This window comes from Equus asinus, chromosome 6 (assembly GCF_041296235.1).
Source record: "Equus asinus isolate D_3611 breed Donkey chromosome 6, EquAss-T2T_v2, whole genome shotgun sequence".
NCBI classification, from domain to species: Eukaryota; Metazoa; Chordata; class Mammalia; order Perissodactyla; family Equidae; genus Equus; species Equus asinus.
The window spans coordinates 43,583,291-43,715,767 of NC_091795.1; the positions used below are offsets into that span (position 1 = coordinate 43,583,291).

The 132,477-nt window shown below is 46.8% G+C and overlaps 2 protein-coding genes and 2 long non-coding RNA genes across 20 annotated transcripts; 3 read left to right on the plus strand and 1 right to left on the minus strand.

Moving 5' to 3' along the window:
• Window positions 1–11,340: 11,340 nt before the first annotated feature.
• PCBP1 (poly(rC) binding protein 1) lies at window positions 11,341–13,072 on the minus strand. The gene has a single exon (XM_014836701.3). It carries the CDS (start codon window positions 12,760–12,762, stop codon window positions 11,692–11,694), a length of 1,071 nt encoding a protein of 356 aa, XP_014692187.1. The 5' UTR covers window positions 12,763–13,072; the 3' UTR covers window positions 11,341–11,691.
• A 436-nt stretch (window positions 13,073–13,508) lies between these two features.
• Window positions 13,509–103,966, plus strand: LOC106828319 (uncharacterized). 17 transcript variants are annotated; one of them, XR_011503953.1, is made up of 7 exons: window positions 13,982–14,421; window positions 14,923–15,013; window positions 17,221–17,422; window positions 39,308–39,416; window positions 64,405–64,557; window positions 99,954–100,284; window positions 101,367–101,819. It is a non-coding gene; the product is annotated as an uncharacterized lncRNA (long non-coding RNA). The 17 variants fall into 17 exon arrangements; XR_006529299.2 differs by lacking the exons at window positions 99,954–100,284; window positions 101,367–101,819 and adding exons at window positions 61,578–61,700; window positions 99,097–99,418; XR_011503949.1 differs by lacking the exons at window positions 99,954–100,284; window positions 101,367–101,819 and adding exons at window positions 61,578–61,700; window positions 78,569–79,219.
• A 5,127-nt stretch (window positions 103,967–109,093) lies between these two features.
• LOC139045508 (uncharacterized) lies at window positions 109,094–111,391 on the plus strand. The gene is made up of 3 exons (XR_011503964.1): window positions 109,094–109,392; window positions 109,491–109,650; window positions 110,858–111,391. It is a non-coding gene; the product is annotated as an uncharacterized lncRNA (long non-coding RNA).
• Window positions 111,392–115,914: 4,523 nt separating this feature from the next.
• On the plus strand, window positions 115,915–117,579 carry ASPRV1 (aspartic peptidase retroviral like 1). The gene has a single exon (XM_014836703.3). It carries the CDS (start codon window positions 115,947–115,949, stop codon window positions 116,976–116,978), a length of 1,032 nt encoding a protein of 343 aa, XP_014692189.3. The 5' UTR covers window positions 115,915–115,946; the 3' UTR covers window positions 116,979–117,579.
• The last annotated feature ends 14,898 nt before the right edge of the window (window positions 117,580–132,477 follow it).

Consider the following 132,477-nt stretch of genomic DNA (forward strand, 5'->3'; position numbering starts at 1 on the left):
TTTACTCATCAGTAATCTAAGGAATGAAAATTAACACAATGCCGTACTATTCTTTTCACTTGCCAGACTGGCAAAGAAAAGTCTCTAGTGTGGTGAAGAATGTGGGAGGCAATATTGAGAAAATCCCAGCTAATGGCGCCTAGTTACCTTGGACACAGAATCCACTTTGTAAGGGTTTCTGATTACCTTTTGCAGAGAGCAGTCATGCTATAGAAGGTAGCATTTACTGGAGAGATCTGCAAAAAGTTGCGAAAGGAGAAGACCTCTGTAGCTAAGCTATAATTCTGTAAATTTGTGGTTAGCTAGAATATCCTGTCAGACTGTTAAGTTCTAGTTTCTTTTTCTTATTTTAAAACGTCTCTTCCTAAGAAATGGGTCATGAGTGCTGGCTATTGTCCCCTAATAAAGCTTTAACTTCTTGGATACCCAAATCCCTTGCTAAAATTTTCAATATAAACTGGCCCCACCTCAGGGTTCAAGGAGACAGCCCCCTGCTGGGCACCACAGTGTTGGCCTGAGGCCAGGAGGCCCACCCGGATGGATCATCTCCTCCCCTGTGAGGAAGAGGAGACCCACAAGTCTCCAGCCTCCTGAGCAGGTGAGACCCACCTCATCCAACACACAAACAATAAAGCCCACCTTCGTCACTTAGTTCTGGGAGAGCAGGAGTCTTCTCCCCAAGGACATTTGTTTGGGAAGTGTCCTGGAGGATGACATCAAAGGTCATCTCTGCTCTGGCTCAAATGTGATTTCATTTTCATTGTGTAATACTCAAATGATCAATAGAATAAAAATGGGAAGATTTTATTAATACTATAAAAGCAGTAATCAGGTACCTCCTGATGCCATCCTAGGCCCAACAGCCACATTCACACACTGCCAGTGGGAAATTACATTAGAGGACAATTTATTTGACTTCAGGTAGGGCAAGAAGAAAGGATGAAACCATTAAAAATACTGATAGGTTTGCCTATATAAAAATATATAAAAATAATAATAATAAAAAGAAAACTCTTGCACAAGAAAAATATTTTCAACTCTATAAGGCAAAGGGCTAATATCCTGAATATGAAGAGTGCTCTTACAATCATTAAGATAAATGATGCCCATCCCAGGAAGAAAATATGCAAAAGATATGTAGAGGAGGCAATTTATAAAAGGAAAATTTAAATTACAAAAATTCATGGAAAAAGTTTCGACATTATTAGAAATGACAGGATGCAAATGAAAATCACAAAGAGAGCATACTTTTTGCTTAACAAATTAGCAAATGCTAAAAAAAAAAAATGATGGAGGTGCAGGGCAAAGGGCACGGTGGTAAGACTATACTTGGGTAAAAATTTTTTCTATAGAGCAGCATTTCTCAAAGAGTGGTCAGGGACCCCTAGGGCTCCTTGAGACCCTTTCAGGGGTCTGAGAGATCAAACTATTTTCATGATAGTTTTAAGATGTTATTTGCCCTTTTTATTCTCATTCTCTCATGAGTGTAGAGTATGGTTTTTTGGATGCTAGATGATGTGTGATATCACAGCAGATTGATACAGAAATAGATATAAGACTCCAGCATATTCTATTAAGTCAGACATTAAAGAGATTTGCAAAAATGTAAAACTGCTACTTTTCTCACTAAGTATTTTTGTTTCGGAAAATAGTTATTTTTAATAAAAAATATGTCACATGTTAACATTTAAAGAGTTCTTTATAGTCATTTTAAAGTGAATTAATATATAAATGTTTAAAATTTTTCTGTCTTTAATTTCTAAGACAGTTAATACAGATAGGAATAACCCACACCAACAAAAGCCCTTTAGGAACTTCAATAATTTTTATCAGTGGAAAGGGGTCCCAAGACCACAAACTTTGAGAACTGCTACTCTAGAGCAAAGTGATCATATGCATGTAAAGCCTTGAAAATAGAGCGACCCTTTAAACCAGGTTTTCCTCTGAATAATTTGTCCTAAGAAAATAATCAGAGCTGTATCTCAAGACATTATTATTATTATTTTTTTAAAGATTTTATTTTTTCCTTTTTCTCCCCAAAGCCCCCCGGGACATAGTTGTGTATTCTTCGTTGTGGGTTCTTCTAGTTGTGGCATGTGGGACGCTGCCTCAGCGTGGTCTGATGAGCAGTGCCATGTCCGCGCCCAGGACTTGAACCAACGAAACACTGGGCCGCCTGCAGCGGAGCATGCGAACTTAACCACTCGGCCACGGGGCCAGCCCCTCAAGATATTTTTATAAGTATATTTACTACTGTATTAGTTAAGAGAGCAAAATGTAAAAACAACTTAAATGTCTGTAAATAGGAGATTGGTTAAATAAATTACATCAATGTAATATAGTACATATAGCTAATAAAAAATACTGCCACAGGGGCCAGCCCGGTGGTGCAGCAGTTAAGTGCTCACGTCCGCTTCGGCGGCCTGGGGTTTGCCGGTTCGGATCTCAGGTGTGGACATGGTACCGCTTGGCACGCCATGCTGTGGTAGGCATCCCACATATAAAGTAGAGGAAGATGAGCAGCGATGTTAGCTCAGGGCCAGTCTTCCTCAGCAAAAAGAGGAGGACTGGCAGCAGATGTTAGCTCAGGGCTAATCTTCCTCAAAAAAAAAAAAAATACTGTTACAAAATAGCATTTATTGTAGTGAAAATGTTTACAATTTATTAAGTTAAAAAATAGGATATAATGAAAGAATAGTTTTTTCAACAAATGGTGCTGGATCAAATCAATATCCATATGCAAAAGAATGAATTTGGACCCCTACTCGGACCATGTAGAAAAATTAAATCAAAATGGATCAAAGACCTAAATCCAAATCATGAAGATTTATACTTTTTTTTTTAAGAGTTTTATAATGTAAGAGGTAGAACTATAAAACGCTTAGGAGAAAACATAAGTATAAATCTTGATGACCTTGGATTAAGCAATGGTTTCTTAGATATGACACTAAAAGCACAACAATCAAAGAAAAACAAAGATAAACTGGACTTCATCAAAATTAAAAACTTTTGTCCTTCAAAGGATACTATCAAGAAAGTCAGAGAAAACTCACAGAACGGGAGAAAATATTTGCAGTCATCTATCAGACAGGATTCTAGTATACAGAATATATAAAGAACACTTACAACTCAAAAATAAAAAGACAAATAAGCCAATTTTTAAAATGGGCAAAGTATTTGAATAGACATTTCTCCAAGAAGACATTCAAATGACTGATAAGCACAAGAAAAGATACTCAATGAAGGAAATGCAAATCATTAGCGAAATGCAAATCAAAAGCATAATGAAGTACACCTTATGCCCGCTAGGATGACTACCAAAAAAAAAAAAAACAAGGAAACTAACAAGCATTAACAAGAAGGTAGAAAAATTGAAACTCTCATATACTGCTGGTGGGAATGTAAAATGGTGCAGCCACTGTGGGAAACAATTTGGCAGTTCCTCAAGAAGTTAAACATAGAGTTACCATATGACCCAGCAATTTCACTCCTAGGTGTATACCCAAGAGAAATGAAAACATATGTCCACACAAAACTTGTACAGAAATGTTCACAACAGCATTACTCATAATAGCCAAAAAGTGGAAACAACCCAAATGTCTGTCAACTGATGAATGGATGAACAAAATGTGGTATAGTCATACAATGGAACCTATTCAGCCATAAAAAGGAATGAAGTTCTGTTACATGCTACAACATGGATGGACCTTGAAAACGTTATGCTACGTGAAAGAAGCCAGTCACAAAAGGTCATAGATTGTATAATTCTACTTACATGAAATGTCCAGAACAAGCAAATCCATTCAGTCAGAAAGTAGATTACTGGTTGCCCGGGCCCGAGGTAGACAGAGCAGGTGAGGAACGGGGGTGACTGGTAACGGGTGTGGGTTTCTTTTTGAGGTGATGAAAACATCTGGCATAAGATAGTGGCGATGATCACAACATTGTGAATATGCTAAAAACCACTAAACTGTACACTTTAAAATGGTGAATTTTATGGTTATGAATGATATCTCAGTTTAATAAAAAGAAAAATAGCATACAAATGTGGAGGGTATGGTCCCATTTTAAAAATAGTGTAAAAGGATATACTACTTTACTAGTAGAAATAATAGTAAATAGTAATAATAGTAAAATAGTATACTACTTTAAAAGAGCAGTATATAGGGGCCGGCCCAGTGGCACAGTGGTTAAGTGTGCACGTTTCGCTTCAGCAGCCCGGGGTTCGCCAATTTGGATCCCGGGTGTGGACATGGCACCAATGGGCAAGCCATACTGTGGTAGCCGTCCCACATATAAAGTAGAGGAAGGTGGGCACGGATGTTAGCTCAGGGCCAGTCTTCCTCAGCAAAAAGAGGAGGATTGGCAGCAGTTAGCTCGGCTAATCTTCCTAAAAAAAAATTTAAAAGAAAAGAGAGAGTAGTATATAAAACAAGGAGTAGAAGATACTAGTAGCAATATGCATTTTCATACATATTACATACTAATATATGTTCTATAAAAATATGTATCACTGTCGTAATTGAAACATTGGGCAATAAAAGTTATTAAAGACAGGGGTTGGCCCCGTGGCCGAGGGGTTAAGTTCGCACGCTCCGCTGCAGGCGGGCCAGTGTTTTGTTGGTTCGAATCCATGGCACTGCTCATCAAACCAGCTGAGGCAGCGTCCCACATGCCACAACTAGAAGGACCCACAACGAAGAATATACAACTATGTACTGGGGGGCTTTGGGGAGAAAAAAGGAAAAAATAAAATCTAAAAAAAAAAGTTATTAAAGACAAAATAAAGCAATGTGCATACTATCCGTTCATTTAGACTCTCCCAGGGGCAGTTTTTCTGGCCTTGTGAGACAATGCAGAATAGTGGTTACAAAGCAGCTTGGGAGCCACGTCACTTGTGTTCAAATACTGGCTCTGCCACTGGCTAGCTCTGTAACCTTGGACAAGTGACCTCACTGCTTTGTGCCTCAGTTTTCTCACCTGTAAAATGACATCAAAATAATATCTACCTCATAGGGCCCAGTGGAGTCAATGAGTTAATTCACTTAAAGTGCTTGGAACAGTGCTTTGCACATGGTAAGCATTTGACAAACATTAGCCCATCCTGGAGATGTTGCTTGCAGCGGCTCAGGTTCCAGACTGCGAAATGACCACATCTGACCTCAGGAAGGTCCTGTCAGGAGCCGGTGGGGGAGGGTTCTCTTAAGGGCCCTCTGAGCAAGCCCAGAAAATGCTTTTTGAAGTTGGTAAACTAACAGATGGAGGCACAGGTTTTAATCCACATGGAGGCAGGTTTAAGAAAGTGCGTCTGTCTTCTCAGTGTGGTTGAACTGCTCAGGGAATAACTGATCTGGTGCCTTCCACCCCGCGAGTGACTAACTGGGTGATGTGTTTGCTGTCACTGAAGTACAGCTGCCTCAGCTCCTTACCAAGGTGCACTCAGCCTGGTGGCAAACGCCTGGAGTCCTCATCCACCACTGGGAGCAGAGGGAGGCAAGCCCTCTCCCTACTTGAGTGGACTCGGGTCCAGGGGGCACTCAGGGGAGCCAGCGCCCTCTCACAGAGCCCTTGCTGCTAGGGCATGAGAGCAGGAGAAGGAGGGGAAGGGGGCTTGGGTCCTCTTAGGGACTAACTCCGCCTCTGTGTCGCCTTCTCTGGCATGCCGCTCTTTGCCTTCCCCTGTACTGTCCTCTCTTCCTCCCCACGAAGTCTGAAGGTGACAGCACCTTCAGGGATGTTCAGAGCAAATCTCTCACGTGGTTCCTTCCTTTCTGCTTCCTCCTCCATCAAGCCCTCATGAATACTTACCCCAAATGCCAAGCTGGGGCTTGGTGCTGCCAGTTTTTTGTTAACTTCCGTTTTTCTCTCTTAGAGTATTTACGGAAGTCCTGTGTGTCAGAATTCAGCCCTGTGGCAGAAGGCAGAAGCAGGGATGGGTGCCCACAAAGGCAGCATTAATTCCCAAGGCAGCCCGAGAATTGTGGATATTATCTTGTCCAGTCTTCTCAGATGGAGGACTAAGACAAAAGGGGGAGGAACTTGTCCAAGAGCACCCAGGGAGTTGATGCCAGAGCCAGGACTCGAACTCAGGTCTCCTGATCCTCAGCAGGTTGTAATGCTCCTTGCAGAATGTTGATGCTCATGAGCAGGAGCCCCAGTTAGGAGCTTCAGAACCCCATGCAGGTAACGAGGAAGAAAGCCAGGGTCAGAATTAGGAGGAAATAATTTTTTCCCAAAGGCAAGGATGCCCAAATGGAATGACTCTGGGGAACTGCAAGTCATTCTACGTGGGAGGCTGAAGGCAGAGACAAGAGACTGGCAGGCCTTGCACTGGTGAGGCTGGTGGGAACAGATCCTTAAGGGTCTACAAGCTATGCTGAGAAGTTTGGATTTTCTTTTGTAGACCATGGGTGGAGGTGGGACTTGATGGCCTTTAAGCAAGGGAATGATATGGTCAGATTGGAATTTTAGGAAGGCCCCTCAGGTGGCCAGGCCAGGCAAGGTAGCCAGAGAACTTGGCAGTGGAAGGCTTCTCCGGTGGTGATGGCCTATTTATATGTCTGGCTGGGTGCTGGTCCCATTGGCAGGAGGTGACAGGCCCAGCAATGCTGGACGGTATGTGGTTCACTACTTGGGATAGCCAAGAGTAGCAGGGGTTGAGGTGGGTTCAACTCATAAACCTCAAGCTCTTGGCAAACACTGCTTCCTTTCCAGGTGACAGAGGGTAAGTAGTGGCTCCAGGGGTGACCCAAGAGTGGTGATTCATTGCCCAAACTGCTGGCTGGGGTGGGGCACGTGGTAGTGGTGTACGTGTGTGCATGTTGAGTGCAGCAAGGGAGGGGACTGCGGACTTAGGGGAGACCAGCCTTCTAAACATGTGGGACAACTCCTGCGGCTATGACACAACAGGTGCTTGTCAACCTGTTCAGTCTCCTCCCAACTGTGGCACTGGCTGTGGCCTAACAGCTGGTGGTAGGAATGGGGCTGTGACAAGAAACACAGCAACTGCAGAGGGGGCTCATCGATTTCCAGTCCTCAATTCAGAAGAGGACAGGACATACTCAAGCTGCCCCCAAGAGAAAGAGGAGGAGTCCAGAAATGCAAGTCCCCATAGGAAAGGGAACAAAGTGAATTAAATTCTAATAGTCAAACCGGCTTTGGGGCTGGCCTGGTGGTGCAGTGGTTAAGTTTGCACATTCTGCTTTGGAGGCCCGGGATTTGCTGGTTCGGATCCTGGGTGCGGACCTACACACTAATTATCAAGTCATGCTGTGACAGGCGTCCCACATGTAAAATAGAGGAAGATGGGCACGGATGTTAGCTCTGGGCCAACCTTCCTCAGCAAAAAACAGAAGAGGATTGGCAGCAGATGTTAGCTCAGGGCTAATCTTCCTCAAGAAAAAAAACCACAACAACGGGCTTTGCACTTGATATTCACTGTTCCAGGACCCCCTTCTATCCACAGTGCTTTCTTACCTGTAGCTTTTATTTTCAGCTTTCTATCGGCTCCTTATTATCTGCCTTTAGTGAAGTTCCTTTCAAAAACAAAAAACCAAAAAAACCTTTGCCCCAATTCTCCCCCTTCAAATTATTGTTCCATTTCTTTCCCACTTTGCACTACCAAGCATTTGAGCAATCTACACTCCTGTCTCCCCTTTCACCTCCCAGTCCTTCCTCTCCTGCCGTCACCTGGCTTCCCCCCATCACTCCCCTGAAACCCTGCTCCCCAAGGATACCCATGACGCTGAAATTGTCTTCCCCAGTATCCCCTTGAAGTGGTCTCTAAAATGACTGGGGGTGGGGGGTGGTATGTGGCCCGTGGCCAAGTGGTTAAGTTCGAGCCCTCTGCTTTGGTGGCCCAGGGTTTTGCTGGTTCGCATCCTGGGCATGGACCTAGCACTGCTCATCAAGCCATGCTGAGGCGGCGTCCCACATGCCACAACTAGAAGGACCCACAGCTAAAATATACAGCTATGTACCGGGGGGCCTTGGGGAGAAGGCTCCCTGGTACATAGCTGTATATATTTTTTCAGTTGTGGATCCTTCCAGTTGATGAGCAGTGCCACGTCGGCATCCAGGATCCTAACCAACAAAACCCCGGGCTGCCGAAGCAGAGCTTGAGAACTCCACCACTCGGCCACGGGGCCGGCCCCAAAATAAAATCTTTAAAAAAAAAGAAAAAAAAAGAAAATGATGGGGGGAAGGGGTAAAAAAAAAACTATTAGAAATTAAATTTCAGTTTTTTTAATCTAATTGTTAACATTTAAGGTTTTTTGTTTACAAATATATATATTTAGAATTATGCTTATATATAGTTTATAAATAAGCATGACTAGTATACATATATGCAATTTATAAATAAATAAATATATAATAAGAGTATATGCCAAAGACTTTTTACTTTGAGAAAATGCTTGGAGGCCACTGGTTTTCAGGATGAAGCTCGAACCCTTCATTACGGCATTCAAGGCTGTTTATAATTTAGCCTCAAATGATTCTGTGGTTTCCTCCACCTCCCCCTCCCTCCCTTTACCATGCACAGGCTCTAAGTACAATGAGCGACTACACCTCTTTCAGTCGTACCAAAACATCGTTTTAGTTCAAACTGTTTTGCGCATAGTAGGTCTTCAGCCAAATCTGTTAAACCTCTCTGTAGCATTATTGTCACTCCATCAGCCTTGAAACTTTCCTCTTCGATTCTTCTCTAAGGCACTATCCCCGGTTTTTCTCCTGCTGCTTGGCCTATACCTTCTTCATTGGCTGCTTCTTCCATATTCACTCTACAAATACTTTACTGAGCCCCTGCTGTACGTCAGGTATGGTGACAGGCACTGGAGTTACAGTGGTGAACAGTTAGACTAGCTCCCTTACCAAAGCTCAGTCTCTAGCCCTTTCCTCCTGTTCACCTGTCTCCCTGTTGCTCAGACTTCCTTGAGAGTTTGTCTCCTGCTTCTAGCTACTGGCTGTATATTTCTACCTGCACAAACTCCCATCACCATGTCTGAATTCATTGCTCCACGTCCTTATGTCTCTCTCTCTGGTCTCCACACCCGGTTTCAATCTCTCTTGCATTGGTCCCTTTCTATATGGATTCCTATTGATACCATTTCCCAACCTATATTAGAATCTGCTTCTTACTTGAGGTCTTTTTTTTTTTTTGGTGAGGAAGATGGTTGCTGAGCTATCTGTGTCAACCTTCCTCTGTTTTGTAAATGGGATGCCACCACAGCATGGCTTAATGAGCAGCGTGTAGGTCTGTGCCTGGGATCCGAACCAGTGAACCCTGGGTCACGTGAACCACTACGCTACTGGGCTGGTTCCTTTGAGGTAGTTTTCTAATTGCTGTTCCTGCCTTTAGTCTCTCCAAGTTGCCATTTATCCTGTGCCTTGCTGCCTAAATCATTATTTTACAAATAATTGCCAACTTTGCCTTTTAAGGGGAGGGGAGGGGAAGAGGAGGGGGTTGAGAAAAATTGGAGGCCTACTTTTCATAGGGCATGGGAACAACCTCGCCCAGCGAGTTTCAGGGACTCCTCACAAACCATGTGGATTGGTATTTGAGGGTCCAACCTAATTATCCACTCTTGCCCTACTCTGCCAGCCTGACTTGTGCTCATTTCCAAAAGACAGTGAACCCATTTCTGGGTCTTCACTAGGGCCTCCTGTATCTGTCCCGGCGCCAGTCCAACTGTCTTCTCTCAGCTTATCATTTAATACACATTGCTTTGTTCCCTACCTTTCAATGTCTGTCTTCTCTGCCCGAAGATATTGTGGGCAGAAACGGGCCTTTGGCTGTTTGCAATCTAAAGTATACTGAAGCGTACTGCGTTGTAAGCACTTGTTCTGCTTTACATGTATGCTTTCATTTGTCTTCAAGCCCAGGAGACATGCACTTTTAACACCTCCATTTTCACAGAGTTTAAATAATTTGCCCAAGCCCAGAAGTGGTAGAATTCAAATTTGAACTCAGGTTTAATTCCAGAATTTGGGCTTGTTTCAGTGACTGCCTGCCTGATCCCACAGTGGGTGTAAAGCGCATGGTAGACCCCAATCTTACCTCCAGGGACGCTGGGAACCAGGTCTGTACCTCAGAAAAAAGCAGATGCCCTGTAGAGAGGAAGCCTCAACACGTAATCGATCACGGAGAATATTCTCCTACAGAAATTTCTCTGCTCTTAGTGATCTCCTACAGTACCTGGGGTTTGAACTACACACTTCAGCACCCAATCATCTATTGTCTTGTTTTTTCTAGTGTGTCTGCCTAAATGCAGAGAATTTCCCTCCTCTCATCAAGTCCAGCCTAGCCTCACTAGCTGATGTGGACAAGAGACTGTTAGGCCTTCACAGCAGGATCTTCCTAATCCACTGGTGAAGACAATCAGTGGCACTCAAATCTAAGAACTTTTTGGAGTGTTTAACAATGCAGTCTTCCGATTATATTCGGGGCGGGACGCAGGAATTTGTATTTTTAACACCGAGGTCATTGCTAAGCCATAGTCAATAGATCAGTCTACATTCCTGCCTGTGAGGACCGCCCCATATAGGCAGGATTATTTCCTGGTATAATGATTTCTCTAAACATTGCACACAGCTGAAGAATTAGAAGCTGGGCCTCCTTTGTTTCTGGATACACCACTTGGCAGGTGTAATAACATCCTCTGACAGGCTGCTTGCCACAGGTGCATGCTTGACACGTGCACCCCGCTGGTACCATCCCCCACCCGGTCCTGCTGCCCAACCAAAGACCCCCCCATCCCTACCACCACCCTGCAGCAGTTGCCCTCTTCCAAGCCCTCAAACCCACCCTTACCCCTTTCCCTTCCCCCACCATCAGCCCCTCCCTTCACCCCCAGCCCAGCCCTTTCCTCCCCCCTTGTCTCTGGGTCCCCCCAGGCTCCTCCCACCTCAGAACAATTTTTTTGTTCCTGGCTAAGAGTTTCCCATGTGAGATTGGGGGTTGGGGGGATAGTCAGACGGGAGGACACATGGCCATTCCTCAGAGCTCCCACTGAATGGGCATACTTCTTCCACCCGAGAAAACCCTTATGTTTTCCACCAGAGAAACGGGCAGAGGCCTCTCTCTGGAACTTGGCTGGAGGGATGTCACCTCTCTGGGAGAGGCCCCGTCTGCAAGCAACCCAGAGCAGGCCCAGCCTACCGGGTTCCTTTGTTGGGACAGAGGGAATGGAATCTCACCAGTAAGGTGAAAAGGGCTGGAGAGAATACCAAGGACGCACCCACCCTTCTCCGTACGGATGCCTAACACTAAAAGGGGAAGGAAAAAAAAGCACCAACAAAGAGTTTAAGATAGTAGTTCCCAGCTTTTTCAAATATGAAGCATTGTTTAACCAATCCATTTTTTAATTTTTTAAATTCCTGACATTACAGAACTAAACTGAAATTTATTAACATTCCACTCTTACATTTCTTATCGACAAACAGAAATAAAATTCATGAGCCAAAAAACCCAAAACAAAACTAAAAACAGGGAAAAGCTTATAAAACTAAATATGGATCCCAGCATTAACAGCTGAACAGAGAATGTGATTTTTTAAATTCTTAGCGGATGATAAAGTTGTGTAGAAACTGAACACTTACAAATTATTTAAAACCTGGAATCACTGACCAGAAATTACACAGTTGGATCATGGGAAAACAGCAGAAAGGCGTTATGAGTGAACCTACACTGTTCTAGCTGCACCCCATGCCCTTCTCAGAAGAAAGCCTGGCATTGATTAGATATTGGGCCAGACTAATACTGGCAGCAGAGCCAGTGATAGTAACCTGCCTACCAGAAGAGCCTTCCACTGGATTGGCAATTTTGATCTGGGCCCCGGACATCTGGCGGATCTCATTAATGTTGGCGCCTTGGCGCCCGATTATGCAGCCAATTAAGTTATTTGGAATGGTGAGTTCATGGGTGGTTTGAGTAGATGCATCCAAACTTGCCCAATAGCCTTTCACCTCTGGAGAGCTGGAGTCAATTCCGGCGAATCCGGTCCCGCCGTGCATCATGGCAAAGTGAGACTGTTGTCTTGCCACCTGGTTCAGCTTGGCCAGATCGAGCGGAGAAATGGTGTGTTGTCCTTGAATCGAGTAGGCATCTAGAGGTGGTCCCTCCAGGTCATGGGTGGCGTGGGGGTAGCCCGCAGCGTCGCTGCACCGATCTTGGCCGCCCGCGCAGATGACTGGAGAGCTGGCCGGCATGGGCTGGTACGGAATGGTCATGACTCTCCCTTGCGGAGACTGGGAGAGCGTCTCCAGCATGACCAGGCAGATCTGCTTGACACACTCGGTGACAGACTGCGGCACGCCAGCAATGGTGATGGCCCGCTCGGTGGAGTTGGGCAGCATATCCCCCGCCACCTGGACCTGGGCCCCCGTACTCTCGCGGATCTCTTTGATCTTACACCCGCCTTTCCCAATCAGGGAGCCGCACTGGGTGGCCGGCACCACGAGCCTCAGGGTGACCGGGGGCCTGCTGGCCGCCGTGCTGTTGGTCATGGAGCTGTTGATATCTTCTTCCAGCTTGTCGATGATCATAGCGAAGGCCTTAAAGATGGCATTGGTGGGGCCGGTCAGAGTGATGATTCTCTCCGGGCAATTCCCCTCCGAGATGTTGATCCGCGCGCCACTCTCCTCGCGGATCCTCTTAACCGACTCCCCTTTCTTCCCAATGATGCTTCCTACTTCCTTTCCGTGCATAAGCAGCCGAATGGTGAGAGTCACATTTAGTCCACTTTCAGTCACACCGGCATCCATGGCGAGCGGCGGGCGGCGTTCGGGGGAGTTGGGCTCGTTACGTGGTCAAGTCTTTGGTGGCTGGCGGGGGGGGAGGGGAGATGTAGGCCCAAAACTGCCGGCGCGAGGCGAGCGAGGGCCGCGGGAGCGAGCGGGCGCGGGCGGGAGGCCGCGGCGTCGTCGCAGGGGCGGGCGGCGGCGGCGGAGGGGGCGAGCGGGGCCGGGAGCGGCGGGCGGGCGGGTGGGCGAGGGCGCGGCGGTGGCGACTCCGGCGGCAGCCTCGGCGGTCTGGGCGGGGCGGGAAGCCCGCTTTCAACCCCGCGTACCCTCTGACCCCGGAAGTGCTTGCTGCGCAGGACCCCTTGAAAAAAAATGAGGACCCGTCTTTTTTAGGTCACAAGATTGCGCCAACTCCCACACGGTAGTTTTTAAAAAACCCTTTTAACAGCCTAGAGTTGAAAATAAAGCCCCGATGGACAAAAGCTGTGAGCCCGGCAACGTTTTAAAAGGAACCTGTATTTTATTAACCCTAGCGACCCCGGCAAGTGTTTGGAAACGTTAGTGTTCTGAATTGCGGCGACACATTACTCTCCATCTCTATAGAAGGTATTTCGACAGGGAGCGACGCGGGCAGCCCCGGCGGTAACTGCAGGCGGCAGCTGGGACGCCGCGGTTTTAAAACGTGCGCGTGAGGCGGCCAGAGCGCAGGCGCGAGGGTGTGGGGAGGCGGGCGGGGCAGCCGCGGACTTCCGGGGGGGAAGGGCGGCGAGGCGAGGCCTGCGGGGCGGGCGCGCGCGCTGACGGGCACGTGGGGCCCTTTCGTCCCCGGCGTCCGGGCGCCCCGCACCAACCCCCACCCCTGCCCAGACCCCGGGGTGGCGTCCGGTGAAGAGAAAGACCGAAACCCAGCCCCCCGCCGGGGCCCGAGTCGGGGCTCTGTTCATGGTTTCTGGGAAGTGCTAGAAACACGGCCCTAAAAAGAATGGCGTCCATTTACATAATGCTTTGTTTGCATTTTGCAAGTTTCTTTCGCTTAAACCCGCAGAAACCCCACCTCCTGCCCTAGTGTCGTTTTAGTCCTGGCAGCCGCGTCAGACATTTAAGACAATGGTGTGCTTCTTGGGGCCGCATTTATTCAGGGGGTGCCGACCCGTGCGTTGGGGCGTCCCTGCAGTCCAGGCCCCGCTGCCGCCTTTCGGCCCTTGCCCCTCGGTGCAGCCGCCGCGCCCTGCGCGCTCCGGGGGCGGCCCCCGCGGGCCGCCCCCGCGGGCCGCCATCTTGGAAGGCCTTTCCTGCGGGTGTCGCTGCCTCACGTTCCTCTCGTCAAAGAAAGGGCGCTCTGGACGCTGCCGTACCCGTTCCTTTCTGCCCCTTCCCCTCTCCTCCACCTAAGCCAGGCAGAAAAGGCCGTGTGCGCCCCGTACTGCAGGGTCCCGCAGGGATAGCGGCTAACGTGGCGGACCCTCCGCCCCCCTCCCTTCCCCACGGCGGTGGCCGCCATGTTTCCTGAACACAAAATGGCGACACGTGGCCTGGATTCGTCGCCAACGAGAAATTGGGGTCGGCCCGAAAGCTCTAGAAGGCGACCCCCACCCCGTGCCCGTGGGCCGGGGCCTTTCCGTGCGCGGCGAGTGCGCCGACCGCTCTGGGATAAAGCCCCTCAGGCTGGTCCAGACCTCGGTGGGCGAATTTTAATGCATTTCCTCCATTAATTGAAACGGGAATGCGGATAACCGTAAAGTGTAGGAAGAATACTGAGTCTCGCGCGTTTTAAATTTAATGATGGATAATAGGGGGCAGTAGCAGTGGGTGATTTGGGCCCCCAGTACTGAAGCACTTCGGAATCACTGCTTTAAGGAATGAGATGGCAAATTCCTGCTTTCCTAGACTTCTGGCATAGGCTGTTGTGCTGGAGAGACCAAGAAATTGTCTTATAAAATTTATTTAAAAAAAACAATTCCCATGAAGCGACGTAAGATACCTATGACTTTTTTCACGGACCAGCTGGTCGGTGAACTTAAGTTTATCACAATTGGTGATCACTTGGTCTAGAAGGAATATCTCTTGTGTATTTACCAGCGTCAGATCCTGTGCTAGCCATTTTGCCGAATACTATTTAAATTTTACAGTGATGCTCTGAGGTAGGTGTCGTTATCTCTCTCTCTCTTCTTTTTTTAACAGACGAATTCACTTAGGCCCAGAGAGATGAAGTGACTAATTCAAGGTCACACAGTGTCCAGGATGGAATCCAGACCTTCCGATATCCTTATTGGTGAGCGCGTTTCCAAATTTTTCTGTAAGTCAGGGTTTTAGAATTTAAATGCTATTTGGAAGTTTTGGCGAGCTTGTCATTTAAAGTGGATTACCCCGGTAATCTTTTGGTGCTCAGTCACCCCGTTTTTGTCCGTATCTGTTTGGGGATTCCCAGTTTTCCCTGGTGTGAGCTATACCTGTAAGGGGCTCCAATGCTATTTTTTATGAGGTGTCTGGGTGAGGACAGGGAGAGGGAAGTGACTCATCGCTGCCCAAAGGCTGGAGTATCTGTCAGTCCCGCCTTGTCTGTGGCGCGGTGGAGTCCACCTGGCTCTGCGGAAGCGAACAGTAGCCCTGTGTGACTCACTCGCTTCCTTCAGGGACCTATCCGCATGGCTTCCGCCTTCCCCACCCCAAAGCCCCGACCAGGTAACAATAAATAATTTTACTCTGGCGCCAAGCCTCATTTCTCTGCAAACATTGACAGAGCATGACAGAGTGTTAGATAAATCGTAGTCTGTGGACTCTTCAGTTCAAGGTAACAACTTGTGGGCCAAGCAACAGATAGGAACCTAAACAGCGCTCGACTTGTGTCGGGGTTAGAGATGGAGGGAAGGGCTTTTTGCTTCCTTTAACTGACATTAATATGGTATATCACACTTTCCAGAGTGCTTTCACGTTACCTTGTATAATCCTACAAACGATTTCAGTAGGTAGGTCCATAACAGCAGCAATGACAGTAATAGCACTAAGTGCTTACTATATGCCAGGCACTGTTTGAAGCTTTATTCTATGCATTAATTCAGTGCCTCTCAGGTTTTGAAAAGCAAGCCATCATAAGAGATCAATTTTAAATAATAGCTGAGACATACATACACACACGTTTATAACAGAAATGAGAGTTTTGCAAAACATTTCTTATCCTTACTACATGCAATGTATTCTGGTAATTTCAGTTCTCTCCTTCACATAAAAAAGGTCATATCAAAGCTAAAGTGATGAAAAACTCGTTAGGTTGTGACCAACATGATTAACGTACGCATTTAATCCTCATAAAATCTTCTGAGATGGGGTGATGTTATTTCCATTTTATAGAGGTACAGAGAGGTAAAGGACTTTGTGCAAGATCACACAGCTGTTGAGTGGTAGAGCGAGGATTTGAATCTAGGCAGTCTGAGTCCAGAGCCTGTATACCTAACCACTAAGCTACACGTGATCTCTTTAGAGGACTTTGTCTTGTAGGGTGACAGCGTTGATTAGGGAATGAAAAATAGTCAAAAACTCAGGACACAGCAAAAGGACTAAATTACATATAATCAAGAATTATCCTGGGCCGGCCCCATGGCCGAGTGGTTAAGTTCCTGCACTCCATTTTGGTGGCCCAGGGTTTCGCCCGTTTGGATCCTGGGTGCTGGGTGTGGACATGGCACCGCTCATCAGGCCATGCTGAGGCAGTGTCCCACATGCCACAACTAGAGGGACCCACAACTAAAAATATACAACTACGTACTGGGGGGATTTGGGGAGAAAGAGCTGGGGGGAAAAAAAGATTGGCAACAGTTATTAGTTCAGGTGTCAATCTTTACCAAAAAAATAAAAAAGGAAAAAAGAAAAGAATTATCCTGATTCCAAGCATTGTGGTCCTCTAGTTCTGCCACCTATTTATTTTCCCTAAAGAAAGACTTATCTATTGGGTCTTTCTTCCTAACACTGCCTATTTTAAGCCTTTTCTGCCTGAAACATTGCCATCATTTTTCCTTATCTGAGTACTTCCAGGGCTCTGCTCGTCTCAGTGAAGCCTTCCCAGTCCCGTTGCTCAGCCTCCTCCCTTCCCTCAGAGTCCTGCAGCCCCTCCCTTAGGTAGCTCACATTTAGCTGTTGATTAAATTGTAATGTGTCTTGGTGTTGATTATGTATTGTACAGGCCACAGGTGCCCTGACTGACCCTGAGATCTGGCAGAGAGGGTGCTCGACTTGGGCGTCTGTGACTCTGGCCCCTAGTTCCATCTCTGCCACTGACTAGCTTTGAGACTTCTACAACCCACTTCATTTATGTGGGCCTCAGTTTTCCTGTCTGTAAACCTAGAGATTAAATGATCTCTAAGGCCGCTTCTAATTCTGTCCAGGGAGTAATGAAACTTGGTGATCTTGGCTATTTATCCCTGAGGGGGAGGGTTATATAAATATTTTACTCACTTATAGTAAGCTTTCCACTCCCTTCCTCAGGCCTGCACTATCTTCTGGATACCGAGTGAATGCCACACCGCCCGTGAGTGAATGCCACACCGCCCGTTTTACAGATGAAGCCACTGAGATATGGAGCAACTTACCAAATAGTCTCCGCCCTCCCCCTGGAGCCCCACGCATGACTCTTCTCCTCCCACTCAGTGACTGCAAGTTGGCAAAAGGGGTAAATGAGGCTGGGAAGGTGAGTCAGGCTTAGACTTTGGAAACTGAACCACAGGACTTAACTCCATTCAGAGGAAGGGTTTTCGCTCCTCTTACCTCACATTGGCATATTATAGAAAACTTTTCAAAGTGATTTCACATTATTTATTTAAGCATCACAGACAAGTTTACCAAAAGGTATTATTATGCCCATTTTATGGAAGAGTCCTCTTTAGATCACAGTAGTGAAGTGACTTGCCCAAGGTTACACAGCTCATTGGGACCTGAGCTGGGCCTCTTGATTCCCAGTTGTGGATTGTTCCTTTCCTTGGCTTCTGATGCTTGTGACACTGACTGACACATGGAATAACTTTATCTTAAACTCACAAAGCTTCCATCCAGTTTGTATTTTTCTGTCCCAGAACTTCTGTTCCACTTATGTTAGGTTCCTGACTCCCTTGGTTTAAGAGAATCTCTTCCCTCTTGTTCTCTAATGTTAACGTTTATGGGTTTGAGAAGTAGTGGGAAGGATTCCTCAATGAGATTCTAACTTCCCTGGGGGCAAGGACCACATTCTTTTGCTAACCTACCTGGCCCAGCCAGCATATTCCAGCTTTTTAAATTTGCCTTATCAATGTGGCAGCAATTTTTCCAAAACATGTGGTTTCCTTTTCTCTTCTGCCCTTCAGATAGAGCTTCCATTTCTCTTTTTATTTAAAATTATAGTAGGGGTTGGCCCAGTGGTACAGCGGTTAAGTGCACACATTCTGCTTCAGCTGTCCAGGGTTTGCCAGTTCGGATCCTGGGTGTGGACCTACACACTGCTTGTCAAGCTATGCTGTGGCAGGCATCCCACATATAAAGTAGAGGAAGATGGGCACAGATGTTAGCTCAGGGCCAGTCTTCCTCAGTGAAAAGAGGAAGATTGGCAGCAGATGTTAGCTCAGGGCTGATCTTCCTCAAAAAAGGAGAAAGATTTTAGTAAATTGAGAGGGCCTTTTTCGTGTTGCTTTGCAGGATACTACAGAGTGCAGCCTAGAAGCGTGGCTTACCCACTTTGTGTGGAGTACATTTGACCTCTTGTGCTTGTGACCCTATACTGCTGTTATGGGGTCACTGCTTGGTTTCCTTAGAAACTTAAGAAATATGTTGCTGTGCCTTTCAGAAGTGACTGGCAGATACAGCAACATCCTTGGCCTGAATTCTCCCAGTTGGGCAAAGTGATTCCCCTGGATTCCCCAGGGTCACTCTGACTGAAATGAGGCATGGAGAAGGGAGTGCAGAGAAAAGTTAAAGGGAAAATGAGAACAGTATGCAGATGCAAAGTACAGAAAACTGAGGAAGCAAGAAACGGTAAGAAAAGGAAAGAGAGAAAAGCATAGTGGGGTGAGAAGAGGAGAATACAGGATCAGTGGAAGGAAGGTGAAGGGACTAGTCCAGAGGTCCGTTGGCCCTTTCTGTGGTGTCAGAAGCATAGGCTGCTGTCTTGCGCCGAGGATGAGCAGCTGATAGGATAACTTCTCCTGAGCTGGTCTTGAGCAGCACATCTGTCTTTTTGTCCCCTATTTCCAATATCAGGTAGGAGAAATTTCTTTGTTTCTACAATCAGCTGGGGATGTGATTAGATGCCAATAATTTTAATATTAGCCTCAGTTCAACTGGTTTATCAAGGAAAATGTGCTACAAAAATTACATAAGGAATACTAGGTCAAAAGTCATCTTATTCATTTACTCAGCAAATATTTTTTGTTTGCTTGATATGTCCCAGACACTAAGGATAGAAAAATGAATGAGATCCTGTCCTTGCCCTCAAGATGTTTATGATCTCGAAACGGAGACAGACGAGTAAACAGATTCACAGTGCAGTGTGTTAAAGTGTAAGGATATGAGTAAGCAGAGGGTGCTGTGAGCTCAGAGGAGGGCCCTTGGTTCAGTCATGGAGAGAATTCGGGAAGGCTGCCTAGAGACGCTGACATTCAGGCTGAGTCCCAAGTCAGCAAATTGCAAAGTGGAGGGCAGGGAATGGTATTCCAGGCAGAAGGAGCAAAGGCCCAAAGGCAGAGAGCACAGTCCATTCAAAAGTTGTAGCCGTTTCAGGAAGGTGTGAAGGATGTTGGCATGATACAGTTTTTGGTGATTATTCTTCTACTGCTTCAGAAGTGTAGATCATTGAGACTGGACTGTGCTTGCTAGAGCACAGAAAGTTAAAATCCTTATTTTGTAGCAGAATTCTCTTTTAAGATGAAGATACCAGAAATTTCACTTCCTGTCTAGAGATTCTAAGGACAAAATGTAAAGAAAGCACAACCTTTGAATTAGCAAATAATTGTTAACCCTCTCTGTAGTAAAAGAAAGAAGGTGTAATGCACAGAAATCCCTTTCTCATCCAACTTTTGGATTTGATTGTGTCCTGCTTTGTTTTTCAAGGGGTGTGTGTGGAAATTAGTCTTTGTTTAGCTGGTTAGGATGTTTGAGTTAGGGAGGAGGGAAAGGAGTTCAAGAATAATTGCTGCTTTATGGCAGAACAAAAGAAATATATTTAAATAGCTCATTTCTCTGATTCTACCTACTGAGCACAAGCAAGACTTAGGGACTTTGTTTCAGAGAGACAGTTATTTCAAACAGACAAAGCATCTGTTCAGTGTTATTCACCCTGTAAAATCTGGTGTGTCCGCATTAAAAGCATTGATTTTTGTTTTTTGAGACACAGATATAGTTACATTAAACAGAAACCATATGTGTATTCATTGGACAATACTGGGATTTTATCTGGATTAAAGGAAAAGAAATGATGTGTGTGGAGTAGGGAAGAACATGCTTAGAAAAGAGCACATAGATTCAGTGGTCATTTCTCAGTCGTCTTTGTGACCTCTCAGCATTTGACTCTCCCTCCTTGCATGCTAGTTTCACTTGGCTCCCAGGATGTCGCTCCCTTGGTTCTCCTCCCACCTCAATGGCCCCTTCTTCTCAAACCCTCCCCGCTTTTTTTTTTGGCTAATTTCTCGGTATCTCCTCTGCCTCCAAGATGAAGTACTCAGATCACTCCTTGGATCCCTTCTTTATCTACACTCAATTCCTAGGTGCTCTCTCTCAAGACTTTAAACACCATTTATACCCTCACAGTTCTCAAGTGTGAATTACTAGCTTGAGTGTCTTCCCCTGAACTCAAGACTTTTATGTCCAAATTCCTCTGGATACCTCTACTTGGGTATCTCATGGCTTCTTGAACTTAACGTATTAAAAAAATCAGCTGTGGAACTTTTCTTCTCAAATCTGCGTCTCCAGCAATTCCTCCTCATCTCAGTTTCAGTTGTATTGAATGTATGGAGGACTCTCCCTTCACTCTGTTCTGTTTGTTTGTTTTTCGTTGTCTTTTTTTTTTTTTGAGGAAGTTTAGCCCTGAGCTAACATTTGCTGCCAATCCTCCTCTTTTTGCTGAGGAAGACTGGCTCTGAGCTAACATCTGCGCCCATCTTCCTCTACTTTTGTTTATATGTGGGACACTTGCCGCAGCATGGCTTGACAAGCGGTGCATAGGTCCACACCCGGAATCCACACTGGCGAACACCAGGCCTCTGAGGCGGAATGTGCAAACTTAACCACTGTGCCACCAGGCCCTGACTCTGTTCTTTTTCTTACTCCACCAGCAGGTCCTGTGAGCTCTACCTTAAAATATATTCAGGATTTGAACTCTTCTCACCACCTCCCCTGCTACTATTGTAGTAGCCTAAATGGTCTTTCTTCTTTTGCTCTTGGTCCCCTGAGTCTAATCTTAACAGTGACCAGAGTAATCCTGTTAAGCGTATTTCAAAGCATGCCACACCTTTGCTGAAAACTGTCCACTGGGTCCCACCCAGATTGAAAACCTAGTCCTTACAGTGGTCTACAGGGCCGCATAGGATCTTCTGCACCACCTTCTCTCAGCTACTCTGACCTCATCTTCTACCACTTTCCCTTTGTACTCTAGCCACACTGGTCTCCTTGCAGTTGCTGCAACATGCCAAGCCTTGGGATATTTGTAGTTGTTTTTCTCTGCCTGGAACACTTCTTCCAGATATCAGTATGGCCTCCTCCCTTACCTCCTTCAGGTTTCTGCTCAGCTGTCACCTAATCTGTGAAGCATTCCTTGACCTTCCTATGGAAAGTAAAAGCCGTCTCCTGCCCTCGGTATTCCCTGTTCCCCTTCCCTGTCTTATTTTTCTCCACAGAACTTAGCACTGTTTGAAATACTACTTATTCATTCATTCATTATTCAGGTATTTATCGAGTGCTGCCTACTACAGGTCAGCACTGTTCTAGGGACTCTCTCTGCTATAGTTTGTTTATTATTTGTCACCCGCCACTAGAATGTAAATTTCATGATGGCTAGGACTCTGTTGTGCTCATTGCTATGTCCTCACCTCCTAGAACAGTGACTAGCACATGGGAATTGAATGAATAAGTTCACTTGATTTTTAAACAAAAATATATTGAATATATAGAGGGTTGTTTACCTGATAATAAAGGAAAGATCTGTATGAATAAGACGTTGTTTCTACCCTCAGATTGCTCAGTCTAAAAAATGTTTATTTTGACCTAGACCGTGCTGTGCTCTCTAGCAGAGTGATACATAGTTTTTGGAATTGAGGAGGTAAGGACTGGTGTGCAAAGGATGGATATCTTCAGAGACGAAGTCTTGCTTTGTCGGGCTTATCAATAATTTGTACTGTCTCTGGGAGGGAAGGATTGATGAAAGCTCACTGCATTACTGACTTTTTGGGTTACAGTTTCTGTTTGGTCTTGCCTCATTTAGAGCAAGAGTTTCTTAAAAATGCCATTGTCAGTCTTGGTTCTTCTTAGGTACCTTCTAGGAACCTTCTATCATAGCCACTTCCTTTCAGGGTAAGTTAAAGGAGTTAACTATCTTTACCTTCTTCCTTATATGAAAGTTCTTTTCCAGAAACCCTGACCTCCACTTACTAGCTGTTTGATCTTGAACCTCTCTGAACCTCAGTTTCAGTACCTGCCAAATGGAGATAAAGATAAATGACAGCAATCTGACTTCTTGTGAGGACTAAATGACTAAATAATATACTGGTTTTAAGAACAGGAGAGTGGAAGTGGGAACGAGGTAGAGGACAGATAATTCTGTTTTTAGTAAATACTTTATATCTCTGCTTTATTTTGAAAAAATTTTTTTAATAAACATGTTTCTTTTCTGATGAGAGTAATGAAGATTTTATGTTTAAAAGCAAAGATTTTAATATATTGTTTTTATAGACTAGCAGGTTTATAGAAAATATTTCCTTGTCTCTCCACCCAGATACTTAACCCTGTATTACATGAGGGAAGTGAAATAATAGAACCCCACCCCCGCTGCCCAGTGAGCTGGTGTGTAGGTAGGAAAACAGCCATCCTCCAGGCCATACTGGAACTCAGGAGGTGGTAGTATTTGAGAGAAACTCAAAGGGATCAATGATGGTGATAACAACAACAGCAATAATAGTAATGGCTAACCTTGATGAATGAGGGACTGTGGTAAGCACTTTATGTGGATTGTCTTATTTTAACAACATAACAGCCATATAAGCCTGGTGTTGTGAGAAGTAGAGCAGTGTAGGAGTAAGGAGCATAGACTCTGGGGTCGAATCTCCTGCACTGACATCTCAGCTTTGCCATAGCTAGCCATGTGGCCTTGAATAAGAAAACTGTACCTCATTTTCCTCATCTGTAAAATGAGGGTAGTAATAGTACCTGCCTCATAAGGTTGTTGTGATAATTAAATGATATAAACTGTGTAAAGTGCTTAGCATAGTGCTTGGCACATAGAACGTACTCACCAAATGTCAGCTGTTATCATAATTAAAATAGTTTTTATCCTCATTCAACAGATGGGGAAACAAAGGCGTAGAGAGAGGTCAGGTAATTTGCCAAAGTGACACAGCAAATAAATGATGGAACAGGAGCTTGCACCCAGGCAGGCACACTCCAGAGCTCTTTTTCTTAACCATTACACTATACCACTTTCATGGCTTGAGGGGAAGAGACTGGACAAGAACTGCATTTTGTCAAAACTGAGATGAGCATAGATGTAAAGATCATGCTTGTGTTCAGACTTACCTGACCTTTATCTGTGACCTTTTTTTGGTGAGGAAGATTGGCCCTGAGCTAACATCTGTTGCCAATCTTCCTCTTTTTGCTTGAGGAATATTGTCCCTGAGCTAACATCTATGCCAGTAGCCCTCTATTTTGTATGTGAGATGGTGCCACAGCATGGCTTGGTGAGTGGTGTGTAGGTCTGTGCCTAGGATCTGAACTCCTGAACCCTAGGCCACCGAGGTGGAGTGTACAAACTTAATCACTACACCACTGGGCTGATCCCTTTATCTATGATCTTAAGCATCTTATCACCATAGCATATACTTGGTTATTCCCTGAGTTGTTTCTTCCCTAGATCCAAAGAAATAAATGAGTGATGGGTTAATTATGGTCTTCTCCTGCTGATTGATTGGATGTTCCCTGGCCAGGGCCAGAAAATGGAGCTAAATAAACACCTATGTCCTTCCCAGTGCTCTTTGGACCAGAAGTAGGAGCTTGTCTGGTCTCTCTTGTTATTATGATTGTCTCTCTGCTTAATACAACTGGTAATGATGAGCAGCAGAGCAGTGTACATGCAAGCACTTTCTATGTGCCATGGATTTTACATGGATTATCTCATCTAATCCTTAAAATAACCCTATAAGGTAGTTGCTCTTATCCCTGTTTTATAGAAACAAAGAGAGGTTAGGAAACTTGCTTAAAGTCGCACAGTAAGTGGTAGAACTGGGATTTGAATAAGCAGTCTGGCTCCAGAGTCTATGCTCTTAACCTCTACACTCTACTGCTTCTATTCCTCTCTTACCTGTCTGTGAAGACAGTATGGGCAGGTGGCTTAGTAGGGCCAGTCCTATTTTTCCCATCGGAAAAATGGGAAGATTTTGACTATTGGGCTAGGAATAAGGAGGCCTGTGATCTTGTCTTGACCCCGTCACCAATTTGCTGCATCCAGGACTTCACTTTTCTCAGCTTTATTGTCCTCATTCATTAAACAAAGGGGTCGCTCTAAATGGTCCCTTCTAACTCTCATGTTCTATGATTGATGATATGAAGTGAGGAGAGTAGCACCTGCTCATGTCCTTGATTTTGGAGCAGTGGTATTTGTGAGGTTTTAGGGAGCCTGCTTTGTGCAAGGGAAGATGCTAGATTTCAGGGCAGAGAAGCAGCCTCCTTCCTGAAGAAGGTAGATCTGGATTCTTTTTTGAGGTTGGTTGCCAAGGGAACCTCGCATTTGGCCAGCAATGACCAGGAATGCTTTGGTTGAGGGTTGGGTAGAGATAACTGAAACAAGCAGCACATTTCAGGTTTCACTGTCCCCCCCCCGCACCCCGACCACCTAGCTACCTTTCCTTTCCAAGATGCTAGTTTTATGTACTATGTTAGGCACTGTTTTAAGTACTTTACAAGGTATGGTATTTAATCTTCCTAGTAATCTTATGAGATAGGTACTATTATTGTTCTAAATTTACAGATAATGAAAATGAGGCAAATAGTGTTAAATAATTTGTCCACATTTACTCAAGTGGAAAGTGGTATCAAACTCACTAAGTTGTACTGCCTGCTTGGAGCTTAAAAATAAGAAGCAGGGAGAGGACTCTTTAGTTATCTGTTAGTGGCTTTTGTTTGTTTCTTTGCTTGTTTTGTTTAGAATGATAGACTCTTGGAAAGGGCCTTTGAGGTAATACAATCAATCTCCTTGTCTCTAGTCTGCCATCCGGTTACAGGAATGCTTTCTGTCATCTGCCTGACAGATGATCGTCCAAGTTCGTTTTGAATACTTCCATTGCTGGGGAGCTCATCTCTTCTCCAGGAATCTCATTATGTTGTTGAATAGCTCTCATTGGTAGAAAATTATTTCTTGTTTTGAATTACAATCTGATTGAGGTGACTTCTCATCAGTTTTAGGCCTATCTCCTGGAACCATACAGGATAAATATAATCCATCTTCCACATTCCAATCTTGTGAGCATTTGAAGACACTCTTCCTGTTTATAAGGCACATTTACAGTTTTCTCTTAGCATATAAGCTTGTTTTCAATTCAGGTTAGTCTGGCCAAATGCAGTCTCTATTTCTCACTACTTTGCAAGTGTAGCCTTGTAACAAATCTATGCTTCTCTTGTGATTAGTTAGGTACAAAGTATGGGATCTTCCCACATCCTTGGAGAATGAATGGATAGTGAGCTGAGTCTATAAAGTTGTATATGAGTCTGGAAGGTTTGCAGTGTCCTACTCTTATAATATCAAGGATGTCAGGCTGCTGCCCTGTACACGCTGTCAGAGCTCACAAAATGGCTGGAAGTTTATCCGGGTACTTGATGAAATTGTATTTACTTCATCAGGCCACTAGGTGCTGAACAACTTGCAAACCCAGACTGCCAGGGACGGTTGTGTTCAGGACAGTTTCTGTTTGTACCCGGAAAGGCGATATCTGGTACCACCTTGTTAAAAGGTTTCTTCATAGAGAAGGAAAACGTGTCTTGTGTACATTTTGTGTTTCCAAGCTTTGTTCCAATTTTAAATATTAAGTTGACTAGGATACTTGAGTGATTTTCTTAGAAAAAGGGCATAGATGGTACTTTCAAGGTCCTTATATGTCCAAATATACATACTTTTTTTGCTTTCATTTATGAATGATGTCTTGGCTGCGTGTAAGATTCCTAAATAGTAGTCCTAGTCTCTACAGAGTCTGTGACAGCTTTCTACTGTCTTTAGTTTTTAGTGATAGCGATGAGAAGTCCAATGCCAATAGGATTCTTTTTTCTTTGTAAGTGATGACCTATTCTCTCTTTCTGGAAGTTTGTAAATTTTTTCTTCATTCTTAGCATTTCATAAGGATATGCTTAGCTCTGTGTCTTTTTAAAATATCTCTTCTTGCCACTTGATGAGCCTTTTAGACTTAAAAGCTTACATCTTTCTTTCCTTCAGGGAAGTTTTTTTTTTTTTTGAGGAAGATTAGCTCTGAGCTAATATCTGCTGCCACTCCTCCTCTTTTTCCTGAGGAAGACTGGCCCTGAGCTAACATCCGTGCCCATCTTCCTCTACTTTATATGTGGGACGCCTGCCCCAGCGTGGCTTGCCAAGTGGTGCCATGTCCGCATCCAGGATCTGAACCAGCAAACCCTAGGCTGCCAAAGCGCAATGTGTGCACTTAACTAATGCACCACTGGGCCGGCCCCAGGGAAGTTTTATTGCTTTCCTTCTATATGTTTCTAACCTCTTTACAGATGAGGAAACTGAGCCCAGAAAGGTTGTGACTTTCCCAGGGTCACTCAGCTGGTTAAAAATGAACCTCAAGGGGCCAGCCCTGTGGCCGAGTGGTTAAGTTCGTGCGCTCTGCTGCAGGCAGCCCAGTGTTTCGTCAGTTCGAATCCTGGGCGCAGACATGGCACTGCTCATCAAGCCACGCTGAGGCGGCGTCCCACATGCCACAACTAGAAGGACCCACAACGAAGAATATACAACTATGTACCAGGGGGCTTTGGGGAGAAAAAGGAAAAAAAAAAATCTTAAAAAAAAAAAAAAATGAACCTCAAGCAAATAACCTCACTCCTTTGATGAGCTCGACTTTCACTGTATGGAATATTGTTCTAGAAAGAGGGCCGTCATGAACAACTTGGAAATTTTTTTAGTGAGACAGTAATTTTGCCAAGGGTTTGTAGGGAGATGAAGAAGGAAGAAGAGGTGATAAAATTCATTACAATTAAAAGCTGGCCCATTTGAAGGGCTGCAAAATTCACAAGTCCCTTGTTATCCCAGTTATTGGAGCTACCCCAAAGCTCTAAAATTTCATAGAGCTAGGAAGTTGATTGAACATTTGAAGAATTAGGTATTTAGGTATCAGGAGTTAGGTAAGCATGGTCATGCCCTGTTGTAAATATTGGACAACGTGTAAATGATATCTGAAGGCTTGGTGACAGACATCATAAACTCTGTCTTATCAGTGGTCTGGTTTCTTTTTTGAGCTCCAGCCTGGGACCCTTTTCTGCTGGGAACCACTTATTCCTGGCTCTGCTGATCTTTGGATTTCCCCAGCCCTTCAGTCTCTTTCAGTTTTGAAATGAAACCTACCCCAGAGGGCGAGGTCAGGTACTGAGAGGACTTTGACAGCTCACACCAGCTTGTTTTCTTTCCGGAGCCGTCTGGTATGTGACCGAGTGAGGCGTGAGGCTCAGCACGTTGTGATGTAGACTAATTGATGGTGAATCAGCTGTTGGGTAAGGCCTAGGCAGTGTCACTGCTTTGGGTAACCAGGAAAACATGTGGAACAAATATGTTGTCTTTCATCCTCAGAAAGTTGAAAGTTAAGAGCACGGTCACCAGAGGCCTGCCCTGATCTCTCTGCCTTTGATTTACTGAGGAAGGAAAGGCTTTATTTCAGGCTCTTTTCTCCTCATTTGAGGAACCTCCCTTCTTTTCAGGAAGAAGCCAAGTCCCTTGTCTCTTTCTGCTGCTCCAAACTCTAAACTTTTTACTGTGCCTCCAGGAATTGCTGCTTTGATGTGAAGTGACTCATCTAGGTATCCGTAGATACCACCCCCCCCCCCCGCCCTGCCCCCAACCCCATCACAGAATGCAGCTTCCTCTCTTCCCTTTGCTGTAAACCTGGTTTCCTCCATATTACAGCACTTCACTTGGAATCTTTATTAGTGGAACTGCCTCTTTCTTCAACTCACCCCATACTACTTCCCCCTGATTTTGCCCGACTGTCTCTCCGCCCCATCCCCCCACACTGCAGAGCTGCTTCCAGACCTTCAGCTACCTTTCTGCCTTTGAGACTTCTGATGGCCAGCAAGGTCACCTGATCCCTGTCCTTGAAACTGGCATCGATACTCCTTCTTCCACGTTTGTTTAGGACTTTGGTGTGTCTCCCTTCCCCTCCTGGGGCTCTGGTCCAGGCTAGGGAATTGGTGGCCAGGCTTGGCCTGGGGCCAAGGATTCAGGCTGGAGCATGGAATTAGGGGGCTTGGTGTTAACATCCCAGATGTGGGTGGATGGGAAGCTGAAAGATCTGAATATCAAGGCCACTGAGGGGCGGAAGGGACAGAGAAAATTTAGTCTTTGCGGTAAAGGGTGTCCTTTGTATTAAGCTGCTTCTGCCCGTTTTTTTCCTTAAATGAAGAATTACTTTTTTAGAACCGTTTTAGGTTCACAGCAAAATTGAGGAGAGATTTCCATTATTTTTTGGAAAATTGGTCTTTAATTTACAGAGAAAATAGTAATATAACCAAAAAATGAGAACATTGTGGATAATGTTTTGACTACTTCTGCTCCCCCTCTCCCATTTTAATTATTTCTGTGTTCCCCAGGGGTAACCTGTTAGTGGTTTGGAATGTACCTTCCAGAATTTTTTCTGTATGTTTGCATACGTATGTGTGAACCTAGAAAAAATTTAAAGTGTTATTTTTGTGTTTTATTTATTTATTTACACGAAGAGGGGGTGTCACATTTTATATATCATTCTGATATTTTTTTCTTTGAGTCAGTAATATGCCTTGACAATATGCCATGTTGGTACATAAAGGTACTTCTCCTTCTTTTTGGTTACTGTATAATATTTTGTAGCATAGACATACTGTATTTTATTTACCTCTTTTCCTGTTGAGGGACATTAGGGTATTTCCAGTTTTTTGTTGTTATAAGTGATTCTTATTGTGTTTTAAATGTCAGCATTCTGTTCCTAGGCCTCTTTTTATTTTCCTCATACTATCCCTAGGTGATCTCAACCTCTCTGACAGCTTCAGTCACCATCTACACCTGGATGATGCCCAAATCTCTCTCCAGACCAGAATATCCAATACTCACGTGGACAACTCCACTGGGATGTTTTGCAGACTTGGCAAAATGCAGCCTCCTGGGCTTCCTCACTGTTCCTCATCCATGTCCTGTCATGTGGTAAACAGCACCGCCACCCATGAAGTTGCTAGACCCAAAGCCTAGTCGTCGTAATCCTCCCTTCTCTCCCACAGCCCACACCAGCCAGTTGCCAGGACTGTCCTCCCCAGTGCTTCTTGAATCCAGTCGCTTTCTTTCCTCCTTCATTGCTACTGCTCTGTACCTTAGTTTCCTAATTTATAAAATATTTGTGAGAATTAAATGTTAATATATGTAAAATGCTTAGAACCATGGATCCGTACCTAGTAAGTGCTATGTGAGTGTTAGCTCTTGTTGTCATCTTCTTCATCTTAGTCTACATAATCTGCTCTCATGTCTGCTTCCAGTCTTGATTTCATCCTCCTGCACCTCCATTCCATTCTCCACACTGAAGCTAGAGTGATGTTTATAAAATGTAACAATGATCGTGATCTAACTCCGCTGCTTAAAAAATCTTTAGTGATCTTTCTGTTGGGCTTTTGCGCATAGTGTTACCCCCACCTAAGATGCTTTTTTCCTTGATCTTTGGCTGGTTCCTTTTTATTGAGATACCTGCTTTTATGTCATCCCTTCCCCTGACCACCTAATGAGTCTAAAGTAGCCACCCATGTACTTTCTGTCACATGACCTAATTTAATTGTTTGCATAGCACTTATCAATATGTGATATTTTTCTGGTTTATTCACATATTTGTTTATAGCCTCCTCCAATTAGAATTAAATTCTCTGAGAACAGGGAAATTGCACATTTTATTCGCTTTTTCATAGTGAATAGGACAATGCCTGGCACATTGTAGGCACTCAATGAATACTTGTTAAGTGAATGATAGAACAGCTTCATATGTCGTATGAGGCCCTTTTTGATCTCTCCAGCATCATCTACCTCAGTACTCTCTCTCTTGGCCTCCCTACCCCCCATCTCATCCTGTCTCTTCAGATGTGCTTTCTTGCTGCGGGACCTTTGTGTATACTATTCCTTCTGCCTAGAACACTCTTCCTCAAATGCCTTGTCATTGCCTGGCTATCTCCTATTCATCCTTCAAGTTTCAGTTTAAGGGTAACTTCACCTGACTAGCTTTCTTAATCTTACAGCTCTGCATGCGTTGCCTTTAATTATCATGCATATTGTAATTATTTGTCTGTCTCCTTCACTAGACTATAAATTCTGTCAAGCGAAGGCCTGTGTCTTGTTCACCATGTATTCTTAATCCTAGCTGCTGTGGGCTGGAAGGATCCCTTGACATGGAGTGGTGATAGGAGGAATGGAGTATCAGGGTTATCACCTCAAGGCCAGGAAGATGTGCTTTAGGATGTCGGGGTGAGGTCTAGACATTTGGGCCTGGCTCATTGTCATTCTCCTTATTCCATCATCTTTGGTGATTCCACTGTTTGCCTAGATGAACCATCTAATATGTCTGTCTCTCTCCAAGACATATTCGTAAAATCAGGGTAAGCCTTGCAGGAGACTTGCCCTTGAAGGGGGCATGAGTGCTGAGGATAAAAGTTGAGGATCTGAGTAGGCAGATTATTTACTCTGAGTTGCTCTTGGCAGAATAACTGAGAGTGGAGTGGAATCCTAAGCAAGGAAGGAAGCAAAAGGCCTTAGGGATAAGGTGAGGCAAAGATGAAACAGGAAGCTGAATCATTAGCTCAGAAACCTAGAGAATCAGGATAGTGGGTGGAGTGTAAGAAGGAACAGGGTAAGCAGTTCAGGATTAGGGCCGTAAATAATCTTGGGGATTACTTAAATCATGTTTTACCATTCTTACCTCTTTAGTATTGAACCAGCTTTTGGATTATAAGAAGGATCAAGTAGTTGACATGCAAAGGTTTGAGCTAGATTGCATATTACTTTGTTTGTATTTTGTGTGCTATTTACTTAAGTCAAATCTCCAGAAAATCCTACCTTACCTTTTTCCTCCACATCAGTTTCTGCTCTCAAGAGCCCACCTTTCTTCCTTTTAAATATTCTAGGTTCACCTAGCTCATCTTTTTTTTTTTTCAGGAAGATTAGCCCTGAGCTGACATCTGCTGCCAACCCTCCTCTTTTTGCTGAGGAAGACTGGCCCTGAGCTAACATCCGTGCTCATCTTCCTCTACTTTGTATGTGGGACGCCTGCCACAGCATGGCTTGCCAAGCGGTACCATGTCTGCACTGGGGATCCAAACCAGTGAACCCCGGGCCGCCAAAGTGGAACGTGCACACTTAACCACTGCGCCACCAGGCCGGCCCCCAACTAGCTCATCTTTGAAAAAAGTTTCGTATACAGAGGCCTGCAGCAGTGTTGGTGCTCCCTTCAGGTAGGCTGAGGATACTCCCTTCATGTAGGTGAGCCCTCCTTCTGGCTACCTCCTCCCACCAAACCAGGTATAGGAGCTGGCCTCAGCAGCCTTAGGAGTTCAGGACTCTCTGCCCAACCTGAATCTGTGGAATTTCTCTCTGAATTTTGGGGAGGGACATGGGAGTGTAGAATATCTGTTGAGACTCTATTGATGAGGCATAGTAAGGAGTAGTGGACGACTGACTGGGCGTGCATGGATGGTGGTATCTGAAGATGTGTAGGCAGTGGGTTTCAGAATTTCTAACCTGGGGACCAGCCCCATGGCTGAGCGGTTCAGTTTGCACACTCTGCTTTGGCAGCCCATGGTTTCACTGGTTTGGATCCTGGGCGTGGACATGGCACCACTCATCAGGCCATGCTGAGGTGGTGTCCTACATAGCACAACTAGAAGTACTCACAACTAGAGTATACAACTATATACTGGGGGGCTTTGGAGAGAAGGAAAAAAAAAAGATTGGCAACAGTTGTTAGCTCAGGTGTCAGTCTTTGAAAAAAAAAAATTTCTAACCTGGAATGGTCTTTGAATTTATGGCAGCATTAGGGGACTGGGATGTGCCAAGTAGAGAATCTTGGTGAGTAGTGATGATCACTAGCCCTTGGAGGTGTTCTATATGTTTTCTACGTAACCTGGAGCTCTTCTGCAGACTTCCTGGTTGCTGGCATCATAGTGGTGGCTGAAGGGGAATCACGGGGATAGAAACAGTTCTTATTGAGGAGGAGTGTGTTCTCTTTTGAAGGTTGGACGGAGTGATTGTGTGCATGTACTGGGCGGTCTGAGGCTGGGTCACCTGGTCTGTATGAGGTGAGGCATCTGCACTCCCCTCCTAGCGCTCCTCTGGGAAAACCAACCTGAGAGAGCTGGAGATCATGGCCATTGTTAGTGATTTCCCCAAGGGTGCTCCCTGTCTTTGACTCCTCTGCTTTCTAAGCCTCCTGCTCTAATGTCCTGCCTTCTGTTTTCTGCTTTGGGGCCTTCAAATTTCATAATCTGTTTTCACTCCTCTTTCTTTCCCAGGAAAGATTCATCCTGAACTAACATCTGTTGCCAATCTTCCTCTTTTTTTTTTTTTCCCCAAACCCCCAGTGCATGGTTGTATATCCTAGTTGTAAGTCCTTCTAGTTCTATGTGAGCCACCACCACAGCATGGCTACTGACAGATGAGTTGTGTTCACTCATCACAGATGAGTGGTTCAGGGAACCGAACCTAGAGCACACCAAACTTTAACCACTAGGCCATCAGGGATGGCCTCATTACTCCTCTTTCTTAATGACTCCTTCATGACAGGTCACTACCATTGGGATTTATAGGGAGCATTGACTTTGGACTTAGAAAATAGGCTAGAACAGAGACCTTGAAGGCTGCCAGTTGCACTTCAGATTTGTCTCTGGGGTGCCTCTCTTTCCTGTGTACATTCACCCTGTCCTAGTGTGGGCTGTCTTCATTTGGTCTCCAAGCTGTCCTCACTCCTGCTTGCGGCCATCCTCTACACAGTTTCCACTATCTTCTGTAAAATAACCCAACCTCGTCTCTCCTTTTCAAATCCTCAGTTGTATTCATGTTACCTGTACAATGAAGTCCAAATGTCTCAGGTTGGAATAAACAGTCTTGCACAATTTGGCCCAAATTGTGGCCCACAAAGCCCAGCAACATCCGGTCCCGGCCTGTTTCTCAAGACTCATCCCAAACCCCTCTCCTCCTTGTCTCTGCAAGCACCCTCACCTGCTCACAGTTCCATGACCTCTTCTTGGGCTCCCTGGCTTCAGGGCCTTTGCAGTGCTATACTCTCTGCTTAGAACACTCTTTACCTGCTTTTCACCACATTAACTGTCCTTTGCCTTTAAGTGTCAGTTAAGCATTCTCTCCTCTTAGAGGTCTTTTATGGCCACTCTATACAAAGCAACTCCATGTTACTCTCTATCTTAGCACCCCATTTGCTTCCATTAGACCACCTATCACTGTTTATTGGTTTGACCACTTATTGCTGTTTACTGGTTAGCCTTTCTCTCCCTAGATTTTATTTTTATTTTTTTAGTTAAAGATTGCCCCTGAGCTAACATTTGTTGCCAATATTTTTCTGTTCTTCTTCTCCCCAAAGCCCCCCAGTACATAATTGTATATTCTGTTTGTAGATCCTTCTAGTTCTGCTATGTGGGATGCTGCCTCAGCATGGCTTGATCAGCGGTGCTAAGTCCGTGCCCTGGGTCTGAACCGGCGAAACCCTGGGCCACTGAAGTGGGGCGTGCGAATGTAATGATTTGGCCATGGGGCTGGCCCCTCTCCCTAGATTTTAAGCTCCTTGAGGGCAGGGACCTTCTTGCTCATGGTTGTATCTTCATTGCCTAGTGCATAGAGGCACTCAATAAGTACTTGTTAACTAAAATTGCCTTTCACCTTTTTGTTGCTATCTGTGTTGGTGCTTTGTGGCTCTGCACATCTCTTACCCTTTGCATGTGTGTTGCCTCTGCCAGAACACCCTTTCAACTGGTCAAGATTCCTTCTTGTCCTTTATCACTTCTCTAAGCAATTCTTTGACTTCCCCAGGCAGTGCTAGTTCAACAGAGACAGCACTTTGGTCCTCTTAAATGGACTTTTCACCTTGTGTGGTGATTTCACCTGTGTAAGAGATGGTATTGCCCTTGGTTTACAGATGACAAGCCAGAGGCTCTGAGAGATGGATTAACTTAGAAATGGCAGAACTGATATTAGAATCCCGCTGTGTCTGTAGAACCCTCACTCATTTAACTTCACTGAGCTCTCTCTCAAAGAATCCAAATAGCAGACCCAGAGACACTGAAGTGAAAGAGGTGCTCTTTTTAAAAAATTACTTAGGTAATAAAAGTAAGTGTGTGTATGTGTGTGTGTGTGTATGAGTGTATATATATATATGAATTTCCTCAGAGTTAAACATGGTAAAAGGTATACTATGGACCAGCCATTTATAAGGATGAGGGAGTAAAGGGTGACCGTAATGTTCAGAGAATGCTGTGTATTTCATGTGTTTCCTTGATCATCTCTTTGGTGACTCCTTGTGATGACGACAAAGTCAACATGCAACCTAGTAGAAATGAGCTGAGGGGAAACACTATAAAATTCAAACCAAAGCAGATGTCAGTCATTTGTAGTTGCTTGAAGGATATGTAAAGAGTGAAATCCGAACATTCTTGTTGAGGGAAAAAATAGACAAAATTGCTGTGAAAAGTCTTTAATACATTTTGCTTAAAAAATATGTCTTATTATATATTGACAAGGGACTAGTTGAGTAAATTATGGTGGATATTAGCACGTTATGTAGCTATTAAAAAGAATAAGATGGGTAGACACACACACACTCTTACACAGTCATATGGAACAATCTCCAAGATGTATCATTAAGAGAAAACTAAAGCAAGGTGCAGAATGGTGTTTGTGGCATGCTAGTATCAATATTTGTGTGAAAAAAGGGGAGGACTTTATATGCTTGTTATACTCAGACTACTTCTGGAAGTTTTTATATTTTTAAATATCTTCTGGTATTGCTGAAATTTTTTTTCAGGCCATGTGTACATTGCCTTTTAAAAAAAATTGTGGTAGCAAACATAAAATTTACCATCTTAACCATTTTTGTGTGTATAGTTCAGTAGTGTTAAGTATATTCACACTGTTGTGCAACAAATCACCAGAACTTTTTCATCTTGCAAAACTGAAACTCTTATACCTATTAAACAGCAACTCCTCAGTTTCCTCTCCTCCTAGCCCCTGGTAAGCCACCCTTCTGCTTTCTGTTTCTGTGAATTTGACTACTTTAAATACCTCGTATAAGTGGAATCATGCAGTATTTATCTTCTTGTGACTAGCTTATTTCTCTTTGCCAAATGTCTTTGAGGTTCATCTATGTGGTATCATGTGGCAGGATTTCCTTCCTTTTTAAGGCTGGATAATATTCCATTTTATGTATATACCACATTTTGTTTATCCTTCTGTCAATGCGTTGGCTTTTATACATTTTTTTTTGAGTACTTTGCTTCACCCTGTAAGTGTGATCCTGAAAAGTTGAATGTAAACATTGTGTGTGTGGCAGCAGGGTTGGGGGTTGTGGGTTCAATTTTATCTCCCTAAACTTTACAGCTAAGAGGAAGAGACTTTTTGTCTAATGAATGATCCCCAACTTTATGTCTTGGATTTTTGTATTTGAGATTTTTCTTGAAGTGAAACATGTCTCTACTAAGAATGGAACAAAAAAAGAAGAGATTGTGTTTGAAATTGAAGATGCCTGTGTTCATCAGGATACCCCACCATTTGTCTTATTTCACCCACCCTCTGTTTGTCTTACTAACATCTTTGTTCTTCCTGTTCCATGCACTAGAAATCTTAGAGCATCCCCTCCCCCTTTTTTTGAGGAAGATTAGTCCTGAGCTAACATCTGCTGTTGGTCCTCCTCTTTTTGCTGAGGAAGACTGGCCCTGAGGTAATGTCTGTGCCCATCTTCCTCTATTTTAAATGGGGATGCCTGCCACATCATGGCTGGACAAGCAGTGTGTAGGTCTGCACCCGGGATCCGAGCCAGTGAACCTGGGGCTGCCAAAGCGAAACGTGTGAACTTAACCACTGGGCCACTGGGCCAGCCCCTAGAGCCCCCTTTTTTATAACATGTTTCTTGTGTGCTCATTTTGTCTTGCTAAATGGAGTAAATTCTTGAAGGCAGGAAACATGTCTTATGATTACATCCTATAGTGATAAGCATAATAGAAGTTGCTTGGTAACTACATATTCAAGGAAGACAAGAGAGAGGCAGAGAGAGAGAAAGAGGCTCCTCTCCCGAAGAGATGATTGCTTTTGGGTTTTCTCTGACTCATCTTGTACTCTTCCCTAGTGAAGAATTTCTTCTACTTGCAGACTAAGTGTATTGGAGGATTTGTGTGTGTGTGTGTGTGTGTGTGTGTGTGTGTGTATGTGTGTGTGAGGGATGTTCCCTTCTGAAAGCCAAGGAAAGATATCAGAAGCTGGATTGGGGCCTGATAGTGGATAGTGAGACTTCTATGTTGCAGCCCTGAGTAGAATCTCAGATTTCTCCCCTCTTCCTAATTTTAAGCCTGGGTATTCAGCTGTCAGCAGGGCAGCTAGACCTATATGTGCCTTAGGCGGCTTCTTTTTTTTTTTTTAAACACCTTTTATTTTATTTTTATTTTTTGAGGAAGATGAGCCCAGAGCTAACATCTGCCACCAGTCCTCCTCTGTTTGCTGAGGAAGACTGGCCCTGAGCTAACATCCATGCCCATCTTCTTCTACTTTATATGTGGGACGCCAGCCACAGTATGGTTTGACAAGCAGTGTGTAGGTCTGCACCCTGGATCCGAACCAGCAAGCCCCAGGCTGTTGAAGCAGAACATGCGAACTTAACCACTGTGCCGGCCCCAATGCTTCTTAACTTAGTAGCACTTGGTAGGAATGTTTGATAAAAATAATTTGTCATTTTTGGTGCTATTATATGAAAGCACTTAATAGAGGGCCTGGCATACAGTAGGTGTCCAAGAGGTGACAGAGAGTACGTGAGAAATATTTTGAAACAGGTCTTTCCCTAGGTCCCCTACCTCTAGTCATGCGCTTCTGCTCCTACCCTCAGGCTAAAGAAGTAGGGACTAGCAACATAGATTCCACCTTTGGGTTGCCAATTCCTTGTTTGTGGCTTTATGCTCAGGCAAGAAATGTAATCTGCTCCCACATATCTGAGAGCAGGTATATCTGGACCCTGTCCACCAGGTTACTCAAAACCTCAGCCCAGACTGAAAATGTTCCAATCAAACTAACGTGTCAGATCACCTTGGGCAGCTTTCTTGGTAGGGACCTAGTCTTGAGAATCTTAGTGGGAAAGTCTCTGACTCTGTAGGGTAGTTGTGGCAAGGTGGTGGGTGCAGGGTTGGGCGTGAGTAACTTAGCCAGAATAGGTTGTTGGGTCCAGCTGTGGAGGAGGGGATAACATAGGGGGAAAAAGGGCTCAGCTCTGTGTCATTTTTTCTTATAGGAAGATGGAGGCCCCTGTGTACCGGGGCAGAGCTCTGGTCTCCTGTGGCTTGTGACCTCCCGGTGAATGAGTTTCTTGCTCCTGGCTGCCCTGCAAGGCATTGGGGTTTAGTAGGAGATGAAATAGGGGATCTGAATCAGATACCTTGCTTCAAGTCTTACAGATCTGCAGGGAAGAAGTGTGCCTCTCAGGATCTGTTCCCCATGTGCTGAAATAAGAGGAATCCCATCCAGATCCCTGGGGGTTTCCCTCCATCCTTCTGTGCCCCCTCAGCTTACCTCCATCGTAAGCTTTTATCCCTTTCACCCTGTCACTGTCCTGGCTTCTGGGAAGAGGCGGGAGAAAGGTGAGGGAGGATGAGGAGAGTTAAAGAACTTGTGGGGCTATGTGGATTTGCTGTCCTTAAATCCTTTCTGGAACAAAGTGTAGGTGTGGGGAGGAGGATAAGTGAGTGGGTGGGAGAACAAACAAAAGCCGCCTGTGCTGCTTCTCTGGCACTCAGCCCGGACCCTGGCTTGGCATTATCAATCTCTTTCTGTGTTGTTCTCTGTCCCATTTAAAGAATAAACATGGTGTACAACATGATTTAATATATGTATATATCGTTAAATGATTACCACAATACAGGTAACACATCCATCACCTCACATAGTTACTATTGTTTTTGTGTGTGGTAAGAATTTTTTTTCATTTGATTGTGTGTGATAGATATCTTTTCATGTCAATAAATGCGGAATAAATGGACAAATTATATTTAAATGTATGGATATACTATAATGCATTTTATTCTCTAATATTTATTGTTTATTTCATCTCTTATTAGTGGGGCCTTCCCTGACCCCCTTACTCAAAATTGTAACAAACCCCCTTCCTTTCCTATCTACTTTCTCTCATTTTTCTCTGTAGCATTTAGCACCACTTGATATACTACATATTTTTCTTATTTGTTTATTGCTGAACAATTTGTTTATTGCTCCATTAGAATGTAAGCTCCATGGGGACAGGGATTTTTTTTTCTTTTTTATCCAGTGCTATACCTGGTGCTTAGAGCAGTTCCTTGTACACAGTTGGTGCTCAACAAATATTTGTTGAATGAATGAATTTGTTGGACTTTTCGTGTCTCTATTGCATATTTTATTTGCAATATTTTATTTTTTAAGATTTTATTTTTCCTTCTTCTCCCCGAAGTCCCCCAGTACATAGTTGTATATTTTAGTTGTTGGTCCTTCCAGTTGTGGCATGTGGGATGCCACTTCAGCATGGCCTGATGAGCGATGCCATGTCCGTGTCCGGGAGCTGAACTGGTGAAAGCCTGGACCACTGAAGCAGAGCACACGAACTTAACCACTCAGCCACGGGGCTGGCCCCTATTTGCAATATTTTTGATATTATGTACATTCTGTAATAAATAACCCTGGTATATACATCTTTGCACACTTGTCTACTTATCTCCTTAGGATAAATACCTAGAAATGAAATGGCTGAGTTAAAGGATATGCACATTTTTAAAATGTTAATTCATGGAACTAGATTACCCTTAAGAATGTTAACTTCTACCAACAGCATGTGAGATTGCCTATTGTTCCACACTGTCAGTAACACTGGGTTGTGTGCTTTTCATCTTCCCCATCTGACAGGTGAAACATGATCTTGTCACTGTAATGTGGTAATTGATAATGTGATTCTGGAGCCAGCCTGCTGGGGCCTGAATTCTGATTTAGCCACTTACTAACTGTGTGGCCTTGGGTAAGTCGTTTAACTTCTGTGTCCCTCAGTTCCATCCTTGGTAAAGTAGGGATAATGGTTGCACCTATTTCATGAGGAATAAATTATAGTCATGTGCCACGTAATGATGTTTTGGTCAATGACAGACCATGTATATAACAGTGGTCCCATAAGATTATTACCATATAGCTTAGGTGTTAGTAGCCTATATCATCTAGGGTTGTCTAAGTGTACTCTATGATGTTCACACAACAATGAAATCGCCTAGCTTTGCATTTCTCAGAATATATCCCCGTCATTAAGTGATGCATGATTGTAGTTAATCCATGTAAATGCTTCGAATAGTAACTGAGACACGGTGCACCATAAGTATGATTTAATTTACATTTCTTTGGATATTTTCGTTCTTTTTTTTTTTTTGAGGAAGATTAGCCCTGAGCTAACTGCTGCCAATCCTCCTCTTTTTGCTGAGGAAGGCTGGCCCTGAGCTAACATCCATGCCCATCTTCCTCTGCTTTATATGTGGGACACCTACCACAGCATGGCGTACCAAGAGGTGCCATGTCTGCACCTGGGATCCGAACTGGCAAGCCCTGGGCTGCCGAAGTAGAACGTGCGCACTTAACTGCTGCGCCACCCGGCCAGCCTCTCTTTGGGTATTTTGAAATGTATTTTGCATATTTATTTTATTATTACTATTTTTTTGGTGAGGAAGATTGTCCCTGAGCTAACATCTGTTGACTGTCTTCCTCTTTTTTTGCTTGAGAAAGATTGTCGGATGCCACACAGCATGGCTTGATGAGTGCTGTGCAGGTCTGTGCCCGGGATCCGAACTGGCCAACCCCAGGCCACCCAAGTGGAGTGTGTGAACTTAACTGCTGTGCCACTGAGCTGGCCCCTGGACATTTATATTTTTTCTTTGAATCACTTATTCATATCCTATGCACATTTTCCCAGTAATATTTTCTTAATGATTTATGAGAGCTAAAGTGTTGACTATTATATATGGTTTAGAATTGTTCCCAGTTTGTTGTCTTTCAACTTTGTTTATGCAATTTCTTTCCTCTCTGAAAGCTTTACATTTTTAGGTAGTCAAAATAATCTTTTCCCTTATAGTTTTTTCTGCTACTAGGCCAATGTTTAGAAAAGGCATGCTTTCTTACCTCAAAATTATAAAAATAGGGGCTAGCCCTGTGGCTGAGTGGTTAAGTTCGCTCGTTCCGCTTCAGCGGCCCAGGGTTTTGTCGGTTTGGATCCTGGGCGTGGACATGGCACCGCCCATCAAGCCATGCTGAGGTGGCGTCCCACATAGCACAACTAGAAGGACCTACAACTAAAAATATACAACTATGTACCGGGGGGCTTTGGGGAGAAAAAGTAAAAGTAAAAAAATCTTCAAAAAAAATTAGAAAAATAATTCTCTTTGAGTACTTTGTGTTTGTGTGTGTTTTTAAATCTTTAAATTTAAGTCTTGAATCCATCTGGAATTTATTTGGATATGAAGACAGCAGTTGAGATCTGGCTCTATTTCTTTTCTGTTGGAAAGTTTCCTGAACCCATTTATTGAAGAAGCAGCAGCAAGAGCCTTTAATCTGTTCTCCCCTTCCCTAATTTGAAAGTAGATTGTCCTAGAGATGGTACATCTCCACTTCAGAGAATGGAGTTGATGTTTGGACTCAGTCAGTAGTTGTTCAGTTGCTAAGCTGTGGGATGCATGTGCTGTGTAAAGCAGTGCGGGATCAGAACTCCCAGCTTGACTCTGAGTGACAAGACAGACTCCTGTGCTCACTGGTGCAGCTTCTCTGCTGGCTGTGGAGGCTTCTCTTAAGTGGATCCTAATTTGGGGACTGCTTTGAACGGGCCATTGTTAGTTTGGGATAAGTTCTGTGTTCTTGAAAAACCAAATGAAGTGGCTGTAGCAGGTATTTCCTCACTCCAGCCTGGGAGTTTGATAGAGAGTATTGAATGGTAATAAACCCATTGTGTCCTAGCTCTGCCCTCATCAGCTCTTTTTGGAACTCTAGTGCCATCCAGTTTCTTATCTCTGAGTCATGATGGAGGGAGGATCATTCTTGTTTAGTGATGAAGGGTAGCCAGCTTTTACATGATGTCTGTTATGTGTCAGGAACTGCTCTCAGCACCTTACATATCTGATCTTTATGAGGTCGGTGCTCTGTACTGGGTTGAATAGTGTCCCGGCAAAAATTCGTGTCTACCCAGAAGCTATGAGTGTGATCTTGTTTGGAAATAGGGTCTTTGTAGATGTAATCAAGTTAAGATGAAGTGGTACTGGATTAGGTGGTGAGCCTACGCATGGATTGGAGTTATGCTGCCACAAAGCAAGGAATGGCAGGGATTCCTGGCAATCGCTAGAAGCTGGAAAAAGAAAGGAAGAATTCTTCCCTAGAGCCTTCAGAGGGAGCCTGGCTCTGCTGAGACCTAGATTTTGTAGTTCTATCCCCCAGAACTGTGAGAGAATAAATTTCTGTTGTTTAAAGCCACTTAGTTTGTAGTATTTGTTACGGCAGCCCTAGGAAACCAATACATGCTTTTATCATCATCTCCATTTTCAGGTAAGGAAACTGAGGCCCAGAGTGGTCAGATACTTGGCGATCTCTCCAGGCCACTGCTCTGCTGGCTGGACACTTACTCTGAAGCTCCTACTGTTGCTTTTATCAGCTCCACCTCCACTGTGGCCGTCAGCTTCTGGTAATGCTGGGACTGAGCTGCTGGAACGGCTCCTCTCTCTGGCACAGCAGGCCATAGCCTTTCCTTGTCCTTGCCCCTTCACACCCTAAAGCAAAAACTCCTCAGAAGGCGTGCACTATAGCTTGATCATTTCAGCAGCTCTCTTCCCAGCCTCACCCCTCTAGGTGAGATCAGGCTTTTATTTTTCATTTCTGTGCAATGTTAGAGAAGTGTGGGTGACAATTAGGGGGAGGGTCACCCAGCTGCTTCTGGCCGTTGTTTTTATGCTTCCCATTTCTGGCCTGCTATCCTCCCTAGAATTCCTGTCAGTAGACAACTCAAGTTGTGTTTTTCTTTGGAGCTTTCAGGATCTGACAGCTCAAAGGGCACGTATCACAGTCCATGGCTGTGAACAGAAAAGGGACAGCTTCATGGCAGCACTGGTTGTGAGGGCCCTGGTCACCTGTTCTTGATAAGTCAGCTCACCACAGTGGTACGCTTTCCTGCTGAAGGGAGTAGGGGCATAAGGACGTTGTCTGACTCAGCTCATCTCCGTGAACAGCTCCTTGTCTGCCCAGGGTCTCTTCTGGCATCCCTCTGCATCCCGTTACTGGCTGTGGAATCTTGCCTCTTTCCCAATAGAGACCTTTTGCTTTGGGTCCTGGTCTTATTCTTACCTTCTCTCTCTAGGCTGTGAACTCCAGGAACTCAGGAACCATATCTGTTTTGTTTGCTCCTGAATCCCAGGACTCAGCAAAGATCTGACACTTGACTAGCCCCTCAAGAAATGTTTATTGAATGAAGAAATGAATACTGACCTTGAAGCTTTGGAATCCTGGTTTTCCTTGCTTCTTGCTGAAGCCAAGGACCAGATTAAGAACTTTAGAGGCCTAAGCAATAGAAAGATTATGATGTCTCTCATACTTTCAGCCCTCAGTGTATATTTCAAAAACAATATTAAACACAAAATAAGTGTAGGGAAATTTAGCAAAGTATAAGAAAAATCCAGCAAAATTCTGATTTTTACCATGGTGACTACTTGGATAAATATAAAATAATTTAAAACATTTGTTATTGTTGTCTCTGCTTTGCCAGTTCTCTAAGTACGTGCTGTTGGATAATCCTGCCTGGACCAGCCCCTCACCTCACCTCTACTCCATCTGCTGAAGCTGCCAGCCAGGCCCCTTCACACCCTAGGGGTGTCTGGGTCCTGAGATTCCAACCTTGGCTAGTACCCTGGGCTCTGAGGGGTGCTGCCAGGAAGTCAAATAGAACATGTACACTGCTGAAGAGTACCTCCATATGAGAATTCCCATGTGGAATTAGGATTTATAGTCAGCATAGCACGTTGTGGCAAGTGATTACGCTTAGGCTGTTTTTAGTCATAATAATCTACTTCCATGATCCTGTATGTGGAAGGCCCAGAAATTTCCCTGTGGTCTTCCTTCCTGTATCACTGAGAGAGAAGTCAAGACACAGGCCTACTCTGCCTCCTGTGTTAATCTGGGCCTTGTTGAGACCATTCAGAGAAGTAAGGTGTGATTCTGGAAGTGGAGCCCAGGCCTTCTATAGGCTGTTTCAACACTATGACCATAATCAAATCCTGTTGCTGCTTAATTCCAAAGAGTTTAAAATAGTGTTGGAAACCTCCTAGGGGAAAAAAGTGCCACCGTAATTTCTTGGCTAAGGAAGTAGTGTGTGCTGGCCAGAGCAGAAGGGGTAGCCAAGGCTCCTAAGTTCTATTCTGGACCTGTTGATTTGAGGTGTGACATGCAGCAATCTGAGATGATGTCCTGTAGCTCTGGTGGTTTCTGATGGTCTCTTCAGCACAGAGAGTGATATGGGCTGTGCTGCAGGGAAAGAGACTGACACACTGGCCCCTTGTCCTCTAGGAGAACCTTCCTCTCATTTGAATTTCCAGGCTCCTCTTTTAAATGCAGAAACACCCCCCACAGAGTTAATACGGGCACCCAGCAATATCATCCACATTTTACTTGAATTAATTGCAAATTGATTTCTTTTTAGCAGTGTGATTAGATCGTTCTTCTAAGGGATGGGGACTTTGATAGAATTCAGGAAAGGAAGGGATCGTTTGTTTGGGAGTACACACTTTGGCTTTGGACAGCCAGAAAGTAACATGAGGACACCAGGTGTGCAGTAAGCTAGATAGAGAAGAACAAACTCACATTCTTGGAGAGCGAGGCATGTATTAGATGCTTTTCTCATATTTTCTTATTTAATTATCATAATGCAAACCAAAAAAATAGCATCTTTGTTTTTGCACATTGGCAAGCTGAAAGTTGAAGAAATTATGTAACTTGCCTAAGGTCAGACAGCTAATAGTAAAGGCTGAGCCAGGACTTATTTCTCCTCAGGTCTGTCCAGTTCCATGCTGTTTTCACAGAGCTCTTCTGTCTCTGATGAGATTTAGGAAAAGAGGATGGGGAAAGAACAGATGAGGAGATGCCATCTTCTCTACCTCACAGTTTTGCTTGTTGAGTTGCGTTTAGTCAGAGCATCCTGTTTATAGAATGCTAGGTTCTATATATAGAGATGCTGCAGCAGCACATGTGGGAAAGATACCAATTGGCTGTCGGGGAAGGTTAAAAAAAGGCTTTGTTCTTTGCCTCTAGGTCTTCATAGCAATGTAACCCACAAGTGTCAGAACACCACTGGTGACTCTGGAGTACTGCTTAAGAGACCCTGCCCTACCATCCAATTAAAATCTGTTGATGTGTCCCAAGGAGTAAGCTGTGGTGGGGGCGGAGGTGAGGGTGTGGTGTGCCGTGCCCTTACTGTATGTACTGGAGGTGGTGGCCCCTGTTATGTGACTCTTACAGTGAATATTACTGAATAAAGAGGAGGTGTCTCTCTCTTGCCTTTCCAAGGGAGACCAGATGGCAGTGGGTGCTGGCCGAGATTCAGGGGAGCCTGGTGTATGGGTTGGCAGGGGAGACAGCTTGAGGATGTCAGATGATGGAGTAAGAAGAGACTGGACGGTCTGTCAAGTGGTGTAATTTCCCAAGAATGTGTCCTGCCCCTCAAAGACTTCCCTTAGCTGTTTTCTATTGCTTGGTATTCTACAAGTGAAATTTCTTTCCCTTGATTTAAGTCTTTGGTACCCTATTAAAAATGAAGAGACTCCAGGAAGGAGTTTAATTGTGAAGAGTCTTGGTCATGTATGTGGAAGTGTGAATGAGTTTATGAGACTGATTTCTGAGAACTAGAGTAAAGCAGGGGCAGAGAGGAGAGGGCACTGTGCTCCCAGGTTGGAGGGACAGGAAGGAGGCACCACTGATTTTGAGATAAAGGCCCTGAAAAGAGAAGTTAGGTCCCTAAATAAATGCTTTGTTTCCTTCACAGTTTTGTCTGAGTAAACACAAGCAGCTGAGGGTGGTGGGGATGGAGGCTCTTGACCCCAAGAGGGGGTGCTGTAAAAAGATTTCCCACCAGCATGCTGGGTATACAGGCACAGCGTTGTCTGGAGAGCAGCTGACAGGCATAATGTAACAAGGAGTATAGGATCTTTGGGTTTGTGGTTTGCTGTGATGTCCTCAGACAAGACTGTCACAGATGTTAGGAAGTGGAAGGCAGCTTCCCAGAAATGATGTAGAATGGTGGTGCAAAAGAGGCCTCCAGTGACAACATGGGCAGGGCACTTCCTCCGTGGCCACTGGTCACTGACACCTTCTGGTCTTGATTTCCCAATGAGCTGTGCTGAGATTGGGCTTTAGCGGAAAGCAAAGTAAGCCATGTCAAAAGCAATGACAAAGCACTTGGGGTGTCCATACAAAGGTGCAGTTCCTCCTTGTCCACCAACTTTGTAGAGCCAAAATAGCTAATCCAGAGGCTGCCAGCGTAGTGCCTGTGATGCAGATCTACAACTTTTTTGGCCTGAATTTTTCCAGAGAGAGAGAGCCTTCCTAGTTGACTCTTCATCATCTTTCGTTTGCCAGTGCTGTCACACTGCCTTTGTGATCTGAATTCTCACATCTTTTTCTCCCCCAAGGAGTCTTTGACAGAGGCAACTCAAATCTCAGTGCCTTTCCCAGCTCCTCACAGTTGGGTTCCTGAATGCCCTTCACCCTCAGGCTTCAACTTACACTCTGTTCATTTTCCTACCCTAAATCCAGAGCATTTTCTTTGGGATCAGACTTTTGGCTTCTTTCAGGACTCTGGGCTTCTTATTCATTTCTTCTGGCACATTCCCTTAGTGGGCTATCCTAAGAATGGTCTCTACCCCTCACTTCTTAGAGTTTGACAGGGTCTGGACCTCTTTCCCTGCTGGAATCAGCATGATTCTGTGGAGGTTTCTGGATGTACCACGTCCCTTCGTCTCTCCCCAACCACCATTTCCCCATACACAAAATGTAGTGATGTAGCTGGATCTGCTGATCATCAGGATTTTGGAGCCAGGGGCCCCAGCAGGGAAGGGCTCTTGGGCATGCGTACTGTGCCCTGAGTGACAGCTCTGTCCACCAATCTGCCTCCCCTCCATCTCACCTTTATTTTGGCTGTTTGTTAAGGGGATCAAGCTCTGTCCAGTTGCTCTGCCTGGACCCCTATCCCTGTCCAGGACTGCAGCCCTGTTGTCGACCCCTTACCAGGGGCTGTGGCCTTTGCTTTCCAGCCTCTCTCAGGCTGGGTCCCTTCTCCAATACTAGAACTTTTTCTTGCAACTAGTATCAATAGGTAGAGTTCTGCACGTGCTCACATCTCCCAGTGTTGACCGCCCTGCACTCTGCCTAATACTCTTTGGGCTAATTGGATATCATGCTGGTCTGTCCAGCTGTACTTCTGGAACAAGGCTCTTAGCTTAGTTGGGCCTGTGTCCTGAATTTCATGTTAGCTCTCCAACTGCCTCTGCCTCAAAAAGAGCTTTCGATATGCATTTATAAAGCTCCAAAATGGAAATAGAAAATATAACAGATTCCAAACTTATTTAACTGGAGGACCATTTTTTTTCCTTGAAAGAATATTTATTAAAATTTCACAGAAAATGGTGTTTGGTGAAACACAGTTTTGGAAAGTATGAGGCTGTATCCCAAAGGAATGGACAGCATATGGAGATTTCTAGGTGAAGATAATGTGACAATCAGTGAAAAAAATTCTTTTGGGGTAGGAAATCTCTCCTGGTGCTCTTCATTCAACAAATGGCCACCGAGCTCCTACTATTTACCAGTCTCTCTGCTGGAATCACACCACATGTTTGACGACTTACTGTGTGTCTGCATAAGGCCAGCTCTGATCTGGAGTGGTGCTCTAAAGTGGAGGAGGTTCTACATTCTTTCTCCTATATTTCAGTCCTCTTCCCCTTTCCTCCAGTTGAAACAGGAAATGGTGCATGAAGTGATGCCATCATGGCCACAGACATCATCAGCTTCTGGATCTAAGGAAGGAGGGCTTCTCTGAGGCTTCTTTCCCCAGGTTTGATCTCTTCCAGGATTTCTCTAGTGCTCCTGAGCACCCCTTCCCTCCCACTCTGAGACTGTTCATCTCAGCAACAGTCTCAAGTCTCACTGCTAGTTCAGGATTTTAACTTTACATATGGAGGTCAGTGTCAAGTCAGATGGAGCTCGTTTTTATGGAATGGGTGTGATATAAATTTTCTACTTGCCCTGTGAAATCCTTCTTTGTTTATAGTTCATGGACAGTCCAGACTATAATTTTTTTCAACCCTTCAGTGAAGATAAACCTGTGTTCCGTGATCAGGGTGATCTTGCAGGTGGAGAGCCATTTAAATCTGGCAAGGTGCTTGACTAAGTGCCATGAGCTCCAGCTGGCATAGCTGGTAACCAAAGAGGAAGCCAGTCACTTCTTCTGTATGCCGTTCCCACGACTGCCAGGAAAAGACCACTTGAAGCAGATAGAAATCTCTGACTGAGACTCCTGATTAAGAAATACTAGGGCCCTTTGAGACCCTGATGTATGTGTCTTTACTGTCATGAGTGAGATCTTTGGTTGGCTGATCTGAACTCAGATAGTTGGCTGAGCTAATTCTAAGACAGACTAGATGGAAAGGCTCAGCTTTGACCCTGCCCTTTAGTTCTGGTGTTCTTTGAACATCCAACAAGTGGCATCCTCCACCCACAAGCCCCAACCTAGTGGCCTTGGCCTATGGCACTTGTCCATTTCTGCCCCTTCTTCTGAAAGACCTTAGTTTTAACTGTGAAGGTCAGGGACTAAGCTCACTTACAGGAAGGTGGAAAGAGGGCTTGAAATGGACATTTAGAAATCTTAAATTGGGGTCAGCCCTGTGCCTGAGTGGTTAAGTTCACATGCTCCGCTTTGGCGGCCCAGGGTTTCACGGGTTCGGATCCTGAGTGCGGACATGGATGGCACCATTCATCAAGCCATGCTGAGGAGGTGTCCCACATAGCACAACTAGAAGGACCCACAACTTAAAATACATAACTATGTACCCGGGGACTTTGGGGAGAAAAAGGGAAAGTAAAAAAATCTAAAAAAAAAAAAGAAAAATAGAGCCAGTTTGTTATTTGGTCAGTCTAATATCAATTGGTTTATAACTACAGAAGGCTTGTTTTCCCTGACTAGTCTTTCCCTAACAGGCTCCCTTACGTGAAGACATTTCTAAAGATTCTGTCCTTGGCCCCCTTCTCTCTTCCCTCTATATACTCTCCTTGAGTGGTGTCATCTGTGCTTACAGTTTTAGCTTCTACTGATATACCAAAAACTCTCAAAATCTCTGTCTCGAACCTAAATCTCTTTTCTGAGTTCCTGAGTCAGGATGGCCAAACACTATTGACATTATAACCTGGATGGCTCTTAGGCATTTTTTTTTTAAAGAGGAATTTTACTTCTTTTTTTTTAAGGTATGTTTTTTGGTGAGGAAGATTGGCCCTGAGCTAACATCTCTTGCCAATCTTCCCCCTTTTTCCCCCACCCCAGAGTCCCCCAGTGCATAGTTGTATATCCTAGTTATAGGTCTTTCTGGTTCTTCTATGTGGGTGGGACACTGCCTCAGCATGGCTTGATGAGCGGTGCTAGGTCTGCGCCCAGGATCTGAACTGGTGAACCCTGGGCTGCCGAAGCAGAGCACATGAACTTAACCACTCGGCCACAGGGCCAGCCCTGCTCTTAGGCATTTTAAACTCAACATGTCCTAAGCCAAATTATATTTTTCATCAACCCAACCTCCTCCTCCTATTCCCCTGTTCCTTCCTGTTCCTATTCCTCCTCCTTTGCGCCTTGACTTAGGAGCATCGCCATCCAGAGTCATTTGTAAACTTGCTTCTGCATCACTATCTTCCACTATTCCCCCACCAGGAATTTAGTAGGCTCTGAGTGTAATGTAGGATGTTTAGGATGTGGGGGTGGGTGGTTCCTTCTTTCTTTCTTTCTTTCTTTCTCTCTCTCTTTCTTTCTCTCTCTCTTTCTCTCTTTCTCTCTTTCTCTCTTTCTTCTCTCTTTCTCTCTCTCTCTCTCTCTCTCCCCCCCCTCTCCCTCCCTCCCTCTCCCTCCCTCCCTCCCTCCCTCTCTCCCCCTCCCTCCCTCCCTTCCTCCCTTCCTTCCTTCCTCCCTTCCTTCCTTCCTTCCGGTTGTGGTTCTTGTCTGTAAGGCATCTATAGTTGAATTCAATAGAGAAGTTAGAAGATAGAAAAAAATAACAGTTAAAGGTTAAACTGATATTCAGATTCTAAGTAAAGTGGAAGTTCTGGAAAGGAAGCATCTCAGGGCTAAAACCTTGGGAGAAAGCTTCATGAAAGAGATGAGAATTGATCGAGGACACCCTAGGTAGGGCAAGTAGCAGAAGACCCCTTGGGGGGCATACGGAGTGGAGAAGGGATGGGGCATATGATCCTTAGCCACTGGCTGCTTCTGTAAGTCACCACTGAACCTCATTCAGTTTGGTTCCTTTTAAAAGGTTCTCAGGATTGACCATCCTAGTGTAACCTAGTAGCTGGAAGTATCCTTTCCCTTAAAATTTTGGCTCAAAGTGTCAGTTTACGACTTGTAGAAAGAAAGTCTGATTCCTTCACTCAGATTTCTTCAAATTCCTGGAAGAGCATGTATTTATGGTCACTCTAATTGTGAGCTCTTGCTTCCACTGTATTAGTTCAGGTTATAGATGATCTTACTGTCTCAAGCATGCTGTCCCTGTTTCCATCCACATTGGCCCAGATGTAGAACTCAGATATCTCCCAGCTAAAGCTTTTATGTATGCAGCAGACTTTGTTAAAGGTTTGGTATAATGGAGAGTATTGTACATTGCAGCAAAGCAAGCAACTTGAATTCTAATACTGGCTATCCCTGTGCCTTAAAGTACTTTTGCCCACCTCTCCATTAGGGATTTGTCACTATTCATATCACCCATGAATATGGCCTTGGTCTCTTATTATCTTATCTTTCTTTCCTCTGCAAACCTTCCTGACTCTGTAGCCACTAAGTACTCCAGATACTTCTTACTCTATTATGCAAAGCCAGTGAACTCTAACTCTCCCTCCCAAATTTACCTCTGTATGTCCAAAGCCCACCAAAGGGCTCGGCTGTGTAAAAAGCTCATCCACTTCTTTAACCACACAAAGAATTTGTAGAAGCTCTGATGTGTTTCTTTACATGACCTTCCCTCTTTTGAAAGCATCTCTTGTTTTAACTAGCATTTACTTCTCTTACCCCAGGAGTGGTTTACTTTGAAGCATCTGTGAAGGGAAGGTAAGAGGATATTCCAGGCGAGGGCAACAATGTGAATATAGGCAGCAACCTACATAAAACCTATTGTGGGCAATGAGAAAACTAGTCCAACTGGAAAGAAGAAGAATTCTTGGGGAGCAGAGCTCAGAATAGATTAGAAAGTCCAGAAACAGAGCTAAGTTTCAATGGGAAAGGATATTGTTTAGGACAAATGTTTAGCCATTAAAAAAAAAAATCTCTGTCACCTTCTACCAAAATAAATTTTAGATGGATTAAAGATTTCTACATAAAAGCTAAAGTAATAAATGCACTAGAAAATAGATTTTTTCAGTATGACACCAAAGGCAGAAACTATAAAGGAAAAAGTGTGGTGAATTAGCTATAAAAAAAAAATCACAACAGTCTGCATAAATAAAAGATAGATGACAAACAGGTTAAAGAGGATTTTCAGCGTATCTCTAATGTGCACAAGGCTCTTACAAATCTCTAGGAAAAAAAGCAAAAACATCAAGAGAAAATGGGCCAAAGTCATAGAAGAATAAATATAAATGACTAATAAAGCATATAGAAAAAGGCTGTTTCACTTACAATCCAGAAAACACAAAGAGAAATGAGATATCATTTTTCAATTGTTAGATTGACAAATATTAAAAAGAAGAAAATATTTATTGCTGATGAGGGCTTGAGGAAACAGGAATTCATACTCTGTTGCTGGGAATATAAATATGATCTCTCTGACATTCGGTTTGACAAAATGTAGCAAATTTAAAGTGCTTACACTCTTAAACTAGCAATTCAACTTCTAGGTATTTATCCCAAGGGCAAGTGTGCAGAGATATATGTATGAGGATATTTATTACTACAGAGCTTATAAAACAATCACCATGGCCATCAGTAGGAGATTGGTCAAATATGGTGTGTCCATACAATGATAAATAAAGTAGATTCATAACTATTGACACAGAAAGATGGCCACAATATATACATGAAGAAATGTGTAGCATATGAACCTGTTTCAGTTGAAATAAATAAATATAGCCATAACTATGTGTAAATATTAAAAAACCATATAACAAATTGTTAATAGAAATTACCTTTTATGATTCAGAAAAAAAAAGCCACTTAAAAACATAGGAAATGGAAGGGCTGGCCCAGCGGTGCAGTGGTTAAGTTTGCACGTTCCGCTTTGGTGGCCCACGGTTTGCTGGTTTGGATCCCGGGTGCAGACATGGCCCCACTTGGCAAGCCATGCTGTGGCAGGCGTCCCACATATAAGGTGGAGGAAGATGGGCACAGATGTTAGCTCAGGGCCAGTCTTCCTCTGCAAAAAGAGGAGAATTGGCAGCAGATGTTAGCTCAGGGCTAATCTTCCTCAAAAAAAAAAAAAAAGGGGAAATGGATTCCGACTTGAGGGTGGTGGGGGCTGACAGTTATTTTACCCTGGTGGACTAGGTAGTGAATAGTGTTGATAAAAGCAGTGATCAGGGAAGGTTTTATGGTGTGAATGTGTGAAATGAATGAAGTGAAAAATGAGGTTAGAGAAACCAGTTAGGATAATAAAGCATCAACTGGGGTAGGTAGCAGGATTAGAACGGAAAGGACCAATCTGAGAGACATTTCATGGAAGAAACCACTGATCTGATAGTCTGTCAGTCAGGAAGAGGATAAAGAATCAGAAATAAAAGGGCCTGTCTAGTGGCGCAGCAGTTAAGTGCGCATGATCCGCTTCCCAGTGGTTCACCGGTTTGGATCCCGGGTGCGGACATGGCGGACAAGCCATGCTGTGGCAGGCATCCCACATATAAAGTAGAGGAAGATGGGCACGGATGTTAGCTCAGGGCCAGTCTTCCTCAGCAAAAAGAGGAGGATTGACAGCAGATGTTAGCTCAGGGCTAATCTTCCTTAAAAAAAAAAAAGAAGAAAGAAGAACAAGTCACTGATAATGCCAAGGTGTCTATTTACTCTGTGCAGCTTGAAAATTACTCATCATGACTGGAAAGGAGAACCAGTCTTCTAGAAGGGTGAGACAAATTTGTTTTGTGGAGTTGAATTTGAAGGGCCAGAGGTGCATCCAAAACGAAATGTTCTGTAGGCTGGGGATTCATTTAGAGGAAAAGGTACTTCTAGAATAGACTCAGTCACCGGAGTCACTCTCTAGATTTTACCCCCTCGACATGTGCTTGGGGGAGGGGTGGTCATATTTTGGTTCTTTTTCCTGTTGGCAGTCTTTTTTTTTTTTTTTTAAGATTGGCACCTGAGCTAACATCTGTGCCAATCTTTTCTTCTTCTTCTTCTCCTTCTCCTCCTCCCTTCTTCTCCCTTCTCCTTCCCCTCCTCCCCCTCCTCCTTCCCCTCCTCCTCCCCCTGCTGCTCCTCCCCCCCCAAAGCCCCCCAGTACATAGTTGTATATTCTAGGTGTAGGTCCTACTGGTTGTGCTTTGTTGGCAGTCTTGACAGACCCTGGAGAGGAGCATGTGGCAGTGGTCTCAGCTGGAACCTGAGAGTAGAGCTTGAGGAGGGGTAGGAGTAGGCAGTAGTCACCAGAGTAAAACAACAGCCACAACATTATTTAAAAATCACTCTACGGGGTTCGCCCGGTGGCGCAGCAGTTAAGTGCGCACATTCCGCTTCAGCAGCCCAGGGTTCGCTGGTTCAGATCCCGGGTGCAGACATGGCACCGCGTGGCAAGCCATGCTGTGGTAGGCGTCCCACATATACAGTTGAGGAAGATGGGCACGGATGTTAGCTCAGGGCCAGTCTTCCTCAGCAAAAAGAGGAGGACTGGCAGCAGATGTTAGCTCAGGGCTAATCTTCCCTGAAAAAAAAAATCACTCTATCATGTACAAAGGCCATTATATACAGTGACTTACCTAACACAATCCTATATGCTTTGCATTATTATTTTTTTCCTTTTGGGTGAAGTTCAATTTCTCGTTTTACTGAATCTCAATTAGAGGGTTAGAATTAGGACGCAAACTAAGGTATTCAGGTCTCAAATTTCATTTCTCATTTCTCCACTCTCTGTCTCTTGGAGATGAATTTTCCACAGAGAGAGAGACTAGAGCAAAAGCTGCAACCTGGAGCTCGGGGTACCCACAGTTAAGAGGTGGGAGGAGGAGGGCCAGAGAAGACACTAAGTCACTCACAGTCACTGCCCTGTCCCCTGGCCTTTGTAGGCCCTGACAGTCCTCTAAACCAGAGAATGTTGGATGTTCCTTTGAAACATCCAAGTTGGGAGGAAGTCCCATAAATCCCTGGAGGTGTTTTGGAAGTAGGGTTCACCAGTTTGGTTACAGCAGAGTTAGTGTGGTGGCTTAGTGGTTTATTGAATTCTGGCTTCATTCTGTTGAAGGCAACACAGTAAAAGCATATTGACTTACGCCCATGAGGGAAGGGCTTGTCTGTATTAATTACATGAAAAAATTTTTTGTGTGTGAAATTGTTAGGCTTGTCTGGATTACTCACATGAAAACATATTTTTTGTGAAGTCATTAGGTTTGTGTAGTTCTGGAGTCACGTGGTAACTCACTTGTGTAGGCACCAGGTGGTAGAGATCGTAAGAGGATCTACTTTAATGAGCAGAAATCAAGTCTTTTAAGTCACTTCAGTTTTCCAACTGACAGTCATGTTCACGGAATTAAATTATATAGCTAACCCGTTCTGATAGCATAAACACAAAAAGCAGTTATCTCCTAAACAAACACGCGGACTTCTGTGGGTACTATTAGTGGTTACCATGGGGAACGGAGGTGGGGGTGGGCACAAAGGGCGAAGGGGCACACCTGTGTGGTGACTGACAAATAATGTACAACTGTAATTTCACGATGCTGCAAACTATAATGACCTCAACTAAAAAAAATAAAAATTAAAAAAACCACAGTTATATCCTGTCAGAAGTTCTGAATCAACAGGGTCCGCTTTAAAGAGGTTTTCCTGCAACTATTGGGCTGGTGTCCACAGAGAATCCCACAGGCATCCCTGCAGCCCGGTGCTGGGAGCATAGTGGGCAGTCGAGAAACAGTGGTTGAATGAATGAGTGAGCGAGCGAGTGAAGGACAGAAGGAATCTCTCCCTGAGGCGTCTTGAGCTTTCTTCCCACAGCCTCCTGCTACAGCTTGGCTGGGTGGTTTTAGGACAAGCCTTATCATTTGGGATTTTGTAATGGGGAGGGTGGAAATGGAGGCACCATGGGAAGTTGCTGTTCTGTGAGTTGGTGACTCCACAGAAGGGATGTATCCAAAACCAGTAAGCTGGTGCCACTTGAGTCCAGGTCATATGAGCTTTCCTCCTAAAAAGATCAGGCTGCTGAGAAGGTCTCTGGAGCAAGTGATGAGGCCCACGGAGTTAGGAGATTTCCTGTTGGCAACCTTGGTGTTACCCAAAGAGGGCAGCTACTTTCTAAGTCCTCTGAAGGAGGCTCTCCGCCACCCTTCCTTCTCACTGCTTGGATTCTAAGTAGGGCCCTCGCTGGCTTCTGCTTATCCTGCCTGGCCCTGCCCTCTGACTGTGAGCCATTGGCGATTTTTAGCCCTCCTGGAAATTGCACCCTTTATGAGGGTAAAGCAAACTGTGAAGTTCTGGTTCTGGCTCCAGAGGGATTGGGGCCAGTCACCTGGCCCTGCCCTGTGTTTCTTGGCATGCATTCCTGGCCACCTTTTTACCCTTAGCACAGTCCTCCAAGCCTGTAATTCTGCCTGGGTAAGGATTAAGTACTGGCTTCTTCAGAGGGACTGTCAGGGCAAGAATATCATGTTTTGGAAGACGCTCCTGACACCAATCTCCATGTCTTGCCTTAGGAGAATTATTGGTCTTATATAGATGATCTAACAGTTATATTGGGAGTGGTTGGGGGACTTGGAGATTCTTCATATCACAAAAGGACTTACTGCTAGGTTTCTTTAAGCATTGAACCTGCTTTTCAAAATAAAATTTGATTTCACGCTGTAAGTAATGTACAATTATTTGCAACAGAAAAAAACTTTTGAGATTTTCTAGGCAAACTTCCTTGTTTCACAAGTCAGCAAACTTCAGGAGGTCCAGCAAGGGCAAAGCCGTGCCTGTGCTGGGGAGCTGACGCTCAGGTTATGTGAAAGGAATTGAAGCAGAGAGGAGCAGACACTGTGTGAGAGGAAGTCTCAGTTGCTCCTGGAGGAGCATTTTTCTGGTTGTTTTCCAAGTGAGGGAGGGGAAGAACGCATTTCTTCCCCAGGAATGCCCTGCTCATATCCCTCGGATTGGGTAATTCCTGCCTCACTGACTTTTAATGTAGTCCTTCCAGACTGAACCCAAAACAACATGGTAATACCTCAGTATTTGAGACTTAGAGGCACGTTTAAATAAGTAAAACTCTAAATTACAGGATGTGAATGCAACTTTAAATTCAATGTGTAAAAAAAGCCAAATATTAAGTTAGCAAAATGTTAGTGGAAGTTCTTCAGGGGGCCTTATTGAATTAGTTGATTAGATTGATTTTTAATTAGAATTATCCAATCTATAATAGGTATTTATAAAATCCATTCATTCATTTATCAAATATTTATTAACTACAGAGAGTTCTATAGTAACTTGAGATATAGACTAAAACTGTGGGAACTCAGGAGAGGTGGTTTGTAGCTTTTGGACCTAGAGAATCAGGGAAGTTTTGTGAAAACAAGTTTCTTTGTTTTAAAGAATGCTTTAAACAGTCTTGCTGGGGCTGGCCCCATGGCCTAGTGATTCAGTTCTGCATGCTTTGCTTTGGTGGCCCAGGTTTGGTTCCTGGGCACAGACCCACACCATTCATCAACGGCCATGCTGTGGTGGTGACTCACATACAAAATAGAGGAAGACTGGCACAGATGTTAGCTCAGGGCGAATCTTCCTCAGCAAAAAAAAAAAAAACCTTAAACAGTTTTGCATATACTCTAGTCAAAGGTAGTGTTGATACAAAGGAAAATCTGTTCTCATCCACATTATTAAAACTGAATTAGTATCAACACAATACATTTCCTTTCACTGTGCTTCTTTACTGATCTCTAAAGCAGTTTCCAAAGAGCAGACCTTTGGTAACCAGGAGCAGTCCACTCTGTTTGCTAGACAGTACCTCTGCAGCTAGGGAATGGGGGCAAGGTTGTGGACACAGTCAGGGAGACCACTTCTTCAAGGAGCTTGTCTGTAAAGTGAGGAGAGTTAGTGAAGGGAGGGGACCCAGCATCTAAGGTGAGTTCTTTATTTTTTGAGACCCAAGCATGTCCCTGCGCTGTGGGGAAAGGGCTAGTAGAGAGGGAAAAGTTGAAAATAGAAAAGAGAAAGAAAAATTGTTGAGCAAGGCCCCTGGGGAGAAGGGGCTACTGCATCCTGAGCACGGGTGGAGAGTTTGAACTTGAACTGAACAAATGACAAGGCTACCACTGAGGTTAGCTTCACCACCACGACTACCACCCTTTATTGTTTTCCTACCTTTTGTTAGCACTCGTTTGAGCTCTTTTAAGTTTCATTTGCTAGGGATGAGAGATGTTATGGGGCAGAGGAATTTGGTAAGATTTTGGGGAGACAGAATGTTGGAGTTTCCTCCTGTTGGGCTTTGTTTTCTCTGGGCAGAAGAAGTTGAAGTCATCTGCTGGGAGCAGGGGACATAGTGGGTATGGTGGCATGGTTTTTAAAAGCTGTTGTGCCAATGGCAGTGATCTGAGGACGTGGAGGAGGACAGTTGAGCTGTGCTTAAGACCCAGATAATGTTGGAGATGCTGACTTTCTAGAGGAGCAGCCCTCATGACTTAATGGTTGCTTTAGAAGTGCTCAGCAACTTGGGGGTTAAGGCAGAGGACTTTTGTACTCAAATAGGAGCTCTGGTTTGTGGGGCAAATGGAAGACTTGGAGTAAAGGGGGCCTAGGATATGGTAGCAGAGTAGTTGTCATCTAGTTGGCTAGAGAAAGAGGCATGATAGGCAGCAAAATGATGGGGGCTGGGGTGTGAAGAGACTGGAAATCTCAGTGTAGTTGAAATACAGAAGCCGAAAAGTAAAGACAAGAAGAGGTAGAAATTTAGGAGTTCATGACGAGGCAAAGGGTCTGACTTGGAGTAGAAAAGCAGACTCTGATCGAGGACCAAAGTCCTTGATGACCACGAGGTTAGTAGCTGACGGCAGTGAGGAGGAGTGTAGCCATGGCCTCGTCAAAGGAAGGGTTTTTGTAAGGTTGTGGGAATAATAGCTTGAAGCACCATCAAGACAGTTCGTCTGTTTCTCCTCTTGGTACCGCTGGGTACTGAAGAATGATTTTTTGGCAGAATCTTCATGGCCCAGAAACCCAGTTCCTCAAGGAGTGTCAGGTTTCAGCTGGGGGAAAGAGGCCAGAACCATCTTTTAGGCCTGCTTTCTGCACTGCCTGCCTAAATACAGTGGAGTTTTAATAGTTGGGGGACGGGAGAAGTTCTGGCCAAGTGAGACATCCCCACAAAGTACGGGGCCTTTAGGCAGATTTTGTGGGAACCGGGACTAAGTATTCTTGCAGGCAAAATCCCATTTGGCCACAGGGTTTTTTGAACTGTTCAGGATCAGATTGGGCCAGTGCTAATCTTCTGTGAGAGGCTCAAGGGAAGTGTTGTAAAGGTCTTGCTTAAAACTCTAGGAGGCAATGGACTCTTGAGCCTTTCTGTTCCTGTGGGGTCTGGAATTTATTTTTCCTTCCATGGTGACAGTAAATAATGCCCTAAAAAGCCCACATAGTTTGAAAGAATCTGGAAGTACTCAGATTATTGTTTATAAAGATGTTTTTGGATTTTCAGTGGTTCAGGTTTCCTTTGACATTGTTAATACATGATTCTAAGCAAAAATTAAGAAAGAAGCCCTGAGGGCTGCCTGGTGGTGCAGCGGTTAAGTGTGCACGTTCTGCTTTGGCAGCCTGGGCTTCGTCGGTTCGGATCCCGGGTACAGACATGGCACTGCTTGGCAAGCCGTCCTGTGGTAGGCGTCCCAAATGTAAAGTGGAGGAAGATGGGCACAGATGTTGGCTCGGGGCCAGTCTTCCTCAGCAAACCTCAAAAAAAAAAAAAGCGCCGAAATAGCTGAAAATAAACAAACAAAATCTCACAATTCTTTTTGCCCCTTCTTAACCTGATCCATTTACACCACCACTGTGGCTATAAAACCAGATGGGAACTGCTCAGAAAATGATTGCCTAATAGCCATTTCACCACAGAAACCTAAGCAAGGTTGTGTGGCCCCCAGCAGAAGAAGCTAGGTGGGTCAGGGCTCGGGGTGTGCTGCTCCCATGGAGGTACTTTCTAAATTGTTTGTAATTGGTTTTACCATGTAAAAATGAGAAACTTCTGTCTGGCAAAAGTCATCATAAATAAAGGTAGAAGACAATCAACAGGCTGGGAGAAAATTTTTGCAATATATGTAATAGACAATGGATTAATATCTATAATTTATAAAAGATTCCTATTAATCAATAAGAAAAAGACAACAAATCCAATAGAAAATGGGCAAAGAATACAAACAGGCAAGTCATAGCAGGGCAAACTGGAATTTCATCTGAAGAAGTGGTTATCCTTGAGTACAGGGATGTACTGGACAAGAATGTTCATTGCATTAGTAAATATCCATGAGTAGGGGACTGTAAAGTAGTGTGGTTGTGAAAACGCTGAAGTAGGTTCTGTATCAGTGAGAAAAGCAAGTGCAGAGCAATGGGAATAGAATGTTCCCATTTATTTTTTAAAAAACATTCCTATTTATTTGATTTGGAATGTATTCATTCTGTTTTAAATTTTATTAGAGGATTCCTTTAGGTTAAAAAATATTTAAGGGTGTATTTTTCTAGTCATGACTTTAATGAATGAAATGCCAACTTTTGTCTTCCCCTTATGTAAGATGAAAGGTGTATTCCCATCCTCACCTTCTTCCTCTTTATTTGTTTAACCTGGTATTGTAAATCTTAGCCTCCAAGAAGAATTTAGGGACCTCTCCCTATTCCTTCTTCCGTGGGAACCAGAAGGATTCCTAAGAGATTCTATGGGCTGGCCATGGTGCCTGCTGCTCCTCTTTTTGGTGTGATGAACAAAGGAATTCAAAGCTCAGAATTCTTTCCTAGGATTTGCTCTTTTTTGGTATTCACAGCCTTACAGATCCTGTCTCCTGCCTCTGAAGCATTGAGAGAGGCTGGGGCCTCCTCTCTTTGGGACACCCTGCTTGCTCCTTTCCCTTAGAAAGGGAAGGGAATTATCTGAGTGGCCCAGGAAGGCATGGCTTAGAGCTAGCCTAGGTCTTGGGAGGAAACCTGCTCCTTGTGGTTGCCCTTGCATCACCTTTGGAGAAGCCTATTAGCTGGTTTTTATCTTGGTCTCGGGCCCACACCAACCTAGGTGAAAGGAGTCCTTGAAGCTGACACCTTAGTTTTGCCTATTTCACTGGAGTTTGAGGCTCTGGAGCTCCAGCCTGGAAACAACAGGAATTCCATCACAAGGTGGCACAGGGATGTAAACTCTTTTGTCTTTCAAAAACAGGCAACACTTTTGGGACAGAAGCATTGCTTTCCTTCGTCACATTCTCAGTGTCAGTAGACCCCAGTAGGGGTATGGGAGAATTGTTTTGGACTTGTAACATAGGCTTTTCTTTGAGCTGGAGAGTTTACATAGAATTGTAGAAACTTATTTAAAACCAGTACTGACTGCAGCCAGTTCTGCTTCTAAAGATGAGTGGCATAACTCTTATTTGTAGGGGAAAAAATGGTTCCATTTTCTTCTCCACTGCAGAACGGTGATGAGAGAGTGAAAATTCAAAACTTCTTTTTGTTCCTCAGCACTGGTCAGGGGTGGAACCCGGAGTGGATGGTTTGTAGTGCGGCTGACTCCAGCTATGGGTCATTGGATGTCAGAGGAAGGAGGATGGAGAGCTAAGTTGCTCTGAATAATATAAGGGGAATTTAGTTTCCTGAGGGAAGGGGAGACCCCTTCCCAAATGTGGGAAGTGTCTGGAGAAGGTGAAGAAGACAAGCAGCATGGTAGTATAAAACCCCTGTCTCTTCATAACTTCAGGAAAGCCTGATGAATACACAATATTTTGAGTGAGTTTGTATAGGTGTATTTGTTCTTTTGGTAAAGCATGGAGAAAGAGAGCTGAGTCCCACATCTGGACAGCTCAGAGCAGAGGGAAAGGACCAGCCTCAGGAGGTGAGATGTGAGTGAGATCAAAAGTCCAGCAGGAGCTGGAGTTAGAGCCGGAAGGGATTACTAAGAGCATTAGCTGCTGGAAGTTTGCAGAAATTGGGGGAAGGTCATTGGACTTCCCATAGGATTTGGGATAGGGGGATCCAAGAAACTTTTAAAAACATGTCCAAGGATAAGGTGGTTGCAGCTAACATCTGATTGCTGTAGTGCTGTGTATCTCATAGAATGTTTAACAGTGTTCCCCGCTCCCCCCTGCCAAGATCCTTCTTATGGAGGTCTATTTGTTGGATGCCCCAGGAACTATCCTGATATTCCTCTTCCTGCCCCATGGACTCCATTTTTTCAGTTCAGACTCCAAAAGGGAAGTAAAACTTTCCAAGAAAGGGCTTGTCATTCCCTTCCCTTCCAATTAGGAATCCACAGATCCTGAGGATGCTGGTCAAAGAGCTAGAGAGCTGCAGCCGCCCCAGCCTCACCAGCACTGAGTAGGGCACATCATTTGGGAGTGAAGGGACATGGGTAAAGTCTTCCTCAGACTCTTGGGACTTGAAGACTGCTCTGAGCAAGCATGTAAGCAAATATTAAGACGAGTGAGTGCCCTAAAGCAAGAACCCAAGGTCTCCGAGCATCGGGAGTGGGATCATGGCAAATCCAGCCGGTGCCACACTGAACAAGCACTCTTGCTCATTCCTTAGGGAAGAAGAACAGGTTGATGGAAGAACCTGTTGTATAGTCTTAGCCTCCATTGTAGTTCCAAAGTTTGAGGACAGCAGAGATGGGTGGGCTTTGCCTGCCCAGCACGCATTCTCTCTTCTTAGGTAAGAGCCCCTTGATTTTCCTTTGGGGCTACCTCCTTCCCCATTCTCAGTCTGGGCTCTGATGGGGTCAGGTCTATCTCTGGGTTCTGGATAGGGGACATATAACCATGCCTATCAGAGAACAGCGGTTGGCATGGGCATGGTGTTAAATCCAGGCCAATGAGGACTTCCTGACTTTTGTTGGAACTATTAAGAAGTGAATTCTCATTTCTTTTCCAACTGGGTCACCAAGCCTGTAGAATGTTTGTAACCCTGAGGTGGCTGGTGGCCATCTTGCCGCCCCACGGGAGTGCTGAAGTCAACACAGATGAAAGCTGAGCTGGGAGGTGGAAAGAGATGGAGACTAGATGACATCTTTTCAGCACCTAGACCTAACTATTCCTTAAGCTAGTCTAACTCTGGACATTTCATTTACAGAGGCCCAGGCTTTCCTTTTTTTTTTCTTATGAAAATTTAATTTGGATTTTTGTCATCTGCAGGTAGTAGTCTTAATTCATGTTATGAATTGTATATAGTTCTCATTAAAAAGTATGGTTTGACCTTTCTCACCAGATCCTTTTGTCTTAAAGTGTCTTGAACTGTAAGTTTGCTATATGAATCAAGTGAGACCATATATGTAAAGAACCTAATTTTATCTTCTGTACATAGAAAAAAACAGTAAATATTAACTACAGGAAGCAAGGAAGAAGGGAGGGAGGGGGAGGGGAGGAAGATGAGGTGCTGAATTATAAGAACCCTGAAGTCTTTAGGGTAATCCTCTAGGAACCTTCAGACCTTATCAAGTCCCCTTGTTCTAAATGCCCCTAGCGCCCTATCCTTTTCCCTTGTCACCCTTCACCATGGTTTGTAATGACGTTTTTATGTAATATTTGATTAATGTCTGCCTTCCTCGCTGACCTGGCAGTTCCACCAGGGCAGTGATTGTGCTTACTGTTATACCCCCAGCAACAGCCCAGCGTGTGGCATTCAGCAAACATCTGTTGAATGAATTGTCATGTATAGTTACTCAAATTGGACTGACCCTCCTTGATTATTGGGGTTAGGGTTGTGGCAGAATTGGCAAAATCAGGGAAAGTTGTCCTTGTCCCCTCTGCATCTCCTATGCTATTCATACCCTAAAGCACATACAGAGAATTTTGTCTCAATGAGATAGTTAATTTCGATTTGGTTGTGAAACCCTTTACCAAAGCTCTATTTCTTATATTTTTATTGGACCATTTTATTGAAGAATTCACTATTGTGGTGATTGGCCTAATATGTGGAAAGCCTTGCAGAGGAGTGGGTCAGGTCTCTGTGATTAACAAGCAGTCTTCCTTGCTCCTGTGTCTTTATAAAATTATTTAACTGGAATAGTCCATGCTCACTCAGGCTCACTCAGGAAGTGTTGGATCCTGTTAGGAACGCCTGGGAAGTCGATGAGGGAAAGGTCCTGGATTCTGGAGACTTCACTCCCTTGCAGGAAACAAAAGCTGTAGAAGGTGGCCCCGGGGTAACCTGAAGCTGACTCCTTCAGCCCTCACTTCTCGGCCCAGTGGGAGCTCCAGGAGTACCACCTTGTCCCCTGCGTTGCCACACAAAGTGTTCTCCTCCCAGCTGAGGCTGCGATTCATCCCTTCCCCCAGCCTGCTTTCCCTGAGGTGGGGAGAGTGTTTCCCAGGGCCCATGTGACTTCCACTGGCAAGTGACGATTACAGATGGTTTACTAGTCAGTAAAACTGCCAAAGGCTTTTGTGCTGTAATAATCCTTTTCCTGTTTAAAACTCTGGGGATTTTCTACTGTTGCCAGTAGTTTTTCAAGTCAGCAATTACGGTGTGGATTATGTAATGGCTGGGTATTAAAAATAGAAAAGACCAGAGTTTGCATCTATTTTAACCAAATCAAAAGAGAGCAAAGGGAGGGGAAAGGAGGAGAGGAAGAGACTAGAGGAGGAGGGAAAAAGAGATTACGTGACAAGAAGCAGTGAGATGGCTTCATGTGACTGGACAATCCAGCCCACAGTTTACTCTTCCCTTCTCCTGCCGTTCTTGGTCCAAGGGGCTGCACTGCCTTCCTCGGCCTCCTCCAGGGAGGAGACCCTGCAGAGAATTCCGGGGACAAAAAACCCTCATGGATACTCCTCAGCTCAGCCTTGGGGTGTTTGCCTGCCTCTGACAAGCAAAATGACTAAGGAGGGAGGGGACTGAATTTGAAGTCCTCCCTCCACCCCCAAATCCAGGACTCCTGTGTCTTGATTTCCAAGGTCTTGGTGCTCAGTTTGTTTCTCTTGTCGCAGTGGTAGAGTCAAGGGGTAGTTTATGGGGGAGTCTTTAGCATCCCAAATTTCTGTCAGTATCTTCCCAAAGCCACCCCAAATAAATAGTCAGCGTATTTGAAAACTGTGTGCTCACTAGGAAAACACTGCTTTACTATAGTTACTCCCAACCCTTCCACTGTCTGTCCCCACTCCACTCCTCTTCTCACTGGATTGCCACCTCTAAGCCCCTCATGTAGGAATTCCAGGGCTACCACTGGTTTGTTCTTGTGTGACTTCTTACTAATCTCCACCCCCATCCCACCCCAAGTTAAGAAATCTTTGTGTTTTTCTAGAGACTTGTTGAATAACTTTAAGGACCCTCTCTCTCTCTCTTTTTTTTTTGCTGAGGAAGATTCGCCCTGAGCTAACATCAGTTGCCAGTCCTCATTGTTTTTTCTTTTTCATGTGAGCCACGGCCACAGCATGGCCACTAACAGATGAGTGGTGTACGTCCGTGCCCAGGATCCAAACCCAGGCAGCCAAAGCAGAGCATGCCAAACTTAACCACGAGGCCACCGGGGCTGGCCCAAGGACCCTCTTAATGGTGAAATTTTCGGTACAAGGTAGGTCTGGGGCAGGGGGGATATTTTTGGAAGGAGCGCCTGACAGATGACATCAAAATATACCAGGCTTCCTGCTATGTCACCTCCAAGGCACGCTCCCATCCTGGATGCAGAGGCACCCCAGAGGGAGGTTTTGAGTTAGTCACTTATAGCCCTTGAACCTACCTAGAACTCTTGCTGAAAACTCCCTACTTTGTAGATCTTGGGTGGCAGACAAGAGTGGTGGGTTCTTTGAAGAAGCAGCTCACTGTTTCCAAAGAATGAACCCAAATATTGGTTTGGTGGCGTTAGGAAGAGAGGCCTGAAAGTCTAGCCATTTCATTAGATAGGAGGGAGGATCTGGGGACCTTCCTTAGGGCCTTTCAAATCATAATGCCATACTGGACTGGGAAGTACCTGTGACATGGCACCTCTTTCTTACTCTTGTTGGTTTTTAGTTCTCTGATGCTGGATTCCTATACATGTTCTTACCAGAGGCTGACTTTGGTAAGGACTGCTGCACATCTGCTATGGTCCAGATTCCAATTTTTTTAACCTACTATGTCCATTAATGCACTTGAATGTGCCTGGTCAAGTGTCCTGGCCTCAGGTGTGGTCAGTGTCGTTGCAGCATCAGTTTTCTGTTATCTGGACAGGATGCCCACTCCAGACCAAGTAGTCAGCAGAGGCTGGAGGTCACAGTGAGGTCACAGCCCTCCATATCCCATCCCATCTCTAAGGCTTTGAGCAAGATAAGGAGTCCACTGAAGCAGCTGCCTTAGGGCCTGCTAGGGACTAGAGTCAATCCAGGACTAAATCATTAGCAAGGCCCACAAAGGAACCTTCTCTGCCTAAGCTCGACTGTCTGTTGCGGCCCACTTCTCACTCCTGCCTCCATGGATGAGACCATAAGGAGACATCATGACTTGACTACAGCAATGCTGGGTACACTGGTCATCCCATCCTTTCCCTGAAGGAAATCACACTTTCTATCATTAAAATATTTAATGGATTTCCACCCCTCAGCGCTTGCACATGCGTGCACGCACGCACGCGCACACACACACACATACATGCGTGCATGCACACGTTATGGGGTTGTGCTTCTAGTGTCTGTTGCTTGGGATAATACTGATCACAAGCTGGTATGGACAGAGTAACACATTTAAGTAGATTTAATTTTTACGCTTGATCTTAGCCAAAAGGCTGATAAGCGATAGATTTAATTTTTATTTATCCAACTACATTGACAAATTTGAGGCACAGTATTGCTTATATATGTGGGACATTCATTTGGGCCACAGACAGGGCAAGGTTTAAATGATAGATCTCTTGTAGTAACTCCAGTACCAGAGCTCAGAGCTAACCAGCTGTCTCCCTTTACTGCACATACCACCACACCCCTTAGGCCCCTTCTCTGTCCCATTCTGACATCAGACTTAGAAATGAGTTTGGGGAATGGGCCAAGACAGGCTGAGGGTTAGTCGTTAGAACTCCACCTGTTTGCTGTGACTCCTCTGGCCAGAAGTACTAAGCAGTGGGAGTGGGGAGAGGGCAGGATGTGGGATGAGGTGGCTGATATGACTCCAGCCACACCTGGAGCTACTCTTTGTTTTCCAATAGAAAATGAGGGAGAGGAAGCAGAGAGAGAAAGAAGAGAAGGAGGAAAGGGAAGTAGAAAGGGGGTAAAGGAGAAGGGGATTGTAGGCTGAACCTTGAGGCTGGGCAGAGCCAGATTGATTGGGGTGTCTCTGTGCCCACCTGGGACCAACGGTGGGCCAGGCAGAATCTCATGTTTGAGGTGCTGAGTCTTGGGGAAGCAAGCAGGAGATATCTCGGTAGCCTGGTACAGCCTTGGGGTAATCTCACTCCAGGCCAACCAGGGTTGCTACACAAGGGGCAGTGCCAGCCCTTCTCTTACTCTCAGCACCCTCTTTCCTTCCAAGCAGACAGGCAGGCCTGGGCTCCAAGGACCCATCTCTTTTGTCACAAGGCAAGGGAGGAACGAACTCACCACCACTTACTGCCCTGTGGGGTTTGTATTTTAAGAGAAGACCCCAAAATATTACTTCTACTACTACTATAAGTATTACTAAAACTATTAGTTCCCTCTTCCTCTAGTCAATTTTCGTACTTTTAAATTTTTCTCAAAAAAAGTTTAAAAAGTCAAAAACTTAAATCATTAGCATAAAATTTTCATAGTCTTCTGTTTTCATATCTCTACTGTGTTTTATTTATCTTCCTTTTTTCTTTCCCAATATTGCTTATTTAATGCTTTGTGCCCTTTTTCATGATTAGTTTTGTTAGAGGTCTATTTTCCTTTTCTTTTTTTTTTCAGTAAGGAAGATTGTTGCTGAGCTAACATCTGTCCCAATCATCCTCTGTTTTTTGTGTGTGGGTTGCTGCCACAGCATGGCTTGGTGAGCTGTGTGTAGGTCCATGCCCAGGATCCAAACCCACAAACCCTGGGCTGCCGAAGCAGAGTGCACCAACTCAACCACTACGCCACCACTAGGCCTGCCCCCTGTTTTCTTTTTCTAAGAACCAGCTTTTGGGTTGTCTCTATTGTTTCTTTGTCTTCTATTTCATTAACTTTTACTTTTTAGTCATTTTTAGACTAGTTTTGTAATTGAAAAGTAATACAAAGGGTCACTTTTTCCTACAAACTATTATAAAAAGACCAGTTACCCAAAGGAATGTGGCTTATATTTATTTGCACATAAAATAATGCATCCTTACTGGTTGACCTCTGGGCTGGCTTGAGTGGGGAAGAGAGGCCTCTTAGAGGAGTGCCCAGTGGAGGGAACCCTGGATTACAACCCCAAGGCCACAGCCCCCAGCCTGTCTTTTATTTACTGGTGTTAGGCAAGGCACAGACCTCATGAGTAATACAAAATGGCCCCATCTGCCTTACTTCATCGGCTATTTTATCCAATTAGATGCTGAATCTGAAGGTGGTAAGACACCTGAACTGCTACTCGGAGCTCTGTCCCCATCTTTCTTCTCCTGCAGGTGGCAGGAGGCAGGGGTTGTGGGTGAACCAGCCTAGCGGGGCAGGGCTGCTTAGCCAGCCCTGGCCCTTAAAGGAACATTATTTGAAGGGAAGGAAAGGGTCTTAGTCTCTCTTTAGCTCACTATGCCTGCTGTCTTATTTCTTCTTCAGCTTTTATGTTTTAAGTTTTGCTTTTAGGTTTTATAATTCTGTATTCTGTGGAGAAGCTAGTGGAGGGGGTAGGTGTGCTGGAAACAAGCCCTGAGAACTGGGAGACTGAAATGGGTGGTCTGTATCAGTGGTTCTCAGATGTTTTGGACTTGGGACCCTTTTATGCTCTTGAAAATTATTGGATGGGGCCGGCCCCATGGCTGAGTGGTTAAGTTCACATGCTCCGCTTTGGCGACCCAGGGTTTCACCGGTTCAGATCCTGGGCGCAGACGTGGAACCACTCTTTAGGCCATGTTGAGACAGTGTCCCACATGCCACAACTAGAAGGACCCACAACTAAAAGTATACAACTATCTACTGGGGGGGGATTTGGGGAGAAAAAGCAAAAAAAAAGATTGCCAAATTGTTAGCTCAGGTGCCAATCTTTAAAAAAAAATTATTGGACTCCTGGGCTGACCCAGTGTTGCAGCAGTTAAGTGCACACATTCCGCTTCGGCAGCCCGGGGTTTGCCGGTTCGGTTCCCGGGTGCACACATGGCACCGGTTGGCCAGCCATGCTGTGATAGGCATCCCACATATAACACAGAGGAAGATGGGCATGGATGTTAGCTCAGGGCCAGTCTTCCTCAGCAAAAAGAGGAAGATTGGCAGTAGTTAGCTCAGGGCTAATCTTCCTCAAAAAAAAAAAAAATTATTGGACTTCAAAGACTTTTATTTATGTGGGCTGTAGCCATAGATATTTACCATAGTACAAATATGGAAATAAATATTAGAAACTGAGGCTTTAAAGTATTAATTAGTTAAAAATAATTGTAATAAGTTCTTTACATATTAATGTACTTTTTATAAAATATATGTATTCAAAATAAAAAAATTTAGAGAGAAGAGTTGTATTGTTTTACAGTTTTGCAAATCTCTTTGATGACTAGCTTAGTAGAAGACAGCTGGATTCTCATGTCTGCTTCTGTGTTTAGTCTTGTGATATGTTCTTTGGAGTAGATGCATAAAATCTAGCTTCATACAGATTTGTAGTTGGAAAAAGAAGCATTTTAGTAGCCTTTTCAGATAATCGTGGATATCTTCTTTGATATGTCACCAAAATTGAACAAATGGCAGTTTCTGAAAGATTAGTTGCAATGTGGGATCTGAAAACATATCAGTGAACTTCTCATACTCAGCTACATTAAATTCCATTGGTCTGTCTGGCACTTTGAATGGGTCTTTTTCTCATGCCTGATTTTGTAACATCATGGGCTGGTCATTTGGAAAATAACGACTCAGTGGTTTATGCAGGTCTTCCCAGTGTAGACACATTTCAGTCCACAATATCACATTTGTTAATATTACCACTGATTTCATCAGCAAATACTCAGGTATCGGGAAGCTGTCAAGCTCACAGTGTGGATACAAATTTTCTAAAACTCTGATTTTCACTTTACGGTTCAAATTTTATAATTGGCAAGAAATACTGTCAGTTATTTTCCTCAATGTGACACACTCACTTCATTCATTTGTGAGAAAATGTCTGCCAGGTACTCAAGTCTAAATAATCATAGCTTGTCAATTGTTCTTTCTAAAAAAATGATGTTCCATGAAAAAAGCAGGTAGTTCAGTTCTCAACGCAAACCATCGCATAAATGCGTCCAGTACTGCAGTATGCAGCAGAAGCTCTACGCACAGATGGTTAACGAGATGTGTACTCAAGGGTTGTGTTTATTAATAAAATTAACTATTAGTGCTCTATTGTGGACATTCTTCTGTGAAGCTGGCCTTTTTGTTAAATCATAAGTGCATGGGAGTAAAGAATGTGACTTTGTTGATTTGTGTTAAGGCCCAGCAATTTTACCCACTATAACTTTTGTGTTATCAGTACAAATGTCAACAAAGTGAATACTGCAAAAAAGTCTCGGTATTAGTATAAAAATGTTCTTTGTCTCTCGGACCACCCTGGAAAGGTCTCGGGGACCCCCAGGAGTCCTGGGATCATACTTTGAGAACCACTGATTCATGTGATGTAGGCAGTAGTAGCTCATGATGTCAAATACCTCAGTCAAGGGCCGGCCCGGTGGCGCAGCAGTTAAGTTTGCATGTTGTGCTTTGGCGGCCCGGGGTTTGCGTCCCAGCTGCAGACATGGCACCGGTTGGCACGCCATGCTGTAGTAGGCGTCCTACATATAAAATAGAGGAAGATGGGTGTGCATATTAGCTCAGGGCCAGTCTTCCTCAACAAAAAAACCCCCACAGAAAACAAAACCTTAGTCAACCTCCCTGGGCCTCATTTTCTCAACTGTAAGGGTGTCCTGGGCAGGCTCTCAGTTTCTTCACAATATTGAACCCTGTTGCTAGCCCTTGAAGCCATTTCTCCCCTAGCGATTGTGACACTGCTCTCTTTTCTTCCCCCCACCTCTGATGCCTCCTTTTCCCTTTGTAGCTCCTCGTTAGCCCCTCCACCTATAAGAGGTGGGCGTCCTCCTTGTTGTTTCACCACCTCCTTCACTCCTCAGGTGATCTTATCCCCTCCTTTGTCTTTAACCATCACTTGCAGGCTGACAGCTCCCAAATCTTTATCTTCAGTCCAGATGTCTGGCCTGGGCTCCAGTTCTGTGATTCCACTGCCCCTGGGACCTCTCCACCTGAATGCCCTACAGGCATGTCAAAGTCAACATGTCTAAACTGACTTCATCATCTTCCCCCACACATTACCTCCTCTTCCAGAACATCCATCATCCACCTAACTGCTTAAGCCAGAAGCCCAGGAGCCCTCCTCCCCTTATCTGGTCCCCTTACTTCCCTCATCTAATCACCCAGGCCTATCAGTTCTGTCTCCTAAACGTTTTCCTAATTTCTCCCTGACCTCCAGCTCCACTACCGCTGCCTCAGGTCAGGCCCCCATCACTTCCTACCCAAACTATCGCAAGAGCCTTCTCCCTGGTCCCCTGCCCTCACTTTCCAACCTATACAGCTCAGGCTGGAAACCACAAGAGTTATCTTCTCCATTAAATAAACACATATTGAGTACTCATCACACCAAGAACTGTGCAGGGTACTGGGAATACAACATAGAACACAACAGACATCGTCCCTGGCCTTTAGCACCGACAGTATATGAGAGGAAAGGGAAAAATACAAGGCACAGTTAATCAAGACACAGTGCAATGGAGAGAAAGGGCGGCATGCTGGGGAACCCCTGATAGCTTTAGCTGAGGGCCAGCTGAGTCTGAGGGGTGGTCAGGGACTACTTCCTGGAGGAAGCCACGTTCTGAGAGTGCACCTTGGATGGGAGTTAGCCAGAAGTGGTGGGAGTGTGGTGGTGAAAAGGTTTCCTGGTAATTTGATCATCTTATTTCCCTGCTTAGAGCCCTCTTCTGAGCTTCACCACTGCCTGCAGGATAAAGTCCAAATTCCTTACCAAGGAACACAACTTTTGTGGCCTCATCCACCACTCCCCTGTATTCAACCCAGGCGGCTTTCAGTTTCCCCCAACCTGGGCTCGTGCCTTCACAGCTCTAGGCCTTTGCCCTTGGTTCCTCGTGCTCTCCACCCTCCCCACTCTCAGTGAATTACCAACATCAGCTGTCAGGAGACCTTTTCTGACCCCTCCCACGTAGACTTTGTGGCTCCCTCTCCTGTGCTCCCTGCCTGTGAACACACCTGGACTCCTGTGTACTCATCCCATGGTTAGCGCTTATCCACGTGTGTCTCTGACTCTTACTCCCACCTGCTAGTGCAAAATCCCAGGTGCTGCCTGGTTCCCACACCCTCACTCAACGAGCATTTTAGGTGTCCCCGGGGTGGGTGTCTCCTGTGTGTTGGTGGATAAGGTTAGACAGTTACCCCCTCCTCTCCACCCCAGCTATCTTTTCCCCTCCTCCAGCTCTGCAACCTCCCCTTACTCCTGCCACACCCATGGAGGTATCAGTTCTCCTGGACATTGCCACACCCATCAGGCACCTACACCTGCTGGGAGCCTGACACTCCTGTTGGCATGAGGTCAGCCAGCTGCACTGTAGGAGCAGGTCTCTGGGGCTGCTGATGCCCTTATTGCCTTAGGGAGCCGTGAGGTTTGGCGCCACAGATAGATCTAATTCACAACTACCACTCTAGCTCAGGATTACCTTCCTCTTTCCACTGAGCAAAGCTTTGTCTCTGGGTCAGCTCACTGTGCCTGTTTCCTTCTTTCCTTAGAAACAGTTCTTTTCCAACAGGCCGCTCAGCCCCTCATGCAAATACACTTCCCAAGGTCCTGCCCAGCAGCAGGCCAGACAGGTGTGACCTGCATCTCCCACCATCTCCAGCCTGGAGGCAAAAGATGTGTGGGTATTTATTTATTTAAAATCATAGATTATACAAGCAATACTGAATACAGCTTCATCATTAAAAAATCCAAGCAGTTTAGAAACACATGGAGTAGAAAGGTAAAGCCCCCTTTCTACCTCTCCCCCTATGCTTAAGCTTACGCTACTAGTAGGCACTGTTAATTATTTGGGGGAAATGTTCAGACTTTTTGCTGTGTATTTACACATACGTATGGCTGGCATAATATTTGAGAAATTAATCTCTTTTTACCACCTGGATTTTTCCCTTTTCCACTCTCACATTCATGAAGCTCATTTCTCCCCGAGTCAGCTCCCCAGATTAGAAAATGGAATCAACCTTCGGGTGTCTCTGGCTTTTGTGTGCCAAGAGCTTATGCACTTAGGGAAACTTCAGGATTTGTGGAACAGCTCATCACAGCAAAGATCCTTGCACACAGCCTGAATGCCTTGGCTGGAAACAAGGTGGAAGAAGGATTTCCCCTGGAGTAGAAAGACCTCCACTCCAACTCTTTGCAGCCCTCCCCTCCCAAAACTGGCCAGGGGCTGGAGAGACGAGGGAGAAAGATCTGTGGTCTCCGGAGTCCCACCCTGCCTGCTGGCAGCTTGTCTTACTCCTGGGCAGGCAGGAGTAAGATCCCAGAGAGTGGTGGCCACATGGTGGGGCCAAGCTGTGAGGACACAGGCAACCTGGCCCAACATTTCTGGCTGCCCCCTGGCACAGAGCAGCAGAGGCTACTAGACCTGACCTTGGCCAACTTCACAGCCACCTCCTCTGTCCCGTGCTTGCAGTTCTCAGTGTTCTGGAGAACTGAGACACACCTAGAATTAAGTTTCCTGTTGCCAGGATGGAAGCATACCATAAACATTGAGTTGAGCTATAGAAAATAAAGTTTGGTCTCCTGAATTTGTGAATTAAGATTTATTCCTGTGGCTTGTACTGTTCATTTTCTGCCACTTTTGAAAAAAATTTCACAATGTATCTTCAAGATGTTTCCATAGCAGTATGTATAGATTTATCGTATTCTTTTTAAAAATAATATTATTTTAAAAAAATGCTCATAGTAGGAAATTCTGACAGTACCAAAGGAGAAAGCAGAAGTTCTCTAGTCCTCCATTCCCATACCCTAGGTGTAACTGTTGCTAACAGCTTCTTGAGGGTTTTTCTAGAAATTTTCTAAGCAGATAAAGACATGTATATATTTCTATATAGCTCTTTTTATATACAAATATTATCAAACTACATATACTTATCTGCACCTCATTTGATTCTTTAACAATTTGACCTTATCATTGAATAAATTCTATTTAAGTAGATATAGTTTGACTTCATTTCTTTCAGTGATACCCGGTATTCCATAGAATGAATGTGCTACATATATTTAACCAGTTGATTGGCATAAGATTCCAGATTTTTAGCTATTATCAATTAAGGGCACAATGAACATAATAATAGCTGGCGTTTGTTGACCACAGACATCATTCCTGGCATATAGTAAGTCGCATAACCTTTGTAACAGCCCAGTGAGATAGGCCCTGTTATTGTCCCTGCTTCCCAGGTGAAGGAACTAAGTCACAAAGAGGTCAATAACTTTCCCAGGGTCACATAGTTGAGAGGTGGTAGGTCTGGGATTTGAACCAGGCAGCCGGGTCCCAAGCCTGCACTCTGGATGAGTACAGCACAACACCTGCAGGGATGCCGTGTACCTGTGCTAACATAGCCGTAGAGTACATTTGTAGCAGTGCTGCTGCTGAGTCGGAAGAAGTGCTGATAGACTTTAATAGGGTGAAGTAGTCAGGAGGTTACTTTACTAAAACAGCACAAGTGCAGAGCCCACTTGTTTCCTAAAAATAGAGGGGCTGCACATCCTGTGCCCAGAGGCCTCATTGTAAGGGCATTTTCTCTGCCGTGGCCAGGGCTTCGGCTCTGAATCCTATTTGGCCTTCTCTCCTCTGGGCTGGACTGGGCTCCCAGGAGTCTTGGTAAACCCTGCTCATTCCCTCTTACTAAGGCCACAGCCACAGGCTGCCAGAGAAGTCAGCCCCTGGGCTCCTTTTGTTTCTGTACCCTCTTTGTCTCTCAGGGGAGAGTGTGCCTCCCAACTAGATGGCTGCCTAGGCCCCAGTTTCCTATTCCATCTGCAAGAAGAGAAAATGGCAGCCACCTAGAGAGAGAATTGGCCACTCTTTGCTTCCCTGCCTGCAGCTCCTACGTCTAACCACAAGGGGCCCCAATGTGGGATCTCCAGGCCTGCACAGAGGTGGGAGGTCAGAGAGTGTGGCATGGCTTCTCCACGGCAGTAGCTTTTGTAGGACCATATCAGCAGTTCTCAAATGGGGGCAATTTTGTACCCACCCCCACCAGCAGGGGACATTTAGCAATATTTGGAGATATTTTTGGTTGTCACAACTTGGTGGAGGGTGGGGGCTGCTACTGGCATCTAATGGGTAGAGAGAGGCCAGGGATGCTGCTAAATATCCCACAGTGCACAGGATAGCTGCTCACAACAAAGAGTTGTCAAGCTCAAAATGTCAATGGTGTTGAAGTTGAGAAACCCTGGGCTACAGAAGGGCAGACAGTGCCCAGCACGTGACTGTCACTGTGTCTCCCTTTGCTCTCGTTAGCAGTGACAAACAGTGATGTCTTGTTCACCTATAGCTCGCTGCTATTCTAAGTGCTTTATATCCATTAACTCGTTTAACCCTCACAACAAGTCTATAAGGCAGCCCTACTGTTATCATCCCATTTTACAGATGAGGAGCTGAGGCATGGAGATGTGAAGTGCCTAGCCCAAGGTTCTCATGGTGGCAGTCTAGGCTTGGCCTCCCTATAGCTTCTCACACGTGCTCATGCAAGTGCTCCTGGACTTGTCTGCTCTCTCTGATCCTTCTAGAACCTTGGCAGCACCAGGGATTGTTTATTTCTGTACAAGGAGGAAAAAAAGTTGACTGATCTTCTCTCCCTGATTCTGACTCCTCCATTTCTGATGGCTTTTGTATTTTCTTCTCCAGAGAGTTTAATTGAAGTGAGTGCTAATTGCAGAGACTATGGACAACCATGAAAATTTACTTGTTGAATTTGCATGAAAAAATCCTCTGTCACTCCTACAGTGTTCTCTTAGAGCTCTTTCAGTCTCTGGGCCTACAGGCTAGGCTGCTTGGGTAGTAGCTTTGCTTAGACATGAGAGCAAACTTTATCATCCAGGAGCACAGGAGGAGCTGGTGAGTCAGGCTTGGGACACCAGGGACACGGGGCTATTTTGACGAGGCCCATAGTTTGGACGAAGTGGGTGCTTTTCCAAAGGAGGCCTCCAAAAGCCAAGATGGGAAGTTGTAATGAGGTGAGGGGGGTGGAAGAAGTGGGAAGGGATCTACTGGATCAAAGCCAATGTCGCACCAGAGGAAATACTTATTGGCTCATTAATGATAGGATGCCATGGGATTGGCTTTGCCTCTGGGTGTGGGGGCAGAACCTATGCTTGAAACAAACAGCCCCATCACCCAACAATAATTAGCAGCAACAATAGGCATCTTCACAGGACCAGATTGACAGGTGGCCCACAACACACAGCCTCCAGCCTGGCCTGGAACTGGGCTTGGACGCCTCACTTGTAGAGCCAGCCATGCTTGGGCAGCTGGCAGGGGCAGGGGCATGGGCACGGAAGTGACACATTCTTTCTTGGGTCATTTGCTGAGAACTTGCTGTATACTAGGCACTGAGAGGAACACAAAAGAAATGGAAGACACAGATCTTACCCATAATCTAGAGAATTGAGGAGACAAGATTAAGTCTGAAAAGTTAAATCACAGCACAGGAAATATCATATATGTCACGTATAAGGGATGGGGATGCTCAGAGCCAAATGGGTGTTCTGGACAGGGATTCCTCACCAGGTGGATGGTAGGAGGCGAAGTCTGCATCACACTGCCATGTTTCTTGTAAAAGAAGTAGGAAACACAAAGAAGAAAATAACAAATCATACTAATTACACTTCCAGAGATATATATTGTTACTATTTTGGTTACATCTTTTAAGATTTTTTTCTGTGCGTATTTGTGGATATATACAAACATACACATTTCACTACATAAATTGGTTTGTATTGTACATACTGTTCTGTGAATTGCTTTTTATAGTTAGTTGCGAACAGTTTTCCTTGTCAATAAATAAACTTCTTATGAGTCTCTCATATTTCACTGTGTACCTACCATGGTTTAACTAATCCCTTGTTATTGCCCGTTTAGGTTACTAACAGTTGTGGCCTATGTATAATACTAACTCTGTGCACCTCCTTATTTATTCTTATTTTTTTAAAAGATTTTAGGGGCTGGCCCGGTGGTTCAGTGGTTAAGTGCGCACGTTCTGCTTCTTGGTGGCCTGTGGTTCACTGGTTCGGACCTGGCAGGTATGGACATGGTACTGCTTGGCACGCCATGCTGTGGTAGGCGTCCCACATATAAAGAAGAGGAAGATGGGCATGGATGTTAGCTCAGGGCCAGTCTTCCTCAGCAAAAAGAGGAGGATTGGCAGCAGATGTTAGCTCAGGGCTAATCTTCCCCCCAAAAAAACAATAATAAAATAAAATAAAGATTTTATTTTTTTCGTTTTTCTCCCCAAAGCCCCTAGGTACATAGTTGTATATTCTTATTTTGTGGGTCCTTCTAGTTGTGGCATGTGGGATGCTGCCTCAGCATGACTTGATGAGCAGTGCCATGTCTGTGCCCAGGATTCGAACCGGTGAAACCCTGGGCCACCGCAGCGGAGTGCGCAAACTTAACCGCTCGGCCAAGGGGCCGGCCCCACACCTCCTTATTTTTATCCTTAGGGTATAGTCTTTAAGTGGAATCACTAGATGGAAGAATATGTACACTTTCAAGGATTTATTTTTTACAATATGAATTTGCATTTTTCCTTATTACTCAAGAAATGGAACATCTTTCATATATTTTAATAGCTTTACATGTTTCCTCTTACTCTTTTTTTTTTTTTTTGGGAGATTAGCCCTGAGCTAACATCTGCCACCAATCCTCTTTTTGCTGAGTAAGATTGGCCCTGAGCTAACATCTGTGCCCATCTTCCTCTATTTTATATGTGGGATGCCTGCCACAGCATGGCTTGATAAGCAGCGTGTACATCCATGCCCGGGATCCGAACCAGTGAACCCCAGGCTGCTGAAGCGGAGTGCACAAACTTAACTGCTATGCCACTGGGCCAGCCCCTCAAGGATGTTGGTACAAATTGCCCAATTGTCTTCCAGAAAAGATGTATCAACTTAGACTCTCACCACCAGTCCTGTGAGAGTATCTCTTTCACTACATCCTTCCCAACACAAGGTATTATTATTTTTTTTAAATTGCAAATTTGATAAACAAAAATAGTATTTCATCATTGCTGCCTTATTTTGCTTTTCTTTTTATTATTATTTTATTAATTTGACTGGTTTTTTTTACAGGCCAATTAGTCATTGGTAATTCTCTTTTGGCAAATTATTTGATTATGTGCTTTGTCGAGTTTTCTGTTGGTATATTCTTTTCTTTTTTTCATCTCATTTGTGTAGTATTTTATTATTATTATTTAGTGTGGTTTATTCTTTTTATCTTATTGATCTATAAGAGTACTTGATATATATTTAGCCTATTAACTCTTTGTCTTTCTTATATTACAAATTTTTTATCCTAGATTGTCCTTGGCCATTTAGTTTTGTTCACTATTTAAGCATTTACAAATCTAAAATGTCCATGCAATCAAGGTAGTCTATATAGGCTTTCCAAACCACTGGGCTGGAGGTAGCCGTGACTGGTACAGGGGCGGCAGGTCGAGGTCTTCAGTCAGGGCCAGCCTGGAGAGGATAGAGCTGGTTAGATTCAAGGCAGAGTGGAGAGGCGGCCAAGATGTGGTAACCTTGGGTGGGGGAGCACGGAAGGAGTGGGAGGAGTCTGCAGTGACTCACAGGGTGCTGACCTGAAAGACAGAGCCAGCAGGTGGAGGATGAGCCAGAATCAGGAATACAGGAAGGGGAGGGGATGGGGTCAGGGGCAGAGATTGTTGTAATTCCCCTTGGGGTTGTTGATGGAGGCTTCTGGTGTAGAGTTCTCATTGGTATTTGGATCTCGAGGCCTGGCCTGGTTTCTCTTTTTGTGTCAGGCTCAGAAAGGCTTTTTCTGCTGCAGAATTATATGTTTACGTAAATTCTCTTTTAATACTTTAATGGGGCTTTTTGGGTTTTTTTTACATTTAAATCTTAAGCTGGGTGGAATTTGTTGTGTTTTGGTGAATTGTGAGAGTTGAGGATTTAACTTCTTTTTCCTGAAGTCACTAATGATTAAAATATGTATTCTTGCCCTCATGATCTGAAATACTACCTATATCTTACAATGCATTTCCACGTATACGTGGGTCTGCTCTAGGACTCCCTGGTCTGTTCCAGTGAATTGTCTGTTCCTATACCAGCACCATCTGTTTTGGTCACATTTTCCTTAAATATATCTTAATAAGTGCTAAGGTAAGGTGTACTTCATCACACTTTTTTCCTCAGAATTTTCTTTGTTCTTTTAGGATGAACTTTGAAGTCATTGTGCCAAGTCCTGCTTGTTCCTTTGGACTACACAGTGGGAGCTGGAAACATGGGTGACCCCAGTAGGGGCTTTTGTATTCATAAGCACCAGGCTTACGAATACAAACACAGCAAGTCCCAGGAGCTGGTTTTGGTGGGGCTGGACTTCTCCTCCATGCAGAATCACATGGCCTCTTTAGGAAGAAGCCCCTCGCCGCCATTGACCTCCACTTGGGGCATCCTCCTGTCTCCAGTCCAAAGACAATCCTATGGACCTCAGAGCTCTTGTGTCTCTGCTGCTGCAGCACCCATCCATATGTGCCCCACTGTGGCCGAGCCAGCCTGTACTGGGGTGTTCCTGTCCATCTTGCAGGGGACTCTGCCTCCAGCCAGTGCCCCCTCCAAGCCTGGTCTCCTCTAAGGATTTCCTGTGGGTTAGCTCTGGGGATCTTTTCTTAATCTGTTCCTACATGTGTTATTACAGAAAGAATTATTCATAATTGCCAGCATTGTGATGGCTTCTTCCTAGTTTCTTTTGAGCCTGCATGTTTTTCCCTACTTGACATTTTCTAGGTTCTCTCCTACTTAAGTGACTTCTTCAGGATCTTTTCTATTGAGGAGTAATGAACGAACAGTAAAGTCACAAATCCTAAGCATACATTGCAGTGAATTTTTACATATGTGTACACTATGTAACCACCACCCCAATCAAGGTGTTTCTTTTAGAGTTGAGAAGTTCTTGGTGGGAGGTTGAGTGGAGAAGGAAATCATGAGTGTGTCCACGAGCTGCCGTCTTTTTCTAGAACTCTCTTTAAAGGGTGTTAAGGAGGGAGCTGAACGTCAAGTCTATACAGTGGTGTGGAGAGCAGAATGCTTAGGAGTGGCAGGTCATGTTCTGGTCCTCCCCCTTACTAGCTGTGGGACTTCTGTGCCTCAGTTTCAACCACTGTAAAATGGGAGTAGATGATAGCTCTTACCTCACAAGGTTATCATGAAGATTACACGAGGCAGTACATGTAAGTGCACAAAAAATGTTAATTGTTATTTTTGTTGTTATTAATAACGAGGAGGAGGCAGTGGTTCTTAATGAAGGATATGCATCAGAATCACCTGGGGCACTTTCGCAAAATACACATTCTCAACCTGGCCAGATCTACTGAGTCAGAATCTAGATTTTAAATGCCTCCCCAGGTTCATTCTGTTGCTCATCCGTGGTTGAGAACCACTGGGCTGGAGGTGGTCATGACTGGAAGCAGGAAGGCCAACAGGTAACCCCTGCGATAGTGAGAGCCGGAGAGGATCAGAGCTGAGCAGATTTGAGGCAGAGTGGAGAGGTGGCCAAGATGTGGCGACCTTGGGTGGAGGAGCGAGGAAGGAGGGGGAGGAGTCTGGGGTGACTCAGAGGCTGCTGACTGGACAATGGAGTGAGCAGGTGGAGGATGAGCCAGAAGTGGGAATACAGGAAGGGGGCGTGGGGTGGGGCAGTGGGCCAGAGATTGTTATAATTCCCCTTGGGATTGTTGAGTGGAGACTCCTGGTGGGAATAGCAAGTTAGTATTTGGATCTCTAGGCCTGGGCTTCTGGTGTTTTTCAGGGAGTCATCGATGTCAAGGAGATAGATAAAGCCATGGACCTGGTCACAGTGCAAACATAGAGGGCAGAAGAGGGCCACATTCACTAGTATCCACCTCTGGGAAGGCCTGCATCCACTTCCTGTTTCCTCCCTAGCAATAGAGAAGCGCTTGTTTCTCGTGTAATAACCCCTTTGCTGAGGACGTTGGGGAATAAACTCAGTCTTCTCACTTGAAGATGACCAATGACTATGGGTCACTTCCTTTCCTTACAGGTCTCAAAATTTTCCGCATCCTCTGATGGAGGAGCTTAATCCTTATTCATCAGTATCTTCAGACAGCACATCTGGTTGGGGCAATGTCTTATCTTCCAACACCCCCTCATCCCCCATGCTCTCACACATACTCAGCCTCTGGTGGATGGCTTCTTAGACTCTGGCTTTCTTCAGGCCCTTGATATCAACGAGTTGCTCTTTGGCAAGAATTTAAGCCCTTCGAGTACCTCTCCCAGAGGCGTTTGCATTTAGAACTATAGGTGTAATAGAAATAATGGAAGATGTTGCATTCCTGAGGGAAGGCGATCCTGGAATGAAATATTCATTCTCTCATTCTAGAACATCCCTGTCTAGTAGACCTTTCTGCGTTGATGGAAATGTTCTTCTGTGCTATACAATACGATAGTCACTAGCCACATGTGGCTATTGAGTGTTTGAAATGTGGCTAGTGTAACCGAGGAATTGGATTTTTCATTTTAATTAATTAAAAGTTAAATTTAAGTTGACAGAAGAAAAGCACGCACTGTTAGTTTGCATTCACTGGATCAATGAACGATAGGGACGCCAGGCCTGACACCCTACTATCAAGCAGCCCCAAAGGTCACTTTGAAATCAAATGGGCTTTCTGTCTCTCACCCCTCCAAGAAGCAGGTATCTACAGCTGCCCCCACAGGCCTCTCTGAGCCCCTGCGCTCCCCACTCCTTACCTAGGACATTGCCCATGCCTTTCCTTTTGCCCTGCTGCCCCCTCTCCGTATTCCTGCTCATGCCATAGCATCCTCACTTCCCCCCCAAAAGGCTTCCCTGACTCCTGTCCCTTCCAGGTGAAGCCAGGTTTAGGGCCCTGAATAGATTCCATTTGGCTTCCCCGTTGCAGGTGGAGGTGGCAGGGATGGATCTCAGGAAGATGTAGCTGCAGGACGGATGTGCATTGGATCACTGTTTTTCAAACTTCCTTCAATATATCTCATGTCCCAACCACCACACACACCTCCATACAGATAGATACAACCAAAGCAAAAGCTTTAGAAAAGTAACACTCTCACTACATGTGATGCACTTGGATATTTTCTGTTCTATTTATTTTTTAAAAAAAAATGTTGGTTGTGACCCACTAAACTGATTTCACAACCCAGTAACAGGTCACAACCCACAGGGTAAAAAAATACAGAGTGAGGTCATTGCTGCTCAGGAAAACTCCAAACACAGGCCAAGTGGCCCTGTCCAGACAGTTCCTCTGGGTTCCTGAAGAGCTGGCAGCCAATGGCACTGGCAGCTCTGTGCTCTTGGTGGTGGTTGACGTGGTGGGGCTCTGCTCTCTCCGTGGAGTCTCCTTTCAGGGCCCCAGTTGCTCATGCCATAAAGTGGTCATGGTCACAGATGCTGCCTCAGTGCTGTGGAAGGAGGTTCCAGCCTATAAAGCACTCCAGACAGTAGAGAGAAAGACACCAGCTCACCGTCAGGCGTCATAAGACTGTACACCTCATCCCTCTTGATGAGGCTCCTCATGGAGGCAAAGCTCCCAGGCCTAGTGGGGCTACAAACAGCAGAGAGAGTAAGAGCAAAACATGGGGCTCCTGCATGCAGCGTCATAAGAATAGAAACGTCTTACCAGCCAGAGGATGGGTCATAAATGTATGTAAGGAGTGTTCCAGGTGGGAGTCTGGGAGCCCCGTCTTCCTTTGGACTTTAGCCCTGAACCAGAAGTTATTGAAAACAGGACCCACAGAAATAGCTACATCAGAATCCCTGCCTCTAAACCGGGTGTTTATTCCTCTCATGGCCTCACACTCTGTCAACTCTTACTTAGCAAACTGTTCTAACAAGAGTGGCTGTCTGATTTCCCAACTCCTACAGAAGAAAAGAAATGGCCCGGAGAGGTGGGAGGCGGTTTTTAGAGCCAGATGTGTAGATAACAGAAAAGTAAAGACCATGGGAAGGACAGAAACAATAAGAAGGACACACAGTCACTTTACTCTCTAGTTCCATAGGGGATGCTCCTAAAGATGACTACTTCAGTGGGAAAAGGATATTTTTTTAAGGTGTTAGGGAACTGTGGTCACATTTTAGCAAGATTTCCCTTTAAAGTGGTTAAAATAGTGTTTTAGCAATTGAAATTTCACTTTTCAGAAAAATTAATCCATGGGAACCTCAGTGATTTTGGATAAATTAGGTGCTGTTGAGCCAGTCCTGACTAGGGCCATCCATCGTCCCCATGGGTTTGAGGCACGCTGTGATCTCAGGGTCCTACCCACCCAGCCCTAGTCTGCCTCACAGCCCCAAACCCCTTGTTACTCTTGCATTCCTTTTTCACCAGTGTGAATTCCCGAATAATCCTTTCCAGTCTGAAAGCTTGCTGATAGTGGCTTCCTGATGCCCTGAAGATAGGTGTAGAGAGAGGACTCTGAGCTGGACACTCCCTGGAGATGGCAGGCCTGGGTGGGGTGGCCTAAATGACCAGAGGGCAGAACAAAGCCCCTGGGATTTGGGCTGGGGTGAGTTTTTAGAGAGCAGTGGTGGGTGGGCTTGGCTTGTAAGACAAATTCTACCCTGTTCCCTGCTTTGCCTGAGGACAGCCTACTCAAGCAGCAGGGCCAGGTCTGTTTCTTCAGTAGGCTGTTCTCTCCTGGCCTCTTGGCCACCTGGTCCCCAGAGCTGCTTCTGTGAGTCACCCTGGGTGACTGCAGGGGTGTTCCAATCAGTGAGGGAACCTCAAAGAAAAGCCGGATATTTCTGAGACAAAGGTGATTTATTCCACACCATCTGAGAAGGTGAATGTTAAGTAGAAGGCTGCGGGGTTGGAGATGTGTCACACCACCAGGAGGTTTCTGTCTTCACAATAGGGTATTACATAGTATGCCTGCATAATGCATTGCACCTCCTGTTGTTGGTATTTGCAAATACTGTTTGATTACAAAATGATGAAACTGTTTCTCCTAATTGGGGAGAATAACAATAATAAACTAAAACAACAATATCAAAAGTCTTTGAGGGGCTGGCCCTGTGGCCAAGTGGTTAAGTTCTCATGCTCTGCTTTGGTGGCCCAGGGTTCGCAGGTTCGAATCCCGGGTGCAGACCTAGCAATGTTCATCAAGGCAGACTGAGGTGGCCTCCCACATAGCAGAACTAGAAGGACCTACAACTAGAATACACAACTATGTACTGGGGGGCTTTGGGGAGAAGAAGGAAAAAAAAGAAGTCTGAAAAGATTTCAGAGGTTTGCAAAGCCATTCTCTGATGTGTCCCTAAGGCCAGAAATGGAGTAGGGCTTGGTCAAGTGGTGGTTCTAAGAAGCTGCCTAATGAAATTCTTTTTTTCAATAGGAATATAATAATGTGTGGGGTAGAGAAAAACCACTCAAGCTTTTAAGCATTCTAACTAGTGGAAATTAGATTCTGATGATGAAATCACAAAATGATTTGAACAGAGAGAAGGGGAGTCAACAGCAAAAGAAGACAGATGAGCTTAGATTTTCAATGAACCTACTGGATTTTCACATGTACATGATGCCTGGTGTGTCAGAACGTCCAGAAGGACCAAAGTCCAGAATTAGCAGTGATTATAAAGGAAGCCCGGCCAGCACAAAGGTTGCTCATCTGCTTCCTTATTGAAGTCTATTTCTAGCAGAAGGATGAACAACGCAAGGGCAGGCCCTCTTCAGGGGGAGGCATGGAGTGGTAACGTCAGAGAGACAGGAGTGCCCAGTTCTGGTTTGTTTCCAACTCTGCCTCCCCTGAGAATAGTCCTCAAAGTGGGAGAAAAAGTTACAAAGATCATATGGAGTGAAATAAAGCTCCCAACAGGAGAGGAGATGTTAGTGGAACCCCCTCAACCCCTTTCAGGGGCAAAGTCCACCTGTCACATTCCCCAAAGGTGGTCATCCAGGTTGACTCACGTCCCTGAATCAGCCCTCTGGGGAGGTGGGCTAACCAGAGACACATCCATTTATTAGTCCTAGATTTAAACACAGAGGAGGAAACTGAAACCTGTCCTGTTCAGTAATTTTTAATTAATTAATTAATTTCTATTTATTTAATTAATTATTTATTTATTTATTTTGAGGAAGGTTAGTCCTGAGCTAACTGCTGCCAATCTTCCTCTTTTTCTCTGAGGAAGACTGGTCCTGAGCTAACATCCATGCCCGTCTTCCTCCACTTTATATGTTGGACACCTACCATAGCATGGCGTGCCAAGCAGTGCCATGTCTGCACCCGTGATCCGAACTGGTGCACCCCGGGCCGCTGAGAAGCAGAACGTGCGCACTTAACCGCTGCACCGCTGGGCCAGCCCCAATTTTTTTAAATCAATAAAGATCCTACAGGTAGGCTTCTCTAGGCTGCGGATGACACAGCCTTGGGAGGGACAAGTAAATGGCTTTGGGGTGACAAAGTTAGGATTCAAAACAGTCTTGTCAGAGTAGAGGAAAAGGAGGGAATTTTACAAGGGAAAATGTAACATTTTATATTTGGGTTCAACAAAATCAGTCATCTAAGTAGATGATGGGGCGCTGGAGCTGGGCTTGTGGAGGGTTGCCAGGGGCTGGGAAACCACAGGCTCCACGTGGGCCAGGAGTCTGGGGCTCAGGAGAGCCCACCCACACATGAGAGGTGCAGACAAAGGAGAGGACATGGCCATCTCCACTCCCTGCTCAGGCCACGGGGATATCCACCGTGGGGCATAGGCTCCTGGAGACTAACCAAGTAGGAAATGTCCTAGGCGGGTCACCAGAAGGGAGAGGGTCTGGAGATGGAAGAGTGGGTGATGAGGCAGGGACCATCAGCCTGGAGAAGAGAGGTGAACCCACACACCTGACGAGCCACCTGAGGGTGAAGGAGAGGACAAATCTGTATGTCCAGGGGCTGGGCCACATTGGAGGGAAGCAGGCCTGCCTTCCGTCTGAGAAAGGTGCCCTGTGTCTTCCCTGTCAGTGGAAGGTTTGCACAGTCTTGGGATGGCCTCCCTGCCGGGGGCATCTCAGAGGGGACTGCACAGCCTGCCTAGGAAGGGACTTCAGGGTTCTGAAGTCCCTTCTCAAGATGCTCCCTTCGCCATGGATGAGGAGTCAGCAGAAGGGTAAGCACCGTTGCCCAGGCACTTGGGAGTGGCGGTAAAACGGCAAACGGAGGCCCCCAGGTTCAGGTCCTGCTTCTGTCACTTCGTGTGTGACCTTTGGCAAGTTACCCCCTACACCTCAGTCCTTCATTAAAAATAAGGGTCTTGGAATAAGTACACACCCGTTAGGACATTTGTGAGGTTTAAAAGAGTTAAAGCGGGGCACTTAGAACTGTGCCGTGCCCGGTCAGGGCTGTATACAGATAGCTGCTGTGATTGTCATCGACCCCATTGTCATCATCACCACCACCACTGCCACCACCGATTTATCACACAGTTACGGATCTCTACGTTCTGGGAGTGTAGAGATGAGTAGGTTGGATCTCTGCCTTCAAGAAGTTGCAGCCCAGTGTGGAAGGCAGAGAACTGTCACATGTGGAGACTGGTTTGGGGGCAGGGCAGGGTGTGGCCCTTTGGGGAGGGGGCAGCGGGCTGGGGCATCCTTCATCGGAAACCAGCTCCTGAAACTTGACTCCAAAGCATTTGGAGGCATCTGAGGGCTGCTGTCTCGTCAGTCCAGTGCTCTCCTTGGCTATTTGCTCTGGGGGTGGCTGTGCACGAGGTGTCCCTTCTGCACCCCAAGCCGGTGCTAGGACTGGCCAGGCCTACCCGGCACGTCTGAGGGGGCAGGGCCCTGCCCCCAGGTCTCCCGGGCACAGCTAGGGCCCACAGACCCCATTTTTGACCTTTCGAGCTTGTACACTAAAGCTCCCTCTGCGTGCTTCCTCTGTGCCTGGCACTGTGCTGGGCGTCCTCCGGTGGTGTCATGCACACTGTATCCCGGGAGATGGGTGGTGTCCAGTCGTCCCCATTTTACAGCTAAGTAAACAGCCTGGGACATTAAGTGTTATAAAGAGCAGAGCCAGGACTTGGAGCCAAGGTTTCCAAGGCCAACGTTGGGTGCTGTTTCCATACCCCACCCTGGGCAAGACCAGAGATGACTCAGCCGAGAACTCTGCCCTCAGGAGGAGATGGAGCCAGAGATCTGATAACTGACCACTGCAGCCCAGGGGATGGGCCGGAAGGGCTCTGAGAGCACTGCCCTTCCAGGCTGGTCCCCTGCTGGCTCCTTGGATCCCTGCCCACTCATGGGACCTCCCTCACAAAGCCAACACCTGTCTGCAAAGTGCTGCATACCTGCTCACTTCATGGAAACATCTCTCAACCAGTGGTCATTTTAGAGAAGGAAGGCAGTGGTTTAGAAAAACACATGTTTTAAAGCAGTGTTAGCCTTTTTTTCCCCCCCAAAGGCTATTATTTTTTCAGAACAGCTTTAGGTCACAGCAAAATTAATAGGAAGGTACAGAAATTTCCCATATGCCCCTTGCCCCTACACATGCATAGCAGCCCCTATTATCTCCATCCCCCAGCAGACCGGTGCATTTGTTACAGTCGATGAGTCTATGTGGTAGCCTTTTTTCCCAAACAGAATTTCATCTGAACATGCTTAAAATTGCAAACAGATACAAGGGGAATTATTCTGTGTGGAGAGTGTGGGGGAACCTGTCAGCCCTCCTGTTTCTGACCCCTCCTACCACCCACTCAGATTCTGCAGAGCCAGATGTAGTTTATGACCCCTACTCTGAGGTGGCGAGAGTTAATGCTACTCTTTGTTAATGAGCTCCTCTCTGGGTCTGTGCCTCTAGAGCATAAGTTCCATGCGGCATGTTTTTTTTAAAAAAAAATTATGGTAAAATATACATAACATAAAATTTACCATTTTAACCATTTTTAAGTGTACAATTCAGTGGCATTAAGTATATTCCCATTGTTGTGTAACTATCACCACCATCCATTTCCAGAAATTTTCTTTTTTTTCCCCAAGATTTTCTTTTTTTTCCTTTTTCTCCCCAAAGCCCCCCAGTACGTAGTTGTATATTCTTTGTTGTGGGTCCTTCCAGTTGTGGCATGTGGGACACCGCCTCAGAGTGGTTTGATGAGCAGTGTCATGTCCGCGCCCGGGATTCGAACCAGTGAAACACTGGGCCGCCTGCAGCGGAGCGCGAGAACTTAACCACTCGGCCACAGGGCCAGCCCCTCCAGAACTTTTTCATCATCTCAAACTGAATCTCTATACCCATTAAAAAATAACTCCCCGGGGGCTGGCCCCGTGGTCGAGTGGTTAAGTTTGCGCACTCTGTACCGGGGGGCTTTGGGGAGAAAAAGGAAAAAAATAAAATCTTTAAAAAAAAAAAAAAATAACTCCCCATCCTCCCTCTCCCCAGATCGTGGCAACCACCATTCTACTCTCTCTCTATGAATTTGCCTATTCTACATACCTCACAAGTGGAATCGTACAGTATTTATCTCTTTGTGCTTGGCTTAATTCACTTAGCATAATGTCTTCAAGGTTCATCCAGGTGGTAGCATGTCTCAGAATTTCCTTCCTTTTTGAGGTTGAATAATATTCCATTGTATATACCACATTTCTTTATCCATTTGTCTGTGGATGGACATTTGGGTTGCTTCCACCTTTTGGCTCTTGTGAACAATGCTACTATGAGCATTAATGTACAAATACCTGTTTGAGTCACTGCTTGCATTGCTTTTGGATATATGGCCAGAAGTGGAATTGCTGGATCATATGATAATTCTATGTTTAACTTTTTGAGGAAGTATCACGCCATTTCCTACAAAGGATGCACCATTTACATTCCCACCAACAATTCACAAAGGTTCTAATTTCTCCACATCCTTGTCTTCATAGCAGGGGTTTTTATCTCTTGCTCATGGCTATATTTGCAGAGACTAGGACAGTGCCCAGCACATATTAGGTACTCAATAAATGTTTGTTGGGTTGAATGAATGGGAGGCCTTGGTCTCTGGGCAGCTGTAGCAGGGAGTCCTCCTGCCTGTCACCCAATCCACAGAACCTTCCTTTTCTAGTCCCTGCTCAGCTCTAAGAGAATCACCCTTTCGATGGGGTAAGTTACCTTGAGGTGCCCACTGGTGTTGAGAGCTGCGTTAAAGAGAAAATGTGGCACTGTGGAGGTCAGGGAATCTAACATGTTGGCTAGCATGGGAGTGCTTTACAAACTGTGGGTGTCGACCCTTTTGTGGCTTGTGATACCAGTTGTTAGTGGTTAAAACCAGCATTTATGAAAAATGAAATAGAATAAAAATACCAGGGTATACAACACAGGAGAAAGAGTAAGTATCACTTTGTGAAACTTTTGTTTTTAGTGTGATATTTATGTACGTGTGTAATGGATCACAAAGAGTTTAAAAAACACTTGTATAGCATGTGCAGCCTCTGCTTAAAGACTTCCCCATAGCAGGGAGCCTACTACCTTACAAGGAAGCCCATGTTTTTTGGGGGTCCACTGTAACATTGGAACATTCCTCTCTTATTGAGCAGAAACCATTCAGCATGTAAGATCTTTGTTTTGAGGCCCTACTGTGTGCTAGGCTGTGTAAAAGACGCTTGAGATGAAAAAGATCAGAGGTTGCCTCCAGGAGTTTAATGGAGAAGAGAGGCTGGAGGACAAGAAAGGGGACAGCCTGCTGTGGGGAGGGATGCAAGAGGAGAGACAGTGAACTCTGCCTGGGGGAGTCCAGGAAGGATGCTGGAATGGGTCTTGAAGGGTGAACAAGAGTTTGCTGTTCTCTACCAAGAGAAAAGCTTATAGGAAAGTATGGAGATGAGAAAGAGCAGATTATGTTCAAAGAATAGAAAGTAGCCTTGTCCGACTTGAGTCCAGGATCCCTAAGGAGGTCAGGGATGGGGGTGACTAACTAGGGGGACATGAGGCAGGAGGGCAGGCGAAGGGCACATTGTGTCTTTGTGCCAAGAACTTAGATTTTTCACCCTACAGCCAGAGGGGTATCATTTGAATATTTAGGAAACATGGGTCTGGATGTGCGCTGGGGCCTGGGGAATTAGGGTGAATGAAACAAAGACCTCGCCTGAGAAGCTGGCACTCCAGCATGGGGAGCAGACACGAAATAAGGGGTCACGCAAGAGACACATGGCTATAGAAAGTGGCATGAACGGCGTGAAGGGAAACAAGAGGGTCCTGAGAGAGCTGGTGAAGGGGGACCCGGTTTCGACCAGGAGGGAAGGCTTCTGTGAGGAAAGGATAGTAAGTTGCAGCCTGCAGGCAACGAGCCTTCCCGGCAGAGGAGGCAGCATGGACAAAGGCCAGGAGAGGGGTGCAGAAGACCCTGAGCAAGTGGCAGCTGAGAGAGGAGAGGGGAGGGGCTGAGCCAGCCTGGGGAGGGCCAGGGACCAGGTAGGGCCGGCCTAGAGTAAGAATTTGGGATTGTGTCCCATGGGCAGTGAGGAGCCACTGGAGAGTTTTAAGCAAGTGTGTGTGTGAGTGATGATTTATTTTTACATGAAAGGAAAAGTATATCCAGGGCAAAGATAAGAGTCAGGAGGCCGAGAGGAACAGGAAGGAAGGGAAGCTGTGAGGGGCCTTGGAAAGCCCACCTTTGTTTCCTGTGGATCCTGGAATTTGGCTTTTTGGCCCTGGAGGTGGGGGATAGGAGAAGAGACAGGAGATGCACATGTGACAGGGGAACATGGGCATCTTCTGCTGGAGGGCGGGGGCGGGTGGGTGTGTGGGAGTCTTGTAGTCTCCAGGACTCCTCTTCCTGGTGGTTTCTCCTCACTCAGGCTGGACTTCTGATCAAACGCCCTCTCCACTTTTGTTTGGGCTGTTTCTGCTCCCTGGAATACCCTTCCTGACCCTTTCCCTTTCTTCCTAACCCAAGGTGGCTCAACCATCGAGGCCCAAAGGAAGGCCCACACCCTCTGCAGGGCTTTCCTGCCATTCTAATTCCCCTGTGCCGAGCCCCAGCCCCACACGTCTGTGGTCAGCAGGGCTGGGAAGAATTGTGTTCCACAGCAGGTCTTGTGGCACTACACCAATGGGGACCCCTCTTGAGCTCCAGCGGGGAGCAGGATGCTTGTCTTCTCCTCTGAGTGACCTCACATCCCCTCTCACTCGCCTGGCTCCTAGTGGTCCGGGCCCCAAACTCTGCATCCCAATCATCATGGACCAGCAGCGAGGCCCCCAGAAGGGGGGGTTCTGATGGCCCTGATGTCCCTCACCATTTAGTCAAACAGTCCCCAGTCTCTGAGTGAGAAGGGGCTTGGAACCCATGTCCCAAACACTGGCACCTCCTGAGGTCTGCTGCATGGAACAGGGCTAGGAAACTGTCCTCCCACTTCCAAGGGTGGGCTTCTTCCTGCTCAACACAGCTGGGCTGTGGATGTGAAAACCTGAGTTAAAGAACCTTTTAGGTGTCCTCATATGGACTTGCTGACCTGGGAGGCCTTGACCCACCCCAGGGGGCAGCCTCTGGTGAGCAGATTCTGTCCTGGGCGCACTCTGCCCAGGGTGGGAGGAGTGCTCGCTGCTGGCTTCTCACCTGCTGGGCAGCTAGGCTGCTCAGGAGGGCCATTCACTACCGTTAGCTAAATGGCCCCCCGCTACCTCTCCGGGGCCACACGCAGTTACCCCTGTGGGAAGCAGCCCAGTCCTGACTGCCACCTGCAGGGCAGGTTCCGCACCATGGCTTTTGATTGGGATTTGTATTAGACACCCTGGTTGGTTTCTCCAGTAAAGGCACCTGCCTATGGGGACATCTGTATTCCATTCAACAGTCAGACAGGCCTCCCTTGGCCCCAGTCCTCACAGGTCTAGTCTAGGATGACTTCTTCCTTCTCTGAGGTGTACCCCGTGGCTCCCCACCCTGCATGCCACATAGGCTGCATTTTAAGTCTGGTCGTCCCAAACTTCCCCTCCAAATCTGATGAAAATTCCATCCACCATGATTGTACGATGCTGAGGCAGATGAGCAGAAACAAATGTACTCATAGATGTATATTTCTTCATAATTTCTGGGGTTAATGTTACTCTCTGAGCCACACCCAGACCTGGGTTCTGTGTCCACCCAGCTTTCCTGCATCTCCCCTACCACAGCCTTGTGACACCAGTCTGATTGCTTAATCGTCTTCTCCCCCACGACGCTCTTAGCTCTCAGAGGGCAGCAACTGTTGCATTCATCTTTCTGTCCTTGGACCTGGCACATCAAGTCAGTGCTAGATATGTATTTGTTGAGTGGCTGGCTGGATGAATTTTAAACTTCTTGAGGGTGGAAACTGTCTATCCCTTTCTCACCAAGTCCACATTTCAGCGCAGCCCAGAGCTGAGCCCATAATAAGGCCAATAGGTTGGCCAATTGATGGGAGTGCTAGAGAGTCACCTGGAAAAATTTCTCAGGTCAAACTGGATTTTGATCCACAAGTAAACAAAGAAACCCAAAGGCTAGCCTCTCCCAAATATCTAGAGTGCCTGGCAGTGAGGGCCCGACTCTATTACCTGTGAGCCATGATCATGGACAATAGGAAGGTGGTACACTGAGGTGGGAAGAACTTGAGTAATGAAACAAGAGAGGGGCTTTGCATGGAACAATGGTGATCAAGTGCCAGGACCTGAGGAGCTGGCTAACTCAGCTCTCTGCCTGCAAGGTCCAAATCTAAAAGAGAAAGAGAGAAGGAAGGAAGGAAAGAAGGAAAGAAGGGAGGGAGGAAGGAAGGAGAGAGAGCAAGCTAGGCTTGGAACCTAGATCAAACTGGATTTAAATCCCCTTTCCATCTCCTTTACTTATGGAACTCGAGACATGGTATTAATGTGAATCCTAATTTCTGCGTCTGTGGAATGAGAGATTAATATGTGTGTCACCCCACACTGTTCTTAGCACATGCGAGACCCTCAGTAAATAAGGGGAATTGTTAGTGCTGTGGCATCCTGTTCTGCATGCCATATCAGTGTGGGTCCAGCTAACGTAAGCCCAAAAAGGGGTCATTTATTAGAAGAATTCTGGCTCACAGCCTTGAAGAAGAGATTGACTCTGAGGCCTCAGGAAGGCAGGAAAGTTGGGCCTAGGGTCTCAGGAACAGGAAGGCTGCCTTTGGGTAGAGGTAGTGCCAGCCTCCTTGTGTGATCTCTTGATCGAGTCTCACTGGCTGGTGTGGGTTCTGTGCTGACAGTCCCACTGGGAATTGAGGGAGATGGAGTTCTCCCTCAGAGAAGTAAGGTGCTATATCCAGAAGAAGGGAGGTAGAGACAGGCAGAACTGTTGACCATCACACATGAGGATCCCTCTACCCCCAATCTCACTCCCACCCTGGGGCTCATGTAGGCTGGCCAGGGGAGCCTCCATGTGCAGAACTATTAACTACTGCTTCCCCACACCCTCCCCCATTCCTTAAATTTCTCCACCAACTTTTCATTTCAGTACACTGTCTGCCCGGCCCAGGCCAGCCCAGCCTGGCCCTGAGCAGTAGGGTGGAATCTTGACTCAAAGGTCTGCCTTGCTCCAGGGCCTCCTGCCTCCTCCCCGTCCCTCCTCAGGAGTCCCAGGCCCAAACACTTGCCCACTCTTTACGAAGTTCTAGACACCCTACAGAAAGGAACCCAGGCCAGTTTTTAAATTTTCATTTGCTTCTCCATACTTTTACTTTTTCAAAACTGACTCTTCTTTTTACTTTACTCTTGGTACAGTCCTGCAGGGAATATGTTCTTAGGCTACTGGGAGATCTTGGGTTTCCAATAGAACAAGAGGCTCAGCTGAGACAGATTGCAAACACAGTACTGAGCCCTCCACTGGGCCGTGGGAGGGAAGGGCTTGGCAGAGGGACCCAGCTGCCAGCTTTGCCAGCCCTTTCTGCTCCCAGTATTCTAACGCAGCAATATCTTCCACTCAGGATGTCTCAAAGGCCTCTAGACCCGAGGGGGTCACACTTCAGAGGCCTAAGATTTCATGGTGACCAGCCTCAGGCTCGACAAGGGTGAGAGGCAGGCCTGCCTTCTCAGGATTGGTAGGTCAGCCTGTTTGCCTTTTTGCCCTTGTCCTCCCCTCTCTCCTGGAAGACGCCGAGGGCCAGTGCTCCCAGACCACCAAGACCGTCCCTTCCAGGAGTTGCCACTTGCTGCGAACCTTCCCGTTCCTTTTGCCCTTGTTAAAGCCCCTCTCTGCTGTGTGTCTGTCCCTTTCAGCCAGCTGTGTGTTAGAAAGCTCTGATTAATTCCCACACGGGGAGTAAATTTAAAATCCCAGAAAACTTGTATTTTATAGGGGAGATTTAATGGGACATAGTGGCAATTTCAAAGGGAAAGTCTAAAGATTAGCTCCTCGTTGTGGGGCCTCCAGGCAGTGTAGCTCTAGTGCCTGAGGGATGGATGGAGGGAGGGATGGAAGGAACTAACAGACAACTGGTGGAGAAGGAAGGGACTGATGGGGAGGGGTTTCCAGTCATCCACGACATACACACATGACTGCCTGCTCTGCCTACACAGTTCTGGCTGGCCGGAAGGGCAGCTGGACTCCATCAGATGGAGCATCATTTAAAAGTAAGGAAAGCAATTTTTTTTTTTTTTTGAAGATTAGCCCTGAGCTAACTACTGCCAATCCTCCTCTTTTTGCTAGGGAAGACTGGCCCTGAGCCAACATCCGTGCCCATCTTCCTCTACTTTATATGTGGGATGCCTACCACAGCATGGCTTTTGCCAAATGGTGCCATGTCCATACCCGGGATCCAAACCGGCTAACCCCAGGCTGCCAAGGAGTGGAACGTGCGCACTTAAGCACTGCACCACTGGGCCAGCCCCAGAAAACAATGTTTGAGTTAATGTCTGTTGCCAATCTTCCTCTTTGTTTTTTTCCTCCCTGACACCCCAGTACATGGTTGTATATGTCTCCTAGTCGTAAGTCATTCTAGTTTCTATGTGAGTTGCCGCCACAGCATGGCAACTGACAGACAGGTGGTGTGGTTCTGCGACCAGGAAACAAACCTAGGCCGCTGAAGTGGTGAGTGCCGAACTTTAACCACTAGCCCATCCGTGCTGGCTTGGGAAAACAATTTTTTTAGAGAAAATTATGAGAAGCAGTGACATGTGCCATTAGGGTAGGAGAAATTTTTTTTGTTTCTCCTTCATTTCTTTTTTTGAGCTATAATAATCAACAAACCACAAAATTTACACTTTAAAATGTACACTTCAATGGCTTTTAGTATATTCACAGGGTTTTGCAACCATCATTACTATCTAATTCCAGAAAATTTTTATTACCCCCAAAAGAAACCTCAGACCCATTAGCAGTCACTCCCTGCCCCCAGCCCCTGGTAACCACTAATCAACTTTCTCTGTGAATTTGCTTATTCTGGACATTTCATATGAATAGAATCATACAATAAACGGCCTTTAGTGTCTGGCTTCTTTCACTTAATGTTTTCAAGGTTCATCCATGTTGTAGCATGTATCAGTACTTTATTCCTGTTTACTGCTGAATAATATTCCATTGTACCACATTTTGTTTATCCTGATGGCCACGTTGATTATTTCCACTTTTTGGTTGTTACAAATAATGTTGCTCTGAACATTCAGGTACAAGTTTTCTTGTGGACATATGTTTTCAATTCTTTTGAGTATATACCTAGTAGTAGAATTGCTGGGCCATATAGTAATTCTGTCTATAAACTTCTCTTTTTTTGAGGAAGATTAGCCCTGAGCTAACTACTGCCAATCCTCCTCTTTTTGCTGAGGAAGACTGGCCCTGAGCTAACATCCGTGCCCATCTTCCTCTAGTTTATATGTGGGACACCTACCACAGCATGGCTTGCCAAGTGGTGCCATGTCTGCACCCGGGATCTGAACTGGTGAACCCCAGGCTGCCGAGAAGTGGAACGTGCGAACTTAACTGCTGTGCCACCGGGCCTGCCCCTGTCTATAAACTTTTGAGGAACTGCCATGGGTTTTGGATTTTTCATACCTTTTTTCCTTATTATAAACATAACATATGTTCATTGTAGAAAATTTATAGTATATATAAACATATTAAGAAGAAAATAAGATTCGCTCAAATTATATAACCTGTGAATAACTACCTTTAATATTTTGGTATATTTCCTTCTTGTCTTGCTTATGTACATCATTTTAAGTGTTGTATTGAGCTTAAACTATATATAGTTTTGCGTCTTCATTCTTTCACTTTACCTTCAATTGTTAGCATTTTCCATGTCAATAAATGTTATTATAAAGTGATTCTTTCTGACCACATTCTGTCGTCACTGGGCGCATCATAACCTGTTTAATCAACCTGCTCTTCTTGGACATGTAGATAATTTCACATTTTTGTGATTATCACAAGTGATGCAATATCCTTGTACATAAATGTCCCTCTACATCTCTGATAAGTTTTGAGATAAAATCTTAGAAGTAAAATTCTGGGTAAAAAATGTAAGCATTTTTAAAAATAAACTTTTCACTTTGAAATAATTTTAGATTTACAGAAAAGTTGCAAAGACAGTACAGAGAGTTCCCAGATACCCTTTTCTCAGCTTCCTCTAATGTTCGTGTCTTAACGTGGTTACCAGAGTGGATTCATCAAAACTAATAAATTAGCGTTGATACACTACTATTAACTAAACTCCAGACTTTATTTATTTGGCTTTCACCAGTTTTCTTACTAATGTCCTTTTTCCATTCCAGGATCCAATCTAAGATACCGTGTTGTATTTAGGATGTGGATACTTTTTTTTTTTAAGATTGGCACCTGAGCTAGCATCTGTTGCCAATCTTCTTCTTCTTCTTTTTCTTCTTCTCCCCAAAGCCCCCCAGTACATAGTTGTATATTCTAGTTGCAGGTCCTTCTAGTTGTGGCGTGTGGCACGCCGCCTCATCGTGGCCTGATGAGCGGTGCCGTGTCCGTGCCCGGGATCTGAACCCACAAAACACTGGGCCACCGAAGCGGAGCGCAAGAACTTAACCACTTGGCCACAGGGCCAGCCCCAGGGTGTGAATAGTTTTAAGTCTTTTGGCGTGTGTATGTGTAGGAAAGTTGTATCAATTTATATTCCCACCAACATAGGCGAAAAAAAGACTTTGCTAACCCAATAGGCACAACAGCAACAACAGTGTGAAATTTAGTGGGCATTTCTTAACTGCTGGTAGGTTTATAGATTTTTCCATCTGTTTGGTGACCAGTTATACTTTTTGGTTTTGTTTTTCCCATCATCTAAAGAGGTTTTTGTCAATAATTAGGACTTTAGTTTCCATTCTAGCTGGCACACAACCAGTGTTAGGTGAGCATCTAGAAAGCTGTCACTGCATCCTGCAAAGTCCCCAAGGCAGGGCCACCTAGGAAAGGCAGGCCTGCCCACATGCTGCCTGCAGGCCTTGTTTCTCCTGCAGAGGCCTGTCCCAGGCCGACCCTGGAACCTAGGTGACAGCGACGTGTGCTCTCCTAGAGAGCTGGCTCGGCTGGTGGCCCGGAGGCCAGCTGTGTACAAAGAGCAGTACAGGGTGGGCAGTGACATGTTGTGAAGAGCACTGTCTAGGGGTCAGGAGAACTGGGGTTTCGTCCTAATTCTCTTACTGTCTATGTGAACTTGAGCAAATCCAGTCTGTTTTCTGAGCTCTGGTTTTTTCATCTGGTTAACAGGCGGAATCTCAGGGACCCAATAGACGATTGTGAAGGCACTTTGTAAAGCCCTATACAAATGGGTGATATTGTCTTGGGAATGACATCATGAAGGGGACTGAGCAGTGCCTCATGTGGACAGTGTGATTCTCAGTCTGCCATCTCACCAGGGCAGCAGATGCTCCTGAGATCAACTAGTTGCAACCCTGAGCTCCCATCTTGCCTGACTAGGAGGAAATTCCATCACGGTCGGCATAGGTCCCCTCCCAGTAAGGGTTACCCTAGAATCCAGGAGGCTCATGGGGCTGCCCAGGAAAGGGGCACTTCCATGCGCCGTTTGCTGTCATGGGCCAGGTGCCCTGTGTGGCTCACACTCTTGTCCCCAGGCTCCTTGATGCTTTCATGTCCAGAGCTCTGCCTCCCCACCTCTGAGGCTGCCCCCTCGGGGTGGAGAGCACATTCTTGCTCCTCTTCCCACTCCTCAGTTTCCTCTTCTCTCTCCCCTCTCATAGTCAGCACGACCTTCAAGACACTGCCCTCAGAGTCTGCAAGGAGCCCAGGCTCAGGAAAACAGAAAGGAGAGGAGGGCCTGGGGCTGTTGTATCTGGTCCTGAAACTCAAAGAGGACTGATCCAAGAACTTCTTGGAGTGGGAGGGGGAAGAAAACGCAACCATCTAAACACAAATTAATATCTGAGAAGATAAATTGGCCGCAGCAAGAACAAACTGGAAGCTATGTCCTCTTGTCCAACTACTGTCACAAACCTGCAGTGTGGTCTCAGGCACACCACCCATTGTCTCTGAGCCTGTTTCCTCAGCTGTGCAGTGAGGGGTGGGTCCATAACCTCTAAAGCAGTCATGGGCACTCACTGTCCTAGAGTCTGCCACTTCCTGGGAGGGGGCAAGCTTTTCTTTTATTTTGGCATTCCTGGCCTTTCCCAGTCACTATCATATGACCAGACGGGACCCTTATAGCAGCATCGCCGACAGATTGTTACTGAGGCTGTTTTTGGTCTACTCTGTGAGGGTTTTCCGTAGCTCTGTGTAATCCTCACGGTCAGTATGAGCTTGCTCTGGGTTTGGCCTAAGTGCTCTGTCTGCATTATCTCATTTAATCTTCTTAACTGCTTGTTGGGTTGGTCCTATTGTTTTCATTTTCTGAAAGAGGAAACAGAGGCCAGGTAGCTTTCCCACAGCCACCCTGTGGGTGAGAGGTGGAGCGGCCTGCCTCTGAAGCTGAGCTTTCCAGCCCACTGGGTTGTGTCCCCTCAGGAGGCAGAGGGAACCGGAAGGCAAATGTTCTGGGACCAGTGTGTGACTGTCCTCAGATCCAGTCTGTGAAAACTCTCCCTGAAGAGACTCCCAGGTTCTTGTGTCCCCTGGGTCCTGACAAAGTAGAGAGAGAGTGCTGGGAGGAGCATATGGACACCCTGGGGGTGAAAGAAGCATTTCTCAAAGTTCTGCGGCCACTGCCGGGACATAAAGCCCAGGACCCTGCCTGCACAGCTGCCCTGCAGAGGGCTGTCCTTTCTCCAGTGGCCGGGGACAGGCACATGGCCAGTTGTGTTCAGGCAAGGGTGGTCTGGAATACCTCAGCCTGCTTCCTCCTTGGACTGGGCTGGGGCTATGTCTGGGTTTGCATCCAGGTTATGGGCAGACACATGCCACTGTCATCATGCATCCCCAAGCGCAGGACCCGCATCTGGGGCTTCCACCTAAAGACAGGTCCAAGACAGCCTGGAATGGTGCCCCTCACAGTGACGCCAGCAAGCCTCCCCTACAGTGATTCTGTCACATGGGTCCCTCCACTGTCTCCACAGAGTTACTCCTACTGCCAATTTCCACCTCTCTCCCTTCACCCCGTGGGCTAAAAATTGGAAAAAGACAAAATCCCAAGACCGTGCGGCCTTCCAAAGATGTATCCTATCCAACTTTCCTGATGAGCCGGTTGGGAAATGGTACCTTGTTTATCCAAATCTTAACTTAAGCCAGGTTTAGGGTTATATTGACTCAAAAATCACTTTGGGCCGTTTCTTTCCATTTGTTCTTATTAAGCCCTTCCTAGGTGGTAGTGGGCTAGGCACCTGTGAGTATAACAGAAATCCAAGACAAAAGTTCTAAAGGCCATCCTTCATTTTACAGATGGAAACAAGACAGCCCAGAGATGCTAAGGAGATCGGCCAAGGTCACACAGCTACTTGGGGGCAGTTGTGGGTTTGGAACATTAAGTTCCTGCCTTTCAGCCCTGTGCTCTTTCAACAGCATCTTACACAACTCACGCTGTGGTTGGAGGAGCAGGAGTGACGCCTCTGAAACAACGACAGAGCCAGCAGTTCCCCTTGGTGGTGGTTTCTCACTGCCAGTGTTGCATGTTGTTTACTTATATATGCTTGTCTGTGGGTTGTAATTTTCTTTTGAAACACTGGGAAATCCCATGATTAAAAAAAATGATTTGGTGAAATTGAATTCCTTCATATTTGCCCAGTTTGTGCTGCTTCAGTGTATGTGTGTGTTTTGTGGGGGGTATTCTAGCACTTTCTATTCTCAGACAATTTCACATAGGTTGACCTGGGTTAGGGCTCTTTGTGTGTGCTTTGCGTGGGCACGACAACAGAGACAGAAGAGAATGGGAATGAAGTGTGGGGAAGAGGGAACTGGGCCTGTGTGGAAAGGAGACCTTGTGCCGTCTTACTGACTGGGACTCTGAACCTGGAGGGAGAAGGGCGTCTGCCGTGGCTGTCCTCTGAGGCGGGGTGGGGGCTCTCAGTGAAAGGAAAGAGGCCGGTAAAGGGCTTTCTTAACCCAGAAGTGTACAGGTTTTGAAGACTCCTGACTCAATGTCAATGTCACTCATTCATTCATTCAAATTATTCTGGAGAACAGTCAATAAGTAGTGATCTAAAAATCACCCCAGGCAGAGGCCCTGTGTCAGGTTCCAGGAGGGATGTGTGCTATATCCAGGGATGTGCCTTGGTTATATTCTCTCCTGTCTCCTGCAGGTCCCAGGGGCTGCCTGAGGGCTCCCGCTCAACCTCAAGGGATCCAGAGTTGACTCCTGGTTCTGGGCCTCCTGGGGTTGGCGGGGTGCTAAAGGTGCCCGTCCACACTGCCGCCTCACCAAGATCCGGTTGGAGGCAGCGCGGTGTGTGGGCCGGGCCTGGCTCCCCAGGAGAACTGCCACCACCGCTCTTCTGAGAAGCCGGCGGCCGAGGGCAGGTCTTGAAGGATATGGGGTTTCCACCCCTCCCTGACTCACATCCGACTTTTTGTTAGAGAAGATGCACACAACCGGGTCCACTCTCCAGAAATGAAACCAGATTTGGATCTCAGGTGAGATCAGAAGAGAGTCTCAAAGCGGAAGCCCGGAGAGCTGGGTGCAGGTGGGCACAGTGTCAGGTTGGGTCGGGTAGGGACCCCAGGGCCCCAGAGGGGAGAGAAAGGGATGGGCAGGGCAGGGTGCGGTCGGGTCCCATCTCTAAGTCCCGTTTCTTTGGAGCCATGAGTCAGACAGATTTTATCTTGCCTGTTTTGACCCTCTGTGAGGCAACAGCTCGGGGGTGGGGGAGAGAACAGAGAGCAGCAAGGCCGCTGGTTCTTCTTTTGACCCCTTTAGCAACTTCCCGTAACTTTTGAGCAAGGACAGGTATAACCCAGTGTGCCCTGAGGTGTGCCTATGGCCCCAAAGCCACTAGAAATTGACCCTGGCTCAGCCCACTCAAAAGCAAATCCATTGACCCTGGAGTAAGGGCTGGGGGGTATTAACTATGCAGCCTTGGCCAGGCTCTTCTGCTCATCTGACCTATCATTTAGCAGATAATTTTTTGGCACTGACTTTGTGCCTTCCACAGTGAGGGGGATTCTGGCTCATGTCTCCTTCACGCTCCACTGCTTTCCCCATTATCGCTCATCAAGGCCCACATTTTACCAGCGAAGATGTGGGACCACAGGGAGAAAACCACAGACTTGGCCTCTGGCTCTTCGTGGGTGAAGCCAGTGGCAAAGTTTCTTGGCAAACTCAAATGTATCTGCTACTAACAGTCGTTTCCTCAAGTCCTTCTGGGTTACTTCCAAACTTACCAACTCCCTAAAGGATGGAGGAGGAGGCAGGGAAGGTTTCTAGGGAGAGGAACAGCATGGGCAAAGGCCCTGTGGTCAAAGGGAACAAGGGCCCTTCAAAAACCCAAGGGAAGGCAGTGTGACAAGGAAGGAAAGGTGAGTTTGCAGGTTGGGCTCTTGCTGGGCAAGTGGGGCCTTTCTGTGAGCCCCACTCACCGTGGTCCCCCAGTTCACCTAGGACACCCCTTTCCTTCCTCAGATCTTGATCCAGGCAGGGCCTTCTCTGGAAAGCCTTCCCTGAGCACCTGGATACGGCCAGGTCCTCTGTTAAATGCCCTCTTCCTCTTCCCCTCCAGGCCTTTATTTCACCTCAGAGGGAGCTCTGACCTTCAAGCCCTGGGGATTTTCAGCTTTCTGGGGCCTCTGGCTGAGGTTGGCCCTCCTTCCTCCTGCCTGAAGATCAAGCCTTAGCCTGGAACTGTCCCGGGGGTGTTGGTGGGGAGCAGCCAGGCCTGTGACCAGGGCCTGCTCTGTGCCTGAGCACCAGCCCTGCCCCCAGGAGCTCTGGGGCTGTGAGACACAGGGTTGCAGGGTGGCTAGCTGACAGGGGGTGTGACAGGAATGTAAACGTGCCGCCAGCCCATGACCCCGTATTCTGGGAACAGCCTGGCCTCGTGGTCCATACCCTCCTCAGCCATCGAGCATTGTCATCACGCAGAACTGTTCCACTTCTGCTCCAAAGCGATTCCAGAATCCCCACTCTCCAGTCCTGGCCTTGGCGACAGTTGTTAGCTCAGGTGCCAATCTTTAAAAAAAAAATTATATAAAATTACAATTAAATAAGTTATATTAAAAACAAAGAGGGGCCGGCCTGGTGGCACAGTGGTTAATTTTGCGCCTTCCGCTTCGGCGACCCGGGGTTTGCCAGTTCAGATCCCAGGTGCGGATATGGCACCACTTGTCAAGCCATGCTGTGGTAGGTGTCCCACGTATAAAGTAGAGGAAGATGAGCAGGCATGTTAGCTCAGGGCCAGTCTTCCTCAGCAAGAGGAAGATTGGCAGCAGATGTTAGCTCAGGGCTAATCTTCCTCAAAAAAACCAAAAAACACACACAAAGATAAATACTCAAAACTCATCACTTCCTAAGAATTTTACAGTATTTTATTGATGCGGGATCGGTGAGCCGAGGAGTCAAAAGAAAGATTTCTTGGACTCTCAAGATCTGGCAGTAGTGCTCTTTTATTTAGAGAATAGTGTGGAATAGCATGGGGACAGGGCCCATGGGCAGTCAGAGCTGCTGCTGCTGCGTGGGGACAGGGCCCACGGGCAGGAGGAGCCGCTGCTGCTGCCACGGGCATGGGGACAGGACCCATGGGCAGCCAGAGCTGGTGTGTGGGGACAGGACCCACGGGCAGTCACAGCTGCTGCTGCTGCTGCCTCTGCTGCCCCTGCTGGCATGGGGACAGGACCCATGGGCAGGCAGAGCTGGTGCGTGGGGACAGGACCCACGGGCAGTCAGAGCTCCTGCTGCTGCCCCGAGTTGAGGGTTAGGGCTAATTTTATAAGGCATGGGTATGTGAGTCATCTCTTTACAAGACAAAGGAAAGAACATGAAAAAAAGTTAAAATGGTATCAGTGCAGGTGGGGTCTGGTCATTGGGTGATCCCATGACTTTTAGACAAGAATCAAATCGGATTAAGTAAAGGTTAGAAAGGTTAGAAGCCACCACCCTAAATCAGTTGCATGAGATTGCCAGACAGCAACCACCTTAAGTTCTTGCCTTCCCCATTAAGAGTTTCTAGGGACAAGGTCATCTCTCTTCTCCTTCCTGGTACAGAGAGGGAGGCACCTTTTACAGATAGAGATTTACCTTACAAATGTAAATGTGTCCCAACAAGGGCAAGTTCCATTCCTCAGAGCCTCCTTCCCTGTCCCAAAACAATCAGCCCCAAACAATCCCGATTCCAAAGAGACATATCCTGGGGTGGCCAATTTCAGGTCCCTACAAGGTCATCCCCACTTCCTTCACAAGTGCAAATATCTCTGGAAGAGCAAGCAAATTCCAGTCCTCAGAGCCTGCTTCTCATCTACAGTTTTAAAAGTAACCAGCCTAAAATCCTCATCATTTGTTTATGCTTTTAAGGTTATTTACATCTATTGTGTCTGTGCAAATACTATATAACGTTATGCAGCTGCCCTGTTCTTCCCAAGTATGCATTCAGTGACATCACTTTGGTACCTTGAAATTGGCCACAGTGGGAACATTTACACCATGGAAACTGGCAAACACTAGAAATCAGGGCTTGAGTTATTGTTTTGTTGACTGTCTACACTTAGGAAAGTTATGGAGAAAATGTTAATAATGCACATTAAACTTAAATGTATGTTGTGCCTGTAGCCATTACATTGTGAATAGCACAGAAAAATTGAGCAAATGTTCTTTCAGTATTCAAAAACTATATCTGATTCAGTAAAGAAGTTGCTTACACCATTGACAAATGAGTGCAGTTCCCACATGCATCTTCATTGTTTCACTTTTTTCTTACTAGTTGGCACAAACGAAAATATCAGCCAACATTTGTGTCAGAACTGCACTCATTTGTCAGTTACAATTATAGGTTGGTTATGGATTTAGCAGGTTGATAAAAATCAGTGAAAGTTTTCTGTAAGATTCAATTTGCTATATGCAATTACAATGAAGAATATTGTATATTTTATTATTTGTAAATTGCTAAACATTCTTTATGTCAATAAAATTTATAATAAACTCATATCTGCGTATATATGCATACATTTTCTCTCCAGAGGGCCTGTTGTTAGACATTTAGCAGCACACCACAGGGCAGACTGCCTTAGGCTGAGGAGTGACCAGAGATGTGACTTTGGAAGGATTCCCAGAAGAGGGAGGGAATCACTGATGGAAAGAAGCTCCTAGCAATGGAGCGAAGAGGGGCAGGTAAGTGGGGCTCAGGTGGAGGGTCAGCCCGGAGGAAGGATGTAGGAGTGAGGAGAACCTGGAGGAGAAGGAAGCTGGGGGAGGAAGCTCGCCGTTTTCTCTGCCAAGTAGGATGTAAGCCATCTTCTGACGCGCGAGGGAGAGAAGAAGCGAAGAGCTGAGGCAGGCAGAAGGCTTGGCCTACGTGGCCAGTGAGGGACAAAGAGAAGGGACCCGAGAGGATGAGCCTGACTCAGAAAGACAGAAAACAACAACAGAATCACAGCTGTGAGAGCTGGAAGGTGAGGTGTAAACCCGGTTCTGGCCCTGAGTCAAGCCCCGCAGTGTGGATTGCTTTCTTAATCTCCCAGGACAGTCCGAGGAGGAAACCGAGGTTTGGAGAGGTGAAGCCCTTTATCCACGGCCCACAGCCAGTTAGTGGCAGAAGCAGGATGCGAACTCAGGCAGCTGGGCTGTGTTGACAGGGCAGGAGCCTGCACAGCGCCTCTCTCCTTAGCAAAGCCCTGCAGACTATGCAAATTGGAATGGCTCCAGAACAGATTGGCAGGGCAGGTGTGGCCACACGTCAAGGGCTTGAGGGCATCAAAAGGACTGGCAAGCGCCTCACGCCTCTAACCCCAAGCTGGTGTCCACCTAACAACGTTCATGCAGCCCCTCCTCAGTGTCTGCCGAAGCTAATAGTAACGAATCAGGATTGCCTTTTCTTCTGTCTTGGCTATTTCGTTTTCTAATAATTCATTCTTATTGTATTTTTAAAAAGTAAAGTACACGGGGGCTGGCCCTGTGGCCGAGTGGTTAAGTTCGCGCGCTCCGCTGCAGGTGGCCCAGTATTTCGTTGGTTCGAATCCTGGGGGCGGACATGGCACTGCTCATCAAACCACGCTGAGGCGGCGTCCCACATGCCACAACTAGAAGGACCCACAACGAAGAATGTACAACTATGTACTGGGGGGCTTTGGGGAGAAAAAGGAAAAAAATAAAATCTTTAAAAAAAAAAAAAAGTAAAGTACACGACAGATTGGAAATTTACAGAATCGGTCCTTCGCCTGAGAACATTTGGGCAGCACTGACCTAATGCCCCTTCTGATCGGGTTGCTCCCCTGCTGGGAACCCTCCGTGATCCCCACTGGCTACAGCAGAGGTTCCAAAGGGTGGGCTGGGACCAATTCGTGGGTAGGAGCTTAATTTAGTGAGTCATTACCAGCGTTAAAACAAGAAAAGAAGTGGGGTGAAAGAGAAAATATTGGAGTATATCACATCTAGTGAATACATTATTTTGGCTGTGTACAGTCTCGCGTCGCTTAACGACAGGGATGCGTTCTGAGAAATGCGTCGCTAGGCAGTTTCATTGTCAAACATCATACAGTGCACTTACACAAACCTAGATGGTATAGCCCACTACACACCTAGGCTGTATGGTACACATCTTATGGGACCACCAACGTATATGCCATCTGTCACTGACCAAAACATCATTATGCAGTGCATGTGTATGTCACGTGCCGTATACTCACATATATTTATTTTTGGTATTTCATATATTTTTGGTATTTCATATATTATAATGCGTGTATGTACCGGAATTTGATGAAAAATGTCTTCCACCGGTCTACTGGATAAAGATGGCACTGCCAGGCCTGCCACTGGAAGCCATGGAAGAGAGAGCAATTGCTGAGGAAGAGCAGGCACCACTTTCCAGGGAAAGGGTGAGGGTGAGCTGGGTTTGGAGGATGTCCAGGTTGTGAACGAACAGAGGGAAGGACATGAGCAGAGACCCAGAAAGACGACGACTTTCAAGCCTCGATTGTGTCGGTGCTTCAACTCAGAAGGGGTCTGAGGGGCCGGCCCGGTGACACAGCAGTTAAGTGCACATGTTCCACTTCCCTGGCCCTGGGTTTACCGGTTTGGATCCCGGGTGCGGACAGGGCACTGCTTGACAAGCCATACTGTGGTAGGCGTCCCACATATAAAGTAGAGGAAGATGGGCATGGATGTTAGCTCAGGGCCAGTCTTCCCCAGCAAAAAGAGGAGGACTGGCAGCAGATGTTAGCTCAGGGCTAATCTTCCTCAAAAAAAAAAAAAAAAAAGAGAATGGGTCTGACGTGGCCTCTGGGAGCTTGCAGGTTGTGTGAGGACTGTAGTCCCTGTGATGGGAGTTTAGAGGAGGGAGTCCCTAAGTCTGCTGGGGAAATCAAAGGAGACTTCAAGAGGTGGCAATGCCTTAGCTGACTTCTTTTTTTTCTCTTCTTCTCCCCAAAGCCCCCAGTACATAGTTGTATATTCTAGTCATGAGTCCCTCTGGTTGTGCTGTGTGGGATGCTGCCCCAGCATGACCAGATGAGCGGTGCCATGTCCGCACCCAGGATCCAAACCGGCAAAACCCTGGGCGGCTGAGGCAGAGCTCGTAAACCCAATCACTTGGCCACGGGGCCGGCCCCTTTTTTTAACATTAATTTTAATTTAATTTAATTTTTTTCCTAGCTGACTTCTGAGGGAAGAGTTGGGGTTTGCCAGGGGAACAGGGGTGTGGGGAAGGCTTGTCTGGCCAAGCGAGTGGCTTGTGAAAAGGCACGAGAAAGCCCGTCATGTTTGGGGGAAGCGTTTAGTATATGTAGAGCCATTCAGTACAGGTAGAGCATGAACTAGGGAGGGGCCTTCACGTGCCGTATTGAGAGTCAGGATTCATTGTGGCTTGGGGAGCCGTGGAGGAATTTTCAGCAGAAGAATGACGAGTAGACTTACATCTCAGGACTCCAGCAGCCCTGAGGAGAGTGGATTAACAGGGAGGAGGCAGGAGGCCACAGACCTGTAGGATGACTATTGCAATAGTTGGGCCTGAAGTAGGGCAGTGCGGGTGCAGCGGGAGGCGGGAGGGAGCCTCAGGAGGAGGGGCCCACAGAACGCAGCCACTCATCAATCAATTGGATGGGCAGTGAGAGAAGGGAGGAGGTGAGGACGAGTTCAGGGTTGTTGACTCGGGAAACTGGCTAGATGATAGTGCCTTTTGCCCAGATAAAGCACACGGTGGGGGGCAGAGCGGGTCTAGGGAGAAGATAACGCATTTAATGCTGAAAGTGGCCCTTGTAGGTGGACATGGCAATGGGCAGCTGGAGCAGCGGAGAGAGGTTAGGCGGGGGGATACAGCCCGGGGAGCATGTAGAATGAGAGAGAAAAGGCTGTAGAGGGAGCCTCAGGGTGAAAGGAGTCCAGGAAAGACTGAGGAGAGTGGTCTTTGAGGCACAGAATCTGGAAACTTGGGTCACAAGAGCCAGTGGGGTGGAAAGGACGTAGGAGGAAAAGCAGCAATGCAAATGCTTCAGAAAATCAAATTCTCTGAAGGGCCCGTGGGATGTGGCCATTGGGAGGCAACTGATGCCCTTGGGAAGGGTACAGCGGAGGGTGGTGGGGGCAGAACCAGGGGCTTTGGGGGCGAGTGGAGATGACACAGTGAGGCAGAGAGGAAGCAGGGCTGTGTCTAGACCATGTGACGCCTTTGTGCGAATTAGACAGGGGGGCCCCTTCCTCTGGGCAGATCAGTCCCTCATCCCAGCATGCTGGCTAGGCGAGGGAGGGATGCGGGCGGGACCTCAGCCCCACATGGCTCACAGTGGGGCATCTGCATGCCACAGTCCTGCGAGAGTGGACAAGCCCTTCTGGAAACTGACCTGGAAGGAAGGAGAGAAGTAGTCATTGACCAAGGGGGCTGCTGGACCATGTGAGGGGTTTATTTAAGATGTGAGAGCCTGGTGCGTGCTGACTCGGATGAGAGAGGGGAATCCCTGAGGAAAAAGAGTACAGGACAGGGAGACCTGCAACAAGAAGCTGCGTGGGAGCCCAGGCCGGAGTGGGCACGCCTCTGATGTGCTGGGAGCCAGGACAAGGCCGGTGCGGCTCCCAGGGTTGTTGCGGGAGGGGGCGGAGGCTGAAGGAGAGCAGGGCTGTGCACGCAGCCTGGAGCCCTGGGCTGGTGTGCAGGCAAGAGTTAGCTGTGAATCTCTGAGGTGAGGCGTGGGAGAGGACGCTGAGCAGGGACACAGACACAGCTGAGAAGCCCTGTCCTAGGTGACCAGCAGTTCCCATGCCCAAGACTGGGTGACATGCAGCCTGCCCAGGCAGCGAGCCTAGAGCTAGGCAGGCCAGGCTGGGGAGGGTGTTGGCAAAGAGATTTTGTTTACTTATTATTTTACTTTTTACTATGGAAAATTTTCAAACATCTAAAAGTCGTGGGAAATGCAAATGAACCTTCTTTATCATTTGGCTTCAATAATTATTACTAATGTCAATGTTATTTTATGATCCCCCTTTTAAGTATCTTTTTAAAAACTTAAAAAAATCTTTTAACAGACTGTTTTAGAGCAGTTTTAGGTTCAGAGCAAAACTGAATGGAAGGTACAGAGATTTCGCATATATATCTGGTTAAAAACTTTTTTATTTGGAATTAATTTTAAGCTTACAGAAAATTGCAAGAACTAGTCTTTTTATTTTATATAATATTTTTCTTATTAGAGAATCTATTCTCAGAAGAAAATTGAGATCATTCAGGATTCTACCACCTGAAAATAGCTACTGTCATTGTTTTGGTGTATTTCCTTCCAGTCTTTTTTCTATGCTTACATACATTGTTTTTTTTCTTTTTGCAGGGAAAGTTTCACCCTGAGCTAACATCTCTTGCCAATCTTCTTCTTTTTTTGTCCTCCACAAAGCCCTAGTGCGTGGTTGTGTATTCTAGTTGTAAGTCCTTCTAGTTCTATGTGAGCCACTGCCATAGCACGGCAACTGACAGATGGGTGGTGTGGTTCCGTGGGAAACAAACCCAGGCCACCAAAGCTGTGAGAGCGCCGAACTTTAACCACTAGGCCATCAGGGCTGGCTCCTTACATACGTATTTTTAATTGGACTGTTTTATTCAGAGACTAACCCCATCCCCCAAAGCCTTCCTGTCTGGTGTGTCCACATGAGCTGGCTTAGTCCCAGGCCTCCACCCTAAACCCCTCCAACCGAGAGTCTGCTGAGAGCAACAAGTTAATCCAAGTTTGTGGTTCGTGGATGCCCTCATTCCCTGGTTTCAGTGCTAATGCAGGTCTCCCCTTTAACATCCCTCTCCTCTTTGTTTTTCTTGGATAATAGGGGTTGATTTCTGGTGGGACAAATTGCCCAAAGTTCCCTGGACTGCCACCTTGCTCACCTCCCACACTCATCTCTCTGGATTTGGGGCATCAGTGTCTGATCTGTCTCCCCACTCACCTGAGCCCTGAGGTTAGGGCTCAGGTCTGATTCATCTCTCAACATGAGGCAGAGTTGGCCTCAAGAAATATGCATGGAATTGAATCAACCCACTTATTTGGCATTGCCCATCCCCATCTATGCTGCAGACTCTCAGAGTGCCTTACATAATTTACAGCCACCAGCATGGTGCCTGGCGTACGGTAGGTGCTCAGTAAATGTTTGTTACTACTGTTACCAATAACCTGGAGACTTCCCTACATGTTAGGGCCCTGCTATTCTTTCCCCCTTCCCTTTCCAGCCTCCCCCACTTCTTCCTCATGGTGAAGAAGAGAGACCACTCTGATGTGCCAGCGGGCAGGTGCCCACGCCTTGTGCCCCGTCTTCCATGAGTCAGGAGCAAAGCTGAGCTGGCAGTGGATTCACGAGAAGCAGTTCCCTGCGCTGAGGCTATTTTACATGTTTGTATTGCTCACAATACCACGTATCATTAACAGCAATTAAAACTGTTTCAGGATCAGTTCAAAGCTGCCTTTGAGGTATTTTAAGTTGGACAAAGTCCTCCATGAGTCTAGCTCCAAGTCAAGTTTCTTGGTGGCATTAGAAGCCTAGTATTTGGGGACTTGATTGCCTGAACATTTCATATATAGCAGGGGTGTTTGTCGAAAGTGGGCAAATGTCCCCAGAGCTGTTTGTAATGTCTTACAAGCCCCACTTCCAACCTCAACTAAGAGGAGGGGACCACGGAGAAGGAGAGGATGAGGGGATCTGCATAGGGTTTTTCCATACAGCCAGTCCCTCTGGCCGGGCAAAACCCGGAGGGAGAGCTGCAGGAATCAGAGCAGGAAGGGATGTGGGCCAGGTCTCGGGTGGGGGCATCAGCAATTGGGAAGAAGGTGGGAACCCAGTTTGGAGGGCCGGGCTGTGAGGAGGCGTGGGGAGGCCTTTAGGACACCTTAAGTAATCTTCATATTCGATTGAAAGATAAAACAGGCACAGAACCGGTTTTGGCATATTGGACTTCCAGGGAATTAGTCAGCAACTGCTTCTGACCAGCTCTTGGTTGGCCCTGTCCGTGACCCCAGGCCTGGAGGGCTGGCCGTGGCATTGGGGCCTGGGGTCCCTGTTCCCTAAATACTGCTGGAACCCTCCAAGATCCTCCAGGGCCACAACTGGCACCAAGCATCTTGCTGCCTGCTGACAGAGTGGGTTCAGCTGGGCTCAGCCAGGCGGCTTCCTGGGCGAGGGTTCGAAACTGGATGGTGCAGAAGGGTGGAGGGCGACCCAAAGTGGAGGAAGAGGTTCCAGAGCAGTGGAGAACTGGGGGAGGGCCCTGCTGGCAGGAATGCTCTGTCCCTCAGCAGCAACACTGGCCTGTTCAGAGAGGGCTGTGGCAGGGACCGAGGAGGGGGACCAGCCAAGGACAAGTTGTCCTGCCCAAGTGCTTTTAGCCATAACCCATGTGGGAGCTGGGTGGTTCCCACTCGGGAAGAGCACGCTGGTCGTCAGAGGGCTTGTGGTTTGGAAATAAGGAACCTGCTGGTGCCTTGGGCTCCCCACACGCCTTGCTTTGGTCAGAGCCCATCCAGACCCCCTTGGGCTCTGATTTGAATCCCTAACCAGACTTCTGTGCAGAATTCACCTCTTTGCCCCTCTTTTAACTCACAGAACTGGCGCCATAACCCACTGAAGCAGAATGCCGGAAGCTGGACGCAGCTGTGGTCCCTGCTCCTAGGAGCTGCGCCATCAAAGCCGGCACAACCCCCAACACCAACCCAGGGGGTCCGGGGGGCCGGGCCTCAGGACAGGCTGGGGCAGGAGGGGGGCCGGATGGGGGCAGGCAACGGGACCCTGCTCACAGTGGTGAGTGCCCAGCGGTGGGAAGAATGGACGGCATTGTGTCCTTGGCCCCACAGCGTGGCGCGCAGAAGGCTGGATGACCCACCGTCGAAGCTCGGGTGGCTGTGACTGGAGCTGCTTCAGGTGGTCAGCCAGCGCATACACGTTGGTCTGAAACTCTTCAAAACTGGGCTGTTAAACATCTGTATCCTGTTTTCATTAGCTTGAAAGCCATAGTGATGGAGACCTGCCTAGTTTTCTGAGCCAGCAAGTGTGCCCAGAGGCTAATAAACAGCAGGTGCCCCCAGTAAATATGATTCTAGTACTCAGTGTAAATGTGCTTGCAAATAAATATGTGAAATGAAAGGTGGGAGCTGAATTCTATATGCACGTTACACAGTTTCTTAGCTGTTTTGAACTGAGAACTGTAGTGCGACTGTGTGTGTGGCGTGTGTTCTACATGTGCAGGATGTGTGGACAGTGTGTGGGGAGTGTGTTTTTGCAGACGGAGTATATGTGTGGTGTGTGGTAGGGAGTGTGTGTATGGGTCTGTGTGCATATGTTTGTGGTGTGTGTGTGTGTGTGTGAAGAGAAGTCCCCCTCATGGGGCCAGCCCAGTGGTTAAGTTTGCACGTTCCACTTCTTGGTGGCCCAGGGTTCACTGGTTCGGATCCCGGGTGTGGACATGACACCGCTTGGCAAAAGCCACGCTGTGGTAGGCGTCCCACGTATAAAGTAGAGGAAGATGGGCACGGATGTTAGCTCAGGGCCGGTCTTCCTCAGCAAAAAGAGGAGGATTGGCAGTAGTTAGTTCAGGGCTGATCTTCCTCAAAAAAAATAAATAAATAAATAAAACAGAGAAGTCCCCCTCAGTGTGGAGACAAAACCAGCTACGTAATTTACAGGGCCTGGTGCAAAACGAAAGTGTGGGGCCCCTTGTTCAAAATTATTGGGAATTTCAAGATAGCAAGAGCAGAGCATCAAACCAGGCTCGGGGCCTTTCTGAGGGCAGAGCTCACGTGACTTCACAGGTGGAATGGCTCGAAGCCAGCCCTGGTTGGAGAACATGCACCTCCTGTCTCCCCACGTCCTCCCTTTGCTGAAAGTCCTGGAGCACCCCCCCACCCCCGGCCGTTCTCTCCCCGTGCAGCTCCCAGGGTGACCCAGCTGAGGCGGCCTGGAGAGGAGCTGTGGCTCAGCCTGTGCCCTGCAAGGGCTTGTCTGCTCCTTTCCTGACCCTCCTTGCACTTCGGTCTGGGTCTCACTGGGACACCCAAATCCGTAAGGTGTCTCTCGGCTCTTTGCTCAAAACGATCACCTGAGCACAGTCAGGTCCCCTCCCAGCCCCCCTGCCTGCCCTGCCTTCACTTTGCTCCCAGAAGTCATCAGGCAGCAGAAACAGCACAGAGCAGGAGCTACGTCCTCACTGCCCACCAAGGGCTTCGATTCCCAGGGGCCCCAGTGGGCCCAGTCCTCTCCTGGGGGGAAGAAATGGCAAAGAGGAACCGGGGACCTGGGACCACACTGGGCTGGCAGAGCTCACATCCTGAGACCTCAGGGAGGGGTTGGAGGGTGGGGACTCCCTAGGTCCTTCCTGTTTACGTCCTGATTTGCCTCCCCTCAGGTTAGGTGCAGCTTGCCTGCTTCAGAGCACGCTCAGGAGGTGCTAATGGGCAAGAATGAGGGTGCTCCTGCCCCAATACCTATATTTGTCAATAATTAGCCGTGATTTCCTAGGTTCTGGGAGGAGGTAGTGGCACCTGGCCCGCCCCTGCTGGTTTAGCTCATTAGTACCATTAACATAGCAATTCCAAGGTCCCTGAGTGGTTCTGGGTGTTCCAGATATGGGCATCTCCCAAGGGTTATGGGCACTTGAGAACTTACTTCACCATGTTCCTGGTCCTAGCCAGAAACGGCCCCTCAGCTCAACCCCTTCCAGCTCTCCTAGTACCCATGGGACCCCTGTATGCTTCTGTCTTGAGGATCCAGATGGGCCTGTGTGAACAGCCAGCCTGGAGGGCCTCCCTGAGGAGGGCCACCTGCCCCAAGCCAAAGGACCCAGGAGTGTACAGGGTGTGAGGGAGCGTGGGGGGGGGGGGGGTGCGCCAGGGAGGGGATTTGGGGCCAAGTGGGTGGGCAGCAGTGGAGAGTGCTATAAACCTGTTAATCACTAGCCATGGGGCTTTGCCTGCCCCAGAGAGAGAGAGTGACCGAGGCCCCCACTTCAGGGGTGTCATGATGAACCGGCTTTCCAGAAAAACAAAAGTCCTGATTTAGAGTTTGCCAATTTCCGTGGTGTAATATTCCCACCAAGTCCGATTTCAAGCTGCCAGTTGGTTTAACAGCTGGCTCACAAAATTCTTGAGTATTTAACAGTCAGCTCTCGCTCACTGTGCGTTAGGTCCCTGTCCACGTCACAGGCCATCAACAGCTCAGGCCAACCGACCCCAACCTACACCTCCCTGAATGCAGCACACCTCTTGCCTGCCTTTATTTGCAAAATGCCCTTCTCGTGTCCCTTGGGGCCTGAGGCATGCCGGTCAGCCGTTTAAGTTCCTATGCCTGAGAGTCCTGGAATCAGGCGGCAGGCTGCCTCGCAGGCTGTCCTGGCGCTACTGAGGTGGTGGATGGGAGGTAGCTTTGCCAAAGCGAACACCGAACCCCGTCAAGTGAAGTGCCCAACCTGTGGGCCAGCACCATCTACCGCTAGTCCAGGGCGACGGGGAGGTCTGACCTCAGAGTCCACCATGACGGTTTGCAAAGCCACAGTCCTAGCCGTCTTTGTTTGCTAGCTGATGAGCCACCTTGCCTCTCACCTGCTTGGGTCACATGTCAGCTTCCCACTTCCTTCCCACTTCCAGGGGACCATGTGTGCAGAGTGATGCATCCCAGAGAGTCAGGAAGCCACTAGGTCAGTCCCTTGGCCCGCAGAATGCCCGTCCCAGGGGCTGGGAGTCCATCTTCACAAGTGGACTTGCGGAAGAGGCATCCTGGTCTTGCAGGTGGGGTGCAGGTGTTTCATTGTGTAACCTTCTCAGAGACCCACCTTGACACCTTCCCCGTGACTTCATTTCCCCCTCCTCTAGGCTCCTGGAATGGCACTAGGGCCCCACCTTAGCCAGGCAGCTGTGATGCGAGGTGTTGACCCAGCTGCCTCGCTGCTGGCTCACGGGGTCAGGTGGAAGGGGCTGAGACAGCAGCAGGGCCCAAGGGCTTTTCAACATGGGGGCCGCCCAGAGGCAGGACTGTGGCCAGGGTCCTCTGGGATTCAGGCAGGCACTGGGTGATGAGTGGTACAGGGAGCCAGAAAAGGACAGGCTCTAGGCCAGGAAAAACAGCCCAGAGCCACGAGTGTGCCCCTGGTTCTTGCTCCCCTCTCCGGTTTGGTGACAGCATTCAGCCAGTTCTGGAGCCCAGAAGAGAGCACCTGCTGAGCCCCAGAGTCAGTTTCCATGGGGGCTGGAGACAGTCATACATGACAGGTTTGTGTGGCCTCATGCCCTGGTTCATCGCAGGAGACAGACTGAACAGACCAGCACAACACATGGCTCAACCGGGAGTGGGCACAGGTGCCTGGGGCAGGGGTGAAGGCTCCATGGAGGGGGTGACTTTTGAACAGAGTCATAAAAGTGGGTCCTCCCAACAGCCCCAATGGCCCTGGACAGGCCCAAGTCGGGCTCCAGCCCTAGGACCCGCAGATCTGCCTCTGGTCTTCTGTGGGGCAGCCCTGCACCCCCACCCCCTTCCCACATTAAGTCACACAGCCAGCTTCCTCCAGCCAAAGACTTCAGATCCTCACCACTGGCTTCACCGACATGGCAGACATTTCCCCCTCTCAGAAGAGAAGGGGGTGAAATTCCCTGGCTGCTCTTTCCATAGATGACCAGCTGAGGGGGGGTGGGGGGAGTGGGGCCAGGGCTGCAGCACCTGGGCAAAGGCTCTTGGAAGGTTCCTGGAAGGTGAGAGGGACCAGTGGGGGAAGAGACAACACCTGTGGAGCCCATTTCAGGACCTTAAGGAGGGTGCATGGGCTGAGGCCTAGCCCCGAAAAGTGCTGACTCTGAATTGTGTGATCAATGAGGGAAAATAGCAATTGAGTTCATGGAAAATGCTGGTGTGTGTGTGTGTGTGTGTGCCCTTATTTGAAAAAAAAAAAAAAAAGCTATTTCTGGGGTGAGCCAGGTGGCTCAATGTTTAAGTTTGAATGTTCTGCTTTGGCGGCCCGGGGTTTGCCGGTTCTGATCCTGGGTGTGGACATGGCACCGCTTGGCAAAAGCCATGCTGTGGTAGGCATCCCACATATAAAGTAGATGAAGATGGGCATGGATGTTAGCTCAGGGCCAGTCTTCCTCAGCAAACAGAGGAGGATTGGCAGCAGATGTTAGCTCAGGGCTAATCTTCCTCAAAAAAAAAAAAAAAAACACCAAAAACTATTTCTGTGTATTCTTGTTTCTAGGACCCTCCTCTATCTCCCTCCCCAGGGAATCTTATGGGATTCCATAGTTGGTTTAGAATGCACGAGAAACATCTACCCTATGCCTCACACATAGTAGGAGTGCAATAAATGTAAGCTCCTTTCCTTTAATTGTTCTGTGGTCACTTTGGTTTGAGGGCAAGAGGGCTTTCCCAGTCTAGAAGCTGATGGGCCTCCGGTCCCTGCCTCCCCCTCCCTTCTCCAGCTGATGCAAACCCCTGAGTGTCATAATGTCCGCCGTGTCCTCATCTGTTATGATGGGACACAGGCTGAGGAGGGTACCTGGGTAGGCTCCCTCTGAGTGAGGCTGACCTTTCCTGCAACGTGGGCTGGCCTGCGCCATTCCCGTGGATGCAGAAGGGTGAGGCACTGATCCTGCTAGTTGGGCAGGATGCTGGCTGGAGGGCGGGACGAGGAGAGGTGGAGCTTCCAGAACAAAGGAGAATGAGGAGCCCTGGGGGCTCAGCCAAGGCATCAAAAAGGCTCTGTAGAGGGAGCAGGCCACAGCAGCTGCCCGCCTCTGCACCTAGAAGTCGGTCAGACAGCTCTCGCCCGGTCCCTTCTGGCTGCCCGAGGCCGGCCACCTTAGCAACACTGTTTAGAGCGGCCTTGTTCTCCAGCGTGATTGCGCCGACACTGCTCTGGGGCTTTCTCTACTTGGCGTGCGTTGCTGCTGCAGTTCCAGGGGAGAGAAGAGGGATGGCCGAGAGCGGAGCCAGGAGCCGGGAGGGCCGCCGGGAGCGTACCTTCGTGCCAGAGCCTTTTGATGGAGCTAATGTAGCCCCAAACCTCTGGCTGCACCGCTTTGAGGCCATAGACAACCTCAACCATTGGGACCATGGCACCAAGCTACGGTTCCTGAAGGAGGCTCTCAGGGGAGACGCCCTGGAGGTCTACCATGCACTTAGTCCTCAGGACCAGGGGGACTATAGGGCTGTGAAGGAGACTCTCCTGAAGGCCTTTGGGGGGTCCGGGACTGCCCACAGCCACCTGCCCAAGGAGATCGTCTTTGCCAACAGCATGGGCAAGGGCTACTACCTCAAGGGGAAGATTGGCGGAGTGCCGGTGAGGTTCCTGGTGGACTCTGGGGCCCAGGTCTCCGTGGTCCACCCAAGCTTGTGGGAGGAGGTCACCGATGGCGACTTGGACACCCTGCGGCCCTTTGAGAACGTGGTGAAAGTAGCCAATGGGGCCGAAATGAAGATCCTGGGCATCTGGGATACAGTGGTGTCCCTGGGCAAGCTGAAGTTGAAGGCAGAGTTCCTAGTGGCCAACGCAAGTGCTGAGGAAGCCATCATCGGTACCGACGTGCTCCAGGACCACCAAGCCGTCCTGGACTTCGAGCATCGCACCTGCACCCTGAAAGGGAAGAAGTTCCGCCTTCTGCCTGTTGGAGGGTCCCTGGAAGATGAGTTTGACCTGGAGCTCATAGAGGAGGAGCCCTCGGAGGAGGGGCAGCAGCAGCTCTCCTGTTGAGAAGCCCCTTTTCCTCATCCCCAAACATCAGTGGGAAGACCCACCACAGTGGAGGGGAAGGGCACAGACCCTCAGGGGTCACTGGGTTTGGCCAACCCTCTAAAACCAACTCTTGCCCTCCTCCTCCCGCTCCTCTTCCCTCTGCAGGGGCCTTGATTTGCCCCTGGTGGGGGAGGCTTCCGTTTGAAAAGGCGCAGGTGAGGGAGAGCGGCCGACTTTCTCAGAGGGAGGGAGGGTCCTTATGTTTGTCAAGCTGCTATCGTTGGCAAAGACTCTCAGGCTAAAAGAAGGTTCCAAGAAGGCTAGAGATGATTGTCTTTGAGAGAGGACTGGGGACCCCTTCAGATCCCCTGAGATGTAGCTCAGTGACCTTCAGGTCCATGCAGCCTGTCTCAGCTGGGCTGGGTCCTGGCTGCAGGGTCCTCACCAGCAACACCCAGCTCTCACAGGTGAGGGTCACCGTGGCCAGGGAGTCCTCCCTGTTGAATCTTCTCACCTGCATCATCTGTTTCCTTCTGTCATTTGCTTTGAAATGCATTGAGCCTTATGTCAATAATTCATTACTTCAAAAACCAATAAAGATTGACTCATGGAAAAACCACGTAATGTGTTACTTGGGGAACGGATGTGAGAGGGTGGGAAAAACAGTAAATGTCAAGGAGAGGGAAGATCCAAGTATTTACTGAGTGCCTAGCCTGGAGGTTTGAGACTGTATATATATACAGGGACTATATCTCTTGGGTTTTCTATGACAGCCTCAATTTAAAATATTTTGACTTGTTTCCTCCATAATTCCTGTCATCATTTCTAATCTAATGATGATTCCTCTAATCATTTCAAACTATAATATTTTAGCATCCAAATTGCCTCTTATACCCAAAAGTGACCCTAAAGTTATTTGTGAGGTCTTAATTGGGGATTTGAGAATTATGGTTACTGTAGGCAAAGGGGAAAGGATCTGACTGGCAAATAGGTTCTTACAGCTGCTTGGGAGCCGGGACGTGGAGGCAGACAGCAAGGCCGGGCACATGTGTTGACCGGCATGGGGCAGCCCAAGGGAGCTCTGGAGGACAGAGGAGGAGACGGCAGCAGGCGGCTCTGGTGGCAGGAGGATAGTTTCTTCCTGGAGGGACTTGGCATGGACTCGAGACTAGTGAGGCAGGATGGAGTGGGGAGGACCGCCCCAGATCTGGGAATGCGGTGTTCATCTCTTTAAGGGGTCTACCTCATATTTGCTTCCAAGTTCCTGCCTCTTTCTCTGGAACTCAGCCAGGCTGCGAATCTGGAAAGGAAATTCTGCAGACAAAAGGGATCTGCAGGGAGACTGGGGGGCGCAAAGCTTTTCGAGCTTTGGATGGGAGGCAGGAAGGGCCATCTTCTTCTTCTTTTTTTTTTTTTTTGCTAAGGAAGATTCACTCTGAGCTAACATCCATGCCAATGTTCCTCTATTTTTTAGTGTGTGAACCCCCATGGCTATGAACAGAGTGGTATAGGTCCATGCCTGGGAACAGAACCTGGGCCACCCAAGCGGAGTGCACTGAACTTAACCACCAGGCCACTGGGGCTGGCCCCCATCTTCATGAGGGTGAGATGAGCTTCTTCTGGAAGTTTTCACCTGGACATCTCCAAGGGAAAGACAAACAGCCTGAGCCGGAGGCAGAGGTGGGAATGAGCCTTCTTCCCAGGAAGCCTCTGGGGACTTGACCCTGGACCTCTGGAAGCTGATCTGAGCCAAGAGCAGCCGCTCCTCCCTCGGATCCCAGCTGTGATTCTCCTGGGAACTGAGGCACCCGCTCCGCCCCTAATCTTCATGATTACTGGAGCCCCTGTCCCTGGGCAGCCAAGCATCTTAACAGGAATTAGCTCCGTCAGCCCCAGGGCACGTGGCATGATGGGAGGCGCTAGATCAGGAGGAAGTCTTTTCCCAGGAAAGTGAGGCCTGGAGACAGGGAGGGCCCCCCAAGAGGCCGTGCTGTGGAGGTAGGAAAAGCAGGGAACGAGGTAGGAGAAACTGGAAAAGACGGTCTCCTCGAGTCTCCAGGTCACGTGTCCTCCTTCTCAAATCTGTTTTTCCACCACTAACAAATGTGGCTTCTCTCCTAGGCCAAACCCTCCCCTGAGGGGACAAACCAGGTGGCACCTCCCTGTGACCTATTTTCCTTCAGACCCTAACCACAGGCCAGGTTGAAGGAGGGAGGGTGTGGGGTGGGTGGGTCACTGGGCGGCAGGCAGGGGTTGGGGCATTGAGTGCCAGGCCAGAATTCCAGGGCAACACCCGCAGTGTTCCCTCTCTGCCCTTCCCCACACACGGCTGGCTGCGGAGGCTTGTCGTGGGAGAACAGGAACCGGGGGACCCGTGTCCCAGCCTCAGAGACTCTTTCTCCCCTGTTCTTTGTGAGGAGAGCCTGGCTGAGCCACCAGGCTCTCCGCCAGCTCTCTCTCCTAGAAGAAAATGAGTGCCGGGTGGGCCCGGCGAGAGGAGGGGGCTGCGTGTGGCACAGGCCCCGTGGAGGAAGGAACCAAGTGGTGGCTGTTACTGGAGACAGAGTCAGGCTTAAGACAGGCGCTGCGCGTGTGTGAGGGGGTTACCAACGCAAACGTGAGAAGGTGGAACCTGGGCCCGAGGGTGCTGAACGCCGCTCTCCTGGGAGCAGAGTTTCAAGCGGGGGAGCCCTGGAGAGCAGCCAGGAAAAGTGGGTTGCAACCACATTGCGGGGGGTCTTGAGGCCTGGGTGAGGAGTTTGCACTTGATTTGCATGCGTGTTTGAACCGTGGAGGAGCAGGAAGATTCACCTGGTTTCTGGGTATTGGATTGCATGCGTAAAGCAGCAGCAAAGACTCCAGCTTGGAAGCCATGGCAGGATCCAGACTTGGGGGTGAATTTGAGATGATGGAAAGCAGGAGATGGACGCAGGCAACAATGTAAAGGTCTGATCCTGGCTGCACATTGGAATCACTGGGAAGATCCATTAAGCCGGTTCTTCCTGTGGTCCTAATGTGCAGCCAGGCTGGGAACCCCTGGCCTAAGTCCCAGCTGTATCTACCACCCTGTGACCCAAAGGGTGATCCCTGAACCCCCAGGAAGGCAGCAGGTCAGAAATGCTCCCCAAACCTGCACCAGAGCCTGCGCTGAACAAGATCTCCAGGGGATTCTCATGCACACGAATGTTTGAAAAACTCTGACCTAGAATGTTCTGGTACCTCTGGTTAAGGGCCAACTCACGGCCCCCACAAGACCCCCTCTACGCTAATAATGACCACACACCGGATGCCTACTAATGCCCCGACTATTCTAGATAATTCTTCATGCTTTTATCCAGCAAACATTTATTTTATTTTTAAAAACTTTTGTTTTGAAATAATTTCAGACTTACAGAAAAGTCACAAGAGTAGTACAAAGAATTTCCATGTGTGCTTCTCCTCGTCCCCGAGTAGGAACCTTTACCAGTTAAGTTGATCATTCTCTCTCTCTCTCATCTTCATCTTTCTCTGCATCTACATGTAAATGAACTGTTCGGAAACTGCAAATATGATACACATTTACCTCTAAATACTTTAGTATTTATTTCCCCCGAAATAAGGATTTCTTTTATATGACCACAATATAACAATCAAAATCAGGATATTAACATTGATATAATATTACCATTATCTAATCTGCACACCTTATTAAATTTTACCAATTATCCCAATAATGACTTTTATAAGCAAGAGAAAACAATTGTTTTCTGGTCCAGGATCCAATCCAGTCACACACTGCATTTAGTGGCCCTGTCTCTTTAGTGTCCTTTAATATGAACAAGTCCTCTGTCTGTCTTTGACCTTCATGACCTTGATGTTTCTGATGAGGCCTGGTCAGTTATTTTGTAGAATGTGAATCTATGTTTGGGTGACTGATGTTTTCTCAGGATTAGATTCAGGTTATGTGTTTTGGGTAGAAATACCCAGAAGTGATGTGCTGTCCTTCCCAGCGCATCATATCAGGAGGCACAGGATCCCCGTTTGTTCCATTACTGGTGATGTCAACTTGAATCCGTTGGTCAGACTGGTGTCCGCCGGGTTTTTCTACTGTAAACTATTTTTCCTGTGTCTGCTGGGTTGCTGCTCTGAGACTACACGAGTAGCCTGTTTCTCGTCAGTCACCCACTAGATCCATCCACGATCCCTGCCCGCCCATGGTGATTTTCTAATTCTACCCTTCTGCGTTTATGAGCTGGTGCTCAGCTCTAAAGAAGAGCTTTCCCTTTGATTTATTTATTATTTATTTACATCACTGTAGACTCACAGACTCTTATTTGATGATTTATACTCTTTCTATCATTATTTATTTTGATGTTCAAATTGTTTTAGATTGGCCTTACGAGGCTCTTCAAACTGGCTTCTGTCTTCCTGGGACGTGTCCCCATCATAATCTGAGCCCTTCCTTATTTTCTGTCACCAGATATCCCAGGTTCATCTCGTACTTTCCCTGCACTGGCCCTGGGACTGGCCATTTCTCCCAGGACCCTGATTCCTTTTGGTGGAGTCCGATATTCAGAAACCAGCATCTGGGTGTCAGGTGTACTCATTGCTACTGGAGTGTCATTATCCCTAGGTCCTTTCAGAGGTCAGAGCTAAGAAAAAAAAAGACATATAGCATATCTATATATGTTTCCATATCTACCTCTCTAAATATGTTAAAATATGAGTCCATATGAATACCTACAATTCCAGCACCGTAGGGTTTCTTCTAAACTTCCCCCTTTCCATATTTGCAACTTTTTTCTCCAACAGTGAGAAACCTGGCTCCCGGTTACTTATTTGCTCAATCCTAGAATACCCAGAGAGTAGTTTCAGAATTGCTAAGCCATGTGCCTATGAAAAACAAACCTAGAAGCAACCAGTTATTAATCACCTACTCAGTGCCAGGTGTGGGTGGTCCTTGTTAGCAAACAAGAGAAATTATGAAATCAGACTGTGGTTATCTGGAGGAGAGCTAAGGCTCCCAGGTGTGCAAGGCTTTAGGTGCTAGGCTGAAGGTATTACTTTATCTTGAGGACTCAATGTGTCAATCAGGAGGGCAGCTGGAGTCAGAGACCCAGGGCCACAAGTCCTTCTCTTGTGGCGATGCTGAGGAAGTAGCCAACCTCTTGCCCCAGAGAGGTGACCTGGCCTGCCCAGATGGTCCTCAGCCACTGAGGAGACATGGAGGCAGCTGTTGGAGCTGACGCCACCACACATTCCAGTCTCATCAGTCACTGTCCCATCCAGAGTCCATGGCTGCCAAGCAGCCCTGGGGAATGCATGTGGCTTCCCTGGCCAGGCTGCGAGGAGGGCAAACTCTGATTGGGCCACTCTGACCACCCACTCCACCCAGCTGTTCTGTTTCTCATTGTGGGTTCATAAATTGATTCTCAAGTTCTGACTGCTCAGGTCTCTTGGGCCAGCCTCCCCCAGCCTGGACTGAGGTGAAGTCTCCAAGGCACGTGTTGCCTGCGGGACTCTCCTGGGGCCAGCCGTGGCCTGCCCTGTGTCCGTGGGCTCCTAGTCGAGTGTCTTCCTGCACCGGGGAGTGCGTGCAGTGAGCTCAGCCCTCTAGGGGTTTACAGTCTGCGGAGGAAGGCAGCCAGGCACAGGAAGTGGGCCTGGGACTGGCCAGGTGCTGTGTCCTCTCCTGCTCCCATCTGTGCAGGGGTGGGGCCACAGGGAGGGTCACGTGGTAGGGGTGGGGGTCAGGAAGGGCTCCACACAGGATATCTTCTTTTTTTTTTTTGAAGATTGGATTGGCACCTGAGCTAACATCTGTTGCCAATCTTCTTTTTTTCTTCTCGCCAAAGCCCCCCGGTACATAGGTGTATATTGCAGTTGTGAGTGCCTCTGGTTGTGCTGTGTGGGACACTGCCTCAGCATGGCTTCATGAGCAGTGCCACGTCCGTGTCCAGGATCCAAACTGGGGAAACCCTGGGCCACTGAAGCGGAGTGCGCGAACTTAACCACTCGGCCATGGGGCCGGACCCCACAGAGGATATCTTTAAGCCAAGTCTTGAAAGATAAGTGACCATTTCCCAAGAAGACGCTGAGTGGAGGGAGGAAGGAGAGGCAGGCAAGGACCAGCTGGGCTGGTGCCAGCTAACTGGGTGACTGAGTGTCCGGGGTAGACAAAGGGCCAGGTGTGAGTTCCTGTATGACCTTTGAGGAAACTCCAGAAGGCCAAGGATAGCCAATGCCGGATTTCTTCAGCTCTAAGATGCACTCAATTAAAAAAATACCTTATAAATTTAATAATATTTTTTCGAGAAAGAAAAAATAAACCCTGTAAAATAAGTGTATATACCAATGGTATATCCTGATTTAAGAAGCAGTAAAAAATTCTGCATGGGGGAGATGGTGGTGGTGATGGGTGTAGATCCTAAAGTAGAGAAAATACTTGACTTTATCTCAAGTATCAACTCTGATCCATGCAGCTGTCCAGTGGGAGGTGCTGCAAAGGATTCTGGGACTATGCTCAGACATGGCCAGAAAGATGCCATGATTGATTAGCAATGTCTGCCCTGGGAGCAAGTGTGGAGAGTCAGCACCAGCTTGCTTGGCTGTGTGCAATCAGGGACCTTCATTCTTAGGTAACAAGGAGCCGTGCAAGAGTTGTAGGCAGGGAAGTGACATGATGACATCTGCATTTGTAACACATCTGAGCCTCAGTCCACAAACTCAGAGATGTGTGAGAAATATATTAAAATGTTTTTCTTAAATTAAAGCTAATTACGTCCAACTCTGCGTCCCCATTCAGACACTGTGGAGACAGTCACTCAGTCATTTTGGGGGCTTGTTCTTCTTTGGATTGGGGAAAGGTCCCAGAATCTTAGGCAGCACTGACTCATTGTGGAGGGGGAGGAGCTGTAGGTCATGGATGCCCAGGCGCACTGTTACCACGGAGATGTCCATGTCCCTGTTCACACAATCCCTTTAGGCCACACGGCTGTGCTGTGTTCTGTGCCACACATGGGGGCACTAGGAGCCCAGGTCTCAGATCCTGCCTTCCTAGGGACGCCAGGAAGCCCCTCCCTGGGATATCCTGCCGCTTCATGGGGGTGAGTCTGCCAAGTGGTGTGTGGGTGCCTGTTCTCTCCAGGACTGACCACCGTCCATTCTGTCCAGCCAGATCTGCTCTCCTCATCTCCTGTACGTTCTGACGCCACCCCACACCTCCCTGACCAGGGCATCTGAACATTTTCTCGTTCATGGGTTTAGGCAGGTACAAAAGATGGTGAAGAAAAGTGTCTTACACCTTACAGGCAACACTGGCTTTTGGCCCAGGAACGTAAGAGGGCCCTAAAAGGCCTGGCCACTTGCCTGAGGCAGAAGAATCAAGAGCAAAAGCACATGTTAGTATCTTCATGTCCCACAGCCCCTGGATGGGCACAGGGAACAAGACTGCACGGAGGGAGGTTGTCTGGTGGGGAGTCCGCGCTGGCCCAGGTGAGTCCTGAAGGAGCTGAGCAGGCTCAGTGGGGAAGGGGACTGATTTCCGAGGTGACACGGAAAGGACTCTGGGCATCAGTCAGGGTGTGAGAGAGGGAAAGACTAAGGCAGCGATCTTAATGGGGGCGGGTTTGCCCCCAGGGCACATTTCACAATGTCTGGAGACATTTTTGGTTGTCATAACTTCAGGGAGGGGGGTCAGTAGAGGCCAGGGATGCTGCTCAGTCTCCCACAATGCACAGGACGCCCCCCAGCCCGCCCCTTCACTCCCGAGTGCTCCAGCCCTGAATGTCAACAGTGCCAAGGCTGAGAAACTGGCCTGAGGTGACACACAGGGTGCTGATTTAGCAACTTCTTTCTGTGCCACAAAACCCCTGTAATGTAGGTTTTACCCCCATTTAACAGATGGGGAAACTGGAATCAGGAGAGGGTAGTTTGCCCAAGGTTACTCAAACGGTAAATGGCTGAACCGAGGTTGGAGTTTAGGCCTGCCTGACTTCAGAGTGCTCGGTTCAGTCTGCTGGAGCAGTCTGGACAGACAAAGATTTGGTAAAAATGGATTTAGGTTGTTTTCATCTACTATAAGTAGAGTAAGGCACGACAAAGTGCGTGGAAATGAGTTTGAGAAGCTGCGGTGTCCAACAAATGGGTGGGTCTTGGTTAATTAAACAGTGTGTAAGGGATTTATAAAACCCATGAACTTATTCACTGTGGTTGGAAACATTCATTGTTTTTATCAACTTACGAAATTTAAAAATTCACAAAAACCACCAAACAAGTAGAGGAGATATAATTGGCTGAAAATAAACTGGGAGGAAAAAAAAAAATCTCTAAAACCTCCCCCAAATTCCAGATCTTTTTCTTTGATTGTTACTTATTATTGCTTGGTTAATTTTTTGTTTGTTTAAATTCCTTTTAAAGCTTTCGTAAAAGAAAAGGAAGAAAACTGAGTGCTTATTTTAGAAAAACCCCAAAATTAGGTCAGTCCAAAAACATATAAAGAAACTTCATGATGAACCTTGTACCTACGCTGGCTCCCTGGGACAAACATGGCTCATTTTCTCAGACCTTTCTCTGTCGACATTCATATGGATGTATTTTTCATCATTGTTTCTTTCTCTTTCGCTCTTTAATTCTCGTTTTTTCTTTCTCCCTTTTTAGGCAAAATAGAATTATAATACGTCACGTTTATGTTTTATGCACTTTTATCTATGTGCACATTTCACAATAAATTTTTTTAAATGAACAGAATTAAAACAGTTGGCTAAAATATTAACCAGAAATTTAAAGCAGAGGGTAAAACTCTTCTGAAATTTAAGCAAAGTACTTGAAAAGGCACAGAGGGATTGCATTGTTTTCCCTCCAACTTGTTCTCAACCAAATTGTTTTCTATCATCAAATTGCTTTTGGTTTTGACCAAGTCATCTGGATTATTCTAAAGCCCAGGCATCTTCTGGGACCCTCACTGCCTGCCTTCCTACAACTCTGATGGTAATAAAATTCTTAATTTGTAACAAAAACCTCACTCCCTGTTTCTCCACCTGCCATTGGGGCACATGACATGGGAGACTGTTGTCCTGCCTCAGCTCTGAGCCTGAAGCTTATCTCTGTCTCTTATTCATTCACTCATTCATCCACCCATCCTTCTGTCCGTCCATCCATCCATCCATCCACAAATGTTTCCCGCTGAGCCCCTGCTATGTGCCAGGCAATGTTCTAGATGCTGCAACTGAGCCACCACAGAGAGTTCAGTCTCTGCTCTCGCAGAGCCCCCATTTTTACATCAAACAGATAAAAACGTAATGTGTGGACAAGAAGAAATGAATCAGGGTAAGGGGGATAGTGGATAGAAAGTGATGGGGAAGGTGCAATTTTACACAGAGGGGGTTGTGGGGGCCTCTATAGATAAGGTGACATGTGTGCAGAGACCTGAGTGAAGTGAGGGAACAAGCCATGAGGTGTCAGGGGGAGGGGAGGGTAGTCCAGGCAGAAGCAGTAGCCAGTGCAAAGGCCCTGGGTATTCGTGGAACAGCCCGTAGGCTGGGTGGGTGGAGCAGAGTGAGTGAGGCAGAGGGTGGCTGGACAGGAGGTGGGGGAGGATGGGCAGCGCCAGGTCAGGTGGGGACTTGCCATTGCAGAGACCTGGACGTGCTGTGGAGCAGTGGAGTTGCACGGGATGGTTTTGCTCCGAGGCAGCCTGGGATCCAATGTCAGTTTTAAAAGGATCCTCGGGGCATGGGGAGAGCCCTGAGTTGGGTAGGGGGAGCAGAGGAAGGGAGGAAGCGGGGAGACCCGCTCAGGGCCTTGTTGAGGTCCAGTGCTGCCTTTAGCCCTGCTCTCGTGTCCCCTCCCTTGCTCTGGTTTGCTCTCTGGGCCTCTTTTTTCGGCCTAGGAGCTTCTCTCTGCGCTGGTCCCTTCACTCTGCAGACTCTGCGACAGACAGCCCCCTTTTCTGTTTGCCGCCCTCCCCGCCGCACCCCAGCCAGGGCAGTAAACAGCGCTTTCCTCCGTGAATGGTGCATTCACAGCCAATCCAGGAGCCTGCACTTATCTCTTAAAATGAATCTTGTCCAAGACGCCCCTCACTTCAGCCCACCCCTCACTTTAGTCCGTCAAGAATGTTTTGGATCCTGATTCTGTTGGGCGATTGGGTGCCATCCTGCTACCTTGGGGCCATCGCTGGATGTGGAGAGTGAGTCATCCATCCTCAGTTCCAAATTATTGCATTCATGTTGAACGGGCCAGGGCTGAGGACAGTGTCCCATTCATGCCGCTGGACGCCTTCTTGTAGGTTGACCTGCACCCACTAACTTAACCTCACTGGGGCCACAAGTAGTTTGTTAATAAAATACTGAAATTTGCAATTGATATACTTTCTAAAAATATGCAGCCGCGCAGATTCCAGGCTCGTCCTGTAGAAGCACAATTCTCTGACTTGCAAACCAATATACTGTCTTGAGTTGGGGAGAAAGGGTGATGTTCCTTTGCATCTGACAGGTGACTCAGATGCAGGTCAACTCTGCTGCTGTCTGCAGCCTCTGTGGAAACCCCTGGAGACACTCCGGCTCCGCTAGACTAGTCGAGATCACCTTCAGCCCTGAGGCAACTCCCTTCTATTCTTTGGCAAGTTTGTTCCCACTACTTAAAGAAAAGTCATACTCTTCCCTCTCTACATTCTCTACCCAAATAACCTCACCCTTGCTTAGTCAACCTCACTTCCCTCTACTTACAAAAGAAGACTAGAACATTTTTTCATTATACACAGGCAGTGCTCCAAATGACCATGTCCTCCTTGTTCTCTAGAAAGATGCATCTGAAATGACTTCAAAATCACATATATTAAAATAGGAAAGTTTTTAAATAAAAATCAAGGCCAGAGAAAAGACTAGGGGGAATTTAGGGCACAAATATACAAATCACAAAGTCTTACATAATTACTAAAGGTGAGGTGTGAATATGACTCTGAGCTTCCTGGCAGCCAAAGCAAGAAGAGAAAGATGATCCATTTCATGATTCACTGTTTCCCTAAGGAAACACACACCCATTCTTCAGGGAAAGCAATGGGATTCCTGCCCTGAGTTCTCCAAGATTGTTTCACCCAACGTTAAAGGATCTAAGTGAGGTGAAGAGAGAGGAGTGCCTTGCCCAGGTCCTGTTCTGATCATCTGTTTCTACTGATGCCTCTTCTGGCCCCATGCTGTTCCATGCCCTGGGTTGGTCTGCATTTGACAGGCAGCTGCTTTGACCAAAGCTTTTAACTGCAAAGTTGCAGAGAGTTGTCACAACCTCTGCAGTTGCTCAGAGTTTCCACAAGAAGTGTGGCATCTTTGTTGATTGTCTGGCTAGAGCTCTAGCTACCGTTGTTCTGAATTAGCTGTTGGAAAGACACGTGTGTATACTGGACTTAAGGCAGCCCCCACTCTTCGGATGAGCTACTTGAAAGGTAGGCACTTTAGCAAGGGTCTCCCTCTCCGAGCCGCCCTGCACGGCCTGGTTTCTCTTTGAGAGGCTCGGAGCTGCCCTGCAGAGCTGGAGAGGTTTTAGGGTTTGTTGCAACTTTCTGAGCAGCACCCAGGTGAGGCACCACCTGAAGGACGCCTCCTCCCCTACTGTCGGCCCTGTTCCGTCCCTGAGTCACGCTCTTCCCTGCACCCCCTTTCAGTTTAACCACTTCCTGCCCACTATTTGTTGTCTAAATAGCACAGTCAGAATGACATACTTGAACACTTCCCTACCGTCTAATGTCATTTTCCCTTCCAGTCTGACTCCTTTTCTGAATGTTGGAATTTTGTCTTCTGAAAGTCTAGCTTACAGTCCCGGTAGCGCTCCGGCTTCTCTCCTCGCTGGTAAAACCATCACAGTCGCTCATGTGTAGTGAACACTTCCTGGACGTCAGACACTGGGCTGCGCTCTTTCCATACCCTACCTCACTAACTGCCCCCCACAGCCCTGGGAAGTAAGGACAGCTCTTCCTCGATTTACGGAGAGCTTACATCCCAATAAATCCACTGTCAATTGAAAATATTCTAAGTAGAAAATGCATTTAATGCACTTAACCTACTGAGCATCATTGTTTAGCCTCGCCTACCTTGAATGTGTTCAGAACACTTGCATTAGCCCACAGTTGGGCAAAACCATCTAACACAGAGCCTATTTTATAATAAAGTGTTGGATATCTCAGTAATTTACTGAGGCCGGTACTGAAAGTGAAGAACAGATGCATGGGTGCAGCGTGGGGGTGAGTGTGCGGGTTGTCCACCCGCGTGATCGCGCGGCTGCCTGGGAGCTGCCGCGGCTGCCGCTGCCCAGCATCACGAGAGAGATCTAGCGCTGGCCCGGGAAAAGATCAAACTTCAGAATTTGAAGTAGGATTTCTACTGAATGCCCATCGCTTTTCATCACCGTAACGTGAAAGATTAGTAAGTCGAACCATTGTAAGTGGAGACCGACTTACTCTTATCCCTACTTTACAGACCCGGAAAATAGAGCCCAAGACACTTGCCCGGGTCACCCCGAGTGTAAGGGGTGGAGTTGGCATTGGCCCTTGGATCCATCTGACCAGAGTCTGTGTGCCTGACCGTCACTCAGGACCTCCTCTCAGGGCCTTTAAGGGACATGCACTCCCGTGAGGCTCTGCCATGCCGCTTGGCCTGCCCGCCTATCTTTGTTGATCGGAATTAGCTCCAGGGCTTCACGATGACGCTATCTTCTACCTTCTGGGCAATGGGAACATCAGCAAGGCAACAATTTGACAGACCCTCTGTTTTTAACTAAACAACCTTTCCAGCAGATGCATGTTGGATCTCTTATCCCCAGTGGCCACTGTGCAGGGCCGGGGACTGCCGCCAGGTGTTACCCAGCCTGACCTTCTGGGTGGCCAACAGGGTTGGTCAGGCTGGTGTGTCTCTCCCTTTCCTCTGTCCTCTAGGCTCTCCCAGGACCTTGGTTTCCTTGAAGGTAGACAGATTCCTGACCCAGAGTTCCCCGCCCTGATAGTCATCGCTCACCTCTGCCCCTGGGTGAGGCCAAGGGCAGGCTGTAAAAGGCTCCTGCCTCTTCCCCCAGGGCCTCAGTGCACCTCTCCTGCCCCCGTGTCCCCAGCCCATCAGCTCTGTCTTGGCCTTGCAGCCATCCTCATTGCTTCTGCACTGCCTCTTGCCTCAGCTGTCCCACCATGTCCTGAGAGTGTCTTCAGCAGAGCCACTGCCTTTGCTCACACAGAGGGAGGCTCCCCGCCCCGCTCCAGCCGAGCAGAGCCTGCCTACCTGCCGGCCTGTGAGCGGATCAATCACTCTCTCCCGACATGCAGCTTCCTTTTCTTCTGGGCAACTTGTTCACCCTTAGTCAGCAGCCAGCAGCCCCATCCACCTCATCTCCACGTGGACACCCCAAGAGTTCCACGTGGGACAGAGTGGGCAGAGAGCTGACTTGCCACCCAGTCAGTGCTGAGCCCTGAAAAATGCTTCGTGCCTGTGGAACCCTCAGCGTTTGGAAGCTGACTGTCCCTAATTGATGGGAAGGCCCAAGTCGGTAAAGGGGACAAGGGGCTGCTATTCCAGAGTCTCTTGGCAGAGAGCCTTGGGGTGTGTCCCTCCTTGTCTAGGTCACAGTGACATCTAAGAGGCGGACCAAGTTGGCACTGGCTAATGGGGACACCAAGGCCTAGGTGAAAGTTGTGTTTAATAAATACTGTTTGAATCAATACAGTGATGTCACAGGGTCCACAATCAAAAAGACGTGGTACGGAAAGAATGACTTCAACACCTGCACAGGAATCTTTGTCCAAGAGCATGCTGGGTTATTGCCACAAGATCCCCATGAGGTTCGGGAGTCAGGGGTTATTCCTCACGATAGGCAGAGAGAGAAGTTAAGCTCGAGGGGAGCAGGGGCTGATGACTTAGCAATGACAATCCACAGTTGTCTTGTGTATTCCCAGTTCCTGCCCCATTAATTGGAACCTAAGGCCCCCTCCATGGAAAATAGCTGCATTCAAAGTCTTAAAAAAGAAAAAGATGTTATATATGGAAAAGAGAATACAGGTTGATAGAGCTCTTGCAAAAATTGAGGTAAGGGTCTGTGGGGTCTGGAGTCAGAGCTCACCGGCTCTGTGGACTTGGGGCAAAGTGCCTCACCCCTCCCCCTGCTTCCTCATCTGTGACATGGGGGTAAAGACACAACTCAGCCCCAGGGCTGGTGTGAGAGCTCATGAGGCACTGGAGGAGAGTGCTCAGCACTACTAGGTAAGCACTCAGCACCTGGGAGCTGTCCATGAGCATGACATGGACCTACACAGCATAATGAAGGACACTTGCCACCAGGCTACTGTGAACAAACAGAGGCAGGAAACCTTGGAAATAAGATTTGTCATCTTGGGAGGGAGGCTATCTGTATGTGAGCGCTGTCTTCGTAATTATCTGTCATTCAAAGCTTCCTCTCCTCAGCCACAGCAAACAGGGATCCTGATGCTGTGGTAGAACATAGCTTTCTTCAATGTTGCTGACAATTCATTCTTTGGGTTCCATTTGGAGCCTGTCCACAGAGATGGGTCCTAGAATCACACATCCCAGAAGGGCCCAGCGTGTGGCCCCTGCTTTTTGGAGAAAGTGGAAGAGCTAGGCCACTTTTCCCACGGAGAAGTGCCAGAAAGATCTTTTTTCATAAGACCCGCAGGCTGCAGGCCATCGTCGTCAACTTTTAGGGCACCATAAAAACCTTTCCAAAAATTTAGGTGGTTTTTAGAATAAGAAATCACTGGTCAAGAAGGAGAAAGACAGCTTTTTCCTTCCTCTTGAGTCTAAACAAGTGCTCTCTTGAGGGAGCAAGAAGAGTCAGCTCAGGAAGGTGCGCTCAGCTCAGGAAGGTGTGCTCAGCTCAGCAGACTTGCCGGGCCAAGGACTTGAGCTCCCGAGTCAGTCAGTTACGTTAGGAAGGCAGCTCCAGAGGGCAGGGGCGTGTGTGTTTTGTTCATTGATGTGCCTTCAGCTCCATGACAGAGCCTGACACAGAGCAGGTGCTCAATCTCTATTTGTTCCATGAATGAATAAATGTAAATTAGCCGAAGGGGTCAATATGTAACAGAACTAACCTCCTAAACCGGGTGCATTTCTCCTCTCAGTGAATCACGTGATACACGAGGTCTTTCACAGTCTGGCATCCTCCTCACACACGTCCCACTGCATACCACATGCTCTCAGCCTCCAGGTCACACCCCAGTGCAGGGAGCTAGTCCCTTTCCCGAATGCTTGCTTCCTTGCACAGGAGCCCTCTTTCCCTGCAAGGCTCCTTTCCTAGTGAACACCCACTCTTTCTCCAGGGCCCAACTCAGATGCCACCACCTCTGATTTTTCATGGCATGTCCCTGTACAGCTTTATTCCACGAGCTAACCATATTGCATTAAATTGTGAGTATGTGTCTGTCTTTCCCACCAGACCCTGGACTGCTGGAAAGACGGGAAGCCTTGTTTGTCATGCAGCCCGGCACGCTGCCCGCACGCTCAGAGGCATCACGGTGAAGAGTGAGCCAAGAGCGAGTGCGTGAGCA

Coding starts and splice junctions, on each gene's coding strand:
- ASPRV1 (XM_014836703.3), top strand. CDS start 115,947: ATGAGGAGCCCTGGGGGCTCAGCCAAGGCATCAAAAAGGCTCTGTAGA.
- PCBP1 (XM_014836701.3), bottom strand. CDS start 12,762: ATGGATGCCGGTGTGACTGAAAGTGGACTAAATGTGACTCTCACCATT.